General features: G+C 37.7%; 5 protein-coding genes across 5 annotated transcripts; 2 read left to right on the forward strand and 3 right to left on the reverse strand.

Annotated features, from left to right (window-relative positions):
- Positions 1-2,372: 2,372 nt before the first annotated feature.
- On the reverse strand, positions 2,373-9,145 carry tmem267 (transmembrane protein 267). The gene is made up of 3 exons (XM_063014059.1): positions 9,061-9,145; positions 6,077-6,476; positions 2,373-4,310 (listed from the first exon to the last, which is right to left on the reverse strand). Exons 2-3 carry the CDS (start codon positions 6,434-6,436, stop codon positions 3,975-3,977), a joined length of 696 nt encoding a protein of 231 aa, XP_062870129.1. The 5' UTR covers positions 6,437-6,476; positions 9,061-9,145; the 3' UTR covers positions 2,373-3,974.
- Positions 9,146-17,411: 8,266 nt separating this feature from the next.
- Positions 17,412-20,844, forward strand: si:busm1-57f23.1 (uncharacterized protein LOC368621 homolog). Its single transcript, XM_063014628.1, has 4 exons — positions 17,412-17,519; positions 20,177-20,328; positions 20,428-20,529; positions 20,636-20,844. Exons 1-4 carry the CDS (start codon positions 17,426-17,428, stop codon positions 20,714-20,716), a joined length of 429 nt encoding a protein of 142 aa, XP_062870698.1. The 5' UTR covers positions 17,412-17,425; the 3' UTR covers positions 20,717-20,844.
- A 1,420-nt stretch (positions 20,845-22,264) lies between these two features.
- Positions 22,265-32,420, reverse strand: rassf6 (Ras association domain family member 6). The gene is made up of 11 exons (XM_063014262.1): positions 32,373-32,420; positions 30,424-30,500; positions 29,600-29,678; positions 27,163-27,323; positions 26,907-27,010; positions 26,018-26,211; positions 25,602-25,703; positions 25,395-25,446; positions 23,549-23,667; positions 23,137-23,234; positions 22,265-22,998 (listed from the first exon to the last, which is right to left on the reverse strand). The coding sequence occupies exons 2-11, from the start codon at positions 30,492-30,494 to the stop codon at positions 22,923-22,925; spliced, it is 1,056 nt and encodes a 351-aa protein (XP_062870332.1). The 5' UTR covers positions 30,495-30,500; positions 32,373-32,420; the 3' UTR covers positions 22,265-22,922.
- A 10,784-nt stretch (positions 32,421-43,204) lies between these two features.
- musk (muscle, skeletal, receptor tyrosine kinase) lies at positions 43,205-66,549 on the forward strand. The gene is made up of 17 exons (XM_063013878.1): positions 43,205-43,283; positions 48,620-48,746; positions 49,039-49,190; positions 49,577-49,704; positions 49,803-49,944; positions 50,448-50,572; positions 52,179-52,338; positions 53,098-53,104; positions 54,771-55,034; positions 57,244-57,416; positions 57,791-57,814; positions 58,325-58,413; positions 58,579-58,738; positions 58,853-59,036; positions 59,176-59,370; positions 61,701-61,849; positions 63,883-66,549. The coding sequence occupies exons 1-17, from the start codon at positions 43,205-43,207 to the stop codon at positions 64,593-64,595; spliced, it is 2,871 nt and encodes a 956-aa protein (XP_062869948.1). The 3' UTR covers positions 64,596-66,549.
- A 9,636-nt stretch (positions 66,550-76,185) lies between these two features.
- lpar1 (lysophosphatidic acid receptor 1) lies at positions 76,186-100,148 on the reverse strand. Its single transcript, XM_063014386.1, has 3 exons — positions 99,933-100,148; positions 83,966-84,717; positions 76,186-76,757 (listed from the first exon to the last, which is right to left on the reverse strand). Exons 2-3 carry the CDS (start codon positions 84,699-84,701, stop codon positions 76,456-76,458), a joined length of 1,038 nt encoding a protein of 345 aa, XP_062870456.1. The 5' UTR covers positions 84,702-84,717; positions 99,933-100,148; the 3' UTR covers positions 76,186-76,455.
- Between the last annotated feature and the right edge of the window lie 44,031 nt (positions 100,149-144,179).

The raw sequence follows: 144,179 nt of genomic DNA on the forward strand, positions 1-144,179 counted from the left end.
GAAAGTGAATAAGTAAAGTGAAGCCTCACGACATTCAGGCCATTGCAGCATATTTGCATAATATATTTGTTCTGGAAATGTTTCCATGGTATTCAAATTCCTGCAGTGACAAGAATGTTATGCAAAGGTCAGACTCAATGTGTATTTTAAGATTCTCTCATGGTAAGGATGTAGACAAATCTGATTGACACATTTACATAAGTGTGGACCTTGTAAATGTTTACAATAAAAAGGTGTTTATACAAAGTTGTACTTCATGTTCTCACTTTTTAAACAAATTAGATATACAGTGGGGCCAAAAAGTATTTAGTCAGCCACTGATTGTGCAGGTTCTCCTACTTAGAAAGATGAGAGAGGTCTGTAATTTTCATCATAGGTTCACTTCAACTATGAGAGACAAAATGAGAAAATAAAATCCAGGAAATCACATTGTAGGATTTTTAAAGAATTTATTTGTAAATTATGGTGGAAAATAAGTATTTGGTCAATAACAAAAGTTCAACTCAATACTTTGTAACATAACCTTTGTTGGCAATGACAGAGGTCAAACGTTTCCTGTAAGTCTTCACCAGGTTTGCACACACTGTAGCTGGTATTTTGGCCCATTCCTCCATGCAGATCTCCTCTAGAGCAGTGATGTTTTGGGGCTGTCGCTGGGCAACACGGACTCCACAAATTTTCTATGGGGTTGAGGTCTGGAGACTGGCTAGGCCACTCCAGGACCTTGAAATGCTTTTTACGGAGCCACTCCTTCGTTGCCCGAGCGGTGTGTTTGGGATCATTGTCATGCTGGAAGACCCAGCCACGTTCCATCTTCAATGCTCTCACTGATGGAAGGAGGTTTTGGCTTAAAATCTCACGATACATGGCCCCGTTCATTCTTCCCTTAACACGGATCAGTCGTCCTGTCCCCTTTGCAGAAAAACAGCCCCAAAGCATGATGTTTCCACCCCCATGCTTCACAGTAGGTATGGTGTTCTTGGGTTCTTCTTCTTCCTCCAGACACGACAAGTTCCATTTTGGTTTCATCTGACCACATGATATTCTCCCAATCCTCTTCTGGATCATCCATAAGCTCTCTGGCAAACTTCAGACGGGCCTGGACATGTACTGGCTTAAGCAGGGGGACACGCCTGGCACTGCAGGATTTGAGTCCCTCTCGGCGTAGTGTGTTACTGATGGTAGCCTTTGGTACTTTGGTACCAGCTCTCTGCAGGTCATTCATCAGTTCCCTCCAGTTCTGGGATTTTTGCTCACCGTTCTCATGATCATTTTGACCCCACAGGATGAGATCTTGACCCCAAGGGAGATTATCAATGGTCTTGTATGTCTTCCATTTTCTTACAATTGCTCCCACAGTTGATTTATTCACACCAACCTGCTTGCCTATTGTAGATTCACTCTTCCCAGCCTGGTGCAGGTCTACAATTTTCTTCCTGGTGTCCTTCGACAGCTCTTTGGTCTTGGCCATGGTTGAGTTTGGAGTCTGACTGTTTGAGGCTGTGGACAGGTGTCTTTTATACAGATAACGATGTCAAACAGGTGCCATTAATACAGGTAACGAGTGGAGGACAGAAGAGCTTCTTAAAGAAGAAGTTACAGGTCTGTGAGAGCCAGAAATCTTGTTTGTTTGTTATTGACCAAATACTTATTTTCCACCATCATTTACAAATAAATTCTTTAAAAATCCTACAATGTGATTTCCTGGATATTTTACAGACCTCTCTCATCTTTCTAAGTAGGAGAACTTGCACAATCAGTGGCTGACTAAATACTTTTTGACCCCACTGTAAGGGTTTTGCTTAAGGGCTTAATACTGAGCTCTCAAACTTCTAATTTATATATTAGTACCAGAACATTCGTACCAGAACTGCTGAGCCTCTCAGATTGTAGGAATCACAGGTTCAAATCCATTTAAAGGGTATATGATCCAATTACAGACTTAAGCCTTGACAACATCAACTTCAGTTGTGGAGTAATTCTCACTTCATAAACAAAATGTGTGTGTGGATTTGGTATGTGAATGTGATCAGTACACCTTCATGCATCTTCATGGTTATTTTTCTGCTCACATGCGTTCATTAAAAAAATATATACATTTAAGAACATACAGTACATGCACGGGATAATCTGATGACTCGCTGTGAAAACAGAGTAAAAAAGAATATGATTAAATAATCATTTTATCATTAGACCTTAAACAGATTCTTGATATGTAGTTTATATACGTTCATCTTATTTTGGCTCTGAATTATTAACCCATTTGTGACTATTTGCTACTAATTATAATTGCACTGATCAATTGGTGAAACAAAGCTAACTTAGCTGGCAATGAAGTTTTATTATTATTAAAATAAAAAACACAACACACATTCCCTATATCAACTCAGTTTATTGAGTTTATCGAGAATAAATTATAGCAATTTGTTTACATGATAATAACTATCAAAAAAGACTCATAAATTAAAGTGCAAATAAAAACCAGTCACTTTTTACAGTCACGGAGCCAACCAACAAAACATAAAAACAAAGTTTAGACCACTAACGCCCCCTGCTGTCTAACCCTGACTTCCCTTCTCCTTTTACCTGCTTCTGTTTGCCCCCCAGCACCACAAAAGAAATTCTGTAGCCTGGGACAAAGTATCTGTGTAGAAATATTTGGCCTAACATTTTGAAAGTGCAGTCTACACCACTGAGGGAAAAGTGGATCACTTACACAAGGGCTGCTGTGAATCCTGTGAATTTAAGCCCAGGAACTAAAAACCTACAAGCTAGTTTAAAAGCAAGTCTAGCACGAATGACTACCAAAGCATTTCCATTTTAGCCATGATTTTGGTCTCGAATAAGTTTCTGGAGTGAATAAACCACAAATTAATTCCTGCAGTGTTTATCCGATTCCAGGCCCAAAACAAGTATGCTTAAAAAGGCAGTCAGCATAACTGAATACAAATCCATAATGTGCTACTTGGCTAACCGGATGCATTAACACAACCTGAAGGAACAAGGAATGTAACTGAGGGCGTTTTAGTCACAGCAATGAAAGTCAACAGTGTTTTATAAACATCAAGGTGACGTGAAAACGTATTCACAGCCAATCAGAGTGTCTCTGATAGTGCCTCTAATTTGGCACAGTTGTTTATTGCCAGATGTCCTTTCCCACACTGCTTATTTTATCACGACTTTCTATCCCCTAATTAGTGTACCCCATAATTTCCCCTGTTGGACCCCTGTTGCATGGGGGCATGCTACACAGACAAGTTTGGCTAGGTCTAAGGTGGAGAATGAAGAGCCTAGCCATTTGGAGGTACAATTGTCAGTGCACTTTTAGTGCCGGCTGGATCTCAGTGATAGTGGGCTAGCATATTTTACTGTAGCACCACCCAAGTGCTCTTTAAAATTAAGCAGTGTGTATAGTGGTTTTTGTAAAATAAATGAATTGGAAAAGGTAGAGATGGTAGATAAAATTTTGTTCTCTGAATGACAGAGGAAAAAATGTTGATTAGCAGCAGTCGTGTTGAGCAAAGCAAATAAAAAACTGGTAAACCAGTCAAAATCTGCTTGTTTTAGGCATCCAGGCAAGTGGTTTGTCTAATTCTGAATTATATACTGATGTAATATAATGCCACTCTTTACTTTAAAGCATTGCTGTGTTGAAACACTGTTCTACATCGATACTACACAAATATTGGACAAGTTTATTAGCCAATCTTAATTATCTGGGCTTACCTGCATACAATTAGGTTGGAACGCTTGTTCTACTTAAGCAAACCAAGCTACCAGTGGGCTAAACCCTGGATCCCAGCAGTAGTGGGCTAGCAAAATGTACCGCTGCACCACCCGAGCACCTAATAAATTCTAATCGTATTTAAAGAAAAATTGGGTTTGAGAGGATTGAGGCAATGCTGAGCTGTTTAGGTCACACACGTCTGCAGCCACAGACAGTTCCAGTGCAAGAATGTGTTGAAATACTCGTATCAGACATCAATGGCTACTCCGTGCTTGGTAGAGATCACGTCTCTGGTGCCAGTCAGGTACATGAGCACAGAACAAAGATGGGGGAGTGTAGCAGTAACGGTGACGTAGAGCCAGTAGGAAATGGGCGGCGTGTTGGTGAAGGGCCAGAGCCAAAGGCCATGGCGTACTCCGTCCCGTATGTGATGTGATGCAAGTGAGATGAAGAGCAGCCAGGGCAGAGAGCACCACGAGTCCTTCAGCTTGCACACCCACATGAACAGACGTAAGGAGAAGCAGAGCGCTGGGACCAGTGTGGAGCAGTGTAACGGAGGACGCCGGGGCAAGTTCAGAGCAGCCTGCTCACCAGAACAGCAAAAAATATACAGTTAGAAAACAAGGTAAAAACTAGCCACACGATGTAGCTTTAAAAAGGCTTATGAATGCTACCCAGGCGTTTTACCTTTTACCAAGATTAACCTTTTATGCCAGATACACATAATTTTTTATTGGCATGATTGGCAGGTGGTCAAGTGCCGATTTCAAGTGCCGAAGTACTCTTTGTTACATTCATCATTCATCAAAATCAATGCTACTTTTCCAAAAGAAGTGGCATTAGATGAAAGATTAGAAAACCGCAGAACAGGACAATTCTGGGGTAAGGAACCTTTTCAGCCAAATTTCTTTAACACCAGCAGAACACAGGCAACCAATAAATTAAACAAAATTTATTTCAAGAAAAAAAAAAAAGTGTCACTAGTGTACCGATGTGTCACTTTTTGGTACAGTATTTTAGGCAAGCAAACAAACTAATTAAAGTAAAAATAAATCAACATAAATAATTGACACCAAAAACAATACAGCATTGAGTCTCTTAAAGCTTCATAACGTTTTTAAATGATGCTAAGCCTAATGATTCTTTCAACAGAATTTCAAATGAGCATCCTATAGATCAAGTTTTTTTTGGATCCTCCCTGTATCTCCCACCTGATTTATTTCCAAACCAATTCACAAATTGTCTAAAGAAGGCTTAAAAAAACTACCTCAGACCACACCCACCCTGCACACGGACTGTTCACAAAACTGCCATCAGGCAGACGGTACCGCAGCATAAAAGCCAGGACCAGTAGGCTAAAGAACACCTTTTTCCTACAAGCCATCAGAATGCTAAACAATGCATAATAATAACTCACCCCTTTTTCAGTTACTCATCAACACTCACATTTCATAACACTCACACTTTGGGCATGTGCAATATTAATATTAATACCACATTACTTCAAAACATGATGTGGCAATCTGAACTTCAATCTATCCTGCAGTATTATTATTATTATCATCAGTATTTCTATTATTACTATTAGCATTATTAACAGCCATTATTAATATTGTCTGTGAAATATCCATAACGCCTGCAATGTCTACTTTGGGTCAATGTTTACATTTACTGCAATTTTCACTTTGTTTACAATGCAAATTTGCACTTTAACTGCAATTGTTTTTACATATATTTTTCTATATTTTTCTTCCTTGTTTATATATTATATACTTTTAAAAGACTGTTTATTATATTGTTATCTTATTTGTATTTTTATTTGTACTTGTACTTGTATCTTATTTGTACTTTATTATAGCACACTCGTAGAGTTCCCGAGCCTCCCAACACACATTTCAATGTACAACTGCTGCTAACATTTGTACAAATGACAAATAAACTTGAAACTTGAACAAATGTATATCGACAAGCCATGCTAGGCCCCTTGTGACTCTCCCTCCCACTCACACAGGCGCTGGTACCAGTACCGGAGGTTGCATATCATAGCGGAAGGAAACAGGTCGAAAAAGACCAATTAAACTTGGGAGTTCAAACACTCTGCATTGACGTGCTAGCACACTAGATCGCAGCACCATTTAAGTGTCCTTAAGATTAACCTACTATGACAGATGCAGATTATTTTTTATTAGCATGATTGGCAGTACTCTGCCAACGATGTTTAAACCTGTAACACGAGGTTGGATTGATGTCTTTGTTACAGTCATAAACAATCTAAAACTGCACATCTTACTTTATTAACCCACCTTACCTAAACCCACTTCTTAAAGGAGATACAGCACAAGCACTTACTTTAAGTGACAGTGAGCCAGCCATGTAGAAATGGTCCAGGTCAATAGCGGAGGCAAGAAAGCCCGCCAGTAAGACTTCATAGAAGTCAGTTTTCTTCCTTAAGCCGATGACGATAGCCCAGGACCAGAGTGCGATCGCACCGTGGACAGAGTTGTCTAGCACAACCCTGAGCCATGCATGCTGCTGGACAAACGATGAGGTCACTACTGTATCAGCCAGAAGGCAGAAGGCTCCGAGTCCGGCACTGGCCAACAGAGATGCCGTGCTAAAAGTCTGCAGCAGCGCTTGAGCTTTTTTTGTCTCCACAGCCGAGTTTAGTGGTACGGCCATGGAGTCCGTCCTGGAGCGCCAACCCCGCATCACCTGCCTCTGCCACACCGGGACTCAGCAACCTCTTTTACTGAAGAAAAGAAGTGCAAAAATAATTAAGTAAATTAGGTTACTCAAGTCATGTATATTTTGTCCTAGACAATTGTTAGCTTTTTTAAAGCTCCATGTCCACTAACAGAGCAATAAAAAGTTTAGAGCAACTGGAGCTGTTCAGTATCTGCCTGGAAGTGAATGTATTTCAACTGCATGCACAGAAAGTTGGAGGTTAAAGTGGTCCAAAAATCTCACAGCTGGGGATTTGCAGACATTGGTTGGGTCTTAGAGTCAGAATGTCTCCCTTTACTACAATTAGGCAACAAATTCAAGCGCCTTCCAGCACTAGTACCAGACATAGCTCAGTGGTTAAAGTACTGTTAAAGTACTCAGTGGTTAAAGATTTTTTTTTGTGTTGAGTTTTGACAACAGATTAATAATTTTGACCTGACCTAAACCCATAACCTGTGGGAGAATGGTGCCAAAAATCATGCCAAACATGGATTTAAGATTTTTATTTTATTAAAAATAAAATGTTTGCACATTTTGTTTTTAGCAGCATGTGTCGTTCATGTTCTCCAGTGGTACCATATCTGTGGACAGGACTGCAAATGTTAGTGATCCATTTGCAGAATCATAATTGGTAGTGGCAGATTATACAAGCTATTTAAATGTGGTGAAATGAGGTAATAAGCTAGGGAAGCTTGGTCAATATAAAAGAGTTTGCTTTAGAGGAAGGCTGTGTTCTAAAAATACACACATACAGTTCTGAGACTGAGAATTCAACATCCCACAACTGACAGAGTCACGCTCGGCAGCTGTGCTCTTCAGAGCTGAGAGTCACAAGAGTTTATTTTAATTACAGCTATTTCCTTTTTACAGCCTGCAAAAACTCCTTTTTAAGCTGAGTTTTAAAGAAATAAATTTACCAAAAAAATTTAAAAGAGAAACTAAACTTAAGCCCAAATGTAATCATTCAGCCATGACACGTCATCCAATGTTTGCTTTGTTCCAATTTGCATTGAAAACTTAGGGATAAAGGAGTCGTTAAGTAAAACAAAAGCTTTTAGCTGTCAGTTCAGCATCATGTGAAATGTGTTCACGTTAGAACACTTATTTAGGCCCAACTACTCTTTAGAAAGACAACCAGAGGAGCAAATGACTAATAGACTACAAAAAGCAGGCAATAGGTGAGATGCACTGTAAGAATGTGCTTCATCAGAATGTGCATTTATTAATGTATTAATTTTTTACTAATCATTTTACCCTGATTAGGGTCACAGGTATCAAAGCATAGCAATACCTATTTCGTACCAACTGCACAAATATTGGTCTGATGGTAGATACCTATACTACACATATTGAATACAGCAATTATATACAGCATAAAGGTCTGTTAGACATTTCATAAAGACCAAATCTCAATTGCACACAGTCAGCTGTGGTGAGTACACACAGACAGTGGGTTGAGGAGAGATAAGCCACAAACCACAGTCAGGTTGTTGGGCGGCCAACACTCATTGATGTCAGTGGACCTGAAGGCTGTGGCGTTAAGTACGAACAAACAGAAAACTACTGTATCAAATTGCAGATCATTTTAATACCAGTGATAAATTGAACGTGTCACAACACAGTGCATCAAACCCTTTAAAGTCAAACATTCCTACACTGGATGCACACATTGTGACTAGATCTGACTAGATCTGAACAATAGAAAAAGGTTGACTGGTCTGACAAGACCTGATTTCACCAAGATGAAGTGTACAAAATTTACATGCAGAGGAGTTGGGATGTACTGTAGGACTATCCACGTTAAAATATACAAAGGCTGAAGAAATGGAAATGTCCTGGTACAAGATACCACAGGACTTCACTGGGTCAGAGCTTTGTTATTTGTCTGTTTCTTAACCATATCGCACACTGGTGTATTATGAAATTGCTGACTTTTAAGATCACATCGAGTACATTATTTTATCAGTCGTCTGTATAATTATTAATAATAGATTGGTAGTACAGCGTTGTTAACATTTTAAGAAGACTTACTGAAATAAAATATTGCAATGCATGCTAGGTATCATGGAAATGTAATCGAGTATCAAAATTGTGTATGTATTATTACAATCAGTCTCTATTTAGAAGTATTTTAGAGGTTAGAGCATAGGTTACATCCCAGTCCGCACACTGTACTCAACAGTATGTCGAATCAGTTCAGTACTAATGGAGGTGTTATTTAGAGAATATGTGCTAAAACACGCAGCATTTAATGCTAATGGAGGAAGACACCTGCTGTAGCTATTTACATCATTCAGTGATTCGCTGTAAACAATAAAACATAAAACAAAAACACACAAATGAATAATTCTATTCAGCGTTTGGTAATTCTGTCATATTTATATATGTTGCAATTGTCTTTCAACATCAGCTAGTTATGCCTTAAACAGACAATAAACAGATGCTAGGTAATAAACTAGCAAACGAGCTAACAGGCTAGCGGTAACGGTCGCGTTACCATGACAGGCGGCTTTTTTTGTTTAATGTCCCTAATGATTAATGACACTTTAATCATTTTTAAATCATATTAAAACATCAGGTAAATTTAAATAAACATTTTTAAAAATCACCTTTAGTCACAACATCATTTTATCGGTCTCCGACATTCACCCAGGCTTCTCGCTTCTTGTTGTATTTACACAACCGCGTCTCTCCGGTGAGGTGAGGGGCGGGACTTTAAAATCCAGAGCTCTGATTGGTTGAGGAAATACAGCGTTTTTAAACCCATACTACACTGCTTACTACCCCAATAAATACTACACACACTGCTTACTACCCCAATAAATACTAAACACACTGCTCACTACCCCAATAAATACTACACACACTGCTTACTACCCCAATAAATACTAAACACACTGCTCACTACCCCAATAAATACTACACACACTGCTTACTACCCCAATAAATACTAAACACACTGCTCACTACCCCAATAAATACTACACACACTGCTTACTACCCCAGTATATACTACACACACTGCTTACTACCCCAATAAATACTACACACACTGCTTACTACCCCAATAAATACTACACACACTGCTCACTACCCCAATAAATACTACACACACTGCTTACTACCCCAATAAATACTACACACACTGCTCACTACCCCAATAAATACTACACACACTGCTTACTACCCCAATAAATACTACACACACTGCTCACTACCCCAATAAATACTACACACACTGCTTACTACCCCAATAAATACTACACACACTGCTCACTACCCCAATAAATACTACACACACTGCTTACTACCCTAATAAATACTACACACACTGCTTACTACCCCAATAAATACTAAACACACTGCTCACTACCCCAATAAATACTAAACACACTGCTCACTACCCCAATAAATACTACACACACTGCTCACTACCCCAGTATATACTACACACACTGCTTACTACCCCAATATATACTACACACACTGCTTACTACCCCAATATATACTACACACACTGCTTACTACCCCAATATATACTACACACACTGCTCACTACCCCAATATATACTACACACACTGCTTACTACCCCAATATATACTACACACACTGCTCACTACCCCAATAAATACTAAACACACTGCTCACTACCCCAATAAATACTACACACACTGCTTACTACCCCAATAAATACTACACACACTGCTTACTACCCCAATAAATACTAAACACACTGCTCACTACCCCAATAAATACTACACACACTGCTTACTACCCCAATAAATACTACACACACTGCTCACTACCCCAATAAATACTACACACACTGCTCACTACCCCAATATATACTACACACACTGCTTACTACCCCAATAAATACTACACACACTGCTTACTACCCCAATAAATACTAAACACACTGCTCACTACCCCAATAAATACTACACACACTGCTTACTACCCCAATAAATACTACACACACTGCTTACTAGCCCAATAAATACTAAACACACTGCTCACTACCCCAATAAATACTACACACACTGCTCACTACCCCAGTATATACTACACACACTGCTTACTACCCCAATATATACTACACACACTGCTCACTACCCCAGTATATACTACACACACTGCTTACTACCCCAATATATACTACACACACTGCTTACTACCCCAATATATACTACACACACTGCTCACTACCCCAATCTATACTTAACTGCTTACTACACCAATATATACTTCACTGCTTACTACCCCAGTATATACTACACACACTGCTTACTACCCCAATCTATACTTAACTGCTTACTACACCAGTATATACTTCACTGCTTACTACCCCAGTATATACTACACACACTGCTTACTACCCCAATATATACTACACACACTGCTTACTACCCCAATAAATACTACACACACTGCTTACTACCCCAATAAATACCTTACACACTGCTCACTACCCCAATAAATACTACACACACTGCTTACTACCCCAATAAATACTACACACACTGCTTACTAGCCCAATAAATACTAAACACACTGCTCACTACCCCAATAAATACTAAACACACTGCTCACTACCCCAGTATATACTACACACACTGCTTACTACCCCAATATATACTACACACACTGCTCACTACCCCAGTATATACTACACACACTGCTTACTACCCCAATATATACTACACACACTGCTTACTACCCCAATATATACTACACACACTGCTCACTACCCCAATCTATACTTAACTGCTTACTACACCAATATATACTTCACTGCTTACTACCCCAGTATATACTACACACACTGCTTACTACCCCAATCTATACTTAACTGCTTACTACACCAGTATGTACTTCACTGCTTACTACCCCAGTATATACTACACACACTGCTTACTACCCTAATATATACTACACACACTGCTCACTACCCCAATATATACTACACACACTGCTTACTACCCCAATATATACCACACACACTGCTTACTACCCCAATATATACTACACACACTGCTTACTACCCCAATATATACCACACACACTGCTCACTACCCCAATATATACTACACACACTGCTTACTACCCCAATATATACCACACACACTGCTTACTACCACAATATATACTACACACACTGCTTACTACCCCAATATATACTACACACACTGCTCACTACCCCAGTATATACTACACACACTGCTTACTACCCCAAATATACTACACACACTGCTCACTACCCCAATATATACTACACACACTGCTTACTACCCCAATATATACCACACACACTGCTTACTACCCCAATATATACTACACACACTGCTTACTACCCCAATATATACCACACACACTGCTTACTACCCCAATATATACTACACACACTGCTTACTACCCCAATATATACCACACACACTGCTCACTACCCCAATATATACTACACATACTGCTTACTACCCCAATATATACTACACACACTGCTCACTACCCCAGTATATACTACACACACTGCTTACTACCCCAAATATACTACACACACTGCTCACTACCCCAATATATACTACACACACTGCTTACTACCCCAATATATACCACACACACTGCTTACTACCCCAATATATACTACACACACTGCTTACTACCCCAATATATACCACACACACTGCTCACTACCCCAATATATACTACTCACACTGCTTACTACCCCAATATATACCACACACACTGCTTACTACCCCAATATATACTACACACACTGCTTACTACCCCAATATATACTACACACACTGCTTACTACCACAATATATACTACACACACTGCTCACTACCCCAATATATACTACACACACTGCTTACTACCACAATATATACTACACACACTGCTTACTACCCCAATATACAGTGTATCACAAAAGTGAGTACACCCCTCACATTTCTGCAAATATTTTATTAGATATTTTCATGGGACAACACTATAGAAATAAAACTTGGATATAACTTAGAGTAGTCAGTGTACAGCTTGTATAGCAGTGTAGATTTACTGTCTTCTGAAAATAACTCAACACACAGCCATTAATGTCTAAATGGCTGGCAACATAAGTGAGTACACCCCACAGTGAACATGTCCAAATTGTGCCCAAAGTGTCAATATTTTGTGTGACCACCAATATTATCCAGCACTGCCTTAACCCTCCTGGGCATGGAATTCACCAGAGCTGCACAGGTTGCTACTGGAATCCTCTTCCACTCCTCCATGATGACATCACGGAGCTGGTGGATGATAGACACCTTGAACTCCTCCACCTTCCACTTGAGGATGCGCCACAGGTGCTCAATTGGGTTTAGTCCATCACCTTTACCTTCAGCTTCCTCAGCAAGGCAGTTGTCATCTTGGAGGTTGTGTTTGGGGTCGTTATCCTGTTGGAAAACTGCCATGAGGCCCAGTTTTCGAAGGGAGGGGATCATGCTCTGTTTCAGAATGTCACAGTACATGTTGGAATTCATGTTTCCCTCAATGAACTGCAGCTCCCCAGTGCCAGCAACACTCATGCAGCCCAAGACCATGATGCTACCACCACCATGCTTGACTGTAGGCAAGATACCGTTGTCTTGGTACTTCTCACCAGGGCGCCGCCACACATGCTGGACACCATCTGAGCCAAACAAGTTTATCTTGGTCTCGTCAGACCACAGGGCATTCCAGTAATCCATGTTCTTGGACTGCTTGTCTTCAGCAAACTGTTTGCGGGCTTTCTTGTGCGTCAGCTTCCTTCTGGGATGACGACCATGCAGACCGAGTTGATGCAGTGTGCGGCGTATGGTCTGAGCACTGACAATCTGACCTCCCACGTCTTCAACCTCTGCAGCAATGCTGGCAGCACTCATGTGTCTATTTTTTAAAGCCAACCTCTGGATATGACGCCGAACACGTGGACTCAACTTCTTTGGTCGACCCTGGCGAAGCCTGTTCCAAGTGGAACCTGTCCTGGAAAACCGCTGTATGACCTTGGCCACCATGCTATAGCTCAGTTTCAGGGTGTTAGCAATCTTCTTATAGCCCAGGCCATCTTTGTGGAGAGCAACAATTCTATTTCTCACATCCTCAGAGAGTTCTTTGCCATGAGGTGCCATGTTGAATATCCAGTGGCCAGTATGAGAGAATTGTACCCAAAACACCAAATTTAACAGCCCTGCTCCCCATTTACACCTGGGACCTTGACACATGACACCAGGGAGGGACAACGACACATTTGGGCACAATTTGGACATGTTCACTGTGGGGTGTACTCACTTATGTTGCCAGCTATTTAGACATTAATGGCTGTGTGTTGAGTTATTTTGAGAAGACAGTAAATCTACACTGCTATACAAGCTGTACACTGACTACTCTTAGTTATATCCAAGTTTCATGTCTATAGTGTTGTCCCATGAAAAGATATAATGAAATATTTGCAGAAATGTGAAGGGTGTACTCACTTTTGTGATACACTGTACATATACTACACACACTGCTTACTACCACAATATATACTACACACACTGCTTACTACCCCAATATATACCACACACACTGCTTACTACCACAATATATACTACACACACTGCTCACTACCCCAATATATACTACACACACTGCTTACTACACCAATATATACTACACACACTGCTTACTACCCCAATATATACTACACACACTGCTCACTACCCCAATATATACTTAACTGCTTACTACACCAATATATACTTCACTGCTTACTACCCCAGTATATACTACACACACTGCTCACTACCCCAGTATATACTACACATACTGCTTACTACCCCAATATATACTACACACACTGCTCACTACCCCAGTATATACTACACACACTGCTTACTACCCCAAATATACTACACACACTGCTCACTACCCCAATATATACTACACACACTGCTTACTACCCCAATATATACCACACACACTGCTTACTACCCCAATATATACTACACACACTGCTTACTACCCCAATATATACCACACACACTGCTTACTACCCCAATATATACTACACACACTGCTTACTACCCCAATATATACCACACACACTGCTCACTACCCCAATATATACTACACATACTGCTTACTACCCCAATATATACTACACACACTGCTCACTACCCCAGTATATACTACACACACTGCTTACTACCCCAAATATACTACACACACTGCTCACTACCCCAATATATACCACACACACTGCTTACTACCCCAATATATACTACACACACTGCTTACTACCCCAATATATACCACACACACTGCTCACTACCCCAATATATACTACTCACACTGCTTACTACCCCAATATATACCACACACACTGCTCACTACCACAATATATACTACACACACTGCTCACTACCCCAATATATACTACACACACTGCTTACTACCACAATATATACTACACACACTGCTTACTACCCCAATATACATATACTACACACACTGCTTACTACCACAATATATACTACACTATACCTGCAGATGGCAGCACTTCTATTTCTTCCCGTGTTTTGAACTCTGTCTTGTTACTTTTCTTTCAGGGCATTCACACCACGGTTTTTACTTAGAGAAGGCTAATACATTAATTCATTTATTTATTGTCTGATTAACCTATTCAGGGTCGCGGTGGGTCCTATTCACTGGGCAAAATGTAGGAAACACACCAGTCCATCACAGGGTCAACAGGGCAATTGTGTAACTCCAATAAACCTGACTACATGTGTTTGGACTGTGGGAGAAAACCGGAGCATCCGGAGGAAACCCACGGGTACACAGGGAGAACATGCAAACGCCACACAGAAAGGACCCAAACTGCTCCACCTGAGAATCGAACCCAGTACCTTCCTGCTGTAAAGGCTAATACAACTAATTTAATTTCTAGTGCTCCAGATTGATCATAATCAAAATCACATCTCTTAGATCAATCACATGGCTGCACACGTTCATGACACTTTGTGTTTTCTTAGATTAAATTATTGTAGAGTCCTCTTTTTCTTTTTATAAGATCTCAGCTAGTTATTTGTGCTGCAATATTTTAGCAATGGGTAGCACAGTGGCACAGTACTGGTGTTGCACAGGTCCAGTGAGTCAGGTTTCATTCCTGTTACTGGTTTTCTGTCTGTGTGGTATTTGTAAACTTGTATTGTACTCTTGGATGTCCTCAAGCCACTTCAGTTTTTGTCCAAATGCTTACCAGTGATTACATTGTCACGAAAGAGTGAGTAATGCATTGTGATGGGCTGTCCAAGCGTGTTACATACTCTGTGCTGATGTTTTTTTAGGATGGGATCTGGGGTTTTTTTTTTTTTACTTTTTGAAATCTAACAAGCAGTTTTTCAGCACTTCTTACTGTACTTGTTTAAAAATACTTCTTACTGTTAAATATTTATATTACCACATTTGTTACATTTTAATGGAAAGGGTCATTACAATAAAACAAATATGACAAATTAAAATTTTTTTTTTTTTACCATAAATGTAAATGTAAATCAGTCAAATTCAGTGGAGATAACTGAACAATATTTTGTGAATTCAATAATAAATTCAACAGATTTAATATAATAATATTTGAATATTTAAATATTAATTAACAAATATTAATTAATAATTAATTAAATTATTATATTTAAATAATAGTTGGCTTTCACACAATACACACACGTACAGTACAGTAAAAAAAAAAGTAAAATCCACTTATTTTGAGCTGAAATATAAAGAATTAAGTGATACACCATTTGCACTGCTAAAAAGCATACACATTTCAGCTGATGTAGAATTCTGGACTGTCTGTAGTTGGTGTAGGAAGGCTAAAAGATTATATGAGGCTTAAAGAACTTTTTTAGTTGACCTTCTGACAGTTACCAGTAAAAACAAAGATAGCAAGTGCACTGGATTTTAACTAGGTCTAAAAATATTTTCATTAAAATGTCTGAACTGTTTTAATCAGAGATCCTGTATTATTCTGTATTATTTTATATACTCGGGAGATTAGAGACATTGTTGGTTCTGGTGCTGTAAGTGCATAAGGGTACATTATGTGCACTTCTGTCTCACTATGTCCTATTCATTTGGCATTTGTGGGCAGTCTGGTGTGCTGGCCTATGAGGCAAGTTGGTTCAGCCTTTCCTGGGTTTGAATGTGAGGTCTGGCTATGATGACGTTGGAGAGCTTGGTTCCCAGACTCAGTAATTCTTCCATTTACTCAAAAAAACAAGCCTGGAAAAAGTGGGTTTATGGGTTGAAAATAAATCTGGTTGCAGTTATTTTGACTCAGTGGGCAGATTTGCACACAGATTTTCCCTTACAGAAAATACATAGATTTTACATCTTATCATGAAGTATGGTTTTTCTTGTGATCATATCAGAACATTATGGAAAATGTTAAAAATAACCTGTCTATGACCCATGATGTTAAAATATGCACCAAGTAAAGTTAAGAAGCAATGTTTTTCACAGACTTGCCAACTTTCCCACAGTTTTTAAATTCAGATTTTTGTGAGTGTATTGGTGTACATGTGTCTATACTTTAATACTATAATTCTGGGTGTAACAAGCCAGCATAGCTACAAAATGAAAACAATAAGAAGTTTTGCTGGTGAATATATTAATAGCGGATTGACTGACTATACAAACATAGAAAAAGAGATGTATTTACAGAGTGGATGTTTACTGACTCACTGCGCACACACACACACACACACACACACACACACACACACACACACACACACACACACACACACTTATACTTGCAAGCACACATTCTTACTCATACATGTGGTAGTCACACTCCACCCTATAGGGGTGTGGACTTATCGGCCCAGTCAGACATTCCCAAGCTGACAGGTTGACTTAGCTCTCATTTTCCCTACAGTGGTTCAAACAGCTCACAGCTAAAATCATGGACCTACACCTCATCCTACTGCTTTCCTTCCTCTCATTTGTAAATTTCTGCCAGGGACAAGAGCCGGTGGTGGAGGATGTGATCGTACCAAGTGAGTAGACTTTTGTTTTGGTCTTTTTTTTCATTGCATCAAATAGCTGTCCAAGTACAACTAAGTTTACAATTTAGTTTAGGGGCTGTATAATGATTCAGCAGGTAGTGTGTGTGCCACACATCTGAGGTGTCCTGGAGGAGATTGAATGCCTTTCACTGTACTTTTCCAGTGTCCTCATTTGTTCCCCACAGAGCCCTGCTGGTGACATCCTGTATCAATAAAAAATAATGTGTGGCCACACCATTTTAACATGTGAGAACTAAATCCTAATGTGTGACCATGACTTGGTACGGTCATGCTAAATAATTAGGCCTGGTTTGGATTTAAACTTGAGCGCTATATAAACTTATAACGCTATATTTCTTGGACAGTCATATTGGACATGAATCCCCCAAGAGCATATATATGTCTGATTCTATATGCCTAATGTTAGCTGTGACCAAAATAAAAGCATCTCTTTCCCACACCCAATTAATTTCATTTAACTCCATAATTCCCAATGATTTTGGTGGCACCAAACCCACCTCAACACAATTAGGAATAAGGGGGTTAATTAAGACAAACAAATAAGTGAAGGAATATTTTTTATTCAGTTTGAGTACTTAATTAATGAATACTTAAAAGTATTTAATTTTATTTGTTCTTTTAATTAGATTTGTTTGTGTTTTGCAGATTTTGAAGATTTATTGTCTGTAAGATTAATGATAATAAAAAATAATAATCTATGGTAGATGGAATGCCTTTATTTGTCACAAATATGACACATATACAGTGTATCACAAAAGTGAGTACACCCCTCACATTTCTGCAAATATTTTATTATATCTTTTCATGGGACAACACTATAGACATGAAACTTGGATATAACTTAGAGTAGTCAGTGTACAACTTGTATAGCAGTGTAGATTTACTGTCTTCTGAAAATAACTCAACACACAGCCATTAATGTCTAAATAGCTGGCAACATAAGTGAGTACACCCCACAGTGAACATGTCCTAATTGTGCCCAAATGTGTCGTTGTCCCTCCCTGGTGTCATGTGTCAAGGTCCCAGGTGTAAATGGGGAGCAGGGCTGTTAAATTTGGTGTTTTGGGTACAATTCTCTCATACTGGCCACTGGATATTCAACATGGCACCTCATGGCAAAGAACTCTCTGAGGATGTGAGAAATAGAATTGTTGCTCTCCACAAAGATGGCCTGGGCTATAAGAAGATTGCTAACACCCTGAAACTGAGCTACAGCATGGTGGCCAAGGTCATACAGCGGTTTTCCAGGACAGGTTCCACTCGGAACAGGCTTCGCCAGGGTCGACCAAAGAAGTTGAGTCCACGTGTTCGGCGTCATATCCAGAGGTTGGCTTTAAAAAATAGACACATGAGTGCTGCCAGCATTGCTGCAGAGGTTGAAGACGTGGGAGGTCAGCCTGTCAGTGCTCAGACCATACGCCGCACACTGCATCAACTCGGTCTGCATGGTCGTCATCCCAGAAGGAAGCTGACGCACAAGAAAGCCCGCAAACAGTTTGCTGAAGACAAGCAGTCCAAGAACATGGATTACTAGAATGCCCTGTGGTCTGACGAGACCAAGATAAACTTGTTTGGCTCAGATGGTGTCCAGCATGTGTGGCGGCGCCCTGGTGAGAAGTACCAAGACAACTGTATCTTGCCTACAGTCAAGCATGGTGGTGGTAGCATCATGGTCTTGGGCTGCATGAGTGTTGCTGGCACTGGGGAGCTGCAGTTCATTGAGGGAAACATGAATTCCAACATGTACTGTGACATTCTGAAACAGAGCATGATCCCCTCCCTTCGAAAACTGGGCCTGATGGCAGTTTTCCAACAGGATAACGACCCCAAACACAACCTCCAAGATGACAACTGCCTTGCTGAGGAAGCTGAAGGTAAAGGTGATGGACTAAACCCAATTGAGCACCTGTGGCGCATCCTCAAGTGGAAGGTGGAGGAGTTCAAGGTGTCTAACATCCACCAGCTCCGTGATGTCAACATGGAGGAGTGAAAGAGGATTCCAGTAGCGACCTGTGCAGCTCTGGTGAATTCCATGCCCAGGAGGGTTAAGGCAGTGCTGGATAATAATGGTGGTCACACAAAATATTGACACTTTTGGGCACAATTTGGACATGTTCACTGTGGGGTGTACTCACTTATGTTGCCAGCCATTTAGACATTAATGGCTGTGTGTTGAGTTATTTTCAGAAGACAGTAAATCTACACTGCTATACAAGCTGTACACTGACTACTCTAAGTTATATCCAAGTTTTATTTCTATAGTGTTGTCCCATGAAAAGATATAATAAAATATTTGCAGAAATGTGAGGGGTGTACTTACTTTTGTGATACACTGTATGTATCTGCATATACATAAACTTCCGCATATCCCAGCTTCTTTGGAAGCCAGGGTCATAAGTCAGGGCAGCAATTGTATGGCATCCTTGGAGCAAAGAGCCTTAAGGACCTCGCTGAAGGGCCGAACAGTGGCTACATGGCAAAGCCAGGATTCAAACCAACAACCTTCTAGTTGGTTACCGACAGCCCTACCAACTAGACAAATAGTTCTAGTTTTGTGTGGTTAAGTTTAATTTCTTTTTACTAAACAGCACTTTTAAATGACATTAAAACTCTACCATGTCTTGTAGAAAAAGTACGGCTCCTGGGAGGCTGGAATGATGTCAACCCTAATATTGAGGAAGTCCAGGTGGCTGCAAAGCACGCTGTAGAAAAATTTAACACAAAATCTAAAGCCAAGGTGTTCTACAAGCTTATCGAGGTCGAGTCTGCAAAAATAATGGTAAAACATTTTTTTCTTTATTATAATAGTTATCAGGTGTTCATTTATGACACTAGCATGATTCCCCTACAATATCTAAACGTGTGATTGTGTCTGCAGGTCACTAATATGATGAACTATAATATCTCTGCCACCGTGGGGAAAACAAAGTGCCTAAAACCTGATCTGGTAGATCTGGATTCCTGTGATTTGGCAGCAAAGGTATTTTCAAGCAATGTACTCCTGTATTCTTATAAACTATAATTAATCCAGAGTCTTGTAGTGTTTTACTGACTTTTTTACATTTCTGCAATGTTTTGTTTTTCAGTGGCTTAAGTGCAAGTTTAACGTACAGTTCAACCCAAGGAATAACCAATATGTGGCGAAGAGGTTCTCCTGCTACAAATAATCCCGTGATTGGACTTGATCATAAAGAACTTCTGTTATTTTAAAATAGAGTAACTTATTCAACTTCCTAATGGTGTCCTAAGCAACTGAACAGCTTCCTCTGTAAGGTCTTTTTTAAGATTCACAAAATGTAGGAATAATAATAAAAATAATAACATTATTAATAATAATAATAATAATAATAATAATAATAGTTATTATTATTATTGTTGTTATAAAAACTAGTCAGGACTAGTCAACATAATTGTTATGTAATGTTTCTGTTGTTAAACCTGCTTTCATTGAGAAATTACATTTTTGTTTGTTTTAATTAATTAGCAATGTATAATGCTGTTTTTAAGTGCAAATATCACTCCTGTCTCCCCTCTAGTTTTATTACAGTCCACTAAAAGTTTTTTGTAGTTAGGTGGATTTTTTAAGCATTCACAAATTCTTTGTACAGGACAGTATTATGTTTTTTGAAAAGGTGTTTTTATTTAATGTATTTATGCAGACATTAAAGTATTTCTGCAATATGCCACATTTTGTGTTAAGGTTTTTTATAGATATCCACCAAAGGTGTGTGTATGTGGGTGTATTTTTAGGCAAATTAAACAGGGATATAGAAACAGCTTTCTTTGTGAGTCCCACTGCCATTATTTAGCCCCACAGACTGAGATCACATCTGCCAAAGCCCTGTGGTAACTTACCAACTGAGGTATCATTACTCAATTATTGCAATGATGGTGATTTTCCAGCAGTGTTTGTGAAAAGGTTACTGTATTACAACAAAATGTTCTAGTAGTTTTCCTTGGTTGATTTAGGTTACTTAAATTTTTTTTTCTTATCTAAGTAAAAGTACAAATACACATTTATACACAAAAGTACAAATATACATAACAATTATTTTGCCAGTTGTGCAAGTTAAAGTGCAAAACAATTTTAAATGGACATAATTGTCATAACATTGTACAGTGTATTTAGGTTTCAAATAAGTTCCGAATTAAATATCACTGGAATGTAATTACTTATTATTTCTTATGAAGACCAAATACATTTATTTTGTTTTGCCTCCACAGCGAGGCATTTATCAGACAATAACAGTGGACTGACTTTAGTAATCTAAACAGAATCATAATACAAATCAATTTGGTTTATTTCCCAAGCTATGGACTCCTTAAATGTTATGACCAACTTTAATATGGATTCAATTATCAAGAAGACAAAGTGTCCAAAATCAAGTGTCCAAAGTCATTAACGTTTATAAATATTTATCTCACTATCAATCATTCAAAGCCTTTGCTTTATTGTACTACCTTTTTACAGCGATTACTGCCCTATACATGACTGGTTTGTAGTGAATGTGTTCTTTTGCACCCGATCTTATTTAAATGCAAATTTGGAAGATCAAAAATTGAATAAACAAGCACATCAGGCATCTGGTTGTTTGGACTGTTCATATTGTAGAACAGTACAGTCACTTGTAGTTTTGGTAGTTTTTAAAACATGGTTTCCTAATAAAACACAAAAAGTGATTCTATTTTCACAGTTTATTTAGTTCTTGTAGCAACAACACAGATTGTTAATCTAATAACTGTAAGTAAAGATATGATATAAAACTTTTTACAATATATAAATTACATTTACAAAAGCATTACCAGAAGTGTACAATGTCAAAAATGTACCCAAGACTAGTCTGTCACATTCTACAGTATACACACTTTCAGCGAAATATGACAGTCTAGTTTATGGTTGTGGATGTTTGGTGAACAGTTTGCAGACTATCATCTTGCCCCTTTTGCATTCACTACATTCCAGTAAATGGCTTTAGTGGTTAAGTCTTTTATTGTCAAAGGGAAACCTTTAAGTACATTGTACTGTATATATGTATAAGTTTTAATCCCTACTTGATAAAATTGATGAAAATGGATTCTTCTTCTTAAAAAAATAATCCTTATAAAAACCCACAGTTGCTTGCTTCAAATGTAAATTCCACCAAATCCATTGTATATAGGGTTTATAATATGTTGCATTGTGTAAGAGTGATCTTGTAGTATTGTGTGAAGTCTCGTAGTATATTACATTTTTTGCAATGTAAAAACAATGTTTTTCCTACCATTATGTTCTTAAACCTATTTAGACAACCTATTGTTCCATGAGGACGCCACACCAGTGAAGCAAGTATCATCAATAAGTCTGGAATGAAAAGGGCCGTTGAACGCTTTCATTCACACAGTTGTCTCAGTCTTTGGTGGCAGCTTTGAGTTCAGGCAGTGGGTTAATAGCTGGTGCTGCTCCCTGTACCTGTGTGAACAGATAACAGCTCAATCAATCCTTAATCACAAACCTAATGATTCAATTAATCAATGTATTCTTTAATCATTAATGAGCTGCATGATTGTCACAGAGTAGATTCAAGATATGCCCTTTTGTTTTACTTACTTGTGAACAACACGTTGTATCTCTTGTTTCTCCTCCTCTTGTAGCTTCAGCAGAATTCGTTGAAGAATAGGAAGCTCTAAATTAACATACTGTGCTACCTAATAAAAGAATTACATACTGGATTAATTTGGGTTTGCTCTTTCAAAATGGATACATGTTTAAAACCACTGGGCGCCAGGTTTGAACACAGCCTGGAAAGGGAACCAATCTATTGCAGGCAAAACATTCACACCTTTGCTTATGCAATCACACCTCAAGGCATTTTAGACTAACGATCTTTATGTTTTGTGTGTTTTTGGGTGGTGATATGAACACACAAACAAAAAAAACGTTGGATAATAAATAAAAAAACAAGGGTGATAATTTCATCTTAGACCTCAGTGATTAAAGCTGCACTTGAAATTCCACTTACATCCATGCTGACTTCTTCTTCATCTGTGTCCATGAGGAAGATTCTCATTATGTCTTCTGATGGTCCTTGAAGAAAACGCTCCCAAAGTGGAAGATCTGAGCTGCCCAGCTTTCTTCTTTCTTTAAAAAATAAAATAATATAATTCACAATATTAAAAAAAAGAATATGCTTTACATTATTATTTATGTGCAATATGACATAGTATTAGACTTCAAATATTACAAAAATTTTCACCATGCATTGTACACTTCACAATAACTCCAAACTCCACTATTAGGACACATATTATAATGACTATTAGTTGTGATACATTTTTCCTGTATTTAACTAATACATATGGCATGACTAAAACTATCTGTCAGTATTTAGTTAACTGGAGTGGCTTTAGGTAACGCCAATATTAAAGCATAAGAGCAATTTTTAGATCAGTATAAGGTATTTTCTCTTAATGAACAACATCAATGCAACAGTTAAGAGTCCAAAAAGACTTCACATGTATGCCAGCAAATTATAACACAGATGGGATTAGAAAAGGAAAATTTTTTAACAATACATTATCATTATTTTTTTAAAATTATTATTAGTTGTAGCAGTATTGTTAATATTAGCGTTATTAGTAGTAATAGTATTAGTCTTAATATATTGTATTTTAGTGACATTGAGAAATATATATGCGTAAGTTAAGATAAGCTTAAAACTAATTATAGTTTCAAAGCCTTATAAAGCCTTCTGCTTCCCAGAAGTTCACTATAGATACAGACTCAGTATAGACCAATACTGATGACATTTTTTACTTCAGCTCATTGGTAAATTAAACACTATTTCATCCAGCATTTACAAAATAGAAGAAATACTGTAGATAGAAATACACCAGAAATACAAAGGAAGATGCAGTACAGTAGATTAGTAGTAGGAACTGAATCCAGCACTGCCCCCTGCTGTCTACTTTACTGCATTACACTGCGTATAACAAAATGACTTTTTACATGAGCTACATTATGTGACTAACAACTAATTTATCAAATTACTGCTCTGCTGTCGTCCTTATTTCTAATATTGGTACCTGCTTTATCCTAATAAGCGTTACTGTGATTCAGGTGCCACCAACAGAGCTATCTACTGAACATCTACTTAACTCCAAACCAAGCCTCACATACGATACAAAAATGTTTATGTCCCTCAGAATAAATATAGACCTTTATGCATCCACTTTAATTAGAGTTAAGAATTTTTCTGGTATTTCCAAATATGCTTGATTAATTTTAAAGCTACTGGCTGTATCAAATGAACATACACAATAAATTATTCAGACATGTGATGTTAAAAATAGCTCTGAAGCTTATTTGGATAAACAAATAAGGTAAAGGGGTGGCCAAAAATTGGTGCCCTGTCCAGGATATTCCTGCCTTTAACCCAGTGTTTCCTGGAGGAACCGCACACCTGCTGCTATCAATGTGGTTGATAAAAAAAATTAAATTAAAATAAAATGCAATTTCAATGATTTTTTAGGCTTTAAAGCCACCGTTTGCTAATAGTCCAATACATGAATGGTATTTTGTCTCTCCTAATGTATTTGTAAGCTTGTGTATACATTTTGTCTTATACCTCATAATCCTGAGTTAAAACATGTAGTGACTTTCTTTGTGCCCCAACAAAAATGTTCAGAGGTGTAGTCAAAGAAATCTGTTTTTTAAAGAGCTGTTTGTGTATACTGACTAATTAATTAATCTTTGGCTGAACTGCTGACTATCCTAATGGATGGGTACTAGTAGCACTAATTCAATTTTAAGAGATGTCGTTAACATACAACCACAATATACCACAAAGACAAAAGAATTGCACATACCTCCACTTTGATGAATACAATATAAGGCAAATTCACTGGGGTCGTTTTCTATCTGCAGGAAAAAAAACATCATGTTTCATGTCATATGAATAAAATCTTGGTTGTACACAAGAGACTGTAGTGTAGTCTTAAATAAAAACACAGACGTTCTAAAATAAAATTACTAACAATTTTCGAATGTATATTTCATTATATAAAATGTCATACTTTGAATTTATGTAGAAGCTGGCTGATGACCTCGTGTGTCCTCATTGTGCTGTTAATACGGACGTTTGTGGGTGTCCCATGGCATGGCGTGAATATTGATGTCTGAAAGATATTTAAAAAGTATGTGACAATCTGACAGTTCTACTCTTAGTTCATCCATAGTTTATAAAAATGTTTTGTATAGATTAGTGTTTCATGAATCCTGAGTGCATTGACTATGGCACATCTGGATTGATCAATTCACTTACTAATGTGTCCTTTGTGGTTTTAAAATGACTGTGTTAAGTCACAAAGGTAATTTTAAAATGTCTGAAGGATCAGGAAGAAGAAAACATCTGTTTTGGATTTTACATGATGTGCCACTAAAGGGCAGTACAACAAACCCTGATTGTTTTACTTCCCAGCATTATTCTGACCTTGTAGTTATAAAAATGGCCGTTGATAGAAAAACGATGCTGCCGGTTTGTCTGGTCTTCTTGTGCTGTCTTGTTCTTCACTCTCTTCTTTACCAAAAATGCATCACTCCTGGTGCGGAACAGGCACGAACTCTCATCTACAATGGGCTCGGGTCTCGGTGCCCTGAGTGTCCGGCTCTCATACTGCTTATAGTCTATGTAGCAATGTGAAGAGAAAAAGACATTTGTCACACACTGTAATTTACTTTAATTATTGTAATAAAGCTAATGGCTTCTAATTTCCTACTAATAAAAAGTGTTTTTTGACAAAAAAACATATGGGCACGCCATCGAAATACTATGAATGTGGCCAGCAAAGACAGGTTCAATGGTCAAAGTTGACAGGTTTACACAGAAGTTTTAATTCCAATGTTGCCGAAACATTAGTTATTTTTATTTTATTCTGATGTTGTTTTTATGTCTATAATTTAACTGTTCTAGACCACATATTGAGTTTAATAGAGTGGGACTGTATATTTGGGTCTGATAGTCTTGGCTGATTGATTATATAAGGGAAATTAAATTAGGGAATTAGGTAAAAGATTTAAAAACATTTCTTTTTAATTTACTCTTTTTAAAAAGCATTTTACTGCTTCCAACACATACAGTAGATATAAAATATTTAAGCAATTAAACAAATAAAAAAGGCAGTGTGGTAAAATCATGCTGTAGAGAAGTGATTGTATCTTTATCATCAGCTAGGTCTCAACAGACAAACTTAATCTCATTGGAACGGATACTGTACATGCTAAAGTCATGGTCTCTTAGCATGGACTGCAGGTAAAACTGTGATAGAAATTTGTGTAAAATACAATCATAATCTAAATGATAGTAATAAAAAAAAATTAACCTGGAGCAGCACTGTTCACAACTGTCTCTGAAACATCTTGCCCAGTTTCTTCCAGTTCATCAATGTGATTAAGATTGTCAAACTCTCCCCACCTGGTCATACCCCTAAAAAAAGCAAACAAATGTCAATGTATTATAGTAATACACATTTTTTAATACAATAACTATAGTCTGATTAATAGATGTAAACTATACATATGCACTGTAATACAGATATATTAAATTAATATTATAGAAGATTTTTATATTTCAGTAACCTCTTTTTTCCAAGCGGGCTGATTGGATCTGGAGAATATTCAGGAGATTTGGAGCTGTCCCACGCCTGCATTTGTTTCTCATCCTGAATTTTGAGACGGATTGGTCTCCTCATTCCCCAAGAGACAACAAAAAATCCCTCAAGGATCACCTGACCTAAGTTCTAAAGAGAGATACATATCAAATACCTTTCTGTATGAAAGTAAAGCAAACTATATAACAATAGATGTAATTTTAACAGCTTGACAAATACAACATTTGATCGTGTGTTCATTTATTTAGGTAATTAGGGAAAGTCAGGGAAATAAGGCCACTTTGCCAAATTCTTTGGGAGGCCAATGAAATACCTATGCAAAAAATTTGTTTCTATAGAGTTGTGGCAGCCCATTTTATGTTGTATGTTAAGCTAAAAATAGGCCAGTAAATGAAAAGGTTTATACATAGAATAAAATTAAATAGCCAATCACAATAATTAACTACTGTTTTTGTAGAATTTTCTTTAGGAAAACACCCAACTAAATATGTGTTATATAGCTTCTTTCTGGGGTTTTTCTTAGTGATAGCAGGAGAGAGCAGGTGTATGTGGCAGTTCAGCTGAAAGTTTAATTACTTCCTCTTTCAGTGTGTCACCTATAACCAATTATTGCATTAAAAATGTTTAGAATCATGAATGTTAGAATGTTTAGTTATAATTTTAAGATTGCGTCATGCTTCCTCTCCACCAATGCCGATCCCCGCTCTGATTGAGGAGAACAAAGCTAACCCATGCTTTCTCTGACACGTGGACAGCAGCCGAATGCATTTTGTCACACTTTGACGAGTGCAATGTGGATCAGCACTGTGTACGGAGAGACAAACCCTGACAGCACTCTTTTCCTTGTCTCTGTGCAGGCACCATTAATCAGCCAGCGAAGGTCGTAATTACATAAGTTATGAGAGAGAGACCCTATCCGGTTTAATATCTCATCCCTATCTGAACAACAGGCCAATTGTTGTTCAAGTGGCTTCCCAGCCCAGCCGGCAGGCAGAGCTGAGACTCGATCCGAGATCCCAGCTCTGGTGTTCCACCTAAGCAGCCCAATGTCATAATTTTAATAAAAAAGGACAATGCCACACAAAACTTATTAGCAAATAGTTACCAAAATAACTTGTTGCTGCATGTTTTAAAAGGAAAACAGCTATATAAACAAATAATGCCTTACTGAACACCACCGGTTCTGCAACATTCAGAAGAGACCAAGAGCTTACCGGAATTAATTTGAATGAATGGAAGCAAATGCTTAGTGAAAATAAAATGTAATTAATTTTCCTTTATACCTAAAGGATTTAATATGTCAAAACATGTTTGGTGTATAAAGGTCATGAATAACATACAATAGAGGGTATGTGGTATGAGGACACACCTAATTATTCATGAGTTTGGGTGTTTCAGCCACACACACTGCTAACAGGTGTATTAAATCAATTATATTAAACATAAAATTATATAAAATTATATTAATATTCCTCCTCAAAATGCCTTGGTATTTCAGTGCCAGTCACATAGTCAAGAATGCCAGTTTCAGCAACAGAAAAATATCCCCACATGGGACAGTCTTGCGGATGTTTTGTCTGTGTCATAAGTCTCGCCTCTCTTGCGCCAGGCAAACTGTTGAGCCATATGACCAAACAGCTCCTAGAACTGTGTTCAAGAACTCTACGGGCCTATTCAAATTCCTTTTGGCATATTACAAAAGTCCTACCACAAAGTCATTAGTTTTTAAGTGATCTTCATATGGTGCCACTGACATATTTTCCCAGGCTTCATCAGGTCATCCTGCGAGTCCTTCTGCAGTAACACATGGGGATTTTCTTCATTGTCATAAGACCTTTGGATGACATTTTTGGCTAATCCCACATAGATGTCTTGGCTTATGACCAGTTTGGTACGTTGTGGTAAGTTAATAATTTGAATGTATCAGGTTGTCTATCTCTTGAGAACAATGGCATTAGAATGGCATTAGAATAATTATTTAATAATAATATACCTATATTATGCAGTTAAATCTGCCCTTTATGAACTAAGTAAAAATCTTGCTGGGAGACTTACATATGCTGTACTTTATAAACCAGCTTTCAAAATATTAACAAAATGGGTAATGTTTTTTATCTTAAAAAGCTTTATCCTGATCAGGTTTAAGGTGGCTCCACTGGGTAATGCTGAGCTTGAAGTGGAAATGCACCCTGGAAAGGAATCCAGTCCACCCTACTCTGATTACTTAATTCACACATAAAATGTTACCAATCCACCTACAGGCATTTTTGGCATTGCAAAATCCTTAGGGACACTTGGACAAAATGCCAAGCATCATACTACTATAATCCCTCAGCTGTGCAATATTAACACTACCTGCTGTGTTGCAGTGATACTTAAATACAGTTGATATGAAATCCATTTACCTCATGGGCATTTAGCTGCAGATGACTCTTGTCCTTCAGAAAGCAGTTGTATGTGTTAAGTAAAGAGAAAAATTTCACCCTGTGTATATATGGGAGAAAAAACCCTTAAAATTAGTGCTTTACATATAATGGGTAAATACAACAAGGTCTATCTATTATAAAGCACAGTGATTAGAACTTAATAAGCAGCCAATGCAAACGTATTAAGACTAAGATAAAATGATCTAAGGTGCAGCTTTTTGAGCAAACCTTACGAAACTGCATGGAATCCAGTCACATTGCAGTAATCAAATCCAGCAAATATATAGGTATGACTATCTTCTGAGCATCACATATGGAGAGTGCACAGTAGGTCTTATTTTCCCCCTGCTTCTAAATTAATAATATGCAATTTTACTAATGAGAATCAAATGATGAACTAGCTTGGACCTACACTAGCTTGGACTGCCAAAGGACCTAAATGTAGCTTTTGGTTTTCCAGAACAATCATCAAGCTCTAGTGTGAAACTGACTGTTATTAGACGTATTTAGTACCCGGTATTAGTCCTGTACTTTTTTGTAGTCATCAATGATTCTGTCTTTAACACAGTGTTCAAGGTTTGTTTAATTGCTTCAGAATATAAAGCTACAACAATGAGAAGCCTAAAACTACACATTGTAGGACAGCATCAGTGGTGTCAGATGCTGTACTTTTAGTCTAAACACACAATCTTCATTATAGAAACCAGTTGACTTTTCTATTACACACCTAACTTTAAATAATAATAATAACATAAATATGTAAAACATTCTAATGTTTGTACACAATTCAACTACTAACTGACCTTGAAAATGTTCGCCCATCACCAGCGTGGACAAGAATATGTGGCTGAGCTGCAGACATTTCCAAAACCATGTATTCCTGCAAAAAAGAAAAGAAAACATTCATACATTGAATCATTTAGCTGGTTGTTTCTTAAACAGCATATTAATTTCCCTAATCCCTCCATAACTTTGTCTTACCTGTTAGAAATCTGTGCAGTTCGTAGATTCTGTGTGTTTTTACTTTTTTTTTTAGCGATCTGTTGTGTATGGAATCAGTATGCTGGTTCCACGTGTTAAGCACTGTTTTGGATGTACTTTCACTATACTGGTTATGTGAGCTGCTCAGATTTAGAATTTGCATGCAGGTAAGTTTATGCGTATGTGCGTGAAGGCTAGTTTTAACCAACCAAGTGGTTCTAATGTTTTTGCTAATTTACGTTTACATTTTTTTATCCAAAGCGACTTACAATTATGACTGAACACAATTTTGGGTTAAGGGCCTTGCTCAGGGGCCCAACAGTGGCAACTTGGCGGTGGTGGGGCTTGAATCGGCAACCTTCTGATTACTAGTCCAGTACCTTAACCACTGAGCTATCACTGCTAATCCAAGTCCCTTCAGCTCATGTCTGATGGGAGAGATTTCTTTTATGCTACAATCATTTGTACATAACTGAATTATTTAACATGCATTGTGTAATATGTATATTATATATATATACACTTTATATAATAGTATAGCTTGAAAGTATAGCTTAAATATAGCTACTTGGAAAATGTAAAGGAACTGCTTCACTAATCAAAAACATACATTTGAGGTTCCGGTAGGCGAATTACCAATTTTTTTCAGTTTGGTCTGGAATATGGTGGTGCATCTGGAAATTCTTGTTTTGTGCGTTGAGTAGATTTTTTTCTTTTACTTTCACTTTTGCTAATTAGGGGAATTAAGAATGTGTTTATATGATGCATGCATTGTTAGGAGAAAAGCTTTAAACAAAGCTAGAGCAAAGTCTAAATCAATAAAAGAGACATTTAAGTCAATACTACTCCTGATTCTACCAGAGTCCAAAAACATCTGCTACATAGTCAATAATACTGTGCTATACTTTGTTTCCCAATAGTAAAATCACCAGTTATAAAACATTTTTGACTGAGATAGGTTATGTACATACTGCTTGTGTCCGGATAAAGAATATGTCATTTTCTTCTGCATTAAATGCCAAATGTTTATATTAATCTCATGCAGAAGCATGAGCCAATTATATAAGCATGGACCAATCCCATACAAACACAGAACCAGTACAGGCTGGTGTAAATTGGTAAATTAAAAGGCGTTGTATTGAGTCCTGTATTGAAAATATATTTATTTTCTTGATCCATCTTTGCATATTACGTCCGACCACAGTAGTCATGTACATTTTATTAGCATATTGTAAGTAAAGCTATCTTTTAAATATCTTTTCAAGGTATTTGTGTTTACTAAGAAGTTATATTGTGTGTGTATACAACATATATAACATATGAATAGGCGCTTCTAAAAATATGACCTACAGATACAGAGAATACAGATACAAAGAATTTGAGCCTACATGCGTGGTCAAGTCTATGCATGTGCTTGCTGGAATGTAGATTCAACCAAAACTTTAGTAAATCTGCTAAACACAGGGTCACGATACAGCATTTACCAAGTATTGGGCTCATTGTTGATAAAACTACCTTTCACTAATTAAATAATCTATGTAGAAACTGGCTATAAAATAAATGCTGTATATTCTGCAATAAATGCCTAACTGCTGAAAAATCTCCTCTATGGCACTGTATTAATCCACCGTAGCATCTCAGATTTGAAGTACCACCCCTGAGTTGGCACTTCTACCCAATCAGGCCTGATATACTGAACACAACACCAATGAAATGGACTCCATCCAGCTTCAAAAACACGTAAACACATGTCCCATAGTGCCACTCTCACCTGTTGCCAGCTCAGATCCAATATCAGCAGACTTATGGGATGAGTGCCATATCTCTAGGATCTTCAGTTCCAGCCTGGGTGAAGTTCCAGAACCTGGTTAGGATACGGGTCACATAAAACAGAAGAGCAGGACCTGCTTGGCAGTCAGGTGTTAATGACTGGTGCATACAGACTGTGTTGTGCTGTAACTTGATCCACTTTACCTCTACTCTGAGCATTCTGGGAGTGTGTGTGGTAGATTGCAGACCTTTGAACACACCCATAGGTAAAGCTCCTGCCTCTAACCTCACGCTACTACACAAAGATTAACCCTTTCATCACCGACAGGAAGAAACAATGGATTTTCATTATTGTTTAAAAATTTGATTGATTTCTTTTATCCTGTAGTACTTACATGTGTATATAAAACTGTATTCTTTATTAATTTTAGTTATTTATTTGTTTTTAATTCAAATACATAATCTTAAATGTTGTAATCTAATCACATTGGTGCAGCAGGTAGAGGGAAAACTTTACAACACCGAATTGTTGGGAATCTTGGTTTGGTTCTGTCCAACGATCAATGTGTTATCTACGGTCATGTGGGCATCCGTCTGTTACTCTGATTTCCTACTACAGTCTAAAACATTTTATTACATGGATTTGTTACTTAACTTGCCCCCAGGTGCCCCCAGGTGTATGTGAATTTGTGAGAAAGTGGGTGGTGACCTGCATTGGACTAGTGACCTGTCCAGACTGTGTTCCTGCCTTGGGCTTATTGTTTCCAGGTTGAGATGGATCCACCGTGTCTCTGACCAGCATAACATGGTTATTGAACAAAAGTGACTAAATGAATTGAATTATATTGTTTTACATTGTTTATGTTGTATTATAATTAACTAACAAAATATTATTTAAAAAAAATCATGTTCACTTTTTCATTTTATTTATAGCTTTAGCTTAGCAGTTTTGTTCTCTTTTTTTTATTAGTATTTAAAAATAAATATTTTTGTGTTTTCATTAGAATTTTTATTGCATAAAACTTTTATATAAATCTGCTTTATAACCAAAATAGTTCATTAAATAAATGAACAAATTTACATAACTTTTTCTCAATTACAAAGTAGCAGTATGCTGGATTTTCCAGGTGATTGTTACCATGTTACCCAACACATTCACACAATAAAAGCATGACGTCAGCTCAGCAACTTCCGCATTGCACCATTGCCCTTCACATGCCCTGCTTGCAGTCTGTCATGGCATTTTGTTATGTTAAACATCTGCTCATCTGCATACAAAAATCTAGAGGGTTTAAGGTCATACACTCAGGGTAAAATAGACAGCATAAACATAAATGAGCTTTAAACATTAACCTTTGTAGCATTTCTCTCTGTTCTGTCCTGACGTGTTTCTTATCTATAGTATTAGGATTAACCTCACTCTCTTAAGCTTCCGTTTACTCTGTTCTGTTCCAATCATCGGAAATAGTCAGATAATGAGTGGATGATGAAATCCCCAAAACCTGCATACCCAATTAGTTAACTTTGTGTTTACGTTGCCTGCTTAAAGCTTTTCTGTGGTACTGTTTTATTCAGCCAATAATTTAGTAAAAAAAAAAAAAAACTACTTTATTTTGTTCAGGGTTGCTGTTTGCTTGGCACCACCTGGAAACAGTGGGTGTTAGGCAGAATTACACAGTGGACAAAGGTATCAGTCCATTTTGGCACCAGAACGTTATTTTGAAAAAAGCTGTCTGGGCTGCACAGTGGCACAGCTGATAAATGGGATTTTGCACAGCAACAGTGGCCCTGGCGACCTAGCTTAGATCCTCACCTTTGGTCACTTTCTATAAAGAGGATCACATGTTTACCCTGTATGTGTTGTGACATGCAGTCCACAGAATCATTGTGCTGTGCTGCGCCCACTCCATCAGCTGCCCCACCATGCCGCCCTTCCCCACGACTCATTATGCAAAATCACAATGTAATGTAGGTCCTCCTACCAAGTGGCAGATGCAAAATTATGCAAAATCAGAATGGTCCTCCTACCTTAGAAGCATGTGTGACTTGTATATGCTTTTTAATGCCTGTGAATATTCAGAAATGAGCTTCAAAGTTAATAGTTTATTCTTATTAAATAATCAAAAGAATTACTTCAGTGCATGTGTTGTTTTCATGAGTGATGTACATGCTTCAAAAGTCTTATAGAAAATGCATAAACAAATATACCAAATTTAATTTATTATTAAATAAGTTCAGTGAGACTAGATACACTCAGGATGGATTACTGTTATCCCTGTAAAATCTAAAAATAACAAACAAAACCCCTCCAGCAATGTGGAACAGGCTAAATAGTCTCATCCAACAGGACACAATGCCCTAATGAAAAGAAACTCCAGAAAACATGAAAGCGAGAATTAAATCATAAAAGTCCTTTATTATTATTTCTTCATAATAATCTTCACCACAAAGGCCTAATTTTTCAGTCACAGAACGTTTTTTTGGCTGCAGATGAACAATCCCTGGTTTAAGTGAACACGCCTTTATTGTGTGATTTGGAGTTCTCTTAATGAACAGCAGATGGCAGTAGCACGTCATTTTTTTTAATCAGACTAAATTGCACTGAAGTGTTTTATGAGGCATTAAACGTTGCATAACCTTCACTGCTGTTTTTTGTCCTTTTGGTTGGTATATCTAAGGTATACTGACCTGGGCAGAACATTCAGTGAAACCTCCTGTGATCCCACGTGACATTATGAAAATTCAAATAAACCTAATAAACAACTTTCAGTTTGCACTGCAGCTGAATTAATAACGGGTGATACAGGGGCCAGAAGTGCCAGCAACTTTTGTTTAAATGAAGTGAGATTTAAACAAAGATAAAAAGAGTTTTGCATCATGATGTGATTAATCTCTCTTTATACAGTAAATGCTAAATGCTGATCTAGCAGCCTGTTAACTCCACTGATTGGTACACAGTTGCAAGTAAAAATTGAATCAGTCATTTGGAATTACCTCATTTTGCATTAATTAATCAAAACCTGTTTATCTTTTGTTTTTACCAATATTGTCTTGGGATAGTGAGAATGGTCCCAGATGTAACCCCATACCTGTAATGTGGAAGGGCATAGTTATCAATTGCAAGATGCTTAGCTAAGACAGAACAATACTGTAGCTGTAGAGTTATAAAATAAAAGCAGGAATAATAAAGAAATGAAGAAATAATGTCTAAACATCTGAACAACATTAATACTCAGGGTAAACAAGAAACACAACCAAACCACAAGCTGCTGCCCAAAGCGGTATGTGAGAACAGAAAAACTAGATGATCATCCCATTGGATAATAACAACTAAAACCCCCAGCACTGGCAAGAGAATGCGGCCACTTTGTCGAGTCCGACCTTCAGCCTGGCATAGCAGACTAACAAACCAACCAAAAGACACACGGACAAACAACCAGGCAACATTACAAGAATCTAGCACTAGGCTGAGTTTTAAGGGCCACCCTCCTCCCCAGCTGATGTTGTTTATTTTTAGTCATGGACAAGCACAATCACCTGTTGCATGAGTAACATAAAGAGAAGTGGTTTTATTACAATGCTGACATTTTCATATTCAAGGCCCACCTATTCATCATCAATATGTTCAAATGTCTATGTGTGGCCCAGTGGCTGGGAAACCCTGATCTAGAACACAGAACACACACGGTGTCTCCTGATCTAAACTAGCTATCTATGTTATATTTAGAAAATTGCACACCACATGCCACAAATTCCAGCCTTAGTATTGTGGTTTAAATAAATAAAACACAGCATTTCCAAAACAAAAACCTCATTTCAGCTGTGAAGCATGGTGGCGGAAGCATCATAATTAGGAGATTTTGCTGAAAACAAATTCAGCAAAAAAAATTGATCTAGAAATGTTTCCAGTAGAATTTTAGGGTAGCACTCCATCACCTCAGGTGTAATTTAACTTGGGTAATGCAGCAAGAAAACAGCTTGAATATTATAAATACAATAATTGTAAAGGAGAGTCTTGAGGCTTACTAAACTAAGATACTATGCTATTACCTGAGAAGTTCTGTTCACACAAGAAGTCCTGGGATTTCTAACATTCCTTAATACTGTTTTATCAGCAATAGAAAATGTAATTGCTGCCGTTTTATGGACACAATGATTAATCAGTGGTTTTAATGAAATTGTAAAGATTACAACTGTGTGTAGCATTAGTTTAGAATGTATTTAAGTATTATTTTACTTTGGCTAAAATTCAGAATACTATTTATAAGTGCAGAGGGCAAAAATCCAGATCTTTCTCACAGCTGTAGGCTGTAACACACACAGCCATAAGTTCACATAATTATGTCGGTTCATTTACATAAATGCATGCAGTGAACAATCTTGATTAGTAACAGGAGTTCTTACTCTGACCATGGGTCACTCGTATAACCCAGCATCTAAAGCGGCTTTGGAATCAATTTGCGTGCCACAGTCATATTATATATCAAAATGTGACAGGACAAAAACCTGGCAGCACTCAGAGTGACATTGCACAGAACAACACTAACAACATTCATCTTTACTGTCATGTGAGTGTTTGGAATGGAACATGCGTGATCAGTCTTAGTTGTTTCAACCATTTGCAGCATTTAATGTTTTATAACGTGTTTATTAGCATATACTAAAAAAACACCTGCTCAATAAACTCAACAGGATTGGCTCCAAACTGCTGCATGTCTAGTCCTTAATCAAATTCATTTATTTATATATTTCTCATGACCTGCTTCAGCCTGATCAGTTTAAAGTGGGAACACAATGGTGTCACTCATACTGGAGCAGCACCAGTGTCACCAGAGAGACTCAGACCAGGTAGTGGAGTCAAGTGCAGGTTTACTGAGTCACAAGTGTAGTCACAAACAAACAGGATCGGTACCGGGTAATCAAGCCAAAATCCAAAGCAAACAAAACCAAAACAGAAAACCAATCGATAAACCGTGAAACAGAAAGCAAGGATTGTAACCAGAAAAGCCAGAGAAACAAAAGAACGCTCAGAAATGCACCACATGTCAAACACAAGACTTCGCAGTGAGCCAAACAAAGGCCAGGGCTTTATATAGTCCAAGATGGCCGCTGATTAGGATCAGGTGAGCCACCAGCCAGCTAGTAGTCAGGTGAGGGTGCCTTCTACTGGCGAGGAGGGGAACCAGCAGCCTCAGATGTGACAACCAGAATGACAGAGGAAATTAATTATATCCAAATTGGGATAAAAAGGGGAATTTCATTTTCATGTTTTACCACCACTTTATCCTGGTCAGGGTCGCAGTGGGTCTGTCTCCCCCCAAATTACTAAGCGCAATGCAGTCACACACTCTATCTATTGCGAGACCTTGGCCATCCCACATCCTCAGACATAGCCAATCATGTCTGTATGTAGACAGATATTAATGATGGCACCGCTGAGGATTTGATCCCTGTTTCTTAACAGTAATGGGCTAGCTTAAGTTACCACTGCTCTACAACACGAAAGGAATTCAAATAATTGGAATAAAGAAAAATGGAAGTAATGCCATAAAAGAACCACTTTTGGTTTTCTAAAGAATCTTTTTATTAATAATTTTTTACAAAATAATGATTGGTTTCAATAAAAATAGTTTTATTTGACAAAACACTCCTAAAAGGATTCTTAAACTTCTTTTAAAAGAATAGTATTTTTAAAAGCTCAATGTATTTTTTATGATGAATGGATGAATAGGATGAATTTTTTTAATCAAATACACAAAAGTGCCTGAAAAAATACAGTAAACAATCAGAACCGTTTTTCCGTTTATTTTAAGTAACATACCAAAGGGAACCTATTTTACCAAAACCCTTGACAAACAGCGTCATGTGGTCTGAGCATGCTTACTCAATTCTAAAAATAATTTTACTATTGAACATACAGGTGGGTCCTGCACAGACATTCTACACATTCTAGTTGCAATTGTAGTCCATGGTCCAATTCTAATATATGGATACTGTCTGTAAATTTTGCATGTTCTTTCCATGTCCGTTTGCGATAGGTAGTTTGATTACTCTACATTGTTCCTAGGTTTCCTTTAGTTGCAGTTATGATAACCAACCCAACTAATACCTCACATCTTAGTAGCACCACATTTCCTGTTATGTATGCCAGCCTCAGTAATTCAGTTGTCTACTTAACATTAGTGTTAATTACACCTTTTTAACCACAAAATAACATTTTAACATTAACATTTAAAATAATGTTAATAAAAGTAATACAAATACATACATACATACATAATGTTCTATATAAATAAAAACATTTTCCCCAAAATATTTTCCTAGCAAATAAACATATTATTTTATTTCAAAAAGTGTAGGTGTAGAATATGGCTAAGCTTTTCACAAGCATGGAACAAAATCTAGTCTGCATCTAAAATTGACTTGGCAAGCCTATAGAACAATGCACTGTCATGTGGAAACACTTAAATGCTTTGTGTAGCTAATTAGCACTTGGAGTAGTTGTCCTTTATTGGCAGATTGAAACAGCTAGCTAGACTTTTATTAGAACAGAATGTGTTAATAGGACCTCTTGCTGCCTCTACTAGCATAAGAGCTTTCACTGATTCAAAGGTGTGAAAATATCTATATATAAAATGTGGGTATGATAATAATCTGTTAAAGGATAGCATTTAAAAACAACAGATTTCAATTTAATAACTTCAATAGCTTTTAAAGTATTCATCATATTGCTCTAAAACAAGTTGTATATTATCAACTTGTCACAACTTATCAGTTGTGTAACCCACATTACATACTACAACTCTTATACTCTTATACACACATGCCTGTTATTATGTATAAAAACAACTGATTTCTTTTTGATAACTTCAATAGCATTTAAAGTATTCATCATATTGCTCTAAAACAAGTTGTATATTATCAAGTGTAACCCACATTACAAACAACAACTCTTATACCGACACTGTCACCCTTTTAATGTTGCACACCATGCACACGTCTGTTTTTCAGTATAAAAACAAAAGATTTCTTTTTGATAACTTCAATAGCGTTTAAAGTATTCATCACATTGGTCTAAAACAAGTTGTAAATCATCAAGTGTAACCCATATTATGTACTACAACTCTAATACTGACACTGTCATCCGTCAGTATTGCACACGATGCACACATGCCTGTTTTTATGTATAAAAACAGAAGATTTCTATTTAATAACTTTAATAGCTTCAAAAGTATTCATCATATTGCTCTAAAACAAGTTGTATATTATCAAGTGTAACCCACATTACATACTACAACTTTTATACTGACAGTCACCCTTTTAGTGTTTCACACAATGCACACATGCCTGTTTTCATGTATAAAAATAAAATATTTCTATTTAATAACTTCAATAGCGTTTAAAGTATTCATCATATTGCTCTAAAACAAGTTGTTTATCATCAATTGTAACAAACATTACATGCTACAATTATTATACTGACACTGTCACCCTTTCGTATTGCACACGATGCACACATTCCTGTTTTTATGTATAAAAAAAGCAGATTTCTATTTAATAACTTCAATAGCTTTTAAAGTATTCACCATATTGCTCTAAAACAAGTTGTATATTATCAAGTGCAACCCACATTACATACTACAACTCTTATACTGACACTCTCCTTTTTTGTATTGCACACCATGCACAAATGCCTGTTTTTATGTATAAAAACAACAGATTTCTATTTAATAACTTCAATAATCTCCGAACAAGCAAGTAAATAAGCAATTACTTTAAAATAATTTCATTTCTTACATTCATCTATACCATTACACATAGGTTAACCTGGGCCTTCTTACAATGGGATAGCAGCTATCACAGACTGTAATGGAGCACACTAGGTAAATCTGCAAGGCTGTAATATATAAACCCAACAGCAGGATACTTTACCAAGGTACAACAATATTGTGGCTAAAATACAAAAAGCAAAGGGGAAATAAGACAAATGTTTCAATTATCAATTAGAGAATGGGTGCCATTTATCAGGGAATGGTGGTAAATGGCAAAATGGTGTTTTCATTAAAGTATTTAAAGTATCTTAACAAGGGTAAAAGCATACTTCTTTTACGCCTAAAAGTTTTACATCTTTTATTTCTCCAGTGTCTACTTAAGAAACTTCTTTGGGAGATTAAAGTTTTTAAATTTTTTTTTTAATCTGTAACCATTTTCAAACATAAACAATATCTGGCAACAAGTCTGTATCTTTATTAAAGCTTCTTAAATCAGCGTGTTCCAGTTGAGGCCATGTTTGTTTTCATCATTGGAGCCTTTATCTTTGCTCTATAGATTTATCATCAATGTGAGTGTGTAAAAAACAACTTAGATTTGATATTTCTGCAATGTCACAATCTGCTAACACATACAGTTCTGATGTCCTTGAAGTCAAACCCTGATATAAACAAAGAAAACCCACAAAAACATTGTTTCTTCAGTCACTGAGAGACAGTGAGAATAAACTAAATCCACATTTATTATTGTAATTTTTTTTACCAAAAACGAGAAGGCTTACAAGACTGGCACATAAACACACACACACATAAACACAAAATGTCATTCTCTTGCTTAAAATAAATCAGAATGCACAGGGCAGTGAGTAACAGGTGGGTCCGCCACACAAAGACGTTCTGAATGCAGGCGGAGCGCCAGTCACTCTGCACTTGTGTGATATGTGTGATATGAGTAAGAGCTGGCTCGCTCTGGTTCAACCGCATTAAGCAACATCATTGTATTTATACTGGAGAATAAAAGCAGATATTTGTTCCCTTTGTTTTTAAATCACAAAACACATGATAATATGTGATAAAGTGTGTTAATGTATAATGTATATATTATAATAATTAATGTAAAAAAAAAACAACATATGAATTTTCATTAACTGCTCTATCCTGATCCGAGTCACAGGGGTCCTGTTCTACCAGGAAGCACTGGGCGCAAACACCCTGGACAGGGCGCCAATTCATCACCACCATAAATGCTTATCAGATTTTATTTTATTTTTTATTTTTATTTTGTTTTGACTTGTGCTGTATTATTACTTACATTAGAAAGTCAGATTTGTTGTAAAAAAAATAAGCAAATTAACAATTAAAGAAAGAAAAAAACAAAAACAAATATGAGATCAAATCATTTTAAATACTATACTTTTTTTTCCTGTGGGTACTCTGGTTTCCTTCCAACTTCCAAAACAGTCAAATTTGAAATAGTAAGGACAGTATGTGAAATAAATACCACGGATTTGTTTATCAATAATATCAGTAATAATAATAATAATAATAATAATAATAATAATAATAATAATAATAATAATTTACCTAATCAACTTCATGTTTTTGTATATGTATGCAGGCACATATGTTAATGCATGCAATACATTTCAAAGAAATTGGGACATGGGCAATTTAGAGTTTTAAATATTTTAAACAGGCAATGCGATCATAGGTATAAAAGAAGCATCCAGAATGGCTTGAGGCTTCCCAGTAATCCAACAGTTAATGTTTGTCAGTGATTGATTACAAGGATTCTAGATATTTCCCCTTTGAAGTTCATAATATTCCTAAAATATTCCAGAGGTCCAGAGAAATCACTGTGCATTAAAAGACAAGGTTAAGAAGCATAACAGAAAGCCAGTGACCTTTGAAACCCCGAACAGGACTGGAGTCAAACCTGGCATGCTTCTGTGATGGATATCAGCACTGGAGGTTAAACACTTTGACAAACCGTTTTCAATAAACACAATTTGTCACGCTAAGACTGGACTGTGCACAGCCGAAGCCATATATCAACAGAATGTGTCCAGTAACACTGCAGACTTTTCTAGTCTCTGGCTTATCTGAAATAAACTGATGCACAGTGAAGCTGTGCACTGTGGTCTGACAAGTCAAATCTTTAGATGTCAACGTTTTTAATGGAAATAATAAATATAATTTTTATGGGCCAGGGTCTGGCATGCTATGGAAGTGTATTAGTGGCAATAGTGTATACAATCTGCAAATATTTTAGAGCACTGTTAACACTAAAATACAAATACACATTTAAAGTGACATGCTGCTTATTGAATGTCTTTTTATGAATGTTTATGCATATTTAAACAAGACAATGTCAAGTCACATTCTGCACTTGATACAACAGCATGGCTGCATGATAAGTGCAGAAAAACCAGTTCACATACTGGCATGTTATTGGAAGGTAGGAAGGAAACTGCAGTACCTAAAGATAATCCTCGAGGACATTGGGAGTACATACCAAACTTTGTTCAGACAGTGACTTATGGAGGAACTTGGCTTAGTGGCCACAATTCTTCAAAACTGTGAAGTACAGCACAATGCAGAATTTTTTCAGAAATGTTTGTTTCTCTTTAATATTATTATTATAAAAAAAAAAATTATGTAAACGCTTTATTAAAGCAGATATGCAGATGTATGTTTGGTGGTACATGTATCTTACGTGTAATTTAGGGGTTACATATATCTCAGGTACATGGTATGTGTAAGTAACTGAGCTCTGTATTTTCTAAGACTCTGTCAGTCTCTATGGGCCCATGAGGTTCCTCTGAGCTGCTCATATCTGCTGTTCGGATATCAAGCAGCTGCTGCTGTCCATCCGCCTCAGCCGACCATACATGCACAGTACTAACAGACTGTGTGGCGGGCCTCATACACACTCATACACACTCTTAGATGTCCATCTGTGGGAACGTCTCCTCTTAGAGAAAAAACCAACAGTCTGGGATTTTTTACCTAAAGCGGACTGATGGATTTTTGAAGTAGGATTAAACCACAACTTTCTTCAAGAATGAAGCTTTTCAGAAACATTCCACTGCTGCAGATCTTCCTGCTGTCCAATTTAAGCCTGATCGGTGGAGTACAAAGAGGTGGGTTGCTCTGCTTTTTGTTACAGCTCAAATCCTGACTAACTGGAAGGTATATTAATATAGTCAGTGAATTAAAATAACATGGTTATATGAAAGTGTATGTATATTAGATCTGTAGGTAGAATGTTTAGCTGTTTATTTACAGCACTGTGGTTATTTGATAAACAAGAATCCAGTATTGGGTGTTAAAGTTATGACACTGTTATGGTATTTGCACTTAATATAAATCGGCAACAGTAGACATAAGGATGTGCGAATATGAATAGCAACAGGCTTTTAGAAATGACATGATGAAGCTTGCCTTTGATCCCTTTTATATATTTAGTATGATGTATTAACACGACTTAAATATTTGTCATGATGCATCCCTTGCTATAGTGTAAAAGGAATTGCAGCTCAGATTGGAGCATGGAATGGTTTTGCAGGAATTTTGATCCAGGAATTTGTGGTTCATAAGTTAGCAACAGTATTACAGTCCAGGCACAGAGCTCACATAGACCTCCATTTCTGCATTATTGTTCCTACTGAAGATTGTGGTTGTTTGGTTCAAGATGTACCAGAAGGTGTCATGAGGAAATCATGATAAGTTAAACAGCCTAATCATGCCATGTGGTACATGAAATTTCTCATGCATGGCCTAAACACTTCATGAAGTCACAAATAAAGCTTTTGTTAGTCTCACATTATAGAATGATTTAGAAACATTTGCCCACTGTACATTCAGGGTATTATATACAAAAGATGATAAGATAACACACACACACACAAACACACAAAAGACACACACACATACAAATTATATACATATATCTACAAGAATACATTAAAATATTATATAAAATAAAATATTCTCCACAAATATCACAAAAACAGGTATTTAAAAAAAAGCTGTGTATGCTTCTGTGGTATAGCCCACAGGTTAAACAAATGCATTAATAATTTAAATAAATAATGCAATCTGTGATTGTGTATCAAACTGCAAAAGTGATAAATAACAACAAAAAATTAAAATGTCTAGTTAAGCCGAGTGGTGCTTGAAATGGATGTCTGAGAGGTGCATTGGATGGGTTATACTGCTTTTGTACATTTAGAAAGATATACACAAAGTAAGACATTAATATTTTGTTTTAATTATGAATAATATATAATATATAATATAATAATGTAAATAAAGCACAAACTGAAATCCCAAACCTATCAAAACAGTCCTAAGGCAAATGGGTACGCCAGCAAATAACTCGCTGTAACAAGACGTACAGTACAACAGGGTAGAGCAGTAGCAACCCACAGTGTCTGTAAACACAGTTTCAAATTGGTTTGTTTGTTTATTAGGATTTTAACGTCATGTTTAACACTTTGGTTGCATTCATGACACGAACAGTAGTTACTCATTACACAAGGTTCATCAGTTCACAAGGTTATATAGAATGTCCAATGTCTTGGATAATTTAGTGTCTCCAATTCACCTCACTTGCATGTCTATGGACTGTGGGAGGAAACCGGAGCACCCGGAGTAAACCCACGCAGACACGGGGAGAACATGCAAACTCCACACAGAAAGGACCCAGACCGCCCCACCTGGGGATCAAACCCAGGACCTTCTTGCTGTGAGGCGACAGTGCTACCCACTTAGCCACTGTGTTGTAGTTTTAAATTCAACTAAACATTTTGTTTCATTAACCTAACTCCTAACTGATGTATTTTTTGGGCAATTGTAGCCTAGTGGTTAAGGTACTGGACTAGTAATCAAAAGGCTGCTGGTTCAAGCCACACCACTGCCAGGTTGCCACTGTTGGGCCCTTGAGCAAGGCACTTAATCCTCAATTGCTTAGACAATATATTGTCACAGTACTGTTAGCCGCTTTGCATAAAAGCATCTGCCAAACATTGTAAATGTAAATGTATTTACCTGATGCTCAAACACATAGGGTTTGTATTCCACCATGATTACTACTGCCTTCTTGTAAGCATGCCATAAAGCATAGGCAAATACTGTAGTGACTCAAATACCTGGGGTAGCATTAATAGATAGAAGATAGGTACAATTCTAAGGGCCCTGAACAGACAGGTGGCCAAAACAGCAAGGTCTCCAGGCTGCAAAACATTCCAAACTGCTATAGGCCAGACCATACAGTGCATTGCAGTGGGGAGAAATTAGTTTAACTCATGTATCTAGAACTCCATTAGGTGGTAGTTTAATTTTTGGTATTTATTCTATTTTAGTTCATAATTCCACTTATCCACATAAAATAGTAACAAAATATTCATTTATAAAGAAACACAAAAGAGGAGGAAAAAATATCCAGTCCTTTCATTAATCAACATCCCAACCTGCCATGCTCACTCTGGCCAGCAGGTGGAGGAAACAGGTGGATGGAAAATGTAGCTCTGTCTGAACTACAGGTTATAGCATTTCCTGTGCCTTATCAAACATTACATACCTCTGAGTACTTGCCTCTTTTCTACGACTATCTCTCACAGCTTTGTTTTTTGCAAACTTAATACAGTCAATAAACTGTAGCTGCATTCTTGTACTTTACCTGCCACGGGCACCTTTTCGTGCCTGAGTTAGTATGTTTTCATTAAGTGATTATGTTTCCTGTCCTGGTGAGTATGTTGCAGGAAGTGCAGTGTTTCTGCTGTACTAAGGTTCACTGTTTTGCATTGCTTTAGTCTCACATTGGACTATGTCGGTTGTTTGTGATGGTCTAATAATTTTTAAGTTTTTTTTTTGTGTGTGGCTGTTTAGCTACAATATTGTTCTGTTTTTGATGACCCGTTTGTAATTTGTTTTATTATCAAGGGTGCAAGTTACACTTTCGCCTTTGTCTCGAGAGGCTCAACATGAGACTGTGACACATTCAAATATAAAATAAATATATATTGGTAAAATAAATATAGTGTAGCGTCGCCACTGGGGGGGCCGGCACAGGCTTTACCCAGAAAGCCTTGCGGCAGTGGTGTCTAAGCTCACCGTAGCCGTGTATCCCGTTGTTGGGAGTGGGGTGGCTGCGGTGAGGGTTGGGTAAGTAGCTTAAATGTTTGTCTGTTGTATGAATGTATGTGTGTATGAATGGGTGTCAGTCCCTCAACCACTGAATGAACTGCCAAAGGCAGCTCACTTGCGGCCCTGACGCTCGCCTTCCTACTCGCCGGCGCCACAATATAAAGGTGACATAATATAAATGTTCCAGAAATTATTGCATCCAAGCTTCACATTAATATATGCAGATATTATTTCCTATGCAAACACACCTAGTTTATGTACAAAAATTTTGCCATTTGTTGGGAATATTTCATGCAACAAACAACAGTCATGACGAAGATTCTGGAGTTTTCTAAAATTCTCAAGAAAATACGAAATTATTAAGCATCACAAACAATGACAACAACAAAAAAGCTACAGAGAAAATGCAAAAACATTAAACATTCACATTCCACTACAGGTATAATAATCATAATGGAGTTTTAATCTGCGCACAGATTTCATAAAATCTTAAAGATATCCTTGGCTGATGTGCTTAAAAATGTCTCCAACAGTGTGAGGAAGAGGTGACATATCCGCTAATTCTCACATCCAGAACTGCCAGATTGTGTTCCAGAAGGTTGGAGAGGAGCAGTCAGCCAGTGCTAATACTATCATGTGGGAAAACCAAGAGTGGAATGAGCAAAGTTTGCACAGTCATGGTGTAAATTACCGAGCTGCTGGCTGAACTTTTTGGGGGATTGACCTGCAGGATAAGCAAGGACAGGAACAGGATAGAATTGATTGGCCAGTGAAAAGTGAGTGAACTTGGAAAGTGATACTTCATGCAGAGCATTAAATCAGCTCTACTGAAAGCTGAATTGTAATTATCTTATGATATAAAAATGTACTGAAAGCCCTTTTCTTTTTACTACATACCATATAAGGTAGTTGTCCACTACAACTAGGTTCTCTTTTTTGACCAAGTATCAAGGACCAAATATCACCTGTATGCCAGCTTACACAAACACACATGCATATATGGACAAAAGTATTGGGACATTCTTTTTAATGATTAAATTTACATGTTTAAGGTACAACAATTGCTAACAGGTGTAATCACTTATATAAAGGAATTAAATTACATGCTTTTTTCTGTTACACTTCATTTTAGCATTAACTTTCAATTTGCTTTTAATAAGTTTGTTTGTTGCAGTACATGTTTGCATTGCACTTGTCTTTTCATCTATTTTACTTCACTTATCCTTGTGATCTTTCATTTCACCTTACTATTTCTTTTATTTAAAGTATTTGAATGACACCTGCCTACCATTAAATAAGCCTTAACCTGGGTGTTCAAAACTATTCTTTTTTGTGCAGCAAGAATTTCATATGCACAAGTTTGTATTTTGCCAGTTGTGTATTTGCAGCTGGAACCTATCGTAAAACAAAACAAGGACATTAGTATCATGTAAAACTATTTTTGTTGGCTGGCTCATTTTGGTGTAAAACTGCATAAATGCATTTTTTTAATAAATATCTTTTTAATCAGTACTGAACCTGAAGTCAGTGTTTTTCAGCTTTTTCAACTTTTTAGCTGAATCTAGCAGTTTTAACAGACAAGGAACATTTTTTGATCAATTAGTATGCCTTGTTTATTTTACTGAGGCTTCTTTTCTGCTTTTCTGCTTTAATTAGCCGATAATATGAGTTCCATCTGTTTAAAATCTTTGGCTTTTTACACCGATGGGATGGAATCTGCAGATATGATCATATTCAATTTCTACAAAAATAATATCATTATTATTTTAGATGCCAGAGATAATGTTTAGTTCCTAAATACATGAGAAGACTTATTTACCAGAACCTGTTGACCTCTAAATTTTGGTTGTGAGCTCTCTTATGAATTAGGTGTTATTATAACTTTTTGTTATAACTTGTGTTTACTCCTATGTGAAGATTCTGGATTGACCGCATCCTCAGGATTTTAAAGCAGAGCTCTTATGCTAAGCCATGTGAAAAATATCAGTCGGATTTACAAACACTAGTTTAAATGATTTCAGCTCATTTGTCTGTAATGTTACAAAAAGCAGCCTTTAGAATTTCAGTTATATTGTTGTAAAAGTGTAATTTCACAACAGCCACCCAATTTGGGGTCAAATGTGAAAAATCAAAATTCTTGTAAGCTTGTCCTCCTTTGCTTGATTAATAAGGAAGCAAGTTAGCTTTGGACCACAGGCTGCCAACAGTTTCACCACTGTTAGACTCATTAAAGATCTATTGTATTTCAAGGTTTACGTCTTAAGGCTAAATACTATTTCTGCCGCATATGGTGCTAATTTATCTTGCTTGATTTATCTTTTCCACTCAGCTCCTCGGATCACAACCTTACTGGAGACGGTGGATGCCCTGCTGGATAACAATGCTACTTTTATATGTGAGATCGACTCATACCCTCTAGCAGATATAACATGGACACGAAATAACTACCCTATAAGGTTTGTAACATTTGCATGAATGTGCCATACATTAATGCCTTCTTTATTTTATGTGAGATTTTATACTACTAGCTGACCAGATGTTTTTGATAAGCAGTTTAATTGTATAATTTTTTGTATCCTGTATCAGTGTAAAAAATAAATAATGCCTAATCATTCAACAGTCTGATGAACAAATTAGTTTGGCAGGTGCAAGAAAATGGTACCTGCTGAATACTTAGTGTGAATGATAAAATGAAGCCACTATTATGTCACTATAACTTCACTGCATTAAATTTTCTCTTTCATACAGGCACTATGATTCTCGATACATAATCAGAGAAAACGGCCAAATGTTGATCATTCCTAACGTGAGAGACACAGATAAGGGAGAGTACTGTTGCATTGCTGACAATGCAATAGGAGAACCAGCAAAAAGCTGTGGAGCTTTACAGCTAAAGATGAGTATGTATTTATATAGAATTTTAAATAATGTATATATTTTTATATTTTTAAACTAGTACAGTTATGTATATAACAAGACATCTAGTAGTCCTTAGCTACTATGTTATGTCCAAAAGGACAATTATTTCTCTGTGCAACACGTAAAAGGAAATACCAGTGAAACCTGTAAAAGATCACAATTTTGGATTTAATGTTCAAAATGAATAATACATTGTGTTTATGTGTTTACATGAGCATAACATAGTAACATCTTAAGTATATATCTAAAGAAAATTGTTTTTGAATTTAAATAGGTAAAAGAAATAAAAAAAATGCCCATACTAATGCTAGTTCACCTTTTTGATTATTTGTGCATGTGAACTAATGAATAAATTCTTCTCTTTTAGAACCCCAAATTAAAAGACATCCTACAAACATCACTTTATTACTCGATTCCAAGGCAGTGTTGCCATGTGTAACATTAGGATATCCTAAACCAGACATTTCCTGGATTAAAGATAATGATTTAATCAAGGTAATAGTACAAGTTATCTTGTGTACATTTTACAGGAACAGTGTATGTACAGAGAAACATACAAATTGTATTATTGTTATATTTGTTTTAACTTGCAGGTTGATGGGCGCATATCCGTTTTGGACATTGGGGCTTTAAAAATTCACAACATTAAAAAAGAGGATGCAGGAGAGTACCGATGTGTGGCTAGAAACAGCTTTGGTATTACCTATTCCAAACCAGTCACTATTGAAGTACAAGGTAAATGACTGAAAATATTTTCAACAAACATTTTTCCAATTTAATCTTTATCTTAGTGTATGTGTAATAACCATAAACAATAAATTTAATACCAACATAATGCATAATCCTAAAAAGCTGTTCGAAAACCTTACATGTAATGACACAAGGTTCAAACCCAGGTCCCCAAGACCCTAAGTGCAACAGAAACAGACATAAATCCCCTAAGATTAAAAATCCAATCAATACAAGTCCATTTTAAGGATGTCTCAATTCTTAAATATGAGAAACTGGGACATACTGGTTATCAACAGCTGGATACACCAGTGTTTTTTCATACAAAGGCAGGACTTTTTAAACAACACTATTTATTGAAGGCTTGTCTGTTTGTATAACTTGTACAGAAAATTGTATTGGAATTATTGTCCATGGAAATTGAACACACGCTTTAGATTCATAACACTCTCCTTAAAAATCACCTAAATGAAACATATTTTTTCAATTTTGTCTGTGTTTATTTTTAGCTCCTGCTAAAATACTTAAAGTTCCCAAAGAAAGAAAAGTGCAAATTGGAACAAAAGTGGCCTTGGAGTGCAATGCTACTGGCAACCCCGTCCCATCCATCACCTGGCTGGAAAATGGCAATACGGTAGGTTTACATTCCATCAGATCACTAGACATCATATTTTTAGGACTCAAATTTCCACAGCATCCTCTTCTGCCCACTCCAGCGCTTTTTGTCTCAGTTTAAGCTCTGGTAAAGAACTAATTGTCACAAGACCACGGTTCTGAGCAAAGCGCAGCTTGAACAATCTGTCTGTTTTATTTTTGAAACGTTAAAACTTGAGCCAGTGGGAGGCATTTTTATTGGTCTGACATTCTCAAATAGTTATGAGTATTAACACCATGCAAGCTATGCTAACGAATGTGAAGCACTGACTTATGAGATCACTGATAAAAACAGAATAGCTGATTAAAACAATAGTTATTTGTGAAATGTTTTATGTGAAATGGTTTCTAATTCCAATTGTGTTTATTCTTATTTGGGTTTTCCTTGTTCTTAACTCCTCCCAAAACGTTGACATGGTAAACTAGGTCTTGATGATGCTTTATGCCATCGTGAAGCATCATCAAGACCTAGTTTACCATGTCAACGTTTTGGGAGGAGTTAAGAACAAGGAAAACCCAAATAAGAATTCAGCATTCATGAGCTATGCTACAGTTCTACTGCCTTGACCAGGATAAAGATCAATTAATGATTAGTCTACATACAAATATATGCATATATAGTATCATTTGGTCATTTTATTGATTTTGGAAAGGTTGCTTTTGATATATACAAGTATCTAAAATCTGGTTTTTATTTCCTAGTCTCCTTTAAATGTTCTAGATCTTTTTTAATGTTTTAAAAATGTAATCTTAAAAAGTATTTACATATCAAAAACATTTAAGCCTACATGAATAACAGTAACACTTAGACGACCTCTAAAGTTCTCCCACATGGGACTTTAATTCTCCACTATTATGTGCAGCAGCTGTATTTACTAGCTTTATTTAGCGTATGAGTTAACCTATGAGCATTTCATTTAATTGGCAGAAATACAAAGTGATGATACATGATGAGAGTCATTTTATAACAGACATGGTCTGATTTTTTTATATTAATCAGAGTAAAACTGCAATCCTTGCAACACACTGAAGTCACTATTAAATTGGATATTAAAAAAGAATTTATTCTTTATTCAGTCCTGATTTATTTCTATTTTAGGATAATTCCTTTAATAACAAATGTGTAATGAAAAATTATCTTGGAGTATCTTGGTGTTAGAGGAAACCATGAAGTTAGCTAGTTATGTTTTTATTTTTTTAGCTTATACATGGCTTATTAGCTGTTAATAAGGAGCTGTGCAGATGGGTTGTTTGAAGACGTCAGTTTGAGTGATTGTTTTAGCACCTTTTGTTGTAGCTAACTGGTGTATAAAATCAATTATTTACAAAGAAGGAAACATGAAAATAGCTTGACAAGTTCATTGTGGAAAGTGCTCTGATTTCAACCCCAATGAACACCTTAAGAATTAATCTGAACATGATCCAGGCTCTCTTATCCAAATATTATTTGTGACTGATCTTACAAATTTTGGTTTTTTTTTACAAAATAGGTCCAATATTGTCATGGTTACATTTTCATTGTCGGGTCCCCACATACTTTGGTCATGTAGTGTATATTCTGATATTCAATTACAATTCTGTTCTAGATCACTGGGGCATCAGTTGAGGAGACGCTGGTTGGTGAAGTAATAGTCTCAGTGCTGCGTGTGGTGGTAAATAAGCCGGCTCTTTACACATGCCAGGCCACCAACCAGCACAGCGGAGGAGCAAACAATGTCAAAGCTACAGCCAAGATCACTGTTTCAGGTAAGATTACTTTTTAAGGCAAAGCTCTGTGGTCTGGACTTTTTGAGTTACTGTTGTAGAACAGTGTTCATATGTCCGATTTCCTGTATTTTCTCTTTCGGTCTGAATAAGCTTGTGCATTTGATGGCAGTTGGCCAACTATGCTAATAAATATGTGTGTGTGGATGTGTGTTTGGTTGTTTATTTACTGAGCATTGTTATTTCAGTCAGGCCTTCTTTGTTAGCATAGCTGTTCTTTACTGACTTCCAATGAAACACAATACAAACACCAGTATGTAGTGATGATGAAAATACATACACATCATTAAACACAAATACCACTAAACATATATACTTTAATAAGTAAATCCACCCTATAGTCTGGATTTCACTGCTCTATATGATCAAAATCAGACACTGATGAGGAGGCAACTTTATTCCTGCACATATAACTTTTAATTTAGCCCTCTTTGTTTTATAAAAAAAAAAATCCATAGACCATGTCACCCTTCCCCTTTTAAGATAAATGCAAAATGCTCTTTCACAACCCCCTTTCAAGTGTTCCCCATTCAGACTGTTAAAGTTCACACCTGATCTTTGCTGCAGACCACACACACGTGCCCTCATACACTTTGTGGGCTAAGCACAAAATCACAAGCATGGTCTGCATTACGGAGTGGATGCATTGTTCTTTGTCATGGCTGAGACACTGTTTAACATTTTCTTTCTTTTTGAACATGTTTCTGCTGCTGGTTTCTGGATCCTGTAACTTTCCCATAGAATGGAGGTAAGAACATTACCCAATACACACTTGTGCTTCATTCAGTACAGCCTTACCATCAAGCTAATCAGCACTGATTAATGTGATACAGGCGGTTTCTTTGAAATTTCTTTTTCATGTTGCTGGACAATTTCCTCCTTATAAATCTAAATTCACATCTGTTATTCCCTCTGTTATTTCCTTACTAGATTCATGTTGAATTTGGCCTGAATTTTTAATTACTGATAAGGAAATTATAAACTTCATCCGGTACAGAATGAATGAATGAATGAATATATAAACCCTACAGTCTGTGCTGATTGCTTCCTGATGAGGTTTGACAGCTGGATAATGTGTTTTATACATTTGTTTCCTGGCAAGCTTGCTACTGAAATACTTAAGCACATGGGCTGGATAAGGGCTGATGTATATAAACATATAGATACGTATTCCGTAATACACTGCTGGCTTAAGCCGTCTGTGCCATATGTTCTAAATTAAATGTGAACTCGAGACAAACCAGCATCAGCTTTAACACTACCTGATTTAGATTAGACATCTGGCTGTGATTAGAGAAACGTTCAATTGAATAAAATAGTCTAGTGCCTTGTGCTTTGTTCTTTGTTCTTGTTAAATGTGGATTTAAGACTCAAACAAGTGACTGTTATTTAGTTTTTTTTGGTAGAAGAAACAATAGTGGTATTGATAAAGTTTTCATGCAGAGAGCTCAGCATTATTATAGTTTTGATTACAGTATAAATCAGTTTTTTTAATATTCACTGTAGTTTTTGCTCTGGTTCATATTCATTCAGGTCTAATGTATGGATTTTCACATGTTTGGTTTTTGGTTGCCCCACGCTTTCCAAAACATTTAGAAGGCAAACTGGCTGCACTAAATTTCCCCCTAGGTTTGAGTAAGTAAATAAATGTGTGTGTCATCCTGTAATGAAGATATATAAATCAGCGGTAACCTTGGCCCTCTATTTTATTGCTTATCTCATATTTATTTAATGAATATAAGAAAAGCCACTTTATTATACTAAAACTTGTTACACTTAAAACAGCCATAGAGAACCATCGCTGTTAATAACTGACAATTCTATTTTCCACCATTGTCCCCACAGCGTGTGGAACTTGTCACAAACTTAGCGATAACAACTAATAATTGCTTCGGTTCACTGAGAATGAACAGCTGACCTAACGTTATTTTCTACTGCCAGCAGAGGGCAGGCTTCCTTAATCTAACTATTCACGTTCCAACACATTGAATAAGCATGTATATAGGATTTATTGGCTTAGATTTGTATTTTTTAAATGTTGTCATTTGAGTAGATAAAATAAAATTAGAACTGATGACAGCGAGGGTGTTGTGCAATTGGCAAAGTTTGCCAGAGTACACAGAGAAGTTGGCTATAAACATAATTGTGACCATGCAAATGATAAAAATGGTCCTGTATGTTCTGTAGTTGCATAGTGAAACATAATAAGGCTCTTACTGTTTACTATGTGTTATCAATTGCCTGTCACAGGTTTAATACTAACTGTTAAGTATTATTTTAGTGGATTTTCAACCCCATGTTAACACTGTTGCACTGCCGAGTTTTACACTTTAACCAATATATGCACTCAAATCATTTACATTTGAAAAGGTTATGATGGTAAGGATAACTTTAACATGTTCTTTATCCTTCAGGCTTTATAAAGGCAGTGCTGGATACTGCAGTACATACCGTGGTGAAGTGTGCAGCCAGATATTACGCCAGTCAACGCTCGTCTTCTTTAACTCTTCTCTGCCTGAGCCAGAGCAGGCACAGGAGTTCCTGGCACAGAGTGGCTGGGCAGAGCTGGAGGGCACAAGTCCACTGTGCCAGCCTGCAGCTCGCTCTCTGCTTTGCCATGCTGTCTTCCAAGACTGCAGCCCTTCGGGACTCGGGCCCGGACCCAAACCTGTGTGCAGGTATGCAATTAAATGATTGACACTTTGTAAGGCTTTGTGTTGTCCTCAAAATCATTAGCACTGTCAAATTGTCAGTTAATCGTTGGTTTAAAAAATTTACCTGCAAGCACAGTACCAAGTTCTGCAAACAAGATTGAAATATATATATACACTGATCAGTCATAACATTAAAACCACCTCCTTGTTTTTACACTCACTGTCCACTCTATTAGACACTCCTACCTAGTTGGTCCACCTTGTAGATGTAAAGTCAGAGACGATCGCTCATCTATTGCTGCTGTTTGAGTTGGTCATCTTCTAGACCTTCATCAGTGGTCACAGGATGCTGCCCACAGTTGGCTGGATATATTTTTGGTTGGTGGACTATTCTCAGTTCAGCAGTTATTTAAAAACTCCATCAGCACTGCTGTGTCTGATCCACTCATGCCAGCACAACACACACTAACACACCACCACCATGTCATTGTCACTGCAGTGCTGAGAATCATCCACCACCTAAATAATACCTACTCTGTAGTGGTCCTGGGAGAGTTCAAACCATTGAAGAACAGCATGAATGGGGGCTAACAAAGCATGCAGAGAAACAGATGGACTGCAGTCAGTAATTGTAGAACTACAAATGGACAGTGAGTGTAGAAACAATATATGTATATATATATATATATATTGTTTATATATTGGGGGGGGCTAGTAAGTGGAATATGTTTAGTTATGCTTTTACATCAGTACATTGGAGGGGGCATTTTGAACGTATCCCCCCATATATATTGTGATTACAGCTTTGTTGTAACCCCATAAACATGTAAAAACCAAAAGAAAAAAGTTGCTTTAAATTTATTCCATACATAACATAAAATCTTGTATAAAAATATATAATGTATAAAAGGTTGTCCCAACTATTACCACCCCTGCAGTTACTTTGTCATGTGCTGAAACAACAGCACAGAATCTTCTCCTATGATGCTTGATAAGACTGGATAATCAAAAGGAAGGTGTCTAAAAGCACACCTTAGAATTATACAGTATTCTTTTAGATATTTCATGCCCTGTCCTGAAAACACACATTGAACTCACCTCAATGCTTTTTATGCACTGTTTGTTTTTGTATGTGGTAATGTTAGAAATCTAAATCTCTGCTCATCTAACAAGTTTTGAATGGATTTGTACATACAGTATGTTTTGGATTATTGTCCTGTTGAAGGATCCAGGCATGACCCAGGGTCAGCATCTTGTTAGAGGCAACCAGTTATCTATACAAAATCTGTTGCTACTTCACAAAGTCCATAATAACATGTTTTCTTACAAGTTTCCCAGGGCCTCGGAAGGAAAAACAAGCCTCACAACATTACAGATCCCTCACCATACTTAACTGTGGGGATTCGGTTATTTTCTGTATAAACATTTTTCATGGCAAACCCACCCTGAGTGGTATTATTGCCAGAAAGCTCTGTATTTATCTAATCTTACTTGGTTCTAGTCAAAGTTCCAGTAGCGTCCAGTGAACTGCAGGGACTTACATCTGTGGTTAAAGAAAAATGTTCTTTTCTGGCTTTGGTTATTAAATAGATTGTTTGTTGGCCTCTATTACCTAATATTTGTACACCAGTAAAACAGGATGATTGATTAAGGGTTGTTACACACTGGGGTGAATGAAAAAAAGATATATTGTATTAGAACAGTTCCTAGACTGCCAATAACTGTCACATTGTTTTGTTAATAAAATCTAGCTTAGTAATATTTACTTGATTATTTTCTCATCTACTGTTAAAAATTACATTGATGAGTTGCATTTACCTAATACTGACATGCACCCTAAACAGCTCGACAGTCTCATTAATAATAATAAGACCAACCTGTTTTGCAATTATTTGTTTCTTTTTTCCATTTCAAATGAAAATAATAATAATAAGCCACTCCATCACATTAAGGCCACATTAATGGACAGGCTGGCTCTGCTTCTAAAACAAACATGTTCCTCACAAATTGCCAACAATTCCACATAGCCATTTAAAAACATTGTTTGATGGAGACAAATATAATTTTACCTTTCAATCAATTACTGTCAAATGAAATTGAGTTTATAAGAAAAGTTAAAGTACCAACATTACCCAATGCTTTCTTTGGAAAGCATATTATAGTTTATATATTATTACTTAGTCATATTACTTTACAAAATTATAAAACTAAACATCACTCTTTATGTTCCTAGGGAGCATTGTCAGGCTGTAAAGGATCTCTATTGTTATAAAGAATGGCAGTCTATGGACGACAGGAGTCCACGAGGAGTCGTTTCTCCAAGCCTGAGCCAAACTCTGCCTGATTGTTCAACTCTGCCCAGCCAGCGGGCAGATCCGGCATCATGTACTGCTGTATCATTTGTGGGTAAGAAGCTTATTTACTTAAATAATTTTATAATTTATATAAGTTTTAAAGTTTTAAACGATATAGCCAATGGTATTTGTACCCACAAATGTCACATCCAATAGAGCTTGTTGATAATCTTATTACGAAAAAAGGGTATTCATTCACTTGCAAAAGAATCTCATTAGATTTAGGACCCTGACTACAGGAATTTAATTCCATTTAGCCTCAAAAGCATGAGTAAGGTTAGGCAACGTGACTTAAATAAGCAGAATTGTATTGCAGTAACATTTATAATTGTATTGTTACATTAATCAAGGCACAAACAAATATATTTAGTATTAATATTTTGTTACACATGCTCAGATATAGAATATTTTCTCTTTTCTTTACAGAGATGAAAAAAGACCAAATTACAAGTAAGTACAGTTTTATGTTTATGTAATTTGATCTGTTTTAATAGGTCATGCATTCATGTCCTTTTTTGTATTTGCCATGGAGAAATCAACATCTGTTTTCCCTAAAACAAACTAAAACAGTATATATTTTGGTCCATCTGAGATGAACTCGGGCCCAGAGTTTTTTCATAGAATTAGTTTATCATTTTGTGTAATAGAGATTCAGATTGCATTTTTTGATGAAGCGGCAGACTGTGTTAAGTGACAATGGTTTTTCAAAATGCTCCCTAGTCCATGTGTCTATATTAATCACAACAGAATGATGATTTCTCATTTAGTGCTGTCTGTGAGCTCATGCATGTCATATGCATTTTGTAATGTTTTCCAGCTTTATCTACATGAGTTAAGATTTCTTTAGATTCCCTGTATCATTTTTATTCTATTTTATGCTTTTTTATTTATTTATATATTAAGTGGCTGAAAATGAAATAAAAAATGTAATATTGTTAATTTTTTTTCATTTATTAACAGCAAAATGCTACAATGAAAAAGGAAGATTTTATCAAGGAACTTACAATGTCACAGCTTCTGGAATCCCTTGCCAGCGATGGGACAAGCAGGTAAATATTTGTTTGATGTACTTTAAACTGAGGTAATAATGTGGACTTCTATCAGCACCTGATATACAGGAAACATTGCTAATGGTATTCAGCTTGACCTTTTGGGAAGGTTAGGAAGTCCAGCTTGGCATAATTTCATGATCCTGTTCTTACTCTTCCTGGCAGGAACCACATCCTCACAGACTGTCTGTGGATGTCATCCCTGAGCTGAGAAATGCAGAGAATTACTGCCGCAACCCTGGAGGAGAGAGCGACCGGCCATGGTGCTACTCCACCAGCCCCAATGTACGCTGGGAGTACTGCCTGGTTCCTAAATGTACAGAAGGTACTATGGAACATATTATAATACTCAAGCGGAAAAATAAATGTAAAGCAGATTGTACTTGTTCTAACTCATTCAGGATTCATGAAATCTAGATTTTGGTTTATTTCTCAGTAGTTACCAGTGTGAAAGCGGTGCCCGCTACAAAACCCGGTCCTCCAAACCCTGTGCCTGCTGTGTCCACTGCATACTACATGAGTGTTATTATATTCCTCATGGCTGGCTTTGCTGGTCTGGCCTTCTTTACTATAATCCTGCTAATGTGTCTCAAGAGAAGAAAGAGAAGAAAACGCCAAAAAAGGTAAGTAAACCGGTCAGTTAACTGCTTTAATATAACATCTCATATGGATAAAAATGATATAGACACCACATATCATATTCCAAAGTCATCTGCATTAATGTTGACTAAAAGCCCCCATCCCCATGTTGTGCATTTTTAGCAGGGCCATGGAGCCCCCCACTATCACGGCTCTGCCCTCTGAGCTGCTCCTGGACAGGCTGCACCCGAACCCCATGTACCAGCGCGTTCCCCTGCTGCTTAACTCCAAGCTGCTGTCGCTCGAGTACCCACGTAACAACATTGAATATGTGCGGGACATTGGCGAGGGGGCGTTCGGACGGGTGTTTCAGGCGAGGTGAGAATTAGCACTTTGCTGTGTGTGTCTAGGGTGTGAAAAAGAAAAGACAGTTTGTTTTATTTTGTTGTTTTTTTGGATTGTTAGCTCCTTGTTTGTGAACAACTTATTAAATATTATATAGGACAACTGTTTTAGGGAAAATCCTTTAGAGCAAAATATACATTTTATTAAATCATATTCTTTATATAATTTAGAAGGTTCTGCAAAATACCTCAGATCCGATCATTGTTTATATTACTATTACAATTTTATTTATCATTATAATTTTTATTTATGCATTTTATTTTATTTTTTTCTCCCAGTCTGAGAATGAATAAGTACACAAATTTACAGTGTTGTTAAAAAATAGGAATCTTCATTTTTTGTTATATTTTTCACACTTGTTTGTTTCAGATCCTTTAAGAATAATTTAATTTAGGACAAAGATAATTTGCTTAAACACAAATAGCAGTTTAAAAGGGATCATTTTATTTATTAAAGAAAAAAAATATCCAACACCAACTGGCCATGTGAGACAAAGTAAAAATGTGCTACCTTAGCTACTCATTTAATCATTTAACACATTTCTATAATTATTGGGTTTAATAACACTATACTTGTTTTAACATAAATAATAAAGATGTGCATACCATTTTCTTTAATAAATTAAATTAATAAATTTAAGTATGACATTTCCCTTGTCCTGGACTATTATTAAATTTGGTTTGGGGATCTGACAGCATTTTGTTAGACAAATATGCAAAAATAGATGCAATCCTTTTTCACAGCAGCTTTGTTAATAAATTATTTTAGGGTGAGCCAAAATTTTAAGTGCCTAACATTTCTCATGAAACACCATAATCAACACTTAAGGAAACCCCACCTTTACTGTTTTCCCATATACAGGTATAAACATTTACACAGAGCTAACATTTAAATGGGTAGCTAAAAGCTCACTACACTACCAACACTAGGGAGAACATTTCAAATCCAAAGATTTTTCCTTTGCAAATCCAGACTAACTTACTTTTTAGGGTAAAAGATTAATCTGTCATGCCAGGTTTGATTATGGAGTGCAATGTATTAGCCACTATCTTTTTTTACATCTTGCATAAACAAGTGTGATGATGGAGGTGTTGAATAGTGCACTCTGATACTTTATATCAGCACAAAATGTATGTTCTATGACAGCCCATTAATGTCCAGATAGATTTTCTGTAATTTTATCTTGCTACTCATGAAAATACTTTTTTTCAGTTTACTCTTCAGGTCTTCCATAGTTTTGATGATAGCTATGATGATAAATGACCTTTCATGCCAAAAGTCATCCTGTGTGGACATGACTCCTATATGCACACACAGTACGTCAACTGCTGTTTGCATAATCCTTGGCTCTGTAATCCTCCTGCAATAGAAGGCATGCAGTAGGTTGGTGTAGACTCCTGGGAACCTCAGTGTGCGGTGTCAAACTCACACGGCTCGTTCCTGAAATAGCTGTTGAGATGAGCCTATCAACAGGCATCACATGGGCACCAATGACAAACTTCCCTGTAGCTATTACCGTGCCAGTAGACATTGCTTAGGATACTATTAATAGGGGCTCTGCTAGGATTTACCTTCTCCAAGAACAAGGACAGGAAGTGCACTTTTAATGGCATGCTAAGTTTGTGCCTGAATGGATGACATTTTGGCTCAGTGGTCGCAACACATGGCTTCTGTGTATGTGGGAAAGTTGTTTATTCTAATTTGAGATCAGTGCTATGATTTTTTTTTCTTCTATAGTTAAATCCTACATATGTTGTTGGGTGACTGTCAAGATATGTGTTCAAACTTAAGTGCATGTTTAGCATGTCAGAATGCAGAGTATATATGCTAACAGCTCTTCACAGCAGGTGAAGATAAATGGTTTGGCCACAGGATTGCAGCGCAGTGCTCCTGACCAAGGAAGCTGGAGTGCAACGCAAATCAGCCTTATAGTTTTTACTTTGTGACTTGTGAAATTATAGCAAGAAGCTAAATAAGCATTCCACAACAACAACAAAAACAACATACCAACAGCCAGATGTGATGGTATTAGTGTGATTGTATTTGCACAAGCAAAGTACCATTGGTTTACCTATGATAAGGGTCAGCAAATTAAATTAGTGTGCACTTACATATATGTAAGTATCAGTAGGTGAGGTGAAAATATAGTATGGTATATGTTTAGGCTAAAGCTAAACTATTAGCATTAGCTTTTCTGAATTGAATCTATATAAAATGTGACCAATGATTTTACAGTCTGTATTTCTTCCCTGTACATGTTGCATAATATGGTTTAAAGTAATAATGCGCTGGTTGTTCTGCAGGGCTCCTGGGCTGTTATCCAATGAAGCATTTACAATGGTAGCAGTAAAAATGTTGAAGGAAGAAGCCTCAGCAGATATGCAAAATGACTTCCAGAGAGAGGCTGCTCTAATGGCGGAGTTTGATCACCCCAACATCGTCAAGCTTCTGGGTATATTCTAAATCTCATAATGCTAACTTTTTAATTATCTACACAGTTGTTCAACTACAGAAGCATAGTTTGCATTAAATCATGAGCTAATCCCGAGTCTGAATTTAATCTTGATTAACTGCTCAAAACTCAGTGTATAACATCACATTTAGCTTTTTTAAGCATGCAGCTGCCAGGGTTTTTCATGGCTTCATGTTGCTGATGTGTCCTTTTTCCAAGGGTATCATAATAGATATCCTTAAGGGAGGAAGAAAAAAATACAGCAATATAGATCATTACAGATAATTTCTCCTTTGCTGCTGGAAGATACTTAGATACATTAGCTTACATTAGAATATACTTTATCTCAGGAATTATGGTTTGGAAATGAAAGGAAATATATGGACCAATGTCCAATTTACTGTTTTCAGGGCTTAAGTACTGGTCGCTATTGATACTGAGCTTATACAGATAATGACTTACACCGACCAGGCATAACATTATGACCACTAACAGGTGAAGTGAACAACACTGATTATCTCTTCATCACGGCACCTGTAAGTGGGTGGGATATATTATGTTAATAATGTTAGAAGCAGGAAAAATGGGCAAGCGTGAGGATTTGAGTGAGTTTGACAAGGGCCAAAATATGATGGCTAGAAGACTGGGTCAGAGCATCTCCAAAACTGCAGCTCTTGTGGGGTGTTCCTGGTCTGCAGTGGTTAGTATCAAAAGTGGTCCAAGGAAGGAACAGTGGTAAACCAGCGACAGGGTCATGGGCGGCCAAGGCTCATTGAAGCATGTGAGGAGCGAAGGCTGGCCCATGTGGTCCGAACCAACAGACGAGCTACTGTAGCTCAAATTGCTGAAGAAGTTAATGCTGGTTCTGATAGAAAGGTGTCAGAATACACAGTGCATCGCAGTTTGTTGTGTATTGTGTAGCAAAAGGGGGAACAACACAATATTAGGAAGGTGGTCATAATGTTATGCCTAACTGGTGTATTTTTGTGGGATTTTATATCCAGAAACAGATCAGCCATGAATTAAAAGCTGCTGGAACATGGGTGTCACTGTGCACAATCAAGCGTGCTTTGCATTGCCATTGGTTTAGAGGCTACTGTGCATAAAAAAAGCCCGAGTCCAAAATGTGAACTTTAAAAACTTTAAATATACACTGATCAGCCATAACATTAAAACCACCTCCTTGTTTCTACACTCACTGTCCATTTTATCGGCTTCACTTACCATATAGAAGCACTTTGTAGTTCTACAATTACTGACTGTAGTCCATCTGTTTCTCTGCATGCTTTGTTAGCCCCCTTTCATGCTGTTCTTCAATGGTCAGGACCCCCACAGGACCACCACAGAGCGGGTATTATTTAGGTGGTGGATCATTCTCAGCACTGCAGTGACACTGACATGGTGGTGGTGTGTTAGTGAGTGGATCAGACACAGCAGCGCTGATGGAGTTTTTAAATACCTCACTGTCACTGCTGGACTGAGAATAGTCCACCAACCGAAAATATCCAGCCAACAACGCCCCGTGGGCAGCGTCCTGTGACCACTGATGAAGGTCTAGAAGATGACCAACTCAAACAGCAGCAATAGATGAGCGATCGTCTCTGACTTTACATCTACATGGTGGACCAACTAGGCAGGAGTGTCTAATAGAGTGGACAGTGAGTGGACACGGTATTTAAAAACTCCAGCAGCACTGCTGTGTCTGATCCACTCATACCAGCACAACACACAAAAACACACCACCACCATGTCAGTGTCACTGCAGTGCTGAGAATCATCCACCACCTAAATAATACCTGCTCTGTGGTGGTTCTGTGGGGGTCCTGACCATTGAAAGCAGGCTAAAAAGGTATGTAGAGAAACAGATGGACTACACAGTCAGTAATTCTAGAACTACAAAGTGCTTCTATGTGGTAAGTGGAGATGATAAAATGGACAGTGAGTGTAGAAACAAGGAGGTGGTTTTAATGTTATGGCTGATCAGTGTATATATAAATAATAATAATAGAGTGGATGTCTTTTTTTGACTACAGGAGTGTGTGCTGTTGGAAAGCCCATGTGTCTGATGTTTGAGTACATGGCACATGGCGATCTGAACGAATACCTGCGCAGGCGCTCTCCGGTCCAGCAGAGGACACTGAGCCAGGGAAGCCTCACATGGCGCAGCAGCCAAACCTCTGAGCCTGATCCCTGCCCTCTCAGTTCCCTGGAACAGCTCTCAATATCCAAGCAGGTGGCGGCCGGCATGGCATACCTCTCTGAGCGCAAATTTGTGCATCGTGACTTAGCTACACGCAACTGCCTTGTGAGTGAGAACCTGGTGGTGAAGATTGCAGACTTTGGTCTGTCGCGCAACATCTACGCAGCTGATTACTACAAAGCGAGTGAGAACGATGCGATTCCCATCCGCTGGATGCCTCCAGAGTCCATCTTCTATAACCGGTACACTAGTGAGTCGGATGTGTGGGCTTACGGTGTGGTGCTTTGGGAAATCTTCTCTCATGGCATGCAGCCCTACTATGGCATGGCACACGAGGAGGTCATTTACTACGTCAGGGATGGTCATGTGTTGCCGTGCCCTGAGCAGTGCTCTCTGGAGCTGTATAACCTGATGCGTCTGTGCTGGAGCACACACCCGTGCGACCGGCCCAGCTTTGCCAGCATCCACCGCATACTGGAGAGGATGCATAACCAGATGCTGCACACCAGCCTACACGAAGGCATGCAGAACCATGCAGCAGAGTGAAATACACAGAGAAAATCTGAAACAGAGGAAAAGCTGAGAAACTTTATTCCATCTAAGGTTGACTGCTTTGAGTACTGATGTTGAACACAGGCAGATGCAGTCATGTGAAACTGAGAGAAATACAAATAGGACATCTAGGACAAAGAAAGGTCCAAAAGTCTGAAACTACCAAGACCTAGGATGTTATTTCCTTTCTAATTAAAAAGTTTAATAATTGTATTATTAATATTATTATGAAATATTAGAAACCATAATATTTTAAAACTATGGGTTTTACTACCACCACTGAGATCTGAGTATAAATCTCAGCTGTGCTATTGCATTGACATTTAATAGATGCTTTTATCCAAAGCAACTTACAACTGACTGAATACAGTGTAAGCAATTAAGGGTCAAGGGCCTTGCTTATGAGCCGAACAGTAGCAGCTTGGAGATGATGGGGCTTGAACCTTCATATTACAAATCCAGTATCTTAACCACTATACTATAACTGCCCCAAAAACCATTACACAGACACAATCGGCTATGTCAGAGAAGAGGGGAGGCCGAAGCCATGTGATGGATTGGTGGCAGGGTATTCCTGTCTTGCACCCAGTGTTTCCCAGTGGACTCACAACCCTGACCCTGAAATAATACTGACTCCTTATTCTTATACAGTTGTATTTAACTGATTGCTAATAACTTCTCAGTTCTTTAAACTTTGCAGTAACTATTTCTACTCTAGATCCATCTTGGGTCATAATAATTTCATTAAATAATAAAGAGCTGTTGTTCCTACTAGCCACCACAGTTTGGTAATACGGTTCTTATGCCTATGCAAGACTGAGGGGTGTTAACTAGCATAATTAGGCAGTGGTAACACAAAACAGGTGAAACTAATTGCTTGCCATCTCAACAGGTAACAAGAACAGGAAGCATGACCATATATGGAAAACTGGCTGGAAACTGACAAAACGGTGCATTATGGAAACTTATCAGAGCAAAAGCTAAATAAAAAAAAAGTAAATAAACTTAAGAAAAGTAAACAAAACTACTATGAAATATTACTGTTGTTTATTTAGGATGAAGATAAACCAAACTAGGCACAATAACTGAATTTGAATATTGCACATCCAGTTTTTCAAATTCAATTCACTTTTGTTATTTTCCACAATGCAATATAAACAGAGAGTATTTGTATAACACAACTTACATTTACATCATTTAGCAGAAGCTTTTAACCAAAGAGAACTACAATTTGTGACTGTCGGGTTTGCTTAGGGACCCAGTAGCAATTTGACAGTTGTGCGACTTAAACCTGCAACTTCTGATTACTAGTCCAGTACCATAACTGCTGAGCTGATCTAACTGCCCAACCTGGTAAATTAAATATTTACTGAACTCATTAGAAAATAAACTTTTTGAACTTGTTTAAATTTTTAATGTCAAATAATCATGATAGATTCAGACTTTTGGACTTTACAGACATTGGTAATGTAGTTGGAATTTGCACAGGAAGTGGCTCCAGCCCAGAGTCAGAAGATTGTACTCCTCAGCTCATCATGGCATTTTTAATGAACACTGACACTGTTGAGTGAACTCTGGGCTACTGTCTTTATTTTTTACTTTTTTGTTTGTTTAAATCAGTATGATAATTTGTGAGTGTTGTGACATCATTATTGAGTCAGTACATATTTATTAATGTTAAGTTCAAATTGAAGACATAAAAGGTCACACGGAGCACAAAGTATAATGTTGGATAATGTGGTTATAACCTTGAATGGAGTAGCATATTCCACATTGGCACTTCATCACTTTACTTACGTTTGTGTTTGATCCAGTGTTATCATTGTTAGTTTTTTTTAACTAGTGTTACGGTTTGTGTTTTATTTTTTCTATTATTTTTAATGTAATCCTCATGTTCTGTGTAAATAGCCTATAAAGCTTTTCTTCCTTTGTCTTCTTTTAGGACCCAGTGTTATGTATTTAACAATAATAATCATTTTAAAAGTAATCCATTTTAATGTCCTTTTTTTGAGTGAATTTGACTTTAATTTGGGAAAACAAAATAGTAAACCTTATAATCCTTCCATCTGCCACAAAGTGCTGTGAGTATATTTTATAGTTAATGAACATAAAACACTCTTGGGTTGTGTTATCTGGGCTATAAGTAGACATTATTAGTGCCCAGCAGGACTTTTCTTCAGTGTACTTCCAAAGCATCTTGCTTTAAAGTTCGATTTCCTAAACATCAAATTAAGAAAAGTGAAGAATTTGGAAAATATATCAAATTAGGAAAAGTTAGGAATCAGGCTAAAACATTTGCCATTTTTTGATCTGTTAAGGTGAGGGATATTCAGAGCCGTAATCACACTTGTACAGTACACTGAAATGCTTTTCCACATATTCCAGCACATTTGGAGGCAATGGTAAAAGCTGAGAGTCATCCATTGTACTGCACCCCTAGAGCAGAGGGGGTTGAGGGCTTTGCACAAGGGCCCAGCAGTGGGCAATTGTGGGCATGGCAATTAACTATTATTTTGAAACTCAAAAGAGAAAGAAAAGTGCCAGATTAACACAGCCACTCACAATTAGCATTGTGCAAATTGAGCAGTTTAGATTTATCTTAAGTTAAGCTGATGCAGTGGTAAATATCTTGTATATATACAAACTACTTATCATTTGTTCTTTCTCCACCTGGGAATCGAACCCAGGACCTTCAGCACCACCCTAAAACAATTAATCTTTTATTAAAATCAGTAATTAACTTCCAATAAAGAGTCAAAAAGCAAATTCAACCAAAATCAAACTAGAATCAACATTAGATAAATAATTCAGTTTTATTAAAATAATTCATCTATTATTAAAATTAATAATTAACTTCCAGTAGTCAAAGACAAATTTAACCAAAATCTAACTAGAATTTACACAAGATAAATAATTAAATTTCAATCAAAAATTTATAAAACAAGTAATCTATTATTAAAAGCAAACTTTTAATAACAAAGTTAAAAGTCAATGTAAAACAAGTCATTAAGTAAAATCATACAGTAGTAGTCGACTTTAAATAAAAAATCCAACTTTACATCAGAAAGTCAACTTTAAAATACTATTTAACCATAAATAAAGTGTTTGCATTTATGTTTGCTGCTCTGCTCTGGTGTAGTAAAGTGATCCTGTTTCCGGGCTGTTTGGAGTGACCGCTAGGTGGCAGCAGCCCATTAGCAGATTTTAAAGCTTGTTTTTGTGAAATAAGATCATCCAACACTTTAAGTTCAAACAGTGTCACACAGAAATATGCTGACTACCTAAATAAAAAAATGACCCAGCAAATACTGTTTTCAATGAGAACCATTTGTCAGAGGTTAGCACTCTAATCCAGCGGTTATCTGTATTCAATAGTAATCTTTACAGTTTAAGCTTTTCATGATTTCTCATTGTTGTTGAGCTTTTCTGGAATACTGCCAGAACCGCTGAACACTGATAGATTTACCAACAATTGTACAGCTTTTTTCTCTCCACCAGAACATTTCCTGCCAGGAACATTTGGACGATGAAGATCCCTGAGAGAAATGGGAATGAGAGGTAAAACCAGGACTTTATGGACTGTGTTCAAACCTTCAACTCTCTCTGACCCACATGATGCTACGTTTAATAAAACTGTAAATTCCACTTCGACTAAAATAGGAAAAGGGAGGCTTTTCTTTTTCTACAGCAGTAGGGAGGAACTTTGACCCTAAAGCTTCCTCCAGTCATATATTTTGTCTAAAATAAACTACCTCATTGTAGCTGTGAATCATTATTTTGTTTTGGTGTAATCCTAGGAAGATACAGAATGTTTAAAAAGTGCAAACATTTTAAAAACCAAGACTGAGTCACACAAACATGCTGACTACCTTAATTTAAATAATGACAACTAGTTCTGTTGTAATGCCAAAAAGTCGTTTGTCAAGTACTCTTGATGTTTGACTTGTTAAAGACTGAAGGTTCCTTCAGTTTGTTCATCAGTGGGGAGCCTTAAATAGAGGTAGAGGTTACAGTATGTGCTACATGCTGCAAGAGGCTTTGTGATGTTTTTGTTGGTGCCACAAAGAACTAAAGACTCATTTTCCAACACATAAGAACTTATTAACTGCAGAACAACATGGTTCATGGATCTGATTCTCATCTTCAGTCACTGTTTGTGAAAAATGTGACATGTCCTACACATGAAGTTTTCCTCCAGGTACTCATGTTTTCGTCAGCTTCTCCAGAATATGTCATACGGAAGGTAAACCAACCACTGGCATCAGTGTTTTATTGCTTGTTTTCTTACAGATAATAAAACTGAATAAAGATGAATAAATGACATAATGTTTGCTATGTTATTAACACAATTGCCTGATTATTTTGCCTAAATACATGCATTCAGCACGTACACTTACGAGCCAATATGTTAGAATCACCCACCTATGCTGTCAAAAGAAGCTCTGACCTGCGTAGACATGGACTCTACAAGACATCTAAAGGAGTCCTGTGATATTTGGTACCAGGACATTACCAGCAGATCGTCCTAAATCGAAACGAACTTAAAAACTCAGGAGTGCTGGGGTGGTGCAGCGGTCTAATGCACTAGCTCTTGACCTCAGAGATCTCGAGCTCTCAAGTTTAAATCTCGACTAGCCTGATGCCCACACAGGCACACTTGGCTACGTTTGAAGGAGGGACCGGTGGCCCTTGGTGGCTGGTCGAGGCATTCTGTTATATCTGGTACCAGGACAGATCGTCCCTACATTAAAGTTCCAGCATTTCTGCTAGTAAATGATGCACATGTGTGACGGTTTCAACATGATCCTGGAGAGAAAAGCATTCCTTGTACCAAATGACTTCTTCCATTGCTCTGTTGTACAGTTCTGAAGCCTTCATGCCCATTGTAGGTACTTTTGATGATGGTTGACAGGTTTTGACTAGCCTGCAACTACACAGCCCCACTCACAGAAGGGTTTGATGCAACACATTCACACTGTAACCAGTGCCAAAATTCTGTTGATCTGTACCAGACGCCATAGGCTTAATTTCTTGTGGCATCTTCAGTGGTTTGTAGCACGTCTCTCCTCAAACAGCTGTCAGTAGGAACTCAACACGGCTGTCTGTGAGCACATTTTGCTCTATTGAAGATACTTCAACTCAGTCATCTGGTCCTACAAATTTGGCCCTTATTAAAGAAATAGCTCTTTATGCTGGCCATATCTGCTGCATCTAACACGTGTCCTTCAAGTCATTTTATGTATCACTGACCATCACAGCTGTTACAAAGAAGGCACTGTTGTGAACAATTTTGGCTTGTAAGATACACTAATGTGTGGATACTTAAACATCAGATCCATACATGATTATTGAATTGTCCATCCAAAACATTAATACATTAATACATTGTGAACATTAATATTGAGTTGGTCCCACTTGAATACTAAAACAGAACCTTTATTGTTCAGCAAAGTCTTTCCACTATATTTTGTACATGCACAGGACCATTTACTGAAGCTAGGCTCTGAGATTAGCCAATCAGACCTGGCTTACTTTATGTGTTCTAATTTATTCCAAAAAACTTAATGAGTCAGGCTTTCCTATATTAGACAGCAAATACTTTCATTATGAACTTCACTTTGTGCATAAAGGCATCATCATGTAAAAAAGAAAAAAAATCCCTCAAAGTTCATAAGCATGTGTTGTTAGCTGTAAGATTTCACATGTCTAGGTGTAAGATTTCACTTCATGAGAACTCACAAGCGCTGGGGTGGTGCAGAGGTCTAGGTTTGAATCTCAGTTGTGTTATCGACCAGCCTGATGCCCACACAGGCACAATTTGCTGTTTGAGGAAGGGGCCTGTGGCTTTCTGTAAGACCCATGTCTGGCAGGTGAAAAGAAGCAGTTGTAGACTGTGCATATGACAGAAAGGGGTGGAGGGTAGAGGACTGCAGCGACTTAGGAGATTGCAATTTGGGAAATGGGCATGACTAGATTAAGAGGAAAAAGGGAAAGTACAAAAATATTACAAACAAGAACTTAGAAACTCTGCCTAAACCGTCAAAATCAACCCATGATCATTCTTGTCCACTTGTTGAGAATCAGTGCCAATTGATGTTGAACGTTTGGTGTAATTTATTCAATTCTGTTGAGAATGCAAGGCTGTACTTGTGATATTTTGCACCTGTTAACATTGGGCGTGGCTATGCCGCTCAGGTGGCGCAGCGGTAAAAACACATGCTGGACCACCAGAGCTGGGTTCTTGAATATATTGTATCCAGTCTCAGCTCTGCCTGATGGCTGGGCTGAGCGACCGCATGAACAACGATTGGCCTGTTGTTCAGACAATCAGCAGGCTTGGATTAAAGCACTTCCAAGCTCACAGATTCCAAGCCTAGGATTAGCTAGCACCATTTGATTAGCTATGACATCCTCTGGAAAAGGATGAATAATGCTTTTGCAGTGTGCCACTTGTATACGTTTTTTGTTTGTGTCTTAAATTATCGTTAAAACAATTCTACATCCCACTGTGGTACTTCAATCATTACACAGATTACTGTTAGAGAGTTCAGCCCTCTAATGACTGGAAATGACAGGAAGTGTAGATATTCCTCATAAGCTGTCAAAGAATCCCATGTTCAGTATCAAACATTACTCAAGAGCAGCACAAACATGCAGGAATGCTAGCTCCAGCTGTTCCGATTTAGCGGCTTGGCTTTTCCATCAGCCACATTGTGCTCCAGTTGTCCTATTACACATACCATGCATTTTCATGAGCGATTCAAAAACGCATGAAATGTTTCCTAAAGCACGAGCCACCGAAAAGCTTTTCCCAGGTTTGTTCTTAGCTGATTCGGTATGGAAAAAGCAGAGGTGTTAGTGATGGTGCAATATCCGTCTCACTCAGCACTTAGTGTCTGTGCTGGACACAGGAATTCCTGTCAATCTGGAGGAAAACTGGAAAGCGACTGTGCTTTCATTACCATGGCTATTATGGGGACAGTCTGGACTTGTGGCTGTAATGCTATAGCAGGGAAACCTTTCTTGATTGTGACCAACATTGGAGGCAAAAAACAGTGTTAATCATGTTCTTTATTTAAACAAAATTTCTAAATACATGACTTCAAAGATTATAACGAAAGTCTGCTCTGGGAGTTCGTTTTCCAATAAGCCATTTCATTCCGTTTCTGCCCCATCAACTATAACTGATGTTGTTATAGAATACCAGAGTCTAAGAGAAAAGAACATCGTAGCTGCCAAGCCACACACGCTCTCAGAATGGAGCCGGCAGGTGCTGAAGCATGAAGCACAAAAATTCCTCTGTCATCAATACAACAATAACTGTGGAGAGCTAAATTGCATCTGGAAGCAAAATCAGGAGAAAAACTGATCAGCAGGAGTGTCAAGGATTGGGTTTTCATTACCAGTAAGATGCACACAAGGCTAACATCAACATGTGCAAAGCCAAGAATCAGGAATATCTGGATGAAGAACACCACAGTTTAACTCTAGCAGTAAAAACATGTTCTCTGTTAAAATCAAGACCTTTGCTGTTTGGCATTTAAACACATGAATTATGGGGGTACCATGATGCAGCATGATGAACAGTGTTTACAGAAGTTTCCTCATGTTACTCCAGTAAGATCAGATTTGCTGCTCTAAAATATCCCAGTGTATAAGTGAAAGGGTACATTTGGTGGCTCTCATGCCATATATGTTGGACTGCTGTTCTGTCCAGGTTGTATTTCTGCCTAGCATCAACAGTTTATAGATTATATCTCTTATAAATGTTTAATCTTAGAAAAGATAAATAAATCCACCTGAATAAATGATATTATCTGTACTGTTTGGAGCAGAGTAAATAATAATCTGTGAGCTCGATCGGTATGTCAAAACAAAGCCAAAGCATCAATCTGGAAAGATACATCACTATTTCAAAAGCACTTAACATACCTCAAAGCTAAATTTAGTCCACTGTAAAAATATAGAGATTTGGAAATGGAGCACAGTCCAGCACTATCTGGGTTCAAAACATGCTTGATGATCTTTACTAAGAAAGTGAATTTCTGATAAAAAAAAAGAAGAAAAGTTTTAGCCAGTGACCAAGGGCTGGGGTGTGTGATGCTTAATATGTCCATGTAATTCACATGTGCCGTGTTTTATTATAGCTAGTTTTCACTTTAAATCTTACACTAATCTTGTAGGTGAAATACGTTCCCCACCTAAAATAGTAGTCATTTACTTTTTTTTACCCATGACCAAAGAAACACTGAGTTGAAAAATCAAATGTATTTTTAATCTAGTATCTAATTATGATAAGATAATTATGATAATAGTCGGTCTACACAGGCTACTGGTATTACAATAATACACAATATACAAAATATTATATAACAGTTTTAAATAAAACAAACATAAGCATTTGTCATGATACCATACAAGTTTATTTTAAAATGACTGGCTGATTGAATTACAGTGCTAAGTGAATGTTAGCATACAGAATGTAGGCTTTAGAAAAGGGAACAAAAATAATATTTTGGATGAGACACAAATCTTATAAAATAAACATTGTGATAATTTAAATCAAAACACAAAGGTTAAGTGTTGTAAATCTATGGTGACAGAGATATGACAGAGAGTCCGACTAAACACTATTAAGACCCAATTAGCAGCTGGGAATTGTTCTAGGCGATACTCCAGGTAAACAGCATACCTTAACCATGAGGAATAACCTAATAAAGGATTAAAATCTCAGTGGGACTATGAACTGATGACTTTTCCAGTAATGTAACGTTTATTAGCAATGTTAGTATCCACTGTTGTATTTGGAACCGTTTCCAGTAAGGATGTTTTATCCATCATTAATCTGGTACGAATCTAAACATTTGGTTGAAGTAATGGGAAATACTAAATAACTCAAGGCTCAAATGTTAAACTTTTTAAATAATTTACAAGACGTGTTAATCAGGATACAACGTAAAGCACAAAAAATGTAATTTCATCCTTAAAAATAAACATTCCCTTTTTGACTAACATTGAATATATACATATATTATATACATACATACATACATACATACACTGATCATTTATTCTCTCTCACGTCTAGTCACAAGTTTCATTACATGCTGCATGTGAATGTGATGCATGTGGTTGAAAAACATGATCAAACACAGGACTGTAACAGGTGGTTTAGTGACCTGTAGCATTATGTTTTCTTAATAGTTCATACTACAAAAAGCTCTGAGTTGTTCTGTACAATACCCAAGAAAAAAACATGTGTCATTCATTCATCCATAGAACCCAGAAAGTCCTCAAAGAAATCAACATAATTTGCATAAAAAGCTTTTTTTTTTTGCAGGGCACTTGTGGCTTTCTAATCTGGTGCAATTTCATGACTTGGATTCCCTGAAAATAAAAATGGCTCATATACACACTGTAAGTGGTTGTTAATACTGAAACATCACTGATGCAGAAAGGGAAAAAATGAGCCCAAAGCTACACAAATCAGAACGGGAAAGATGCTGACAAGGTTTATGGATAAAAAAATGATGAGGTGATGATGTCAACATTGGTCAACACAGGAAGCTATCTACATATAGACATGTTCTCTGCAGGAGCTTAAATATATTTTGAATGACCTATTTGAAGAGATCCAACAGTTCATGACTATAAATTTGCCAGTTTTTATTTATTATTCTTTTAATTGGGTTCTACATGATTTAATTGAGCACCTTTAATGCAAGCACTACATTCATTTGCACCTTGTTGCCTAAAGTTCTCCACTGGCTACCTGACTTCATAAGTACTGCCCAGCTGCAGTGCCAGATTTCAGTAACTGAAAGGTGGACACATCGAGAGGAGTCTTGGATGCTTCATTTTAGTATTTATGCTAAAACCTGCAATAACATGTATGTTGTATTAAAAATATTCTAACTATTAAGCATCAAGAGTATTATGACATACATCAGTGGTGTTTTGAGACTGAACATGAAAAGCAGATGACCTGACATAAGTTTGAAATTTTGCTCCTTCTTTACAAGCTTCATTTTTCAGTTTGGAAAGATTTGTCACGTATTTGTTTAAAATTGTATGGTCATTACTTTAGTTAGTTGTAACTTTGCAACAACACAAAAGCTGACCTTAACATGAGCCGTGTCTCAAATCACATTCTGCTAAACTTCAATATGGGTAATGACACCATAAGTGGTGCACTTATTAGACATACTACAGCAAGAATCATAATAACCTGCTTAACCCTTCAGTCATGTCCTAGCTGTTCATGTGCGAATCACAATGAGATTCTAAACCATTACATAAAGCTTCTTCCAGATAAATTATTTTCCTTCATGAAAAAATGTTAAATGTTTTACCACCATGTTCCAAATGATCCTTGCTACACTGCATCATTCCTAATTTGCATGAAGTTACACTGTTTACTGACATACATAGACAGACCTCATTTAAAATGCATGACTTCAGGCTACTGCGTCACATCAAATCACTGCCTATGTGAACACAAGCAACAGGTTTTCTTATGTTTTTAAAAGCTGGTTTGCTTGGCCACTTTGTTATGCAGATATAATAATATTAGTTCATAGTTTTAGAGTTAACCTGTCCTTGTAAAAGCAAATTATTGAAAACAGACCTTTATCTAATAAAAACATGTGATACTCACTGTTATTCTAGTCATCTACAGTGCCACTAGTGGTCAAAAGTACATTGGATACAGACAATGCTGAGGTCTGAATAGGACTGTGTCCATTCTGTTTAAGCTATACTCTTTATACCATGAGACTTCTCCTTTCCTATGAGACTTCAAAATGCACATCTGGTCTGTAGAGACAAAAAACATTCATGGTTCTAGTCCATTATAAAGTGATCAGTCCAAGACTGTGCTTGTGTGGCGCATGAGTGACTTATGCTAGCCTGCTACTAATGGGATCAAGTATCGGCTGGTCGGGTGCCTACATAAAGACAGCAATGGACTGACATCCTGTCGCACCCAGTGATTCTGGAGAAACTGGACCCTGACCAAAATAAAGCAGTGGTAAAACATGAACATGATAAATGAAACATAAAATGTAACCATTATAACTTAAAGTTGTCTTAAGCTGTGTCAGATGTGGGAAGTGAGTTTCAATTGCTTTTTTTCTTTTCATCTGAATAGTATTTTTACTGTAGAGGGTGTAACCTCAGGGTTCAGGGTTAATCAAGATCTCTAGTGCATAACCAAATGAAGCCAGCTTCAAGTGACTTAAGTTTTTAAGAAAGCTTAACTGTTTGTTGTTAATGTTTCATACCATTGATTTCTTTTTTAGATGTGCTTAGCATGTACCCTTCTACTCTGTGTGAAAATGTAGTGCTAAGCACAGAAAGTCACAAACCGAAAATCTTCCTTTCTTCAGATTAACAGGCTGCAAACTGATCCCAGTCATCAGTGGTAAAACTTGTCATTAATAGTGCATTGCTTTTACCTCTGTAGTGCAAAGCTTATGCAAAACAAAGATTTGTTAATACTGAAGACACCCACAGTCTGGGAATTGCAGAAATGTAAATTTAAGACTTCGAAAAGTACGCCTAATGTGGACCATATTTCGAAACCTTTTTGTGTTGCTGGCATTGGCAAAAGAACAAGGGAAACTGCTTCATCACTGGCTAAAACATTACCATGTAAATCAGCCTATTAATACTGAACAATGTGTTACGAATGAACAAGTATAAAAGATATATATCACAATAAATCACTCTATAGCTTTCTAAAATAAAGTCACTGCTAATGCAAATGCCTCCTGAGTAGCTCGGCCACCAAGCAGGGAGATTCTTCCAGTCTGGGGTTTGATCCCGCAGTGCCAGTTGCGTTCCTTTGCTGGGTTCAGACCACAGAGTGGTCATTATTGTGTGGTGAGCTTAGGACAGTGTGGTTAAATGAGGAGGCTGACCGGTCCGAGCCCTCCACTGTACCATTAACGTTCTCCTGCCGTTGACAGCACAAGATCTGCTTGAATGTGATGCTCATTTCCTTATCTCGGTATGAGTAGATGATGGGGTTCATGGCAGAATTAAACTCGGCTAAAAGGAGGAAGAACTTCTCATAAGCCAGCACGTCACATTGTTCGCAGAATACGTCAAGCAACAGGAGCACTAAACCAGGCGTCCAGCAGATAATGAAGGCACCTAGGGGAGGAACAGAAGAATGAGTTAGGTTTCTCGTAAAATTTTGCAACATTATGAAGTTTTGTTGTCTTAACATCTGAATGTATGCCCTCTCAATCTATCACAGTTGACCCAAAATTAAGAAAGCACTATTTTAACGCTGTGCATAGTTTACATACATACATAATACATGCTCAAACAATATTTTTTACTTTATATTATATAATATTTTACTCTTTATAATATGTCAGCATATTAGGTGGAAGGTTTCAATGTTTTGGCTCATTGGTGTATATGTGTTCGTCAGCACTAATTAACCTAAAAAATGATAATTGTCAAGCAAAGTTTGGAGTTTGGAAAAGTTTGAACACCTGTCCAGTTGTGAATGAACTAACTTGTAAGTCCTTAATTGACTTTCATAGGACTTGGTAGGAAGGTCAAGAATTGTCTTTAGGATGAAAATTCCAGAGTTACCTTTTTTGACTTTTCAAACCACAAACTGAGGTCTATAAAGACATTTTGGTGCTTGGTGCCCTAACATCAACCCCCCTGAACACCTTTGGGATGAAATGGAACGTTTATTGTGAGCCAGGCCTTCTTGCCTTATATGAGGGAATGACCCAATGACACCCCTCAAACTTCTGTGGATATGTGGTGGTCATAATAGCAGCAAATTTGGGGCTCACAATGCATATTAATGCTCAAGGATTCGGGGTGGGATTTCCAACAAGCTCAAGGTCACTTGTCCATTTACTTTTGGCTGGTTATGCTCATTAATGGGATATGTGAGACTGTTACTATGCCATACATATCACATTTACCGTTCTAACCTCAGATGTTATTTCTTACACAGCTAACAATGAGACAGATTTTGGCTAAACATCTTATTTTGCAAAAATAATATTCGTGAAGGTCTGCTTTCTTTTAGACAACACAGCTGTTCTTGAATGCTTTACATCACTTGAAAGTTATGCCGGGACTCTCAGGAGTTAGATACACTTTAATGGGCCGTTTCCACAACTCCATGTTCCACACATTGCTCTTTGTAAATACACTCAATAGGGAGGGGAGTGTAATCTCCAGAGGCTGGGTGGGTGCTTTTGGGACTTCATAAGTTTAATTTCCTCCAGGTTTGTATGCTTACAAATCCCTTTTACTTTGCTCCTAAAATTCAGGCAGTATTTTCTCGCACTAGGTCAGTAATGTGGTGAAAGAAAAGATGTTGCCATTCAGAATCATTAAGTACTGAAGGCCAGTGTACAAAGACACAGAGGGTGTAAAGAGCACTAAATTTGTCGGAGAATCGGAAAAATAAGTTTGACTCTGTTTAGCCTAAAGTTAAGCCTATATTTTTTGGAAGAAGTCAAGGAATTTCTTTAACCCACAATGCCAGCTGTAACTGCATAATTTAGTTTGATATGGATAATCTGTGAGCTCAAATGTCATGTACATTAAACTGTGGTTTCCGGCCTTGCTCAACATGTACTCAGATTTCTCAAGTTTCTCTGAATCTTTTTACAATATTATGTACTGTATAATAGATGGAAAAAGACCAAAACTATTTGCAATCTCACATTAAAAAATGTTCTTTTTAAACTGACTGACAATTCTCTCACAAAAGTGATGAACTATGACCCATGTTCTCCAAAGACTAAGCCTTTCTTGGATCCTCCTTTTATGCCAAATTATGATACACTCTACCCAATACCAAATGACCTTCTTATTGTGGAATGTTTTAAAAAGGTGTAACTTGGATATTGTATGAACTTTTTACTCTTATTGTTCCCCTGCCCCACATTCATTGAGCATGTTTCTGGTATACATTTTCAAAATACAATCATGTTGGTCAGTCAAAACATTAAATGACATTTATTGTACTTAGTTAAAAAAATTCAAAAATTAAGTTATTCACAGATTTTTTTGCATTCTTTTACATCTAATCACAGTTTTCATTGCATTTAAAAAACTGTTAGCTCTTCTTTTCAAACAAGTTAAAAAGTAAAAGATTATTGTAAAAGGAAATATACACTTTACTGTGTGTTGCACAATATATAATACATGTTACTTGAGCGCTCTTTGGTGATGTTGCATTATTTATTATGTGCTACTTGTTGGATTTGTGGTCATGCGGTCTCATTCTCTAAAAAGCTCCGTTTTTTTCATGCACTTCAATACATTCAGCACGAGCCAGAAGTCTTCAGATGCTCATCCGGGTGATAACAGATCAAAGCTATATTTCATATGATTCAGGATCTGGAAATGTTCTTAACAGAGGAGGCCAAAATGCTTGAGGTCTCAGAACTATGCAGACATGATTTGGGGAGAGCTAATAGGGTGAAGGGCAGGAGGGAGGTGCGATACCAAACCTGGGAAAGTATTTAGCAAAAGAAGCCTCATTGTTTTACATTGTCCTTTGTCTTTGTCGTGCGGGGTTTAGACACATCAATCATGACCAGATTAGAAAGAAGTTCATTCTAAAGTCAACCGCTGTTGTGCTTCACATGTTTTCCTCTGTGTTGGCAACGCTAAATAAATACCTTTATTTGTCATATGTACACATACAATATATAGACAAAAGTGTTGGGACACCCCTTCTAATTTTTAAATTCATGTGTTTTAGCCACAACAGTTGCTAACAGGTGTAATAAATCTACAATATAAAGAAAAAAAAAACATGCATCCAACTGTGCACAATGCAACTGATTATCAGTCAGGGCTTTCCTGATAACACTGGTGCCCAGCAATACAAACTGACTAAATAGGCACAAATTCCCACAGGCACAAATTCCCCCATGCTTCAAAGTCACATAGATGTCACTCTATGGTTATCTAGTGTACACTAGAATGAAATTCTTTTTCCACATTTCCCAGCTTGTTTGGAAGCAGGGGTCAGAGCCATGGCCCAGCCATTATACAGCGCCCCCGGAGCAAAGAGGATTTAAGGCCCAACAGTAGCTGCTTGGCAGAGCCTGGATTCAAACCCACATTCTAAACAACAGCCTAGAGCTCCCACTGAGCAACCCCATCCCTAAAGACTTAATATGAATAAGGCCTGGTGGATGGATCATAGTGGATCATTCTGGTTTTTATACCTGATTTAAAATGTTTTTTTATTGTTGCATGACCTCCCTGACGCAATCTTCCATATTTTTTTCTAGGCTTGGGACTGCTACTGAGAGCGCACTGACAAGTGCACCTCCCAAATGCTAAGCTGTTTGGCCAATTCCTCTCTTAGACATAGCCAGTCATGTCTGTGTAGACACCCAACCAGCTAATAGCACCGCTGAGATTCAAACCCTGGTTTTTACTGCTGCACCACCACAGCCAAGACTATTTAACATTTCCCATCTTACGGCCAACGATCACTGCAATCTTTCGGCCAGCATGTCTGGCCTGTGGGTGGAACTCCCTACATATTTATCCATACACCATTGCTGCTGGTCTATACAGATCAATAGATAGATAGATAGATAGATGGATGGATGTTGAATAGACAGACAAACAGACAGACAGATAGATAGATGATAGATAGATAGATAGACAGAGAGATAGATAGACAGAGAGATAGATAGAGTGATAGATAGATGGATGGATGGATGGATGGATGGATGGATGGAGATGTATTCCCTGCCTTTCTGTAATTTATTGGGATTTCTGTGGCCAGGCGTAAATTTTTATGGGATAGATAAAGGTTACAAATATTTATTTTCACTTATAAGTGCAAAATGTTTTTAATAATCATAACAATAATAAGCAGTACGTTTTAGCTCAGATTTACAAATCTCTGTATAAGCTGTAGATTTCTTAAGGACTTCAGGAAGTTCATTAAAACATTATTGGCTGTTGGGTGTTTTATAGGGTCTCACAATAAGACCATTGTTCATTAAGTCAGTGACTTTAAAGAGCTTATTATTCTGATAATGAAAAATATCTGCATAATTTTAAAGATGATATGATTGGTATTTTTTAACCAGCAGAAGTTTATAGTTCTGAGTAAACTTACAAACAAAAATAAAGAATTTTCTCTGACAGACCTTTCTCTGTTACCCCTTTCAGCCTTACTTTGTCATTCACACTACATTCTTCTGACACACACAGCTTCATTATAATGGCATTTAACATCTTTTATCTGTGGAGTACCAGCACTGCTTAAGAACTATATCTGTCCTGTACTGCTCCACTGCTCTCCACTTTCCCGTCAGCCTCATGTAAGGCTGCATATGTTCTGAGCAACAACAACAGCACTGTTTCCTGTTGGCTCGGGGTGCCGGTGCCCTGACTGAGGTCCTTTCTCTAGGCTCGGCTGGGGGAAGCGGCGAGGCATGACGCTGACACAGTGCAAGGCAAACACTGGAACTGGCGACAGGAGCGGCACCACAGACCCTCAGCTGTGCGCTGCTCAACGGCTGCATTGTTCCAGCACTCGAGAACTGGAACCACGGTGTAACAGGATCACGTACTGTTTCGCATCATGACCTACACTACGAATTGTAAGTATGAAATCTAAAGGTGCAGTCATCTTAGGTTCAAAGTTTAATTTTTTACACTCGTCTCCTTATGGCAGCAATCATTATTTAATACGTTACTAAATCATTTCATTAAAAATACATGATTTAGTGGGGCCCATGCCTTCAGGCCTTCAGCACAGGTCAACTGAATTGAGACTGGTGGGATTTGAAGGCCAATCAAACATCTTGAACTCTTCTCTATGTTCCTGAATCCATTTCTGAGCAATTTATGAAGTGTGGCAGGATGCATTATCCTGAGAAAAGAGGCCACTGCAACCGGGAAACACCATAAAGGGGTAGTGTGGTTTATACATATCAAAGTATCACCCACATGAATGCCAGCATCCAAGGGTTTTCATAGGCACATTGTCTATGGCATTGCACTGCCTTTGCTGGCTAGCCTTTTTCCCATGGTGCATACCTTTACCAGGTAGCTACACATGCACTGTGCTGTCTATATGATGTAAAAGAAAATTATTCATCAGATCAGGCTACCTTCCTCCATTGTTCCATGGTCCAGTTCTGATAATCACCTGCTTGATGTAGGTGCATTTGGCAGTGGACAGGGACCAACCTGGACACTGTGTGTTCTGACACCTTTCTATCACAGGCAGCATTATTTTATCAGTTAGTCCAACAGTAGCTCAGTAGATTCTGTGGGATTGGACCAGACAGGATAGCCTTTGCCCTCCACATGCAACAGTGAGCCTTCGGCACCTGTGACCTTGTTGCTGGATCACCAGCTGTCCTTCCTTGGACTACTATTAGTACGTACTAACCACTACATGCCAGGAACACCCCATGAGACCTGCTTTTTTGTATGTCCAGACATAGTCCATCAGCCATCACAATGTCAATGTTGCTCAGATCCTTATGATTGATTATCATTCCATGTTCCCTGCTAACCCTAACCCAACACATCATATCAAGATCTGACTGTTCATCTACTACCTAATATATCCCACTCCTTGTCAGGTGACACTGTAACAAGATAATGCTATTTAATGCACCAGTCAGTGGTTTTAATGTTGTGGCTGATCAATGTACTGTATATTGTCCAAAACTTTCCTTTTACTAAGCAAGCAATGCTTTTAAACTTTGGGCCTGCATGCTTTTGTATGGCTGAATGAACACGTAGCTGAACACGGTGTACAGATACAGAGTTGCAGTGCTAAGTGAACTGACTACTATAAACACAGCCAAGGTCAGAGTAGATCTGCCCTCCTTGCGCAGGAAGTGAACACATGGAAATGTGAGCACAGTGTACTGTGATGACTGCTGTCAAGATGATAAAGAGCCTCCAAGGACAAATCGTTATAACATGTGACATCATTGCAACTCAGGAACTAAAAAATGGTTCCCTAAAGCGGATACTATTGGCAGAACTATGAGGCCTGGCTGAAGGTACAATGTAGACAGAAACTGTGCACATTGTTTCATTACCAGCGGGATCTGATTTTGTAGTCAAGGGAACTGAAAAGTGCCTCGAATGTTCCAAAGAACATTTTAATACACTGAAACACACTGTGAATGAACTAAAAAAAGAAAATAAAAAGCAATTGTACAATGTTGTAGTACACAAGTTGAAGGCCGAACTGGCAGAAATAATTTAGAAACACATTTTATTAGTACAAACCAAAATCTTGCCATTCCAATCAACACCAAAAGTGTTCAGTGAGGGTGAGGTTGAGTTTTTCCACACTGAATTTGTAAAACCATGTTTAATTGGGTTTCACGCTGTGCACAGGGGTACAGTCATGATGGAACAGATCAGGGCTTTCCCCAAAGTGTTAACAAATTTGGAAGCATTTAAATACTTTTACATGCTTAATTGTATATTCAATTATGTATGTAGGTTATATACATAATTATATTGATAGGTATGGCTGTTACATCTCAACTAAACAAATAGAAGAGATGCTCACATCCTTTTGTCAATATATAGTGGCCTAAAACTGCATTTGTCCTTTTTTTCTTTTTTCATTTATTTTACATATATATGGTGATATCCTATTAACCATTGCAGCTCTGCATGCAGCTCACTGGCTGAAGACGGAATCCACCAACAACTTGTTTTCTATTGGCCAATATCTGAATATCTACAAGGAACTTCTACATAACCAGAGAATCCTGCATTGCTTTCTGTATTCAGCACTGGTATTTGGTTTAATCGGACAGTAGGCGGTGACTGCCTACAGGGTATTATGTTCCTTGGAGAAGGCAAATTGTGTCTGTTAAATGTCCCACCAGGCTGCTGGCACCACTGAGGCTTGGATCTGTATTTTGTTTATTTTTTGAATATGGAACTATGCCACATTGTGCAGTTATGCCATAGCTATGTAGAATTATGTGCAAATGCTAAGTTTAGATAAGTGCCAGGCAGCACGATGGCTTGGTGGGTAGCTCCTGGATTTGATCCCCAGGTGGAGCGGTCTCTTCTGTGTAAAGTTTGCATGTTCTCCCCATGTCTGCATGGGTTTCCTCCCAAAGTCCAAACATATGCAAGTGAGGTGAAATTGTCCTGTGATTTTAACATTAAAGAACTGATGAATATTGTGTAACGAGTAACTACCTGTCCTGTCATGAATGTAACCAAAGTGTGTAAAACATGATGTTAAAATCCTTATAAATAAATATATAAGGGCCTTATACTTTTTGGGAAATACTTTTGTCCTAAATTGGCTTAAGCAAACCTAAAGAAAAAGCAGGAGAGAAACTTACCTAGAACAATCACCACTGTCTTCAGCAAGCTCATCATGGTGTCTCGGTTGCGTCGCTGGCCTGAGCTGTGACGTGACATTCTCATGGTGCGTTGGCGGACGTACATAAATATGTGCGCATACAGAACCACCATTACCACAAAGGTCACCAGATTGAAGATGGCCCAGAACACAAGATACGAGTTACTATAAAGTGGAGCCATGTTGGAGCAGCTGGCGATGGCACAGATACAGTTCCAGCCCACACTCGGGATGGCACCCATGACGATGGACATGGTCCAGATGATGACGATGACCACAACCACACGACGGTTACTCATGCGCGTGTGGAGCTGCATCCGAAAAACTGTGATGTGGCGCTCGATGGCAATGGCTAGCAGGTTAGCGACGGAAGCTGTCAGGCTAGTGTCAATGAGACCCTGCCGTAACAACCACGTGCTGACTGTTAGCCGTTTCGTGTTGGGCCCCGTGTTGAACATCAAATAGAAATATGCCAATCCAGCGAAAAAGTCTGCTGCTGCTAGGTTAGCCATTAGATAGTAGATGGGAAAATGAAACCTGCGGTTAATGTATATGGCTACCATCACCAGCAGGTTAGCAAGCATGATAAAGATACACACTGTAAGTCCAAGTCCCATCACAAGTCTGCTAACTGTATTCCACTCGTTGGCCAGAGACTTCCCACTTTTGTTGTAGAAGAAGGCAATGGTTTCATTGTAGTAACATTGGCCATCCATCTTGATGGTGATACTTCTACAAGAAAAAGAAAAAGAAATTAACAATCTGCTTTGTTTACACTCTATATTGTCTTCACCCCTCACCAGTAACCCTTAATGGCAAAACTGCAATTATTTAGACAATTTTTAATATCAGTGTGAAGAAAAGAAACAAAAACAATATAATATGAGCCTGATTTGAAATGACTAAATAATAATTGATTATGACAACACAATTCTGACTTTAGACATTACAAATTTCAAATGACTAAATAAATAACTAAAAATAAATAAATAAATAAAGCTATAAAAAGAATATAATGTCTCAGAACCGACAAGGCAGTCATGTCAAGCATGGACAAACAGCATGAACAAAAAGAAACAGTGGTCCTGAGCAAGCAGCACAAACATTGGACCATTAGATGACATGATATGATGATATTATTGATTTTGCCAGACCAGGTAAACCCAGAGGTAGAAACTCGACTCTTTTCATAAATATGTTCCAATGTTAGGATGCTATTGCACACAATTTTTTTTAACAAAAATTCCTTTATTTGTAGGTAATTTCATGGTGACTGATGGAAACCCAGACTTTTTCAATCATTTAGCAGACTTTTCCAGCTTTTTGAAGACAGATTTTAGCCTAGAATTAAAATGATTACCAAATGTATTTAATAAAGAAATAAAAGTGGAATTGTTTGTGTTAGTTTAAACAGAAAAGGTTTGTCTGTTATGACTTGGTAAAGATCAGTCCAATCATAGGAGTCGTTAATGGAAAATCTGGGTCATGCCAAAAGGTTTACTAACATTTAAATACTGCAGTCCATATAAGGTTAATATGTTACAATAAAATGAGTTAATAAATAATTTATTAAGCTGACTCACATACATCCTGTAGTTTATCTTGTTATCCTCTAGTTTATAATGTTAGAATATAGTGCATACTAATAGGAGGTAACCAATGTTGTTCCTCACCATCACGACCTCATCATGACTTTAAAAGAAACAATAAACAATTAAAGTTGAAATCTTTGGAGAGAAATCCATCCTGAAATCAAAACACTAGTGCTGGGTACATTAACAAAGCTTGCTCTGTTCAGCGTGCACAGTAACCACAAGTGGCGCCCCTGAACCCTGAGGTGTGAAATTAACTCTGATGGATTCTACACAGACTGGCACATGGTAAAGTTTAACCAGTCATCCATCTCATACTGGTGACTGGAAAGCTAACTAAACAAGCTAGTGGCTTACAAAAATCCCAGTGCAGTGCCACCTCGTAATGCACACCGTAATGACTAATAGGTGCCTCTGTAAGCCTGCTGGGCCTCATTTAAATGAGCTGATTCCCTACTGTGAAACACCCAGGACAGGACAGGAAATGCCCCCTGAGCTCCAAGCTGAATACGCTTCTGTTGTTGATGTTATTTACATTTTTGAACTAGAAACCAATGAACGTCTTTGTAAGAGTTGTTTAGGTATGACATTTTCATGGCATGGCAACCCAGTCAAAAAAAACCCCCACAGTACAGTATTAAAGCATGAAACGACTGGTTTAAGTTACACAAGCAGTTTGTAAAAATGAAAGATATTCTTTTTGTTAGTTTGTCTGTTTGTTTGTTTTGCTGGGAGGGTATCATTGGCAATTTGATACTTTGTTCAAGTCTCGTTGTACATGTAAAAGCCAAAGAGATTTAAATGATTGAATCATCCACCATCGTCATTTTTCATGTTTAAGCAGAATGTAGTGCAGGAGGTGAGCATGTTAATATTACTAAACAGAATCAAAATGAATAATACAGAGATGGTTTATTTTGCAGTGCTCACTAAATGTGCTACAAGTGGTAATTCTTACAAACGTTTTAACTCAACTACATACTTCGGTTTGTTTGAATTGATCTGTTTTAGGAAATGTATCAGACATTTCAATGACTGGCCAACTATTATTTTTAATTTCTACATGTGTAGAGGTAACAGCATTTTGTTGTCTGATCCTAGGGTGGAACAGGAAGGACAGAAATATCGCAGCAGTGATCCCCGGAAGTCAGACACTGCTGTGAACACAGGTGTAGCTCTTATCATTACACCATTATATGGAAAGGTTTTAAATATCTCTTCAGCTGATTTTGAGGTTTCGATCGTATGCTTTGTTGAATGCAGAAAAAATAAACCATTCATGCTCAGCCTGCTGCCTGTTGTCAGTTGTTTAGAGCTCAAATGTCAAGTGAAAGTGAGTAACCTTTCCATGCTTTTAATCTGCACTTCCAACAGTGCCAGTTATACAGATCCTGGCATTGTATGCACGAGTTTTATCACATAGCCTCAGGCCTGTGATCTCGCCAAGCTGAAGCCACTGAACAAAACATGGTCTGTGCACTTAAGTTTGTGAACTTCCTTCTGCTGCTGATGCAAGTGTTCAAATAAAGAGCATGCATTTTCTTTATTACACAGACAAGACCACCCTGTAGAATTTGCAGTGTGAAAACCACAGCTTTAGAATGATCACAGCACCCGCCTGCACTGGCTACAGAGACATGCAAGGAAATTCCAGCCTGGCCTGCGCTTGATAACACTGTAGCCTTGTGGTGCTTGTTACAAAAACTATCAAACATTCATGACAGAAAATACAGCTTGCCGGTCTAAATAGGTTTATATGTGAATACTATGATAGTACATGAGTTTATGAAATCACCCCTAGCTCCTCCATACTAGGGGTAATACTGCATCCTTAAAATACTGAATCATAAATGACTGCATAACATCCTAAATGCCTCTTAAGTTTAGGAAACCAATACACAATATTTCAAGTTTTAAGAATATGCTTAGTGTTTCATACAAAACACATTCATGTAAAATAAATTGAGCATTTAATCATACTTTAAAATGTTTTACCTCAGATCTGCAAACAGCTGTACTACTAATCTCTTATACAGTACAACATGCGGTAACTAACTAAATGATCTACTGTTAACTTCCCAACAAAAACAAGATAAAAATCTACACTATTTGGACAAAAGTATTGTGACACCCTTTCTAATTTTTAAATTGATGTGTTTCAGCCACAACAACTGCTTGCAGTAATCAATCAATTATATAAAGAAAATTATATGCTTTCAGCCTTGCATCAAAAGCTTAAAAAAAGTCTTTTCCTATCCTGTGCACAAAGCATGGTCTATAAATACATGAAGAAACACTTGGTTAAAAAAAAACTCCATTGGTCTGCACAGGGCCCTGACCTCAAATTCACTGAATAGCGTTGAAATGAACTGGAACACCAGTTGAGGCTTTCTCGACCAACATCTGTGCCCAGACATACACAAATGCCCTTTTGAATGAATAAGCACTAATTGGGCTTAGAAGAGTGACTGTTGTTATAGCCAAAAGGATCACATTTGTTTTTAAAATGGGATAACCAACAAGCTCATGGTCAGTGTCCAAATACTTTTGACCATATAGCGTACATCTGATAGAAAAGTGCAAGAATAAAGTTAACGCTGATGCAGATGCTGGGCTTTTTGTGCTTTGTTATACTATTTTCATTTTCACTTTTATAGAAAGAGATATAAAATGAAAACACAGCATTCATAGCATTATGTGAACTGTCATTTCATGTTATAAGTAATTATAATGATTTCAAATGTAAATTAAAATGCTGTTTTTTATTGACAGTACACTTACAAAGTACAGATACCCTGCAAAAATGAATCCATTACAGAGCAAGGTGCCTAAACACCTTGATGACCACAAGCCATTTGGGATATTCTGGGATGAGTTTTTGAGAAATATGAGTCCAAATGTAATTTTTAAAAGATACAGCATTTCACAAACATATTACCAAAAGTCAAAAGTGTTGGTAGTGTAATGGTGGAGGATGCTTTGCTGCTAAAGGGCCTGGGTGACTTGCTATATGTAATTCTGAACCATGACTTTTGCTGTGTACCAGAAAATCTCAAAGATCATTTCAGGTCATTAGTTAGTGATCTCTGCTCAAGCAAAATTGGGTTATTGGGTTATCATCTAAATGTTTCAAAGGAAACAAAAATAGTTTTGAAATGGCCTTGTCAAATGTCTGACTTGAACCACATTAAAATGGTCATGTTGCATGTCAGGTAGTTCATGTTGCATAAACCTTTTCCATCTGTATATAAATACCTGTGCTAGATTTTGTTATTCTTTTTGGAAAAGAATAGAGCATGGTGAAGCAGGCCGTACAGGTGGAGTAAGATCGTTGATTAGTCAAATGCAGTTGTGTTGGAGTGAAACCATACAAGTGATATTTTTAAAATCCAACTGCAATAGCTGTGATACTATTGTGTACAGTTACTGTCGTGTTTGTGCTCTCAACTTATGGAGAAAAATGGCAAAGCCTCACCTTCAGCACCTTTCACAGGTACCCTTGTGCAAGTGTAACTGGACAATAGCACGTCAGGTACAGCACAGATAGTTGTGGATTTGGTACTATAGGGTAATGTGCAAAGGAAAAAGAAGCATTAGAATGTTATGCAAAGTGGTTTAGTAAAACAGGTCAGCAGATCTTGTAACTCAGACAGTAAAAAATGTGTACAAAAGGGCTCCTAAGTGACACAAGAGAAAAACATTTATGCCATTATATGAAGATAATAAGTTCAAACTCGTCAGCAATGCCCTAGTTTTCACTGGCTGAAAGTTCAAGGCTGTGTAACTGGCCCTACTGTCTGAGTGGGAGAGATGGCATACTGGTTCAAACAAGGCCACCTAATCTCTGCTTCAGCACATTCTTGTGCAGGTGTAGTTCCCTTCAAGTGTGTTTATTTTTTGCCCACTGATTAAATGATATTCAGTTTAGAGGCTGTTTGGATTTACATATGTAATTCACTAAAGGTTGGATTGACGTGTCTAGAAGACTCCTCTTTTATGTTTTGTACTGGATCGGTATCTGATATTGATCAATACTCTGATCTTTGATACTGATATCACATTTAAGTCTTTATTTATGCTGCATCAATTGTTTCCCAGTTTGCTTTCAAAATATTTGAGAACACGTCACATTCAGAACATGTATACAAACTGCCGCTAAAACAGGCAGGCGATGCAACACAAGCGGATTCTTCAGAAGTTTCCTTTCCTTCAGGTTCAAGTATGCAAAAATCTCAAAGCCATGATCTGTTTCAGCGCTGCTCATCTGAACACAATAAGACCATTGTTCAGCACTAGGCCAGTTAAAAAGTTACAGAAAAGGATTTTACAATGAAGAATTGCTTTTGGGAACAGCCATGGTGTTTAAAATCAAATGTGTGTTCAATTAATTTAATTCAGGACGTCATCTAAGAGCAGTTAACAATCTGGAAATGGTTCTGCATTCCTGATTAAGTCAGAGAGATTTAACCAGTGCCTAATATTTCATTTCATTTCCTTTTCACGTTTTACCCTGCTTATCCTAATCAGGCTCGCGGGGGTCCGGTTTCAATGAAGTTACATGACGCAATGTATTAACACACCCTAGACACACCCTGGACAGGACTAATCACTAATCACGGAGCCTCTGCCATCCCCCCCTTCCTCAGACAGAGCCAATTGTGTCTATATGTAGATGCCAGACTGGCCAGTAGCACCACTGGGGATTGGAAGCCTGGATCTAAGAAGTGGTGAGCTATCATAGTTCAGTGCTGTTTCAACTGAGGAATAACTAGAGGAATTTCAGGTTTTGTAGATGGGTGGATGGATGGGCAGATGCATGGGTTGAGTGAATGGATGAATAGATGGATGAATAGATGAATGGACCATACCAAGTGCCTGTGCATTCTGTAAATAAGAAGCAGGAAAAAAGATCAATTAGGGTAAATCCTAGGATTGAAGATGAGATAGAATGAAGAACATGAGTGAGAAACGAGTCTGTAGTGTCACCATGATGTGAGGCTATTAAAATATGACAAACATGGCTATTCGTCATTTAATGGACTGAACATTGTCCTTAAGACCGATACAATTCATGTCGTCTGAGTTGCTAAGTCTTATAGCAGCAGGTATGAATGACCTTCTGCAGCGCTACTGATTACATGGTGGATATATCAGTCCAAACCTAAAGGGTTCCTGTGGTCAATAACACTGTGATGAAGGGATTAAATGGCATTGTCCATTATGTGCATTAAGTTTATTTAGCATTGTCTTCTGCACTACCAGCTCCATTAGTCCAGATTAAAAATACAAAGTATGCCAATGTCTTTTAGCCAATAACCAACCATCATTTACCATCGAACTCAACTCCAGTTGTTTCACATTTCCCAAAAACATGCTGGAAGGTGGGTAGATTATTCAAAATAGCTCCTAAAGCTAAATGATTATGTTAAGTTAAAAAGATTGGCAATCTATCCAGGGTGTATTCACACTTTGCCTGGTATTCCCAGATTAAGGCCCACCCATACATAACTAGGATAAAGCAGTTACTGAAGATCAAAAAATGAATGAACGAATGGACACTACAAACAGATGATGTTAACAGTTTTAGGCTCATAATGACATTTTGCATGGAGGCGTAAAATAACTAAAATACCACCGTCAGATTGAAACCTCATTAAAATTCCATCAATTCATTAAGGAGCCCTTTTAGATTAAAGTAATGATGATCAAAGTATTTTAATTCATCTTTAATGGCATCACTAAACTCTAAAGCAGTGACTCTTTAAACTGAGAAGGCACCAAAAAATGGAGGGGTCGCAAGATGATTTTATCAATGTATTAAACAGTTTTTTTCAAATAATGTTTTAACAATTACATTTATCACTTCTACAATTATGTAACAGGCTGGAGATGCACAATTAAAGGTGTTTCCCTACTGTTGCACCAAAATAAAAGAAAGGTCCCAAACTCCGATCTTTCCCACTTAATTAAGGAAAAAAGCTGAATGCTTGAGACGTTAGCTAGCTACAATGAAAAGATAAAATTCTAACTCCAGAAAAAGCCAATAAAAAGTTCAGTGGAGGCATCTATAGATCAGGTATTGATCTCTACATAAAACCGAAGAGAATAAGAAAAAACCTTTCATTAAGCGTCGGCACTATCAGAAAGAATATATAAGAAACTGCTTAACATGCCAGGTCAGAAATAAAATAGTGCACCCACAATGACATCCTGATCACGTTCATAAACCTGTAATTGCAATGACAAGTGCAATGCATAGTGATAAGATCGTGAGTGTGTGTGTGCATATCTGCACGTTTGTGGCCCATGCACCATCTGAATGGCTGACAAATACACAAACCACATTTACTTTGCACTTCTTGTTGTTAAAAACAAAGCCTAATAATTGCTGCATATTAGCTTCTGCTTTCCAGTCTATGGTGTTCTTGATGCTTAAGGAAGGTCAGCCATAAAAGTGTGCTGTGAAAACTATGGATTTGGTAAGAAGGGGGTCGTGACTTTACCATTTTTGGTGGGGAGGCTGCAAGACAAAAAAATGAAAAACCCCTGTATATAGTCAAGGACATAAAAAAAAGCTTAATATATAATAAATAACACCTTAAAAAACACACAGTGCACAAACAAGAACCATCCAAAACAGGAACTGATAAATTGCTTTTAATACCATCAGTACCTCAGGTTTGACATCAGCGGGTTCTTTTAGTACTTGGCATGGGGGCTGGCAGCACTGTTTTGGACTGGTTTAAATACCAAATACACATAATTAACAATACAAAAACAGACACACGTAGGTTGATGCTGTATTTTGCAGCATAGTGTTTTTGCAGCATAGATGCATCACAAAAATTAAGGTTTTAATAATTAATTATTAGCCAGTATCAATGTTTAACCAGTATTACATTTTAGATTAAAACATGCAAAAAAATTGTAAATTAAAACATACATGCTTATACTGAGCTCAGGTGGCACAGTGGTCTATTTGCTAGCCCATTTAAATCTAAATCTTAGCGGTGCTGTCAACCGGCAGAGTGTCTACACAGACATGATTGGTTGAGTGGGGGAGGATGATGGCCAAAGCCCTCCGATGGAATGGTGCCCTGTCCAGGGTGTTCCTGCCTTGTGCTTAGTGTCTCTCCTGCCGTGACCCTGACCAGAACTAGGCAGTTGTTGAAAATGAAATGAACCTTCTTATAAAAAATAACATTTTACTTCCTGTCTTTACAATTCAGGAATCCATCCCAAACGGCATACTACACAGGTAATAATATACCTATAAGATGGAAAAAGATTGACTTTTTCCGTGCAAAAAATACAGATCGATAAGTAACAAATTTCAGAAATGAGGTTGTCAAGACAAACCCTCAAGCATTTGTCTGGAAAACTGAGATGACTCCAGTCCGAACTGTATTATAAATGCCAATACACACTTCCTCACTTCCTGAGAAATATCAGAGATTTTTTTGTTGAAATAACATGTGTGAGCAATGCCTGTGCATACTTGTTAACACTGCTTCATTGGAAAAGATGCATGTCTCTGCTGGGCAGATCGTTCAGAATGAACAGTTCTATAAGCAAAACACACTGCTGATATAACATAGTGTAGATCTTAGAACTGATGTGCTAGTCAAGCTGAGAACTGGCTTCTAAGTAGTGACCTACATATAAATGCTTATTACAGAACAGCGGTCACGGTTCTTTCTTCCTTAAATATTTTTGCATTCTCAGTGCAGTGCTTGCTCAGTGGGAACATCAGCCGTTCGCTGACCTCTTACTCAGCAACAGAATTGTTGAAAGAAAAAAGGCAGTCTGGTGTTTTTCTTTCCAACACAACAGTAACCCTTCTATTCTACAGTAACACTGGAGTTTAACAGACACATGCTAACAGGCTTTGGGTGCATTTTTGTTCAAAAGTAAAATAAATACATCTGATTGTGATGTGATAGTGTAAATAGCATCTTTTAAAAGGAAAACACGATACCACCTTAAGTAATTTAAAAACGTTATACTTCGCTGACAGAGTACTACAGAAATAAATAAAAAGGCTGTGCTAATTCGTTTACAAACTCCATTTCCAGAAAAATCTGTGATTCATTCATTGTCTTAAATCTTTATTTAATTGACAAATACAAAATTTCAAATGTTTTCAATGACAAACTTAATTGTATTTTATAAATATAAACACATTTAGAATTTAATACCTGCAACACACTCAAAAAAGTTGGGACATTTTCATGTTCACCACTGTGTTACATCACCTTTTCTTTTAATGACACTTTTTGATGGTTTGGGAACTGAGGATACTAATAGTACTAACAGCTTTTAATTTTCCAGTGAAATTTTGTCCCATTCTTGCTTGATACAAGACTCTTCTAACACACACATTTAACAGCGGTTTCTTTCCTTGCCTGGCACGGACTGAGATTACGTACAGCAGATGAAAGACCTAAATTATAAAAATTCTTGTGTTGACAAATGTTCTTTTTGAACTGATTGACAATTCTCTTATAATGTTTGGCACAAAGTGGTGAACCACAACCCATCTTTGCTTGCAAGGACTGAGTTTTTGGTGGATCCTCTTTTTATACCCGATACCCTCACCTGTTAGTTTAGTTCACCTACTTACTGTATGTGTAGGTTGTGAAATACTCATAATAATTTTCAAGTCATAATAGTGGCAAAGGAAGTTTTTCTAAAATGTTTACATTTGTTTATATTTACAAAACACAATCAAGTTGGTTAGTTTGTATCTATAAAAATGGCTTCATTCTGATTAGGGTTACAGTGGGTCAGGTGCTACTTGGAAACATTGAGCACAAGGTAGAACTATACGGTGGACATTAAACTAATCCAATGCAGGGCACCACACGCTTACACGCTCACTTACACCTGGGAAATGTAGCGTAGACACTTTAACCTTTGTTCTTAAAAAGAACAAGGAAGACATAGTGACTGGAGCCAAAGGATAAACCCAGGTCACTATGATACCTGCTGTGTCACCATGTCTCCTCCTTCAATTAAGTATTATTTTAGTATTTTGTAGTATTTCACTGTACTCTGTAGAACAGTATGGAGAGCATGTGGTCTCAGTAATGGTGTACAGTCTGATGGTTACCTTATCATCAGCGTTTTTAAACTGATTCAAATGTATTAACTCATCATAATTGTTATTTTATTATTGTGAATTCCTTAGAAAGATAAAATAATAAAATAACCATGTCTGCTATAATTTATTGGTAAACAATAAAAGGTAAGTTTACTTTGTACTGACCAAATTATTAATGTCATATTGATAGTACACATCACATTACCGCCATTTATCTGTTTACATAATGACTTGCTATAAAAAAAACAAGACACAGTTTTAAACCATAATTCACTGCTTTCCACATATGGCAAGCATGGCTCCGCTACCTTAAGAGCAAATAGCAATGCCTGGTCGATGTATATCCATACCAAAAATGATTAAGCCAGCTGTATTAAGCCAGCTGTATTCCCACTCATGCCACTCTCTATACAATGTGTAGAGTATATTTAGTCAGTTTTTTACAATAGTTGCCAGGATCCCTTAAAATGTAGTGCTTTCACATTTAATTCAACTTTCACCAAACGTAAAAACACTACCAGTTTGAAGATTCTGATCAGTAACTAGTTTATAAAGATGACTTAATATGACTACTGAGGTGCATGTAGACTAGATAATAATGATATATAATAATATCATTTTGAATGATTTTCTATCCGGCCCAGCACTTGGGTGGCCATTATATCTACACAGACATGATGTCGGAGTGGTGGCCAATGTCCTGCAATGGATTGATGCCCTGTCTAGGGGATTTCCCAGTGTTTCCCTGATGAGTATTAAGCAGTTCATTATAATAAAATTAACCTAAAACAATCTATCTGTCCCATTCTTGCATGTAAAATAGCTGACATCTTGAAAATGCCCCTGCTTTGACCTAAAAAAGATACAAATAAAACCATACACAGATGGATTGCCAACCCTTGCATTTCAGAACATACTTTGCACCACATGCATTTGTTATAAGCAACATATAAAATGTGAATAACTGCAACAAAATGCCTTTTCCCCCCTTAATAACAACAAATGTCACAAGCAATTACAACCATCCAAACTAGTAGAATGTACAGGACCATTAATAAAACTTTCAAAGAGTTCATTCACGCCAGTTTAGCATTCCTTTGTACTGACAGATCTAGCTGAAGTGCCAGACAACATAGATTGGAACAAGCTGTGAAAAAGTATTTGGCACTTAGGCTCCAAAAGTTTAACAGCGTAAAACAAAGTACTTCCACATCAACTTTAATGATTTCAAATGATTCACTACAATAGTTCATCACTGGGCCTAAATTACATTAGCATTCATGTTTAGGAAGTCATATAAGAAAATCATTTTTGTTGGTCTTTGTTGACCAAATAATTACATTTGCATGTGTATGTGTCCTTTATTTATTTATTTATTGCTTTTTGGACAGATAACAACCCACTCACATCTGCTTAAAAGATAGCCGTATGTGCAGTGGACAGTGTAAGATTTTTACAATGTGGATTTTTTTCTTTACCATATGGCTGAGAAAAAGTAAAGTTGCTGAATGGTAGCGGGAGTACCTAAAATAATTCCAGTTCCAGAGTGGCAAAATAATCTTAAACCTAGCCATAAATATCACAACAGACTTACTGATATTTACCAAAACCAATCCAACACAGCCCATAATAAAACACAGTAAGAACACACAACCCGAACAAAACCTTTACCGGGTCAGACTGAAACTGCACGACAGAGCCCAGTGGCACTCATTAAACACATCTGAGAGTTTAAAGGAACAGGAAAAACTGGGTCTATTCCGGGAGGTGACAAAAGCTTCTTTTAAAAATGCTACATTATTATTATTGTGTGAACGCACCCTGGTCTTCAAATGGCAAACTGAATGATTTTAGTCTTTAGACATGCTTGTTAGGCAGCTAGAAAAGACAGTGATCCTGGGCATAAAGGAGGCCAACCAGGGAACATTCCTAAACATTATTGTACATTGCACTGTACTGTAGGGAAGGCCTTTTTTCTGTTCCAGCATGACTGTGCCCCTGTGCACAAAGCAAGGTCTATAAACACAAGAAAAAATGCTTGGTTTGAAACTGCACAGTGGCCTGCACAGAACCCTGACCTCAGCTTCACTGAACCTTCTAGACCAACATTAGTGCCCAGCCATATTAGCTCTTTTGAGTGAATGGACACAAATTCCCACAGACATACTTAAATGTGAGAAGAAGCGTGGCTGTTGTTATAGCTGAAAAGATCACATAGAGGTCACTTTATTTTAATATTATTTGTTTGGAATTGAGATGTCCAATAAGCTTGTGGTCAGGTATCCAAATACTTTTGGCCATATAGTGTATGTGTGTGTGTGTGTGTGTTCTTTTGCTGCCTATTTAGCCCCAGACCACCTACTGCCCTGGTTAAGCACAGGCCACTAAAAATAACATGCCCACTGTTAACCAAGCACACATGAATACAGTAAGCAGGCTTTGATTAATGCAGTCTTTGTATATTGAATTGGGTCTGTAACTAGAGACTTAGTTGGGGGCAATTAATCCTATATAACATTTGTGCAAATCCCCCAAGTGATCTTTAAGAACCTCATTTCAAAGGAAAGCCAGGTTTATTGCATGCTTTCTGTACTGCAAGGCATTGCATACACACTGAAATCACTACGTTCCCAGAAAAGCAAAAACTAAAATCACTATGTTCTCATAAAGATCTATTCATTAACTGTATCCAAATTAAAAACGCAGTCCTTCTCTGATGCACACACCCACTAGTAAATCAGAAAAAAACTAGAGGAACAGAGAGCCTCTAATGAAGTTTCCTTCTAGAAACCATGATAAATGAGTTCACTGAGCTGTAATCACTGTCTGTATAAATAAATGATGCAATACGTTGTACTGCCTGAGAAGTCGAGAGATCTAACATAGAAGACTTGACACTTCTGTAATTATTTAAAAAAATATATAAGCAAGAAATACAGACATTAAGAAATATTTAAGTTCCATGGTTAGGGACAGTTGTAGAGTAGTGGGTAGAGCTTTGGACTATCATTCAAAAGGCTGTGGGTTTAAATCCAGACTCTGCCATGCAGCCACAATTGGGCCATTGAGCAAGACCTCCAGAGGTGCTGTACAGTGTCTGACCCTGCACTCTAACCCCAATTTCCAAACAAGCTGGGATATGTGGAAAAAGAATTTCATTGTACTGTCCACGTGTATATCTATATATGACAAAATAAATGCATTCCAACTGCCCTCAATTATTTATATGTTTTCGATTACACGGGTCTTATATTCTCTATAGGCTTTGGAAATGTGGCATTATACCTTTCCTGTCTGGCCAATTGTAAGCATTACTACTGTATAGGGTGGCACTGGGGCACAGCTAAAGAAATAAGGACCTGGGTTCCACTGTCACCCCCAATTTTCAAATGTTCTACCTATGTCCCAATATCTGACCCCAAGGCTGAGACAGATAAAAATGCAAATCAATCATAAAGGATTTAGAATTGCATCAGTAAGCTGGACTTGTACACTATTTACTCTAGGGTTGTATGTAGGACCCTTTCTTTTTGACAAGCCTAACTAAAAGGCTGATTGCTACTCCAAATGGTTATTAGTAGCACAAATGGGTCTTGTTTAGAAAGACTTTTTGTTTTTGGGTCCCATAAATTCCCTTGAAACCGCTGGCCAATTTCACCAGAGGAATTGACCAATGAACCCATGCTAAAATAAACTGGAGCCTTTTTGTTTTCAAGATTGTACAGTGTTATTTTGAAATGCAGCTCTCCACCCAAAGCTGTGATACATTACTTTATCTAAGGCGGGTACACTGGAGCCAGTCCAAAACCAGCAGTCATGCTTTAATACTTCAACATTAGGCTGCACTGGTCACTAGCAACACACACTCGATATCGTTAGGGTTAAGCCCTGTTTTATAGCATAATGTGGAGTCATTTTGGGAAGGGAGGCTTGGCTGAAGACAACTAGAACTTTTGGCGTCTTAAAGGCTTGAGACTCCACATTTCTCACCCCCTAATGTGCTAATTTATTCATGGGGTTCAGCAAAAAGCCAGGACTGACTCACAGAAACTACTCTTGCATATAGCGATGATTTAAAAGCCATAAAAGTACAAGATAGTGATTGTTTAGCTTATCTTGTTCATCTCTCTGCCATGAAGCAGGCTGTGACTAAAGTGTCAGTGCTGATGAAAAGGATCTTAATCGACTATGCCTTGAAGGCAGTGGAGTAAATAAAATGTCTTTTGATGTTTATTCTGAAAGAATGATGTCTTAGGAAATATTAGGATTTCATATTTACTTTCTCCCTCTGTCACACACATACATTATTGTCTAGTAATTAATATCTACATAATCAATGTATCCGTAATGCTACACTTAAATGATTAAGAGTTTGATTTGTACGTAGAGAACTTCTTTAAATGAGGACTTTACTTATATTAACCTTACTAATTTGATAAAACATTTAATGAATCTTTGCATATCAAAATTTTTTTTGTCTGGCATTAGGTTCAACATATACATTCTGTATGGTTATTAATAGCTACATAAAAAAGGTTTCTTAATTGGATCAATTGGATGGTAAAGGTTCTGGGTAAGAAACATTAGATTTTTTTTTCCAAGGAAAGGTTTTCTGCTAGAATGCCATGGTGTAGCTTTTACACAGACACTTGGTCATACCTGTAGCCCATACACTTGGTATAGGATTCCTAATGGGTCCTCTTTAGGGTCAATGGTTCTTTGTGAGCCCAGTTTTAGAATCCATTGCTGATTCAACTAAAAGTTGTTTTACTGTCAACATTCGTGTTGTAGGGCCCCAAGAAGACATTTAGTTTTTTTTTTTCCATGAACAGGGACAAACCGTTGAGGATGATGCTAGTACAGTAGTAAGTTCACAGTGTTCCGTATACCTGCATTTTAGTAACTGTGAGTTACTTTTGTAGTTAACGAAAATACATCAATTGCAATGGTACTTATCTCACTGAGATGCATAGAATTAAACGAATATTCTGTAATAAAAGTAGAACTTATGAAACATCATCATCATAATTATGTGCTGTACGGAACACTGTTTATACACTGTTCTTTAGGTCGTTTTACAGAGTTTGTATTGGAAAAGTAGTATTAAAAGAAATAACAGCAACAAAAATCAGCTTTTTCTCACACAAGCCAATTTATTTCACTTGTATTTTATATCATAAATAAAAACAAAAGTATTTACTAGTTTTGTTTGGTTTGTTTTTCTAGTCACAAGAGCTAAAAGCGTTACTTACCTCAGGAAAACGTGCAAAATTTGATCCGCTCAAACAGGCGAATAAGTCCAAAAGTTTTACCTTACCAAAATAAGTAAAAGTCCGGTTCTTTAAAAAGGTGTCAGGGATAGAAAGCCGGTTTAATGCGGTAAAGTCCAGAGTTTAGTTTTATGTTCATTTTACATCCACAGAGATGAACAGAGCGCGTGAGACGCGGCGGAGATCGCGCGCACCTTTCCGTTAGTTCAGATCACAGCAAAGAGCCGCCGCTCTCCCGACGAGCGCCTCGAGCTCGAGCAGTGACGTCACAGCCACTCACACACACACACACACACACACACACACACACACAGCGCGTGGAAAATTAAAACCACATTGTCAGTTCAGTCTCAAAAAGAAGCTACTGATCCAAAATCGGTACCTAAAAGTTCGACTGACTTTACTGCTGTTTACATGGGCTTTTGCACAGACGGATGGATGGATGTACCTGTAGACTGACCACTCAGATTTCTCAAGGGTTCTCTGCAGGGTCAGTGGCTCTTAGTGAGCCCAGTTTAAGAACGTCTTGCACCTGAAAAGTTCATTTTCAATTGTAGGGTCCCTAGAGGACATTTAAGGGTTCTTAATGCACAGGGGCAAATCACTGAGACTGAGAAGTTATATCCATAAGATCACAGTGTTCCATATAACTGAATGTTACCAGTTTTTTTATGGATAAAAGTAAAACTGTGTCTTGATTTTTTTTGTTAAACAGACATAATCTACACCAACAAATGGATAGATTAAATCTATTAAAATATATTATCTAAAAATTAAGGTACTGGACTAGTAATCCAAAGGTTGCTGGTTCAAGCCCCACCACTGCCAGGTTGCCACTGTTGGGCCCTTGAGTAAGGCCCTTAGCCCTCAATTGCTTAGACAATAAACTGTCTCTGTACTGTAAGTCGCTTTGGATAAAAGCGTCTGCTAAATGCCGAAAATGTAAATGTAGATCAAATTGTTGTATGTATGGCTGTTTGGTGGGTAGCACTGTTGCCTCACAGTGAGAAGGTCCTGGGTGTGATTCCCAGTTTGAGTGGTCTGGGTCCTTTCTGTGTGGAGTTTGCATGTTCTCCCAGTGTCTGCATGGGTTTCCTTCAAATCCAATGACATGCAGTCATGTTAATCAGAGCTACTAAAATTGCCCTAAATGTAAAAGTGTGCGTGTCCGCCCTGTGATGGACTGGTGAAGGGGGAGGGCTATCTTTCACCCAGTGAATCGGAACCACCTAAATGATCCTAAATAGTGATCCTACATAGGATAAAGCCGTGGTAAAACAGATGAATGCATAAATGAATAACTTTTTACTTTTTTTAAGAGGAGGGGGGGAAAGCAATATATGGTTCAATATGTTTAAATTTTGTTACAGTAAAAATGTTACAAAAATCATTAAAATGAATGGACTCTGGAGCACTAAAAATGTAAAAGAATTGTAAAAATATATATAAAAATCTATTTGTTCCAGTGGGGCAAAATCCTAAAAATAGGGCATACAGTAATCACTTGTATTTGTGTGGCAACAATTTGCTAAATGTCTTTTTGTGTTTCAGCATGATAGTGCTCCCATGCAAAAAGCGAGGTGCATAAAAAGTGTGGAAGGACTTGAATGGACTTTACAAACCTTGACCTCAAATTCATTGGGATGAACAGGAATGTCAGCTGTGATCCAGCTATTCGGTATCCAAGCTCTATAATGCCTTTGCATCAGAATGGGAAAATATTAATATTAAGGCTTAGAAGACACCACATTAAGGTTTATAGTTTTGCATGAGCTATTAATGTTTTTATGTTAAACTGTCAGCTGTGATTTTTTTGTAGTAATACAGTGTATTAGGTCATAGTCTGTAAATTATTCTTTTCCTCTTGGTGCAACTCAGTCTGTATTAAACTTCAGCTCTAGTATCTGATAAAAAAAAAAAAATCATGTTAGAGCCTAAACTCATGCCAAATGTGCATGTGCACCATGGCGATCTTCTGAATGTGACATTCATTGAAACATTACTGAAACCATCAGATGTGTTCACCCCATTTTCAAACCATTTCTTGGAATCCAGAGATGTTTTTGACACATAATCACTTAAAGAAAGGGCAACTTTGACCTCTCAGTCTAAAATTTAATCATCAATAAACTGGAACCACGTCTGCACTTGAATCCAGCAATTTATGTCATTTTTGCTTTTAGACTCCATCATTTGTGCTTTTATCATTGCTCGACTCCGCTGTTTGATTGTCTATGTAATATTCTGTGGTAAATCAATGTAAATGTAATCTGAGGCAATTTCAAACCACTACAGCCTGATGGAACCACATGCTCTTACCAAATGTGTCCCAGAAAGCCTATTGCGGTTCTTCTGCCTCAGTGAAGTAACTCTGAGATAAACAGAACATAAGACCACATTAGCAACACTATTAAAGTCAAAATTACATCCTGTTGACTTCAGGCTGTACAACAGTGTAGGGACAATCTGGCTGAGGGGGCGCCGCTGCTGGCACCCTGTCCTGGATTTGATCTTGTCTTGCTCCCAGTGATTCATGGTAGTACTGGGCTTCAGACAGTGTTTTTATTAAGCCATCACTAAACACCACATACTGTTTGGTTTGTATGTGTAGGTAATACATATATCTTTGACATTAGTTAATCATTAGTTTATGATCTGGACATCTTTAGCCTGGAGAGATATGTGGGCCAATCATGTATTTTTATAATAAAAAAGAGATGTTAGCACTGTACATGTTTCATATCATGGCATATTGTTAATATAGAGTTTTATACATTGTTACAGTTTCTACATTTTTATTTAGTCTATATACTATCAATAGTTATTATTTTAAAGAAAGCATAAAAAGTAAAACAATGTGATGTAGCTACCACCTTAAAATTGCTATTAATAACTTACGGTGTACATCAGTTTTAATTTTCTTTGCCTAAACAACACTTTCCTGTCATTTTAAAATATTAAGTAGGCCTTTAAGAAAAACAATGTATTCTTTTATTTATCCACAGTAACTGCTACATACTGATTAAGCACACAGTGGCTCTGATGCCATCTGGAAACACTGGGCACAAAAAGAAGAATACGCCCTGGATAGGTCATCACACATTTCCCCTTTTACTCCCTCACTCACAGGCATTTAAAAGTAATCATCATTATTTTAAAGTCTTCTGCATATTTTTAAATGGTTCAGAAATCAAAGAATCTGAATGAAATCTGGCCATATGGAGAACTTGGCAAAGTTGCTTAGAAACAGTAATCGAATGTAAGGTTTGAACCCAGGCCCATTTTTTAGCATTTACAGTTATGCACTTTTATAAAATACAAAAACATGCTAACAAGAGTATTTTTGGCCGAACATCTGAGTAAGGAAATAGTCCACTCCTGCCATCTGTGCTCTTGCTTTACATCACCTAACCTCCTGGCTTTTCGACCTTTCCAGTCGGCTTTTTGGAGGCAGAAGAGACGTTTCTAAGTAAGCATTAAGAGTGAGTGAGGGATGCCAGAGGGGATTGAGTAAGGTGGTTTCAGTGTTGCTTGAGCTGGCTGACCTCTGAGGCAAGAGTTCAAGAGAGAAGAGAGATGAAACAGTAGTGGTGAAGATCTGGTGAAGAGAGACTGAGAGTGAAGGGTTAAACAAGCACAGATGGAGGTGCTGAGTCTATTAGATCAGTATGGACACCATCTGAGAAACATTTTGTTCTTGTGGGCTGCAAAGTGCCGTAGAAGGTCCCCACTTTTCTCTGTTCACATTGAACTCCAATTTGCTTTTATTTGCTGAAAATATACTGGCTACTTATAGGCTACTACTCTGCTTATTGCAATCCACGAGTCGATAATATTTGGACAATATAATTAGATATACCATTTCAAAAACAAATGGTATTAAAATAGTGACCTCTATGTGTTTTTTCAACTATAACAACAGCCACTCCTCTAAGAAGGCTTCTCACAAGACTTAGAAGTATGTCTGTGGGAATTTGTGTCAGTTCAGTCAAAAGAGGTTTCGTATGGCTGGGCACTGATGGGCCAGAGAAAGCCTCAATTGATGTTCCAATTCCAGGTTTGGGCTCTGTGCAGGACACTGGAGTTGTCTTTATGGACCATGCATTGTGCACACAGTCATGCTGGAACAGGATATAATTTAATAAAGGCAAAATTTTATATAAATTCATTTATATAATGTATTTATACCTGTTAGCAACTGCTCAGACTAAAACACATAAATTCATAAGATGCAGTGTCCCAATACTTTTGTTCATATAGTGTATCTGTTTAAAACAAATAATTAGGAAAACATATCAGGTCTTAAAGTGTTGTATATGGGGCATCATGTTCTGTCTGCAAAGTGTTAACATCATCCTTACTGTCTGCATAATTTTGATTAATGGGATGAAACTGGGGTACCCAAAGATAACTTCCATTAACAAATGGACAACATGTGGGACCCCCCTCCCCCCAGCAAAAATTAAGCTAGGATCGAACCCAGGACCTCAGAAACTGTTTCTGTGTGGCACCCATTCCACCACCTATGCTACCAAATCGTCCTAGAGCAATTTATAGATTAATATCAGTTATTTTTAGATAGTAATACATTTACATTTGTGGCATTTAGCAGATGCTTTTATTCAAAGCAACCTACATTTATCAATCAATACAATTCAAGCAATTAAGGACTAAGGGCCTCACTCAGGAGCCTAACAGTGGCAACTTGGCGATGGTGGAGCTTGAACCGGCAAACTTATGACTACTAGTCCAGTACCTTGTGCATGTTGTTTATTTTCTGACAAGGGACATGAACTAATTATTAAAATGTTTCAATGATTTTAACACAACGACTAATCTAAATGATCTATGATGAATGAATTAAGTAAAATCCTCCCCTCTCTGCTGATTTCTTTTTCCATTTAAAGTCTACTAAAATATTGGCATGCTAGCATGGAATGCTAATGGACTCATGTTTATAATGCCCTGTTGCACCACTCAAAAAACGGGCTGCTTAAAATGAAAAAAAGTAAAAACAAAAATGTAATACAAGAGCCAGCTGTGAGGAAGCTATGTTAGCATGTGTAGGTCATTTCCCGCTTTTGAGCCTGACGACACCTACAAGTTGAGAGAGTCTAATGAGCTCATTAGATAGCAGGAGAGTGATGTTAACACTTTGCAGACTGAACATGATGACCCATATTTAACATGTTATGACCTCTCTGTTCAGTAGAGACTCGCTGAAGAGCTCAAGGGCCGAAACAGGACTTGAACTGTAATTTACTTGAAGTGTTCTGTCTTATGGAGTGGATTAGCATACTCAGTATGAACATAAACAAATAAAAAGGAGAGGTCACTCAACCTAATAACCATAGCAACACAAGGAAAAACACTAACATCCGCAAGTAAGTTGGCATTGCTAACACATTTTAAAAAGACATCTGCTCTGGTCTATGTGAAAGGTTTTTCCCTTACTTTTAATTAAAAGTACATTCGAATTAGTGGATTTGAATGTTCTCACCCACAGTCATTGCAAACAGGTATGTAAATTATAATAACTGCAGTTTATTGGGGCATTTATTTAATGTTTATTTTAATCAACTGCTTTATATTGATAATGGTCTTGTTGGGTCCGATTTCACCTGAAAAAAAACTAGATGCAAGGCAGGAACACCCCGGACAGGGAGCCAGTTCATCGCAGATCTTCAGCCATCCTTCCTCAGACGTAACCAATTATGTCTTAGTAGTTGCCAGATTGACCGAGTACTAAATGGGTCATACTAAAAATTTTATGTGGCATTGTGGTAAGATGACAGCTTTCCATAAAGTCATTTTATCAAACTGTTAGGTTTAACAAAAATGCATCTGTGGATGGTACCAAGACTCCATGGAGAACTATGTTTCATTGGGTTCCATGGTTGTGCAGCTGTGTACAAGCCTAAGACCACCATGCGCAATGCCAAGCAGCAGCTAGAGCAGTATAAAGCATACTGTCACTGGACTATAGAGCAAAAAAAGCAACTTTTCTGATAATTAACCCTTTACCAGAACACTGATACCTATTCAAATGCAAAGGGTCTTTAGAAAACATCAGAGAATTAATAATTTGGGGCTGTTTTGGATGGTTTAGGGCTCTTGAGTCCAGTAAAAGAAAAGCAGGCAATGCAATTCTGGAGAATAGTGCATTTACAATACCTTTCCTGCTAAAAAATAAACAGGCCCATAAAAAATGGTTGGCCCAAGTTGGTGTGGAAGAAGCTATGTGGCCTGCACAGACCCCTAAACTAATCCCTAGCCAACACCTGTGGAACCACTTAAACACTGACTGAGTAAACAAATTCATTACCCAACATCAGTGCATTACCATACACTAATGCTTTTGTGGTTGAAATAAAGCAAATACCTGCAGTTATTTTTCAAAATCTCCCTCCTCCAGCAGCAAAATCAGAACAACCCGAATGTCATGTCATACCATCATGGCCTATGGTGGTCTCTCAAAGCAAGGGCACTTAAACGACCTTTTTGTTTTCTTTCCTAAACAGATCTTTTAGCAGATGAGCTCTCGCTACGTCAAGTCTTGCCCCCTCGCTGTGTCTTGTTCTCCAACAGATGTTTGTTGTTGAAGCAGTGAGGTTGATAATCACATTTTCTCTGGGTGTTAGCAATGCCTCAGCAGCATTACGGCCTGGAGGTCAAGGGGATTGGCGGCCGCCTTTGAAGCCCTTAGGATCACCATCGCTGTGAGTTAAAGGAATTTGGAAGGTAATATCTTCCATATAGGAGCATGTAAACCAGAATACCACACAATCCCCTGGTCTTCTTGTTTCCATCTCTTTTTGTTTAAAAAATAGATAATAAATAAATACTACAAAATGCTGCTTCTAATTGGAATTAGATTTAATCAATGAGCTAATCCGCTGTCTACAGGAACAGGTGCTGTGAGGCGTGCCAATAACATTTTAAGGTGAATTATTTGGTATTTGCACAGCTACCAGATCCTGTACAGATTACTACACAGATTATTACGTTATACACGATTATTATACAGAGATTATTAGAAATTATAATATGGCAAGGCTTCCTAAAACTTTCCTCTATGTTACCAAGAGTTTACGAAGGCACCAGACATTTGGATATGCAACCATTTCCTGGAGGTCAGACTTTAAGGGTCTCCTTAATGCCTAGGTCCCTCAATGAAACCACCATTTTTTATTATATTTGATATGCATACATGCTCTCATACAGAGAACGTTAACAACTGAACAGCTCAACAACATTTAGCCTGTTTCTATTAATAAAATGACTGACTCAAACTAAAACAAATATATAATTAAACCAAATACGAAGGAAACAACACATAGAGCCACATATACACTGATCAGCCATAACATTAAAACCCCCTCCTTGTTTCCACACTCACTGTCCATTTTATCAGCTCCACTTACCATATAGAAGCACTTTGTAGTTCTACAATTATTGACTGTAGTTCATCTGTTTCTCTACATACTTTTTTTAGCCTGCTTTCACCTTGTTCTTCAATGGTCAGGACCCCCACAGGGCCACCAGAGATTTTATACAGGTGGTGGATCATTCTCAGCACTGCAGTGACACTGACATGGTGGTGGTGTGTTAGTGTGTGTTGTGCTGGTATGAGTGGATCAGACACAGCAGCGCTGCTGGAGTTTTTAAATACCATGTCCACTCACTGTCCACTTTATTAGACACTCCTACCTAGTTGGTCTACAGGGCGCTGCCTACAGGGCGCTGTTGGCTGGATATTTTTAATTGGTGGATTATTCTCAGTCCAGCAGGGACAGTGAGGTGCCACTCATACCAGCACAACACACACTAACACACCACCACCATGTCAGTGTCACTGCAGTGCTGAGAATGATCCACCACCCAAATAATACCTAATAATAATAATAATAATAATAATAATTTAAAAAATGGTCATAATATTATGCCTGATCAGCGGTGTACATAAAAACAAATTTTAAAAATGAAAATCCATTTTCTTATGATTAAAATAATAATAATAATAATAATAATAATGTCTGGTTTGTGACAGAAACTTTTCTAAACTTTAGTCTTTTTTTTTACCCAATCTGTCAAGAATACTTACTATTTTCAGCAGACACTAAAAACAGAAAGAACTGCTTGTGTTGCTCACACTAATCTTTACCCTGAATGGTTAAAATACCTGCCTAACTCAATTACAACAAACAACAGAGGTAATTGTCAACTATTAGCAAGTCTAGACAAAGAAAATAATCAAAGCACTGAGTTAATACAATACCATCATGTGGTGATTTAGGCAGAATTAGGTTTTGTTTAGCTAGTTTGTGGGAAAGTTTTTAGTAAGGATGAGAAGTGAAATCCAGGAATGCGAGCCACTGATCAAAACTTCATCTCTTAGCTTCCTGGTTAGCCCTTCATCAGTGCAAATGGGAAACCAATTATTTGGAAGAAAAAAAGAGCCCATTATTTATGTATGAGTGCAGCGTGACATGAGGAACCAATTACTTTCCATTCTGTCCCAACCCTGCCCTGCACCCCACACCTCTCTCTCAGTCACCCTGTGGAGTGGCATACCATCACATTTTGAGCACCAGTTATTTTTATTTATTATTTTATAATTTCTTTCCTCATCAAGCTAAACATGTGCTACTTGTGTTGATTTAAATTTAAATAAATGCTCATTGTATAAATATGTGCTCCCCTTTACTTGCGTAATACATACTTACAGTATATATGCTGACAGCTGAAGTCAGAGGACTGTATTTTTCTGAATTGTAGGTTCTATAATTATACTTTAGGTTAATACATACTGTAAGATAATTAATGTGGTGGTGTTTAAAGTTCTATAATGACATTAAACTTTGTGCCATAGAGTAAGTTTTCTTGTTAGAGATCACTGCTTCTATAAACAGTTTGAACAATAAAATTAAAATAATAATAGAAATGTCTTCATTGTCAATGTCTTCATTTCCAGTAGGAATAAGTCTCAAATACACATAAACACACAATAATAATTATGTTTACTGCCTTACCTTAATTATAGGCCCAAGGAAAACTAGAGAACATTTCAAAAGCACTTGCCATTCACTTCCCGGTGGTTGAGAAACCCTGGTCTACACCTGGATGGACATATTCCACTACACTTGATTCAATTATTTATTTATCTTTACTAACCTTTTTTTCCAGGGTTGCATTGGGCACAGACACTATTTCACTAGGCTCAAGTCAAGACCATTGGTGATCACACTCACACATTCACGCATAATTACTTCTAGGGACAATTTAGAGCAGCACAATGGGACCATTTTAGGGGGTAAAAGAACAGTGCAGGGTAAGGCATTGTAACTTGCTGCACCACCTTCCACTTTAGTTGATATCCAGATGATATTTTTAAATCAAGAATAGGTGGCATGATGAAACAGCTACAGGACATTGGGAACATGGGTTTAAACATTGCCTCTCAGTCACTGCATGTAAAGAGTCCATGTGGGTTTTCTCCAGGCTCTGGTTTTTTTTCTTCATCCCAAAACATGTCTGCAAATTGATTTGCTGCAAACTGTTATTGGGTGATGCCCCAGCATTGGATTCAGTCACTTAACCTGTATGTATATAGTTTCTACTTACTGTAGTTGTTTCTTTTCAGGTCCAGTCTAAAGACTGGCAAAAACCCAAATTCATCATTACACCTGCCAACCAGAAGCCATGACTAACCTTAAAGATGTATGCCATGTCAAAATCTGGGCTGCCCTGTTCTGAACAGCAGGAGCCAACTTGCTATAGCTCATGTCATACTCATCACACATATCTAGTTTATCAGCTCTCACAGCAAGTGCATTTGACATAAATACCTCCCTCAAAGATTCTAAACAACTTTTAATAATGGAATAAAGCACAATATGACAAGCCTATAGATCTTAATAGCTAAGTTCTTTTTAGTTGACAGATAATATTAGTAATTCTCTGTTAGATGAAACTATACTGTATCTAAGGAAGCTGACCAAAACATACTTGATTGTGCCCTCAGGGACTGGCCAGATCAGGCCAGACCGCAGTGATCCTCAGAGACATCTTTAATATCTTCTTTAAGTAGAGGATCACATCTGCATGATCATGGACTTCTAGCTTTAATTTAGAGTCACTGTGTCCTGACTTATTCATTACCGCCTGTGGCACTTAAGCATTGGAGGTCCAAATATGCTCCACCACTCGAAGAAACACATCGTAAAATGGATATTAAAGCCAATCATGCAGTACTTATGTTATCTGGTTAGACCCCTTGCTGTTCACATAGTGGTCCAGCCAGTCTGACAACTGACCAATAGATACAGAAACAGTCATGTAAATGTGTACTGACTTTAGAAGGACCCGTAAAAATCACTTCAAACTGCACATCAGCAGTCAACAGTTGGTACAAGAGCATCAAGATTTTTGGTGTTTAAAACAAGAGAACCTTACCTGAGTCTTGTATCCCCTACCAGCCAAAAAAGCTTTGGGGCGTCTCCATTTCCTGGATAAAGCAACCCTCCTTCTTCCAAGCCAAAACACATTATGCAGAGTGGAAAGTTGAGGATACCGAGCAGCCGAATGGTAATGGAATTTAATTTTAACCACAAGACCCATCAGTCGATTATCAAATGAGATGAGAATATTTTCAGGGTCTCTCTCCACTCCACTGAGAACACTTACTGTAAATGCTGCATCCTAAAAGCCACCAAAATTGTAAATAACCTCTCGTATAGTCTCTTTGTCCTCTTGCTATTTGGCAGAAGGCAACAGAGCAGCCAGGACCAGACTGTCTAACATCTCAGATGTTCTGGGTGCTTTTTCCAAAAAGCTAGGCTGCTCAACAACTTGATATGAAATGATTATTTTCCAACACCAGAGACTTTTGACCAAGTGGGTAAAAGAAATCCCACATGCCCTTTCTAAAAGCCATCCCACAAAAAGGAGGTTGTGGCAAATTCAGTGTTAATGCTTATGGTTTTAAGAATAGAATGTCCAATGGTCAGGTGTCCACATAGTTTTTTTTTATATAAGCGTGTATGTGTGTGGGGTGGCATGGTGGCTCAGTGGGTAGCACTGTCACCTCACAGCAAGAAGATCTTGGGTTCTTGGGTCCTTTCTGTGGAGTTTGCATGTTCTTCCTGTGTCTGTGTGGGTTTCCTCCGGGAGCTCTGATCTCCTTCCACAGTCCAAAGATGTGCAGTCAGGTTAATCTGAGATACAAAATTGCCCTAGGTGTTTGTGTTGGTGTGGGTGAGTGTGTTTGCCTTTTGACGGACTGGCAACCAGTCCAGGGTGCTTAATACCTTTCGCCCAGTGAATTGTACACAACGTGACCCTGAAGGGGAAAAAGCGGTGGTAAAACAGTGATATATTACTGGTGGTATATTTTAGTGCTTAAATCTACTGCAAATTAAAAAATCTAATGTCTTCTGACTTTGTACTTGCAATAATCATAATTATAACACTTCAAGAAACTACATTTAATTATTTATTTACTGTAGACTTCAATCAATATTCATTATCTATTTTTTTTCAATCTTTGACTATGCAAGTGATTTTATACTTCTGGCTCACACTAAATAGGGACAAAATGACAAAAGCACAAAACATTGTAAAACTGTGAAAAAGTCAAAATACGCACAAATTCTTTATTTAATAACAAAATAAAGCTTGTTAAACAATTCCACTCATGCTATCAGCCTCTGATCAAATTAGTGTGAAACAGCTCGGCAATCCCGAACTCGTCCCAGCTGTGATGCAGCTAGCCTCAAGTGTCCAACAGCACTTCATTAGGACATGAACTCTTTATTGGCTCAAACTTCCTGTGCTGCACTGTTCTATAAATTATCCGGCAAAACTGTTAGCCTGGGAATAGAAGGATAAGCATATAGATGCATGAGTATATTTGTGTAAAGTTGAAGCTCTTAACCTCTGCACATATGCTCTGCACATGGTCCGGCACAAAGTGCAGCTTCTATTGTAAAGTTAAGAGAAGTAATATGTGGAAAATATGGTTGAAGGGTGGCTCATAAAGGGCTCTTAATGCATTCCTCATGGGCATCAAGTCTCACAGCATAAATTTCCTGATGGGGTTGAGGCTAACCAAAACACTTGTTGCATGCATCTGAGCGTTTGGTCTCTGGTTGATTCTGTCAGTCCTGGATTGCATTTTTAACTCATAGGAATTGGTAAGTACATGTAGTCTAACCCGAGCTAACCCACAGTAGTCATCTGTGGTTAGCCTCATGTGCTAAAAAAACACTTGAGTTATAAACAGTAATTGTGAAGCAAATCAGTTAAAGACGATAAAATACGATCTAATTAAGGGCATTAATATCAAGCAAAAGAACAGTGATTAATTGGATTATTTAACTCAGATAGCAAGTTACCTTGATTTTAAATGTATTATCTTCCAGATTAAGAATAATTTTATTTGAATCACCAACCAACTACCAACCTAATATGCACATTCTGGCATATTTACCATCAAATTAGTACCAATCTTACCAAGTACCAAGTAGAACTCATCATTATGGCCTTCTCTAAAACAAAACAAAGTATTGTCTATTGAGTTGATGCAAATTGCATCAGATTAGCAACTCTTTAGAGACTGTTTTCATGCATAATTAATAGCCTGCATACTAGTTACTGTATTTCCATGTACCCAAAAATTCATTTAAGTTTTTACTGACGGAAGTATTAATAAAAACAATTGAAAAAGGTAAGCAAAGGTCAAAACTGTTCAAAAAGCAAATACATACAATAATAATTTATTATTTACTGATGAGTTAACCTATATTGACATTATAACAATATTGTTAGTGATTGCAGGAACTGGCAGTGGTGGGAGTGGGGGTGCTGTAAAGTTGTGTTCATTATAAAAAGTGCTGTATAAATACACTGATCAGCCATAACATTAAAACCACCTCCTTGCTTCTAATTTGTCACCTGTGTGTATTTATTTACTCAGAATTAGAGAAAGAAGATTCTAAAGAATCCACTCATGCTGAGGTTCTGGGTGGGCTGCTACATCTGTGTTGAAATACATGGTTTACAGTGAGTGCGTATTCACTGTACAGTTAATATACTGGCTGGTTTCTGGAGAGTGTGCTCTATCCCCAGAGACCATCATTACGTCAAAAAGGAGAGAGGAAATCTTTGCAGGATCGCCCCCCTGGCCTCTTAGTGACGCAACCTGATCCTCTCTCTTCAGGTAGGGTTTCTACCTCTCTTGAATCTATTAAGGGATTTTAGTTTTGCAAAGGAATGCTTAATAATTTAAGTGGGGTGTAAATTGCGCAATTGGGGGGTGGGGTGCAGTGTTCTATATCTGTAGTAAAGTCAGAGGCTGAGTCAGAGAAATGAATTTGTGCTGCAATAAAATCTTACACAGCTGGAACCCTTACCCTATTTTTCTGAACAGACACACCCACCCACCCACAATTCATGATTTTGTTTCTCTGCTGTATTGTAATCCCTTACTGCCCACTATTACAACACTACATGCCAATTGAAGATTTTTCTTAAAGGAATACTCCCACATTTCCAAGTAAACTGCTATTAAAATCTATGTGTGTTTACCATCAACATTATTCTAACTGTTCTATGCATCAAGAAAAGAACAAGAAAACATGTAACTTAGAATTTGTTTGCTATAGAAGTTTAATGGAAGTAGTTAGGCAGTAACTAACTGTTTAGGCACCACATTTAGTATTAAAATAATATCAAGAAATCCAGTAAATAAAGCACACTCACCAATTATTCTAATAAAATAAATAGATAAATAGTCCAAGTTGTAAGTTAGGAACTGCATGGATACCACAATATAAGACCACAAATGCCATTAATATCACAGTAATGATATATACCACAATAAAGTGTTTTTAGTGTTTTAGTTAAAAAAATGTTCAGCTGTATACATTACATATGACTATTCTTTCTGTCATGCTTTATTTCGCTCAGATGGAAATATAGCTAATAAGGCGTTTTCACCATGAATCACTGAGGCAAGGCAGGTTTACACCCTGAACAGAGCCCAAATCAATTAGAGAGCAGCACACATCCACCCGTAATTTACAGCAGCCACTTCTTCTTCTACATATATGAAAATACTAATACAGCTTATATAAATGTAGCTTTGTAGTTTTAATTTAGCACAACAGTCACATATTTACATTTTATTGACATTTCGTGAGCTCCTGTTTGGTGCCATTGTTGGTGGACAACGGCAACGAGGACGTCCCAGGCTGCACTTCAAGGATGTGTGTAAAGTCACATTAAACAACCTCCAGATCAACCCAGATGCCTGGGAGAAGATAGCAATGGACAGGAGCAAATGGAGAGAAGCAATCCACACAGGAGCCTCAGTCTACGAAAGACAACAGAGAAGGAACCAAGAACTAATGAATCAATGCAGGAAAGACAGAGCTGCATCTTCTTCAACACCCCTTGGGATAATCTTTCCCTGTTCCAAATGCAGTCGCCCCTGTCTTTCCAAAATCGGAAGGATAAGTCACGAATGCACGTGTCATGCATCCACAAACAGCTGCTAAGATCGTCTGTCAAGATGCAAGAGCCAAGTATTATACTTCTAAACTTCTTTATAATTGAGTTTTGAGATATGCCAGTTTTGTGGGACTCAACTATTGTAAAATATCTTTAAACATAATATAAAATCTTATATGAAGCTCCAGTTCAGGGTCGACTACTTGTGCTTTCATGAACTTTTCAACTGAGGATCAGTAAATCTTTGGTATTGAGGTTTATGCTCTATCACTGTCTCTGTGACTCTGTTACAGTGTATTTTCTTTACAAGTATTTTCTCTGTCATCATAATAGCTACATTTAGATAAAATCTGGTGACATTTTTAATTATTTGAGTATTATTATTATTTGAAAATGTATCTGCATCTGCGTTCACTGTTATGTACCCCTTATATATATTCTATATATTGGCTCTGACTGCTTTTTAAAATTCATTTATTATTTTAACCATTATGTTAATAAACTCAAACCTATTTTGTTACTATTTAAATATTCATGTGATGTGGATATACCCACCATAAAATAACATTAAGGGTGGGGGTTGAATAATTATTTACTTCTTCTGTTTGTTCTGTTTGTCTGTTTCCCTTACTTCTACTGTTTGACAGACTGTTAAAAACTCCCACTGTTTTGATAAACAGTAAAAGCTCCACTTTCGGAAACTCTCTGACAGAGGCACTTCTGAAGAAACATACACTATATGACCAAAAGTATGTGGATACCCAAACATAAGCTTGTTTGACCTGCTGTTTCAAAAGAATAGGCAAATAATGGGCTTGTAGATGGTTGAGAAACCTTAAGGTCCACTGCCCCTTTCAATAACTAATGGAAAAATACATTATGCAATTGTATGTATGACTTGTATTTGCAACCGACCTTTACAAGGAATTAATGTAAATGTTTTACAATGTTTGCTTTGCTTGTAAAATACCTCTGATAAAAGGTTTGTGCAAACACAATATACATACACAATTTGGTAAAGTGGACAATGTGCTAGCAATTTGTGTTCTAATTCATCTGAAATGTGATAAATGGTAAAAATGTCAAGGCAGTGTGGAGACTATTGGAGATCCCTCTATATTTGTAAAAACATATCTTTAGATTGCTTGGGTGGTGCAATGGTGAAATACGCTGGCTAGTTGCTGCTGACATCTAAGCGGTGCTATTGGCCAGTCAGGCATCTATACAGACATGGTTGGCTTTGCCTGTGGGGAGGGGGAATGGCTGAACAACTTTTTCAACAACCATTGTCAGACAAGCCTAATGCTTGTCAGTGTGCTCTCAGTGCAGGTCACAGGCTGGATAAAAATAGGAGTGTTGGGTCAGGAATGGCATCCAGTGTAAAAACTGTGCCCAGTCAGGTATGTGGATCAGAATGATCTGCTTTGGTATCGCCCTAAATACAGGAGAAGCCTAAATATTAAAAAATTATGTAAAACTATGTGTTTATGGATTTTGCTTTATGCAAATATCAGTAAAAAAAAAGAACCAGTAAAGTTGCCTGTTAGCAATGTGTGTGACTAAAATTTTAAGGTCCACATACTTTTGACCATATAGTGTATTATCCAAAGTAATTGTAGATAAAAAGATAGATCATACATGTAGTTACAGATAAGGGTTAGAAATTCTGGAGTTTTCCTTTAATCTAAGCTGATTTAACAGTTGGACACAAACGCATTAGTCATTGTAGAAAGAACACGTGTATTGAGCCGCTGCTCTGGCCGAGCTGAAACAAACAAAAGGGGTTCATATATCTCACTTGGAGCAAGACTTGTTTGTTTAGTGGCTCTTTGGAGAAGGAAGAGGGATGGATATAACCAACCACCCATGGAGATGCAATGCTGACTAAGTTGGCGTCAGTCTCTCCTCAGCTATAAAACTGTTGGATACACGTGTGAAAGGAGCTGTGGGATGCATGCATGAAGTGCAGAGGGTTTGGTGTGAGGGGGCCGTTGAGGTTCACTGGGGCTTCTTTCCAGCAACTTTTGCAATCCATATGCAGCCGTTCAGGATTTAAGATACTCTAGTTTTTCTCGGTACTGCCCTGCCTGGAATTGTTACCTAATGTTTAATCTGTAGGATAAGATATTAAATGACTATAATGTTAACGTATGAAGTAATTTCTTTGAGCCCAGAATCATTTGGCAGTTTTTAGCTGCAGGTCAGTGAGGCCTCAAAACTATAGTAAATCCGGGCTCAGAGAGAAGATTTTGGGTTCATTATCTGAGGAACGTCATCTCCTCCACATTCCTAGAGAGGACAAATAGCTGGCATTCTCGGCTTGCCAGGGGGAAACTCGCTTCCCTCTCTCCTGTGCAATGAGGTGTCCTGCATTAACCTCTCTCAGCCCGAGAGACACGCTGTGCCGTAAATTTAAGACCTGCTTGTTGGTGGCCCTTAAAGGTCCTGCTCTTGAGAAAAGCTTTCTCATTTAACAGAACACCAGTCATTTCCATATCTTTTATTATATGATTTTGACTTTGATCAGATTATTGCAATGGTCCTAAAACAGCACATAAAATGATCGTATATCAACATGAATTCTTTATCTGATTTCTAGATAAGATAAAGCCCAAGAATTAGGATTGCTATATAAACTAATACACTAAGACACTAAACCACATGCTTCAACACTAAAAAGTATCCCAGAAATCTACACTAGTGCACCTCCAACAGATTTGCACTATTTTCACATACAATTAGCCAAATATATTTAGGGTTTTAATGTCCCAGGCTCAGTCAAGAGCTTTGATTACAGTCTGTATGTAGTCCCACATGTTTCCTATGAATAATCCACTTATTTTCCATGTTATGTTAACTGCCTACTAGACATGGGATTATGTGAATTAATGTATTTGTAGGTGAAGCCCTGTCCAGGTTATATTCCTGCCCTGCACCCAGTGTTTACCGCATGGGTTTTTAGACTAATTGTAAATTAATTATTATTAAACTTGGCACATAATATACAGACAGGGATGTAGTCCGTAGTTCCCAAATTAATATTCAATATTTATTGAGACTAAACAGAATGATTAGTTCCCAAGGAATAACTTTGACTTCAACTGTCTTAATTGCTGGTTCATTGGAAACAATAGACAGGTGTGTAGGCCGGGATGCCAGGTTTGTATCTTTGCTGTTTACTTCTGATTAGATTACCGAAGATGGATGTATAGTAAATACCACATTTACAGGGCCTAAGGTGACTTGGACCTTTTTTGACCCTGCTAAGAATTACATTACCCAGCTCAGAGGGTGTCAGTGAAAGAGCTTCTGTATGATATACTCCAGCATGCGGTCATGCTTAAGCCAAGTGAATTATCAAAACACTACTGGTTAAAAGTTCATATAGTTCATAAGAATGTCTAATTATGTTTAGTCTTTAGATGTTTTTTGTTCACTCATCACTCACACTGGCCCAGTCTTTTTCACTTTCAATAGCTGATTCTCATCTTTCCTACACATGCTTGTTTTCTCTGCCCCACTTTGGCCTACTTTAGTACCCTGTCCAAAACCAGTTTATCTGATTCATTGCAAAGTCACAAAGACGCTCGGGTTACGGCTTTGAAGTCGCAACTAACTGTAAGACCCTTGGCTTACGCATACTTTTCAGATGCAAGCCAGGCCTTGTTACGCCACTAAGAGCTAAAATCTGCACTCAGGTTTTTAACTGGCTTTATAAATGGGGATGTTGGCAGGCTGTGGTTTTGTACAACGTGCCCTGTTTCAGTAATGTAGAATTAGCAGGGGTTGGATCAAACACTGGGGTAAAAAAGTTCAGCTTGAAACACCGGAGCTGTAGAGGAAAAGAAAAAGGGGCATTTCTAGGTGAGAAAAAAGCTTTTCATAATGCCTCATATAGAGTAAGCACAGCATGTGCGTGTTAGATGTTTTATTGAGCCTTGAGCTTTACATATTTTAAAATATATGAAGCACATGTGTATAGTGTTAGCCTCCCATGAAGGAGAAGAAAAAATCCAGAATACATGAGGCCAGTTTGGCAGCATATTTATGGTCCGTCCTTGTGTGTTTTACACACATTAGGGTTTTCTAACCAGTAAAGAGAATGATTTAACTAACCATTGTTTCCATTTGTGGCATATCCTTAGCTCCGTCATGTCTGATGTGTCACAGGAAGCCTTTCTCATGCCTGCTCTGACACCAGGGGTGCTGTTTTGACATCAAAGCCCCCCACTTCACACCTCAGTTCTAATAAGACACCGGTGAGTACTGTAAACTATCGAGCCATTCGTCTCACAGTGAACTTTCACAGAGAGAAACGTGACTTGTGAAACAAAGTGAGGCGTGCAGAGACCCAGGAAAAACAAATAATCCCCCCGCTGTCCTGGTTCATTTCTTTCAATTAGCACTTTTCCACTGACAAAGTGCCACTGATGGTACCAGAGTTAGTACCTGTCTGGCTGATCTTAAGAACCTGATTTAAAAGCAAATCATTATAAGATGTGACATGAAAATAATGTTTGTGAAAGATTATACAAATCCTGCCACAGGCTGTTTTTGCAAAACAAAATCAAAGCAAGATTGAAAATAATCTACAAAAGAGTCAACAGCAACTAAATCTGCCTGAAGTGCATTATCAGAGTGCATGTAATACTTAAGCCTAAAGGACTTGATTTAATTTTGTTATTTGCTATCTCCTACATCTCCAATCTGATATTGTTTATTAAACTAAGTATGCAACCCAAATCAGAAAACAATGGGATGGAAAATGCAAATGAAAAAAGCACTCAGTGTTTCTTACATTTACTTTGACTTTTGTTTCATTGGAGACAGTATGAACTCAAGATATTTTGTCTGGTCAGCTTTATTTCACTTATTAATATAATTAATATAATCCATTCCTGCATTCTTTTTTGCACAGTAAAGTTTTAAATGACATTTGTGAATATAACTTCATATTGTAGTTCTTGACAAATGTTGGCCAAAGCAATTTATTGCCCATGTGGTTATATTTGCTATTGTTAAATGAGGGTTTTTGATGCAGTGCCGTCTGAGAGACCAGAGATCACGGGTGATCAGCTTAGACTTGCACCCTTGCCCTGCATACACTGAAAGTCCTCCAGATTCCTTGAACTGTTTAATGATTTATGCACTGTAGAAGGAGATACACGCAAATCCCCTCCAATCTTTCTTTGAGGTTCATTGCTTTTAATCATTTTAATAATTTTATCATACATTTCTTGACTTACTGGAGATCATCTGCCCATCTTTCCTCTTCAAAGACTCTTTCCTTTCATAGATACTGCTTTTGTTCCAAATCATAATTACAATCATCTGAGGACATCACCTGTTTGAAATGACATCATTATTTAGTTTTGTTTACCTAATTACTAGCACTCAGTTGTCCCGTCCCAAGGTTTTTGGAATGTGTTGCAGGCCTATAATGCAAGAACGAATGCATAATAACAAATGAAGTTGAGCAGACAAAACATAAAATATTTTGGCGCTCATATTGTCTGCAATGAAATAAAATTAAATTTAATAATTGTGTTTTTTTTCCTTTTATTTTTTCATATTATTATTATTTTTATTTTACTATTATTATTATTATCTATTATCTATCTAATAAAAAAAAAATCCTTCGGGATAAATAAAGTATCTATCTATCTATCTATCTATCTATCTATCTATCTATCTATCTATCTATCTATCTATCTATCTATCTATCTATCTATCTATCTATCTATCTATCTATCTATCTATCTATCTATCTAAAGTGTATTGTTGTTCATGTATATAAACTGGGTTACTCAAGCAAACCCCCCAAAAAATGTCAGCACGCTAAGCCCATGACATCACCAGTTCAGACTCACTGCTGGAACTGAACCAGATTTGCTGGCTAAGATCTGACTCTTCTGCTGTGGAAAATCATAGTAGAATTTCAGACTGGGACTCTGGTAGTGGAAAAATCTTTTATTACTTGATTAGTCAGATCGCGTGGTGATGAATACTGATGCCCATAATCCAAACTGAAACCTTCTGTGAAACTATTTTCATACATATTTAAACACAGAGTTCTTCCAGAAGCAATAAAAAGGTATAAAGGGATCTGTTTTGAGTAATCTACATGAAGTGTTTTTGTATTAGAGGTGCAATAAATATCAATTACACAGAATATAAATAGTTGTTTCTTTTTTTCAAAGAATAAAGGAAATTGCTTTTGCAAACACAAGCGGTCCGATGCTGAATAAAAAAGAATGCAGTTGATGAAGGAATTAGTCTACCTAAACCATGAGCCCATCATTAAGCACAATAAATATGAGAAATGCTTTTCTTGTGCTGATTTATTGCCAAAAGCAATGACCTGCTCTAAAATCCATGTGGATTTACAGATAACACATTTTGCAATTTGAAAAATATATTTCACTCCTACAAATGTGAAGCTCTGTAAGTCAGAGCAGTCTTATTCATAGCAGGATGGAATTTGCTGGATTGTTTTTTCTCAGGAAGGGTGAACAATCATAAATAAAACAAGGTGGAGTGCTTGTGTATGGCCAGAGTTTCTGAATATAATGTGCTATAGAAAGCAACACATGGTCACTTAAAACAGCGCACAAAGGTTCCATAATTATACAAGTGAATATGCTTAGAGACCTAAAATATAAATAGTTGTGGTGATGCCAGGCCCTTCTTTGTTTATTTGTATGAAATGCTTCAGTCTGCCATCATATGATTGTAATGTATAACTTTAACCCTTTCTTTGTGTATAGCCACCAGCCAACACAAACTCTGGGACCAAGGAGGTGGATAAAGAGTTAATTAAAGTTAATTAAAAGTACTGAACTGCCAGGATAAGAGAGCTATTTCTTTTAGATAAACCTTAGGAAAATGATGATGGATTGCTGTATTTATAAAATGTCCCTTTACTTACTCCAGGCCAAACCTTAAATGATGGGTCATGTCTCTTTTTCCACTAAGACTGCAATACGATGCATTTATTCAGCTCAGGAATCATGATCTTCAGACTTACAGAGTGTATGTTTGGTTAGGTTTATGAGTGGGTTTTTTGTCCTGCATCCTCTGGTCTCCTGTTTGTTTAGTCCTGGACAGTGGAAACTACTCATTTTGAGTATTTTTGACTGTTCTAGATGGTGCCACACTGCTTTTTTGTTGACTAAGGATGTCTGTAGTGTTCTTAACAGGCACCAAGAACATTAGTCCATAGCATTCAAGTTCTTTGATTGGCTGTGTTAATAATACTGCCAAAAACAGAAAGGATTTTTTGTTTGATCATAAAAGTTGAATGATTTTAATATAAACAGATTGGGTGTTAATTTAAAATTGCATTGAATTTTTGAAAAGAAAACAAAAAGGGTGTGTGTTGCAGCATCATTCAGAAAGCCAGGGCAATCTGTAATATACAAATAAAATATTTGTATTGGCTTAGAAGTGCATTAGTTCCCATAGTATGGGCTTGCTGACCTGTACCACCAAGCATAGAAAAATGTCTAAAAGGCAGCACGTTACTCCAAAATGTGGTTTCAGTGTGAATAGTTATTTCAACACGACATATTACATTTTGCAGGTTGCAAAAGCATTGCTGTGTAATTAGAATGTGGGTGCTAGACTGGGCTGTCTGCAGTCCAGATCTGTCTCCATTTGAATGTGTTACATTTTGAAGTGAAAATAAAGACAGCTGCAAATTCATAGACAACTCATGTGTTCAGTAGCCAGTAGTGTTGTATAATGCATAATTAGCTGTTTATCTATTTAGCACCAGACAGTACTAACCCTTACCCAGAGACCATAGGCATATTGGCTTAAGTAACACCACACATGTACAGCTTTTCTGTCGGCTGTGTGATAGTGTAATAGCAAATGTTGGTTCAGACCCAAATTGCCTCTAAACCTGTACATCTGTACACAATATTATGGTTTCTACAAACTGGGTAGTGCACAGTGTAGCCAATATGAGGTCCCTCTCTCCTGGGTGTATGGCTATAGCACTCACTAGTGAACTGCAATACAACCACTGTAACACAACCACCATGTTTAGCATTATGTTTTTATTATTCATGTTTGAACCTATCTTTAATATTAGATACATTTTAAATAGTTTACACTCTTTAGTTAGAAAACCTTCAATGTCAATACAATTAGTATATAAGTACAAGTATACAATTAGTGCAATAAGAATCATTAATAAATATCACTGGGTAAAAAACCTAAAATATTTTTAAAGGATGTGTATATTTGTACATGTATGTGATCTACTATAGATTTTAAACCACATTTACCCATTTTGCTAGTTTGCCAACAATAAACACATATTTATGCAGCTCTTAGTTGGAGATTTAACATTACCATAACTTATTACAGAATCGTCAGCCAGTCGGGAGTGGCTAGGATGTTGTTTTGTGGTGGAATGGAAATGAATTGACTGCTGGCAGAGAGGCGACACGTGGGCTTTTGCAGCTTTAAAAGAGAGACTGGCTCATGTCTGCACCACATCATAGGAGTGAGTGTGTATGTGTGTGTGTTATCCTGACCAGACCCTAGACATTGATTTCATTACCAAAGACGCAGTGTTTGCTCCTTTGCCCCCATCAAGCAGACAGATCCTGGTGCAAGACTTTCAGTACATGCCCCTGACATCCACCCTGCTCCTCTGAGGATGCCAGTCATCTGGTGTTTCTCTCACAGACATGCCAGACAGACAGTTCAGGGTGAAGTGCAATACACAAACCCCCATGACTAAAGTTACACAATTAGCGCCTCGCCCCTTTCTCTCATTTGATTTCATCAGTGAAATCTGCATGTTATGCATTAATGTGAGGTTTATGTTAAGGATGTTCTTGTGTTTAAAGTTCACTTTGCCTACCGTTTCATGTACATCCATGGGTAACAATGTTTCTGATACCTGTTACAGTACTTGGAAAAGAAAAATGGTACCACTTAATCCAAGAGAAAACCCAGACACAGAAAGGACCCTGGCTGCCCAGCCAGGCAATCAAACACTGCACTACCTTCTGAGCTGCCCATAGTTTATTTTTAATATTTTAATAATTATACTTGTAACACAGTTTATTTTTAATATATGTTTTTTTGTAATATATGTGTAATATATATTTAATATATTTGACAAAGCTTATGTAGAATGTTTATTAAATTTTTTTATGGCCGCTTTTGTATTTAGGGGTCGCCACATCGGATCATTCTGGTCTGCATACCTGAATTTTACCTTTTTTTTGGATTGGTACTGGTTCTTGAAGACAAGTGCACCTCCCAGTGGCTGGGCTGTTTGTCACTGCCCACTCCTTCCTCCAAAAATATAGCCTGTGTAGACACCCGACCGGCTGATAGCACCGCTGAGATTCAAACCCAGAACTTGAAGACACATTGTAAGCAATGTGTGTGGTTGTACTGGTATGGTAGCATGCAGCTCTTCTTGCCCAGTGAGGGTGTCGGAAAGTTTTTTTTCTCTCTAAGTGCCGAAAGACAAGATCATTTACAACCAATCAAATGACACTGTGTTTTATTGTTGGAAAATATTTGCCTATACAAGTTAAAGGCTGCTCAATTACACAAGTGTTTTTATGAGACTGGTGCCACAAAAAAAACCCCATCATCATCATTCATCCTCCGCCAGCTTCGCACTGCACGTACCCACTTCTAAGCAAGTGTGTCTTGCTGAAATTGCTGTAAGCAGGTCTTACAAAACTGAGTTCAAAAAGCCACTGGATGTTTTTGGCAGTGCTGCATTATCTAATCCACAAACTGCTGAACTGTTGAGGCATTGATGCTTATGGCTTTATTCTGTTGTTATTAAATGTATCATGGCTCACTCGAATATCCTCACTGTGTTTTGTGTAACAAACCACAATAAACATTCGGCCCGAGATATTTCTCACAGAGGAGCTGAGAGATCGGTGGTTTCTCCTCATTATTCTCCAGAGGGGACGTGGCCTGTGAAAGTCAGTTCCTCAGTGCAATGTCAAAACAAGACGATATTTCACTTTCTCTTACTAAAAGTGTTAGCAAAAAGCTTGTTCAGAACACTTTGCAAACTATTTTAAACATGCATTGTACAGAAGTCACTGGCTCAACAGCATGTTGAGGGAAAATGAAACTTTCTCTACTTCCTTCCTAAAATTCGATAAATCCATTCTTTAGCAGTGTCTGTTTTAAACCAAACTCTGATTACCTTCCTGGAAACCAGAGGAGGACATGCACCTAGAACCCACCTTGGTTCAGTATTTTTCAGGATGATAGCAAGATCTTGATGTTATGTTATTAAAAATATTACCAACAATATACTTCAGCTCATTATTTAGGCTTAAATGACATGCTTCTAAAACCTTCTAAAAGTACTTGAGAAGTCTTTTTTTAAATCTAATATTTCTAAGTAATCAAAATCAACAGCTGACCAGATTTAATCCGATTAAATGTCATGTTGTGTTAAGTAAGACTTTAAAATAAAGAATGCCTTCATTTGTCATATGTAAATATACATGTGTGCAGTACAAAGAAATTCTTTTCTGTATATTCCAGCTTGTTTGGAAGCTGGGGACAGAGCACAGGGTCAGTCATTGTACAGCACCCCTGGACCAGACAAGGTTTAAGGCCTTGCCCAAGGGCCCAGCAGTGGCTGTAAAGCAAAACCTGGATTTGAACTGACAATGTTCCGACTGATAACCCGCCCTAGCAGAAATGTGTCTGCTGCAGGCACTGCCAGTTATGCCTGCTAGATGGTGCCCAGCCGACTGGTGGCCAGTTTCGAAGCGAGGAGTTCAGAATCTCGGCGCTGGTGTGCTAGAATATCCCGCTGTGCCACCTGGGTGCCATGATTGCTATTTTTATAACAGCAGATCAATTTAAAGGCTTTTAATTTAAAAAAAGTCTGAAGCAGTTGTAGAACACTACCTGGAACTCCAAAACCAGCCACTAACAATCATTTACGACATTTTTCTACTAATATTAAATTGTACTTCTGTCTTCTTTACCATATAATTGCAAAAGATGAGGTTGTCCCTCGTAGTCTTGCACACTTTCTGTGTAAGAAATTATCTGTGAAGGAAGTCACAGTTCAGGCTACATCTGGAAACAACTAGCCGACAGAATTCTTTACCGGCCTCAGGCTACTGCGGAGGGGGATGGGCGTCCAGGTAAAAAGAGAAAAGCAGAGGTCAGAACAGGAGACAGAAAAGAGAATTTAGCCCATACTCACTGTATTAAATATAATCATACCAATACTACTTTTTGATTGATTGACTTACTCACACAGAGCTGTTTTAGGGGATACAAAACACATCACAGCATCCCTTTTCTTTTACTTAAATAAGTCTTTTCTCATTTTTGAACCTAGCAACTTTACTACTTGGGGTATTAAACGTATTCATAGTAAATTGTATAAATATATACAGTACTTTCTGAATATAGGACGAAATCCAGCCAGCAAATGATTTGGTAGTGTCCGATGACAACATGACTCAGAGTTTTTAGACAATATTGTTCTTTTTTTCTAAGTTTCCTGTGGAAAGAGTGAGGTAATGTGACTCCTGTTTCTCACATCTCTTAAACACATCGTTATATCCAGCATGCCATAGATTTGTACTGGTGAAAGAGTGTTATAGTAACCTTGCTCACTCGTGCCACAACAAATCCCCCCTTAAGTCAAAGTAAACACAGAACCCCGGTCAGGGCATTTAGTTCAAATGAACCTCAAGTGAAAGCTGGGGTGAAAGACAGGATTCAGTTTTACTTTGCTCCGATATACAGAAGCAGACACTTCCACTCAATAGCTGGTTTACTGGGCTGCGTCTCAAATGACATGCAGTCAATGTGAAACACAGCAGTGCGAAATACACACTTTAACACATGATGTGTCCCGTTATTCAGGCGGTTTTAAAAGAAAGTGGACATAATTTAGTGCTGGTGTGTTGTGGTTTGAGCTATTTTATGGCTAAATTGTGTAAAAATTCTTATCAGCAGGAGAACATTTGTGAATGAGGAAATTGCATTTTATTTGGTGGGGAAGTTTATGTTCATGCATTCAACCCAGTCTTTTTTCTGTGAAGGATTTTAAAGAAAAGGTGCATCCTAATATATACTGTAGTATAATATATATATATATACAGGGTGGGCCATTTATATGGATACACCTAAATAAAATGGGAATGGTTGGTGATATTAACTTCCTGTTTGTGGCACATTAGTATATGGGAGGGGGAAAACTTTTCAAGATGGGTGGTGACCATGGCGGCCATTTTGAAGTCGGCCATTTTGGATCCAACTTTAGTTTTTTCAATGGGAAGAGGGTCATGTGACACATCAAACTTATTGAGAATTTCACAAGAAAAACAATGGTGTGCTTGGTTTTAACGTAACTTTATTCTTTCATGAGTTATTTACAAGTTTCTGACCACTTATAAAATGTGTTCAAAGTGCTGCCCATTGTGTTGGATTGTCAATGCAACCCTCTTCTCCCACTCTTCACACACTGATAGCAACACCGCAGAAGAAATGCTAGCACAGGCTTCCAGTATCCGTAGTTTCAGGTGCTGCACATCTCGTATCTTCACAGCATAGACAATTGCCTTCAGATGACCCCAAAGATAAAAGTCTAAGGGGGTCAGATCGGGAGACCTTGGGGGCCATTCAACTGGCCAATCCACTTTCCAGGAAACTGTTCATCTAGGAATGCTCGGACCTGACACCCATAATGTGGTGGTGCACCATCTTGCTGGAAACTCAGGGAACGTGCCAGCTTCAGTGCATAAAGAGGGAAACACATAATTATGTAGCAATTTCAAATATCCAGTGGCCTTGAGGTTTCCATTGATGAAGAATGGCCCCACTATCTTTGTACCCCATATACCACACCATACCATCAATTTTTGTGTTCCAACAGTCTTGGAGGGATCTATCCAATGTGGGTTAGTGTCAGACCAATAGCGGTGGTTTTGTTTGTTAACTTCACCATTCACATAAAAGTTTGCCTCATCACTGAACAAAATGTTCTGTGTAAACTGAGGGTCCTGTTCCAATTTTTGTTTTGCCCATTCTGCAAATTCAGTGCGCCGATCTGGGTCATCCTCGTTGAGATGCTGCAGCAGCTGGAGTTTGTAAGGGTGCCATTTGTGAGTAGCTAATATCCGCCGAAGGGATGTTCGACTGATGCCACTCTCCAGTGACATGCGGCGAGTGCTACGCTGTGGGCTCTTGCGGAATGAAGCTAGGACAGCCACTGATGTTTCTTCATTGATGACAGTTTTCATGCGTCCACATTTTGGCAAATCCAACACTGAACCAGTTTCACGAAACTTGGCAAGCAGTTTGCTAACTGTAGCATGGGAGATGGGTGTTCTCGTAGGGTGTCTTGCATTGAAATCTGCTGCAATGACCCGGGTACTGCGTTCACCAGACATCAACACAATTTCTATCCGCTCCTCACGTGTTAAACCTCTGCGACATGTCAATGGCTGTAAACAAAGAGAAGCTTGTAAATAACTCATGAAAGAATAAAGTTACGTTAAAACCAAGCACACCATTGTTTTTCTTGTGAAATTCTCAATAAGCTTGATGTGTCACATGACCCTCTTCCCATTGAATAAACTAAAGTTGGATCCAAAATGGCCGACTTCAAAATGGCCGCCATGGTCACCACCCATCTTGAAAAGTTTTCCCCCTCCCATATACTAATGTGCCACAAACAGGAAGTTAATATCACCAACCATTCCCATTTTATTTAGGTGTATGGCCCATATACAGTATATATAGTGTAGTCAATTTGTCTTCTGCTGCTGGGGGATCCCTGAATTTTGCAGTTGAGGAGGGTATATTGCTGCTCACGCCTCCCTTAACGGAACCCTTTTCCACCCCTGCACTCTGCACAGGTGCCTCTATCCGCCAATCAGGGTCCTTACACAGCGTTTGAAGACCCTGCCCACATAATCTGGTCATCCCTACCTGCAGGCACTGCCAATTATGCCTGCTAAATGGCGCACAGCCAACTGATGGCAACGCCGAATTTCAAACCAATAAGTTCAGAATCTCGGCGTTGGTGTGCTAGTGGAATATCTCGCTGCGCCACCTGGGCGCCGGAAAGACCCTTTTCTGTTCCAGCATTTCTGTGCCCCTGTGCTCCAGTGGCCCGCATGGAGCCCTGACCTCAGCCTCCCTGAACAGCTTTGAAATGAACTGGAACATCAAACTAGAGCATAACTAGCCTTGGTTTAAATAGACACATTGATAGAGTGATAAGTTATTGATAACCAATATATGTGATTACCCATTTCTGGGTCCTAGATGGACTAAAAGTGAAACCCCTAAAAGATGAGATTAAGAGAGAGGTAGAGAGTCAGATCAGATCTTCTCATCTTCACTGAGTCATGTAAAAACAAACAGTTTAATTCAGCACTATATAGATGCAAAAATAATAATAATACCTTCATTCTAAATATTGCGTCATTTCAGTCCTACAATTGATAAAGGTCGAAACAGACTGGAAGAATCGATTGTTTAAAAAATAAAAAATCATAAACAATATTGTATTTTTCAAAAATCACCTAAATATTTGGACTGTTTATACCCAAACAATGGTGAAGCTTTCCTTAAAGTACCATTAAATTCTTCTTCCAGTAAACCCTTCAAAGCTGCACAATAAGCTCCAATCTCTATTCTAGCTCAGGCCTCAACCAACTCGGATCTCATCCAGCTCTGAGCTCATCCAGCTCCTTCTGCATTCAGCTATGGAGGCGGATGTGATCAGTGCTGGATGAGATCAGTCACATTCTGCTCAAAGCTAATCTGGCTCTGATCTCATCCAGTTCCAGTCTCATCCAGCTTCAATCTCATTCGGCTCTGACTTCATCCAGCTCTGAGCTCAACCAGGTCCAATCTCATGCACTGGTCACGTTTGGCCATTCTCAAGAAATCAAACAAAAGTGTTTTGGGTCACTAAAAAAGAGCTTTCTTAAAACACGATCCAGGGTGAAGATTGTTTGGATTTCTAACGCCCATGTTTTTGAGTAGATAGGAAAAACTCATCTTATAGAAACCGCTCATGTCTTGTGTCAGGTCGCGCTTGCCTATTGCTGTCTTGTAGGCCGTGAGAATGCATTAAAAGCAAATATGAGCAGGTTAAATTCTCAGTGGTCATTAATAGTGCATTAAATTTTATTGCGTGTGCTGTACAGGAATTTCTTCCCACTAAACTTGTCAAACCATATCAAGATCTTTAAGAAGAGCTTGCTTTATAAGTCAAAAGACCCACAGGAAAGTTCCTTGTCCAACCTGCTGGCACAAGGTTAGAATCATATAAGGGGTCTGTCTGAAAACCTAGTGAGCTGCCTTGCTGCCTACTGCATACCTGTGCAGCTGCCTAAGTAGAGAGGATTCTAATAAGACATTGACCTTATAAGGCAGATTATTATTTAGACGCACTACTTAGACATCGATTATGGCAATTATGACACCACAGTTTTCGCTTACCAAGCTAACACAGTTAGCATCAGGCTATTCAAACCAATGGGCTGAGGTGACACAACTTACTAGCAACATCAGCTAACATAGGGCCAGTGATAGCTCAGTGGTTAAGGTACTGGACTAGTAAACAGAAGGTTGCCGGTTCAAGCCCCGCCACCACCAAGTTGCCACTGTTGGGTCCCTGAGCAAGGCCCTTAACCCTCAATTGCTCATTGTGTTCCGCTCACTGTGTAAGTCGCTTTGGATAAAAGCATCTGCTAAATGCTGAAAATGTAAATGTAAATCTCCCTCTGTGTACCAAAAATGGTTAAATTGTCACTAACAAGCTCGAATTTGCAAATAAATTCAACTTGTTCACCTTTATACAAATTAAAAATCAATGGGAATTTATTTACATTCGAAAAGAACGTTTGTTGCTCCGCTTTTTTCTACCATATTTGTAATTTTTTGTCAGAAAAGTTGTGCCGCACTGAATGCTGGAATTGGGAAGCATATGATGCCCCCTCGTATTCAGTCAGATTATCGCTTAGAAATAAGGCACCTCAGTAGGCAGCATTTTAAGGTATCTAAGAATTTAGGCAGCCTTCTTATTGGGAGTGTTCGTAGGATGATGTAAAATGCGTCTATGTTGAGAGTTCACTAGGTTTTCAGACAGACCCACAGAGTGTCTTTATACTTTTGGCCATATAGTTTATATTGCACAGCATGCATTTAAAATGATAATGGACATCACTGCTTGTTTTTACAGTGTTTTAAACTGTTTGTGTGAAGTGGATGGAGAGATTTTCAATAAGCTTTTTCATGTGCGTATGACCACATCTATCTTCTCCAACTTCTATGTGGTCTAGCTCTTATCTCATCCGGCTTCAACATCTTCCACCTCTGATCTCGTCCACCTCTTATCCCATTCATCACTGATCCCATCGGGTGGCGATCACATTTTGCTGTAATCTCATCTAGTTCGGATCTAATCCCCCAGTGCGCCAGTGTCTTTCATGCAGCATATTTTACCTAGTTTCTATCCTGTCCAGATCTAATTGAGGATGATTGATGGAGGCTGATTTCATTATTCTCCAATATTCTTTAGCTTGTACTTCTAACAGCTCTGATCGTATTAATTTCTGGATAGTCTTCAGCTTCTATCTGGCCCAGCTTTATTTTTATACAGGTTTAATCTCATTTAGCTCTGATCTCAACATGTTCATATCCCATCCATCTGTGAACTAATCCAGCTCTGATTTAATCTGGTTTTGGCTTTGTCATTCACCAACCTCCTCCAGCATCTATCTAGCCCAGGCTTGCCCAGTGGTAGCCTAGTGGGTAGGGCTAAGGGCTATTAACTGAAAGGGTGAGAGTTCGTATCCGAGATCTACCATGCAGCCATTGTTGGACCCTTGAGCAAGGCCCTTCTGCTCCAGGGGTGCTGTACAATGGCTGACCCTGTGCTTTCACCCCAGCTTCCAAACTGGGATATGCAAAGAATGAATTTCATTGTACTGTACACCTGTATATGCATATATGACAAATAAAAGCATTTTATCACCCAGGTCCAAGCACACCCCATTCTATTTCTATTTAGAATTAAATAACTTGTCATTTATTTGACAATAATTTGTTCATTAACTCTTACATAAGAACAATCCTGACAGGATTGAACCTGGTTTTCTGAGGTAAATTTGTCATTTTTGTCAGTAAATGTAATTCTTTAGTAAATAAGTATTTCCACATTTAACCCAATTATAGACCTTGGAGCCACCACAACCCTGGCCAGGATGAGGTGGCTACTGCTGGTAAATAAAATAATAAGAGTGGATTTTCAAAGTCTGTAACACAAACCAGAGTTAATTAAGCCACCATAAAACAACAAAAAAACACTGAAGCATAAAAGCTTTAATCTTATTGTGTTAAATTGCATTTAAAAAAGTCCTTTTAAGTAATTCATTAGCTTAGGACACTGCAGACACACATTTGTAGTACACATGCTGGAAATCACTTAACGAGACATGCCACGAGGCACAACGTCTTCTTCCAGACAGCCATAGGTCTGAATCAGCCACATACACACTTTACTGCTGTCTCTTACCGTAAGTAAGCACCAAGTGTGGGAACCCTGGGGGACAGGCTACCTTGTGTACTCATATTGTTGTCAAACCAACTTTGTGCAAACCTCAAAGCACATATTTCCTGGATTCATAAAAGAATTTAGCATGGGAGAGGAAAAGTCCTGCTGTTAGCCTAACCCAGCAGCAAGAGTGTGCTCTGTCCAGCCTCTTTCATCTCAGAAAGTCTGAAGATTTTTGTCTGGCTTTCACTTTTAGCTGGGTAAGAAGAAAGCCCCAGTGTTAATAAAGGAAGGGCAGAACTGCGACTACACCCCGGGCCTCAGAAACCAAAACTATGCAGGTACTTTTGAAGTCATGAAGTCTTGTTAAGGTGCTAAATAAAGTTAAAAAACCTCTTCACCCGGTATAGAGCGGTACTTTTAGACCTTAGACGTCACACACGACTGGATGGGTGGGGCACTACACAATTTCTTTCATTCTACAAGAATGGATCTAGTGTTTGAGTCGGTCTGTTTTGACTACATCTTAAATTATCAACAGATGGGATGGATTTTTTTTAGTGCCGAAGGGTTAACAGATGAGTACAACCAAAAGTGTTACCGCAAATATAAGCTTGCTTTAGAGTACTCTTAAAATAATCAATGTATGAATTAAATAACTCCTCTTGAATGGCTGATTTTTAGACTTTTTAAAGAGAATTTACTGTGGTTAACTCTTTTACAGTGGGAATATTTTCGGGGCAGGAATATACCCTTGACATGGCAAGAGTTCACACACACACACACACACACACACACACACAGCAAACACAGGAAAGCATGCAAAACAGTTGATGTGATGGCCTACCTTATTAGGTATTTCACCATGCTTCCCGCTCGCTAACATCTCTTTAAAACTTGCTGGTAGGTGTGGCAGTCCTCCTGCCTTATTGATCAAAAGACCTCTAGCAATGGATTGGCATCCTCTGTGTTACTGCATCGCATCCAGTGATTCCGAGCAAAACAGGCCCACTGTGACCCTGACCTGGATAAAGTGGTGGTAAATTATTATCTTGTTGCACAAAATGCATTTTAAAATAGCTGGGGGTGGGATGTGTTTATAAAAATAAAGTTGAAGGCATTTGGGACAGTGGTAGGCTAGTGGGTAGAGAAAAAGAACGAAGAACATTTTTTGTTGTGCTGTACATCTGTATATGTATATATGACAAATAAAGGTGTTCTATTCTATTCTTCTATAACATGAGACTCTAATGTGGGTCACTAAATGAAGCCACCATATCATGACTTAAATTCTGTTTGTGTAAAATTTTAAAGCAGTTAATATTTTTAACTAAACATTACTGATGTAAACAGACAGCTGCTGTGCAAATATAGCTCACATATGGCTTGATTCTAAGATTTCTCATGTGATTTCACATCGCCATGTCAAAATTATGCAAGTTAATAACTTTATAATACTGTAAATAGAGGCAAAAGCAAACTGAGAATGAATCTGCTGAGAGGTCGAGTGATATTTCATACTCCCCTGACAGTAAGAGTTTCCCCACAGCTACGGCCGATTTTCCATAAGGCTTCTATGTTTGGCAGGAAAGCAGCAGAGTAGTGGACTTTTTCTTTTAAATACATTACCATCGATAAGGTAAGCAGAAAATGTGGTGTCCTAAAGAATTATCACTAAATATTTGTTAAAGGATCAGAAGGATCTGGAGACTTTTACTTGCTGTTATATGTTAACAAGGACTTGGTGGGAAGGATGGCATTTCATGATCTGCTTTTTATCAGAATAACAGTAATGGGCCAGTAATTGCCTTGAACAGAGGCGCCAGCTGGTACCCCAAACCTGAGTAGATGTTTAGATGAACCTGAGTGCAGGAGACTAAATGAAGAAACAAAAGAAAGGAAAGCAATAAACTGAAAGTGCAGACCAAAGCGGGTCATCGATAACATTGATGCATTAGGTCAAAGCTGAAGTTAAAACCTGAACAGAAATTATAACTGATGTTTGGTATTATCTACCATGAGGATGCAATAATAAAAGATGGTAATGGCTGCTATCCAGAGGCCAGATTAATTCTCATACTGGAAGAGAGACCGTGCTGAAAGAGACAATTGGGTAGAAACAATGCTGTGCCTTCTCATGTGAAGGTACTCTAGAATAGTTAAACCAAACATGTGTATGTGATTGTGTTGACTGACCCTCATGTTATAAGTTGGCATTGTTTGTGGTGAGACCTGGGTTTTATTCTTCCAAGCAATAATAAACTTATTATTATTATTATTATTATTATTATTATTATTAATAAAACACTAGAATTTAAGTTAAATAATCCTTTGCTAATTGAAGCTACCAGTATGTAACAATCTGCATTGACAGCTCATTGCAGACTATCATTGGATACACAGGATCACTGGGATATAGCCATTAACATTTATTCATTCAACAAAAATGTAACGCCAGCCCACAGAAGCCTATCAGGACAGGCAGTCTATAAAAAGCTACAGGGAGGACACACGTTATTAATCAGTATGAGCTAGTAGCAATGGTGAATTGATAAACTGACCTCAACTTTTTTCCAAACTGCTGTGTTAAGATAAATTTAAAAAAGCACTCCCCCGCGACCCTAATTGGATAAGCAGTTAAGAGAGTGAGTGAGTGAGTGAGTAAAATGACCAATAAATTTCTATCTCTACATAGATTTTTAGATTTAAAATAATAATCTGAGTCCTCACTGTCTGTAAGAGGTTCTTCTCCATTTAGGCCCAAGAAATGTAAAGCTCACTTGAACCAGGGTGGCATCACCCTTGTTTTACCAGCTTTTAATACACGGCAGTCATTTGATAGTTTTTGGATGTGATCCTCTCCCCATCCCAATACAAATAACCCTTTAACTTAGGATGACAGTTTCTCTTTTTACATTTACAATGTTTAGCAGACACTTATTCAAAGCAACTTACAGTTGTGACTAAATACATTTTAAGCAATATATATATATATATATAATATGCTATGAGGCTCAACAGTGGCAATCTGGCAGTGGTAGGGCTTGAACCGCTGTGCTACCAGTGCCCATCTTAGTACATTTTAGAAGGTAAAATATCATATTCTGTACAAAGGGTCTTTCAAATATTATACTGGACATTGCGGTGCCTTGAAAAATGAAAGGTTAAGAACCTCTGGTGTAGACAATGGATTTTGTTGTGTATTTTAGTCCAAAGTATTGTTCATTGATGGTAATGCTTTGGGAGTAAGGGTAATTACTATGGAAAAAGGGCAGTTTGCCTTTTAAATGTATTAAACTGTAGGAAATGTAGGAAATTTAAATGTAGGAAAAATATTCTGGCTAACTCAGCCCAGCTGGACGTTGAGTAAACATGTGTTTAACAGTCCTGCGTGTTTGGTATTTCACAGGGAATTCCAGAGACATGTTAATAATGAAGGAAAGTGTGGATGTTTTGGAAGGGATCAGTAAAGTGTGATAAGGGAGCACTGGACTTATTTTCAGTGAACAAAACAACTGGTTGCAGTAAAGCGGGCCTCCACTTTGGTTCAAGACCACACGCTGACCTCACAGGGTGAAAGCACTTGAAGTATTTTAATCCAATAACTGAACCAGTTTACACTGCACTTCAAAGCATCTAAAGCCTTGCTCATTGATGCATCCTAGGTAGAGTTGTTTATATTCTTCAGATTGAGCTCACTTAATTCATACAATGAATAGAATTTAATAGTCAGAGTGTGGCAGCGTAACACACGGCCCATACAGTCATGTGAAATCTGGGTTCAAGTACAAGCGTTCCAGCAACAATCAGGCTTAGAGCAACTTCAAAAGTCAGGGCTTCATTAGAATACTGAACATGTGGACACAAAGTGAGGTTGTTCTGTTCATGTGCAATAGCTTACTGGGCAGGAAGTGCGCATTAAGGTCATTTGGGAATGATGGGCTGTCTACATCTGTTAAAGTAAGAAAGACTTCTGAATTTTAGAGGAAGTCAGCAAAAAAAATGTCACAGAGCAAGCTGTGTGTATGCCAGCCTGATAGGCGTTTTCAGAGAAAAAAGCAGAAGGATAATATTGAATAAGCAATAGGCAGTTTTGTTCAGCTTCTGTCGTTCATTGGCCAGGGTCATAAAAATAACTAGTGTGAAATATCTGATTGCTGGCAGTTTGGCAGATGAGGAGCACAATTATTTGAACAATGTTAACAGTTACACTTTCTATTAAGCGTTTGCTCATGAATTTGTGCTTAATAATAATTGTTTGTTGGTTGATAATTAGGTATAAGCATTATTGTTATAAACTCTAATAATGTTAATAATTTTAACATTAATAATTATTGTTTTAAAGAGCTCTAATAATGGATATAATCAGTGATGAATTCATGGCGACCTCAACCAAATTAGAAAACTGACCAACCCCTTCCTCACTACCAACATAACAGAGGCATCCGATTCCTTTAAGTTCAACACTGTACTGTTCTCTTGTTGTATGTAACAAATGCACTTCTCCAAGTTACTGTAAACCAAATGTAAAAATAGATTTGAACTCTGGACAATGGAGTCAGTGTTTGCAGTGAGGGATTTTACACTGCAAACGCAATGTTCATATCTCTTTAATTTGTTGCTGTAGATGAATTGTTCCATCTGCTTATTTTTATTGTTGTTTTTCTATTTTTTAAGTATTAAGAATGTTGGTCTATAATCACATTTACAGCTAATCCACAGCTAAAACTCTAAATACATGTTTTCTCTTGTCATTACGGATGATTATGTGTAGATTGATGGATGAAAATGCCAGTTAAATCAATTTTAAATCAAAGCCACAGCAAAAAAATGGCAAAATGTCAATGTGGTTTGTTTATGTACGTATGATTCATGTTCAAAACAAATCCTGTTTATGTTCCAAACCAAACTAAGACGTGGCCGATGCCGACGTCAGGCTGAAGTCTGAAACGGTAGAAAAAGTGCAGTAAAAAATTGTGGCATGCTTTGATCCAGCAGCTGCTTCTTTTCTCGTGATGCAGAAACAGATGCGCTCAGCATGGGCTGGTTGTCCTGAGGAGGTGGGCTTCTCACCCGCAGAGCTCAGCTCTCTTATTTACCCATGCAGCTGTGACACAGGCACAGAGACGCAGTGCATTATGGGAGCCAAAGACGTCATCAGTACTAAGGACAAGTAACTGGTGAAACCTTAAGCATGGGAACTTTTTAATGGTAAAAATATAAGCAAATTTTGGTCATATCAAAACACTGTGAATTAAGATATTTGGTCAGTGTTATGTTGGTATTTGACCAAGTTATTTTTCTTTGTAAAAACTGCTTCATAAAGGTCCGTCATGCCACTTGTGAATCTATTGAATCTACAACAGCAAGATAAACCTCAAGTGCAGATAAAATATGAGAAGTGTCAAAGCGTTAACTGTGTAAAATAATTCACCATTACTTTCCACCTGCCCTCATGACATCCAAACAACTAACCATGACGTCCTCCGACACCACAATCAGTTAGTCATAGCCAGAGAATGTACTCAAGTGTCCATTACACAAGTGGGCATTGTTCTGACATGTAATCTGGGTAAAAAAAAAGTCAAAATGCCATATGGGGATTTTTTTGGAGCACATAAAATAAAACAGTGATTGTGTTTGTGAGTTCATCCGTCTGATAAGCATTGCAGCTGCACTGTATTTTTAAAATAATTTAAAAAAGGTTTGGATTTGTTAACAGCTACAAACAAATAAGCACAGAAATAGTGCAAAGTACTTACATAATTTCACTTTTTAACATTTGACGTGTTATCACACATTTTAATGCATTAGAAAAATTGTTGGGTCATTGTTTCCCTTTGATCATATATTGCTTTCCATTTAATCTCATTTAAATTCATTGTTTTATACTGTTCAGGGTCATGACAGTCCCACTTCATACCTGAGACGACTGGGCACAGAGCAGTACCCTAGACAAAGCACCACTCCATTGCATTGCTTCAGACATCCCACCTCTTTCTTAGACAACACCTGGCTGGCTGATGAGCTAGTGTAATAGTCCATAGGGATGACAACACTACAGGGGAGACTGGGGTGTATGTTACAGGTATACACTGGGGTGTATATATACAGGTGTTTCAATAATTTCCCTCGGGATGAATAAAGTATCTATCTATCTATCTATCTATCTATCTATCTATCTATCTATCTATCTATCTATCTATCTATCTATCTATCTATCTATCTATCTATCTATCTATCTATCTATCTATCTATTTTTTTTTTTTTTTTTTGTCCCGCCCCCGGACGCTGAGCGTCTCTGGGGGCAAATGGAGCTGTGGGCGGGTCTGGACGCTGAGCTTCTGCAAGATGATTGGAGGATCAGTCGAAAGGCTGGATCCCGTTTTGATTGACAGCTATCACTGGGAGCTTCAGTCCCATTGCGGATTTTGCGAGTGAAGTCGAAAGACAAACTGCAACCCATTTCAGGACATTTTTCTTGAAAAGGAACGGAGGGCAGAATTTATGTATAAATAAATTGACAAATTTTATAATGTAAGCCGACAATGAGCTTCCCCTCTTTGAAAGACCAGCAGCCACCACTGCTATCTATCTATCTATCTATCTATCTATCTATCTATCTATCTATCTATCTATCTATCTATCTATCTATCTATCTATCTATCTATCTATCTATCTATCTATCTATCTATCTATCTATCTATCTATCTATCTAACTAACTAATTCCTCTGTCCTCTGGAGCCCTTTGCTGCTTACACTCCATCCTCACTCTCTTAAGAGGGTCTCGGGTTGGTACAGAGGCTCCTTTACTCTGGCCAGTGACGGACTCTTACAGAGAGCCGCAACACATATGGAAGACCATGTTATTCTCTGTATTATTCCCACCATTCATACTGGTGCCTTGACCATACAGCAGGAGTCACTTTGCAAGGAGGTGATTTTTCCATCCAGCATTTCCAGTGCTAATACTTGAACTTTAGATGGCTGCCACACCTGAGTGTCCACTTTGTTTGTCACTGTTAAGTGTATGTTAGTACTGATTGTTAGTATCATTCCAATGTTAAATTCTAATTAGTACAAGACACATTTGTTTAATAACTACAAATAAAGTCTATGTCTGAGGTCACAGCACAGGCTAACAAAAGCAGAACTGGTTTATCCAAAATTAAAACATAGACAGAAAGACCAGTATTGTAGAAAATAAATAAATCAATCAATAAAATAAAGAACAAACTAAAGTCACAATTCTAGAACTACAGCCCAAATTAAAGTCATTATTCATCCAAAAGAAACTTAGAGGGACTAGTGAGAGTGCTAATAGCATTTGTGGAGTTGGCTCAATCTAAATGGAAGAAAAGTGTTCACTTTAAAGAGCCCTTCATAGTCATTTTTAAAAGAAACAACTGATGTACACTTCAGTCCTTTCCTACTCTGAAATTCTTTGCTATGACTTTACTGAATTAATAAAATGCAGTTACAGTAAATGTCTTATGTATTTATTTTATTTAAATTAATGTTTTCTTTATTTCATTTTGAAATAAAGCTTGCCCAAAGTAGTTCTTATCATCATAGTGGTTGCATACTGTTCCATGACCTTACAATAACTTTACTTCATAACTTCTCTTTTCGAGTCATCCGCATTCAAAAACCTCAACAAAGCCAAATCCAAAACTGTTTACCGGCCCTAAGCCTATCCAAAAAGCCTGGGTTTCTCAGTTTGTCTCAAGAAAACCTCAGTTTTCACCGCAGAGCACAGGAGTGAGGTGTCAGTCCTGCCTCCTGACAAATCCAAGAGGGCAGAAGCAGTCCAAGCTCAGACTCGGGGGATGTGGAAAGACTGTGAAGTCTGATGGCTCCCAGCTGGCTGTGCTTCAGGGAAGCCGACTGTTCCACTCACAGCACCACCAGTATGAAACATCACAAGCTTTGCACGCAAGCCCAGTTTCATGGGAGGTACTTTTTCCAGCACGGGAAGTACACTTACTTGGGATACGTTCAAACAATGAGCTTTAAGCTACTAACTGCAAAAAATTCCTCTAGCCTCAGAGTTTTCTTGTTATTCCTCCCATAGGATTTCTACTAGTTGTTAATGGTGCTGCCTTAAATTGGCTGTATTTTGGAACACAACTCGTCTCGCCACCCATTAAGCAACTGAAACCTATAAAACAGTTTTTCCACCCCTGTAAGGAGTACACCATGCACTGTTTATGGAATAAATCTTGAGTTGAAGTGCTATTAAACAAAGAAATTATAATTAGTTGAAGCTGTCGTGATACTTCTTGTTTTGAAACATTACAAATAATCTGTTGAATCACAAATCACAACATGTGTCCTGTGTACCTGGGCTTGATTCTGGCCTCTGGTCACACAGTCTGAGGAATTTTTCCCCAAGAGGCCTAGAAAAATAAAACATTTACAACCCCCACACAGGTCAGCAAAATACTTGCCAGAATGGAACAAACTGTATGCATGGTTACAACTTTTGGACTAACAAGCAATTACATTGAGCCAAGTCGTAGCTGTAAATAATTCATGTTTTTTACTGGCTGTGCTTTTAGACTGTGTCGATGTGATATCCATTTGCTCTGTTTTACAAAGGCTGTGACCTTTTAGTATTCAGAGACTCACTGACTGAGCAATTCAGCCGTTATTTTGATAGCACGGCCTTAAACAAAGACATGTTTAACAAATAACAGGGCTGAGACTTTATGGGCTTTTTCCTGTTGTTTTATTTGATCAAACATGGCTTTTAACTTGGGGTTAGTATTGTAAATGAGACAGCTCCCCGGTGTGGTTGTCTTTACTTGGACTTACATTAAGCAGAATACTGTCTAGCCAACATCTACAAAGCCGGCTTTTGCCTTAACATAGAGAAATAAATCAGCAATGTTAAAGATGTTAAAGGTTAAAGACCATTTTCTGTAAAGAAAAAGTAAAATATTTCATTGTTGAGTTCTTAGGAAATATGTGTATTGATGTAACCCTCTAATAAATGTCATAACACCAGTGTAAGAAGTGTAAGCAAGTCCAGATTTATGGTGTGTATGGCGCATTGTTTGTCGAATAATGGGAACGAGCAGTTGAGGTCACGTGTCACATGACTTCAACACAAAGTTCAGCAACTCTCAGCCCTCCTGCCCCATCTAGTGGAACCTTAAGCAAAACACAAAGTCTTTGTTTTCCTTTTTGGGTAAAGTTGTCATCTCAGGGTGTCCAAAGATTTCATTCACTCATTCATTGTCTGTTTTGCTTCTGCTTTATCCTATTCAAAGAAAGCAGAAGTTGCAGTGGGTGCAATTCACTGGGTAAAAAAAATTCCTTGGACAGGTCGTCAGTCTATCACAGGGCAACACGCACACATACACACACATACACACACACACACACACACACACACACTGTGGAGGAACATGCAGAGGAAACCCACATGGACATGGGGAGAACATGCAAACTCTACACAGAAAGAACCCAGATTGCTCCACCTGGAAATCAAACCCAAGACCTTCTTGCTGTGAGGCGACAGTGCTACCCTCAGATGTATATACAGATATGGTTTGATAAGTTTGGTATGAAGAATATACAGTGTTCTGCACAGAGCCCTGACCCCAACACTGAACACCTTTGAAATGAACTTAAACATCAGTTTAGGGACAAAACTCAGAATTTCATTATAGATTTTATTTTTTAATTAATTTATTGTTTACTGAATAGGTACAAATTCCCAGACACACTCCAAAGTCTTGTGGAAAGTGTTCTCATAAGAGTGAATGACGAGGAATGATAAGGAGTCAGTGGTAGCCTAGCAGTTAGGGTAGGGTACTGGACTAGTAATCAGAAGATCACTGGTTCAAGCCTTTGCTCCCCATGTGCATCAATGAGCCTTGGCTGCGCATGACCCTGTCGCTGGTTTACCACTGTTCCTTCCTTGGACCACTTTTGATAGATACTGACCACTGCATACCGGGAACACCCCTCAAGAGCTGCAGTTTTGGAGATGCTCTGACCCAGTCTAGCCATCACAATTTGACCCTAGTCAAACTCGCTCAAATCCTTACACTCGTCCATTTTTCCTGCTTCTAACATCAACTTTGAGGATAAAATGTTCACTTGCTGCCTAATATATCCCCCCCACTAACAGGTGCCGTGATGAAGAGATAATCAGTGTTATTCACCTGTCAGTGGTCATAATGTTATGCCTGGTCGGTGTATATATATAATTTATGTTATAATCACTTTCTTGTCTTGTGCACTGTTCCTGCTATTGCTACTGTAGCATTGTTAGGAAACTCCTACCTGTACTCTTCCTAAAGAGGTTAATAGTACTGTATGTGTAACTGTATTAAGAAATTTTACTTACACAACATAACGAGAAACTGTATGGAGGCAAATGGAATCCTAACGTTTGACAGCTGCTTTAACGCTCAGCTAATGTAAATCCCAGATACACACATGCCATGCTGGCAGTCACATCTGTGTCAACTGTGCCTATCTGTGTGTTCTGTTTAGTTTTAGTCCCCCCTCCAGACAGCTACTTAGGTGGAAGTGTTAATATAGCCAATCAAAAGATGCTGTAAATGTAACGTTTCTTTAAAAAGTCTACTTGTGAACAGACATTTTATTGAGGTGTTTCTTCAGGTAGCACAACTGCTCAGTGCTTAGGTTGTCGTGATATGTTTTATTGGCACCCAGACTCATTAAAATCATCTGCCATCTGCTGTGAGTTACATAACCAGAAGCAAGAGTTATTTTTCTGAGTGTTCATGTGTTTATAGTGATAATCTAGAGTTTTAGCATCACTCTTATTTTAAAGCAGGGGTGTCCAAAAAATTAAGACACTTAATACAATATGTACAGTATATATATATATATCCTATACAGTGTATCACAAAAGTGAGTACACCCCTCACATTTCTGCAAATATTTCATTATATCTTTTCATGGGACAACACTATAGACATGAAACTTGGATATAACTTAGAGTAGTCAGTGTACAACTTGTATAGCAGTGTAGATTTACTGTCTTCTGAAAATAACTCAACACACAGCCATTAATGTCTAAATAGCTGGCAACATAAGTGAGTACACCCCACAGTGAACATGTCCAAATTGTGCCCAAATGTGTCGTTGTCCCTCCCTGGTGTCATGTGTCAAGGTCCCAGGTGTAAATGGGGAGCAGGGCTGTTAAATTTGGTGTTTTTGGTACAATTCTCTCATACTGGCCACTGGATATTCAACATGGCACCTCATGGCAAAGAACTCTCTGAGGATGTGAGAAATAGAATTGTTGCTCTCCACAAAGATGGCCTAGGCTATAAGAAGATTGCTAACACCCTGAAACTGAGCTACAGCATGGTGGCCAAGGTCATACAGCGGTTTTCCAGGACAGGTTCCACTCGAAACAGGCTTCGCCAGGGTCGACCAAAGAAGTTGAGTCCACGTGTTCGGCGTCATATCCAGAGGTTGGCTTTAAAAAATAGACACATGAGTGCTGCCAGCATTGCTGCAGAGGTTGAAGACGTGGGAGGTCAGCCTGTCAGTGCTCAGACCATACGCCGCACACTGCATCAAATCGGTCTGCATGGTCGTCATCCCAGAAGGAAGCTGACGCACAAGAAAGCCAGCAAACAGTTTGCTGAAAACAAGCAGTCCAAGAACATGGATTACTGGAATGCCCTGTGGTCTGACGAGACCAAGATAAACTTGTTTGGCTCAGATGGTGTCCAGCATGTGTGGCGGCGCCCTGGTGAGAAGTACCAAGACAACTGTATCTTGCCTACAGTCAAGCATGGTGATGGTAGCATCATGGTCTTGGGCTGCATGAGTGTTGCTGGCACTGGGGAGCTGCAGTTCATTGAGGGAAACATGAATTCCAACATGTACTGTGACATTCTGAAACAGAGCATGATCCCCTCCCTTCGAAAACTGGGCCTCATGGCAGTTTTCCAACAGGATAACGACCCCAAACACAACCTCCAAGATGACAACTGCCTTGCTGAGGAAGCTGAAGGTAAAGGTAATGGACTAAACCCAATTGAGCACCTGTGGCGCATCCTCAAGTGGAAGGTGGAGGAGTTCAAGGTGTCTAACATCCACAAGCTCTGTGATGTCATCATGGAGGAGTGGATGAGGATTCCAGTAGCAACCTGTGCAGCTCTGGTGAATTCCATGC

Source organism: Trichomycterus rosablanca, chromosome 18 (assembly GCF_030014385.1).
Source record: "Trichomycterus rosablanca isolate fTriRos1 chromosome 18, fTriRos1.hap1, whole genome shotgun sequence".
Taxonomy (NCBI): Eukaryota; Metazoa; Chordata; class Actinopteri; order Siluriformes; family Trichomycteridae; genus Trichomycterus; species Trichomycterus rosablanca.

Coding starts and splice junctions, on each gene's coding strand:
- tmem267 (XM_063014059.1), bottom strand. CDS start 6,436: ATGCGGGGTTGGCGCTCCAGGACGGACTCCATGGCCGTACCACTAAAC. Junction 4,311..6,076: donor CTGGCTCACTGTCACTTAAA/GTAAGTGCTTGT, acceptor TCTGGTGAGCAG/GCTGCTCTGAACTTGCCCCG.
- si:busm1-57f23.1 (XM_063014628.1), top strand. CDS start 17,426: ATGGACCTACACCTCATCCTACTGCTTTCCTTCCTCTCATTTGTAAAT. Junction 17,520..20,176: donor GGAGGATGTGATCGTACCAA/GTGAGTAGACTT, acceptor CATGTCTTGTAG/AAAAAGTACGGCTCCTGGGA. Junction 20,329..20,427: donor TCGAGTCTGCAAAAATAATG/GTAAAACATTTT, acceptor TTGTGTCTGCAG/GTCACTAATATGATGAACTA.
- rassf6 (XM_063014262.1), bottom strand. CDS start 30,494: ATGGTTTTGGAAATGTCTGCAGCTCAGCCACATATTCTTGTCCACGCT. Junction 29,679..30,423: donor GATGGGCGAACATTTTCAAG/GTCAGTTAGTAG, acceptor ATATATACACAG/GGTGAAATTTTTCTCTTTAC. Junction 27,324..29,599: donor TGCAGCTAAATGCCCATGAG/GTAAATGGATTT, acceptor ATCTCTCTTTAG/AACTTAGGTCAGGTGATCCT.
- musk (XM_063013878.1), top strand. CDS start 43,205: ATGAAGCTTTTCAGAAACATTCCACTGCTGCAGATCTTCCTGCTGTCC. Junction 48,747..49,038: donor CGAAATAACTACCCTATAAG/GTTTGTAACATT, acceptor TCTTTCATACAG/GCACTATGATTCTCGATACA. Junction 58,414..58,578: donor GCCAGCGATGGGACAAGCAG/GTAAATATTTGT, acceptor TCTTCCTGGCAG/GAACCACATCCTCACAGACT.
- lpar1 (XM_063014386.1), bottom strand. CDS start 84,701: ATGGATGGCCAATGTTACTACAATGAAACCATTGCCTTCTTCTACAAC. Junction 76,758..83,965: donor GACAGTGGTGATTGTTCTAG/GTAAGTTTCTCT, acceptor TTCCTCCCCTAG/GTGCCTTCATTATCTGCTGG.